Source organism: Magnolia sinica, chromosome 5 (assembly GCF_029962835.1).
Source record: "Magnolia sinica isolate HGM2019 chromosome 5, MsV1, whole genome shotgun sequence".
Classification (NCBI taxonomy): domain Eukaryota; kingdom Viridiplantae; phylum Streptophyta; class Magnoliopsida; order Magnoliales; family Magnoliaceae; genus Magnolia; species Magnolia sinica.
In genome coordinates, this window is record NC_080577.1 from 115,410,437 (window position 1) to 115,538,376 (window position 127,940).

General features: G+C 40.9%; 5 protein-coding genes and 1 long non-coding RNA gene across 13 annotated transcripts; 2 read left to right on the top strand and 4 right to left on the bottom strand.

Moving 5' to 3' along the window:
* Positions 1-4,308: 4,308 nt before the first annotated feature.
* Positions 4,309-14,719, bottom strand: LOC131246881 (plastoglobule-localized metallopeptidase 48, chloroplastic). Of its 4 annotated transcripts, none has more exons than XR_009171530.1 (9): positions 14,433-14,713; positions 11,396-11,453; positions 10,211-10,278; positions 9,263-9,442; positions 7,918-8,014; positions 7,626-7,735; positions 5,882-6,015; positions 5,351-5,544; positions 4,309-4,570 (listed from the first exon to the last, which is right to left on the bottom strand). XR_009171530.1 is itself a non-coding variant. In XM_058247340.1 (8 exons), exons 1-8 carry the CDS (start codon positions 14,676-14,678, stop codon positions 5,409-5,411), a joined length of 1,029 nt encoding a protein of 342 aa, XP_058103323.1. In that variant the 5' UTR covers positions 14,679-14,713; the 3' UTR covers positions 5,350-5,408. The 4 variants fall into 4 exon arrangements, 1 of the variants encoding a protein (XP_058103323.1); XR_009171529.1 differs by having other exon boundaries at positions 4,309-4,540; positions 14,433-14,712; XM_058247340.1 differs by lacking the exon at positions 4,309-4,570 and having other exon boundaries at positions 5,350-5,544.
* A 3,320-nt stretch (positions 14,720-18,039) lies between these two features.
* Positions 18,040-37,265, bottom strand: LOC131246885 (xylose isomerase-like). Its single transcript, XM_058247347.1, has 20 exons — positions 37,191-37,265; positions 36,983-37,096; positions 36,460-36,534; positions 36,231-36,360; positions 36,048-36,139; positions 33,251-33,301; positions 32,998-33,074; positions 32,850-32,904; positions 32,671-32,772; positions 32,282-32,333; positions 31,569-31,614; positions 31,324-31,379; positions 21,387-21,438; positions 20,938-21,017; positions 20,786-20,856; positions 19,610-19,650; positions 19,128-19,227; positions 18,980-19,051; positions 18,798-18,875; positions 18,040-18,297 (listed from the first exon to the last, which is right to left on the bottom strand). Exons 1-20 carry the CDS (start codon positions 37,254-37,256, stop codon positions 18,262-18,264), a joined length of 1,446 nt encoding a protein of 481 aa, XP_058103330.1. The 5' UTR covers positions 37,257-37,265; the 3' UTR covers positions 18,040-18,261.
* Positions 37,266-51,299: 14,034 nt separating this feature from the next.
* On the bottom strand, positions 51,300-54,665 carry LOC131246886 (uncharacterized). Of its 2 annotated transcripts, XR_009171533.1 has the most exons (6): positions 54,522-54,665; positions 54,420-54,484; positions 53,621-53,836; positions 52,245-53,110; positions 51,574-51,638; positions 51,302-51,438 (listed from the first exon to the last, which is right to left on the bottom strand). It is a non-coding gene; the product is annotated as an uncharacterized LOC131246886 (long non-coding RNA). The 2 variants fall into 2 exon arrangements; XR_009171532.1 differs by lacking the exon at positions 51,574-51,638 and having other exon boundaries at positions 51,300-51,438.
* LOC131246883 (65-kDa microtubule-associated protein 8) lies at positions 51,305-67,277 on the top strand. The gene is made up of 11 exons (XM_058247342.1): positions 51,305-51,444; positions 52,256-52,459; positions 52,868-53,125; positions 53,573-53,788; positions 54,661-54,816; positions 55,106-55,265; positions 55,700-55,851; positions 55,942-56,029; positions 56,826-56,899; positions 66,523-66,597; positions 66,763-67,277. The coding sequence occupies exons 1-11, from the start codon at positions 51,361-51,363 to the stop codon at positions 67,087-67,089; spliced, it is 1,794 nt and encodes a 597-aa protein (XP_058103325.1). The 5' UTR covers positions 51,305-51,360; the 3' UTR covers positions 67,090-67,277.
* A 356-nt stretch (positions 67,278-67,633) lies between these two features.
* Positions 67,634-78,759, bottom strand: LOC131246884 (uncharacterized). Of its 4 annotated transcripts, XM_058247346.1 has the most exons (8): positions 77,025-77,437; positions 76,784-76,947; positions 73,859-74,110; positions 72,029-72,116; positions 70,351-70,429; positions 69,575-69,867; positions 68,675-68,781; positions 67,634-68,148 (listed from the first exon to the last, which is right to left on the bottom strand). In XM_058247346.1, the coding sequence occupies exons 3-8, from the start codon at positions 74,105-74,107 to the stop codon at positions 67,993-67,995; spliced, it is 972 nt and encodes a 323-aa protein (XP_058103329.1). In that variant the 5' UTR covers positions 74,108-74,110; positions 76,784-76,947; positions 77,025-77,437; the 3' UTR covers positions 67,634-67,992. The 4 variants fall into 4 exon arrangements, with proteins under 4 accessions (XP_058103329.1, XP_058103326.1, XP_058103328.1 ...); XM_058247343.1 differs by lacking the exons at positions 76,784-76,947; positions 77,025-77,437 and adding an exon at positions 78,448-78,759; XM_058247345.1 differs by having other exon boundaries at positions 76,784-77,437.
* A 1,651-nt stretch (positions 78,760-80,410) lies between these two features.
* Positions 80,411-112,620, top strand: LOC131246887 (mitochondrial import receptor subunit TOM20-like). Its single transcript, XM_058247348.1, has 6 exons — positions 80,411-80,655; positions 83,795-83,873; positions 93,745-93,914; positions 94,055-94,102; positions 110,006-110,089; positions 112,257-112,620. The coding sequence occupies exons 1-6, from the start codon at positions 80,557-80,559 to the stop codon at positions 112,380-112,382; spliced, it is 606 nt and encodes a 201-aa protein (XP_058103331.1). The 5' UTR covers positions 80,411-80,556; the 3' UTR covers positions 112,383-112,620.
* Positions 112,621-127,940: the final 15,320 nt, after the last annotated feature.

The window sequence follows — 127,940 nt, forward strand, 5'->3', positions numbered from 1 at the left end:
TTATATTGATTTGAATATTTTTAGAAAATTCTTCCTGATCTCCTTTTCTACAAGCTATTAATTAAAAACATAATGGAAGACACAAAATACAACTCCATTTTCTACTAAGAAAAAACTCCAATTCACCAAATTACGTCCGAAAACAACAAATATACTATTCTATAGATTTAGGTGTGTTTAAAAAAAAAAAAAACATTCCTAATATTTTTCTATCAGCTGTCAATTATAAATGTAAAAGAATAATGCAACTCTATTCTCTACCAAGTATTGGGAGTTGCACAGGGAGATTTTCGGTGAGCTGAGCAAGTATGGGGAGCTTCAAGATTTCCTGTGAGAGAGAGAGAGAGAGATGGTGAGCGAAGAGATTGGGCAGGGGCGAGTGAAGAGACGGCAAGTGAGAGAGAGGGACGATTAGAGAGATAGCCGCACGCGAGTTGCAGGATGAGAGACGGCGAGAGAGAGGGAGACGGTGAGAGAATGAGAAAGAGATAGGGTTTTTTTGGTTTTAATCTTTAAGTTGGGATCAACGGTTCTGATCCAAGGTTCAGATCCACGGTTCTGGGCCACAGTTCAACGGATCAGTTCCATGGTTCGGTTCGGTTTGGTTTTACATGCCCCTAAACCGGAACTGAGCCGTATTCAACAGTTCTTGAAATTTTGGAATCAGAACCGGTGCTGTCTAGAACCAGATCAAATCGGACCGATCCAATGGTTCCGGTCCGGTTCCATGGTTCTACCGGTTAAATGTGCACCCCTAGAGCGCATTAACAGGAGCATGAGGTTATATGCGGGGTTGCCTAAGACGTTTTGGGCAGATGCTGTGGATACCGTTGTATATCTTATCAATAGAAGTCCCTCAGCACCATTGGATGGTGGGCTACCAGAAGAAATGTGGACTGAGAAAGAAGTGAACCTTGCACATCTCAGAGTGTTCGGTTGCACTTCATATGTTCACATTGATGCAGAGCACAGAAACAAGCTGGATGTGAAGTCTAGGAGGTGCATGTTTATAGGCTACGGGAAGCATGATTTTGGCTACAGGTTTTGGGATGTAGAAAACAGGAAAATCATCAGAAGCAAGGACGTAGTCTTCAATGAAAAAGTGATGCATAAGGACAGTATGCAGGAAAATAAGGCCGAAGAGAAAGAATTCGTAGAATTGGAAGAGTTACCGGACACGGGTGTTACAGCGCCACAGGATGATCATGCACAGGAGTATTATGAGGCAGAGCCACAGATACCGGTTGTGAGGAGGTCTACTCGGGAGAGGAGACCCACAGTCCGATACTCACCCTCTTTACATTATCTACTGCTGACAGATAATAGTGAACTAGAGTGTTTTGAAGAGGCGTTACAGTCAGATACACAGGTTAAGTGGGAGCAGGCCATGGATGATGAAATAGACTCTCTTGAGTCTAATCGTACATGGGAGCTAGTCACTCTACCTAAGGGTAAGAAAACTCTTCATAACAAGTGAGTTTACAGACTGAAGGAAGAGCACGATGGTTTGAAACGGTACAAGGCCAGATTAGTTGTGAAAGGGTTTCAACAAAAGGCAGGTATCAATTTCACTAAAATATTTTCACCGGTAGTGAAAATGTCTACGATTCACATAGTCTTGAGTATAGTAGCTACAAAAGACTTACATCTAGAGCAGCTAGATGTTAAGACAGCCTTTCTTCGTGGGGACCTTGAAGAAGATATATATATGCATTAGCTGAAAGGATACATGGCACCAGGAAAAGAGAACGATGTGTGTAGACTGAAGAAAAGTCTATATGGCCTGAAGTAGGCCCCAAGGCAGTGGGACAAGAAGTTCGACAGCTTCATTTCGGAAAACAGTTTTAGGATATGTCATGCAGACCACTGTTGTTATTTGAAAAAGTTTGATACGTTGTACATCATCCTTCTTCTGTATGTTGATGATATGCTTGTGGCAGGTTCAAGCATGAAGGACATCTCAGATCTCAAAAGACAACTGTCTAGAAAATTTACCATGAAGGATTTAGGAGCTGCAAAACAAATCCTAGGCATGAGGATAAAGCGTGACAAGGAAAATAAGAAATTAGTTTTGTCACAGGTAGAGTACATAGTCAAGGTACTTGATCGATTCAATATGGGAGGTGCTAAGCCAGTTAGCACTCCATTAGCCAACCACTTCAAGCTATCTAAGGAGCAAGGTGTAAAGACGCAGGAGGAACGAGACTACATGGCTAAAGTCTCATACGTGTTAGCTATTGAGAGTCTCGTGTATGGTATAGCGAACATGAGGCCAGACATTACTCAAGCAGTGAGAGTTGTTAGCAGGTTCATGAACAACCCCGGGAAGGAACATTGAGAAACTGTGAAGTGGATCCTTAGATACTTGATAGGTACTGTGGATATAGGGTTGTGCTATAGTGGATCGGAAATTAAACTACAAGGCAACGTAGATTCAGATTTGGTAGTAGATATCGACGGCAGAAGAAGCACTACAGGTTATGGCTTTACTCTGGGTAGTACTGCAGTCAGCTGAGTCTCTCAGTTATACAAGATAGTATCTATCAGTACGATGGAAGCAGAATATATTACAGCTACAGAAGCGTGTAAGGAGATGGTGTGGATGCAAGGTTTCATGGAAGAGTTGGATAAGAAGCAAGTAGATTGCAAACTGTATAGTGACAGTTAGAGTGTAATACACTTGGCTAAGAATTCAGCCTTTTATTCAAGGATCAAACATATTGACATCAGATATCACTTCATACGTTCGTTACTGGAAGATGGATCGATTGCTCTGGAGAAGATTCATACAAGTGAGAATCCTGAGATATGCTGACTAAGGTGGTCACACGGGAGAAGCTGAAGCTCTGTTCAGTTTTGATTGGTCTTCAGGCTTGAAGACAGGGAGGTCGTGCACTCCGGATGTAGAAGACGAAGGTTTATGATGATATGTCTCCAACTGGGAGATTGTCGAGATGTGGAGCCACATCTAGACGGCGCTCGACTAGTCGTGGACTGGCTCGACTCAAAGTCCAGCGAGCATCGGGTTTTTTGGCTCCGTGGTACTCGACAGGTCGAGGCCCATGCTCGACCAGTCGAGAGTCCGCTCGACCAGTTGATGTTACGCAGATTCGTTTTTGGATTTGATGCGGACTACGAATTTTTGAGTCGGTTTTCGCAAAGGTGTGAAAGGGGAGTTGCCTAAACTATAAATAAGGGTCCCTAGGGCTTTTCTAGGCATTATGATAGTTATTTTAAGATGTGGGCAAAAAGTTTTCTCTGTACTTCCAAGGGAGAGGTTAGTATATTGCTTTGTAATCTTCGTTTTTCTTCATAGTGGAAGTTTGCATCCGTGATTTTTTACCCTTGTTTGAGATTTTTCACATATATCTTATATTGTAGTTTGTTTGGAATGTTTTGATTCTTTTTTTAGTTTATATTTCTTCTTGTTTATCGTTTGTGGGTGAGACCGGAGATTGGATCTCGATTCACTGCGTTGTTGGCGTGCTACGCAACAACAATTTTAATTTTAATAATAATAATAATTTAATTTTATATTAATTAACTAAATGGGTTTAGATTAACTCATTTATAGATATGGGTTTTCTCTTCTCTCTCTCCTTTTTTTTTTTTTTTTGTTAGTTTGTTAGTACACCCCATTGTTGGTTGACACTTCACTGTTAGCCACCCCCACTAGGGATGGATACCAAGACCTTGAAACGAGGTATCTTTCACTCAGTCTACCACTTGAGCTATGGATCGGGGTGTGGTTTTCTCTTCTCCTGCACTACAAAATAGGCACTAAAACACCCCTTTTCAAGGAGGTGCATCTGAACAGGCCTTAATAGACTAAACAATCACATCTGACTTTGCAAGGGGGCCCACTTTGATTTCCATCAAGAAAGCTTCAGCTTCTCCCCTCTCAATAATCAAAACTACCGGACAGGTGGCGGCAGAGCTCATGTCCCTTGTAAATTATAATAAGGAAGCCATCTGTACGGACAGACCACCATAGGCGGATCATGGCACAAAAGAATCCCATCAAGGGACAGCAAATGGATGGTTAAACATCAATGGGGCAAAACTCCTGACAATTTTCAGGGATGGACCTTCCTAGATATCCACCCCCAGATGCCATTTACCTCCATTTACTTCCATCCAAACGGCCCCCTAATACATGAGCATTACATGATCATTGACCGTACATGTTATTACTGCGGTGTGTTTGTACAAGTGGGGCCCATGGTACCTATGGTGGATCGATCCTTATCGACTCATCAGATGGCCCAAACCTACAAAAAATGGATGCCAAAGATCTTATCAAGACAGTTCCATAACTTTCTATATGATTCGTATTTGCTAAAAATATTATAATTACACAACATTCCAATCCCAAGAGTCAGATCACAATGCTTTCTTAGGGCCATTGATCAAATACTTACGGACAACAAATCGTGCTATTGTGGTATATCACCACATGTAAATTTACAGTGTTGAGATGAACAAGATGTCGGTGGGACCTGATTGATATCAAAATGAGTGCTCCCGTTGTCTCCTTTTCCTGTAGTCCTTAGTGAGATAAATAACCATTCTGGTGTTTTGAAGAAAAAAAAAAAAAATCATATCAAGAAAACAATGAGAGTGCACTGTCTGCAAATTCTCCTTGACGTAATCTCCTACAAAAATAGGAACTGGTGGGCCAATCATCCATGATTCTTAAATGTTCATCAGAAGTCATGTTAGATAAAGTTTACCAATTGACAAACATAGCAGTGTGCTCAATGACCTACAAATGGATGGTGGAAAAGAACACCACGAAAGTCAGCATGGATCAAAAGGTCCACCAATTGGATGTGTAGGATTGTCCAATCCATGTGATTTTCTGGTGATGGTGCATCCACAGCTGTGCCCACAGGATGAATGATTAGAATCATGGAAATCCTACCACGTCTCCAATTTGAGTGCAGCACACCAGAGAATAAATGAAATTGATGCACAGTTTCTAATCAGCAAAAATGAGACATGCTAAGCAAGAAAAGCAGGCATTTCTGCATGCAAGGGCTGTTTGGATGAAGTATAGAATTCAGTTGCAATGATCAGTCTAATAGTAAGTGGAAATACCAAAATTACAATTTCGGTAGAATTTGTATTTGAGGATCTGGGCTCCAATTTTAAATTGCCTATACTTTCTGGTTGGATTTGATGTAGTATCTGCAATTTGGGAGCTACTTCCTCATGGGAGGCATCATCATTATTTTCAGTCACTTCCATTTGATTAAATTGAATATTCTAAATTCAATTCACTTGTACATCCAAACACCACAGCTGAAATGTTCTTTGGAATTGGGTGCAGAAAGTCTCAGAGACTCACCTTTAAACCTGCATTCATTCAGGCAGCTGTGTACGTCTCTAATATCATCAGTCCAATCTTAAACCTTCTTAACAGCATTGAGTTGCATCGCTCGCCTCAAAAGAGATTGGTACTCCCGACTCCTTGACCACTGATCGATTTCACGGGCACGCAAAACAGGTAGAGGATGAGATAACTGTCTCGTCTGAGCATTCCTGAAACAGGAAGAGTTAATTTCGCCATCAGTTCCAAAAGGACAGGTGTTAGTTTGGGTGTTCCCATTTCTAACAGTAGAATCTGTGCACTCCAAGCAAATCAATAGGTGAGATGGGAACATACAGTGGAAGTCATTTCTCATCTCACTATCAATTTGGGGAAAAACAGAACAGGAAAATGGAATCCTGCTTGATGCACTTTCCACTTTTTAGCACCAATCGTGATTTGCCAACGCACCCAAACAGACCTTAATTTGTACTCCGAATTTCAATTGATTCTATGCAAAGAAGAAGAGGAAGAAGAAGAAGGAGAAGAAGAAGAAGAAGAAGCACTCACCTCATATACCACCCAACTGGGCTTGAAGAAGCCTTGTCATAGGAGCGAGCTTGCTCTAAAAATGCATCCACGTTAAGTTGGTCGGCGAGGGACGGGCAGCCCCCAGCTAGTTTCATCAGAACAGAGATGACCACCTCATGATACAATGATGACATGAGAACAAGGTGGTTATAAATTAGAGGATGCCGAAGCTGTAAAATTGGACAAACAACTTGATGGAGAAAGCATAGAAACATCCACTGTCAAATTTTCAATAGGGATTGGCAAAACTTTTTGGTTGTGTAAACCCCTCAAGACTCCCACCTATGTCATTCTACACATTTCCCTTGGTAAAATCACTTGATACATGCCTAGGGAGATATCCATACTTTCTACTTTCAATTTTTTGACAATGTTTAAATAAAAGACATCAGGATACTGTTCAAGAGATGTCTAAGTAAATACTTCGAAATATTGCTGAGAGATGGATATTTGTTATCAAATTCAAGTGATTTTGTGATTGAGAAAGAAGGCCAAAAAGGCAATGGCTGAACAGTAATAAGAAACAACCAATGTTAAACAAGAATACTACACTGTTAGATGCATGTTAACACTTCCAGAACAGAACATCAGTTTATATTTTCTCCTTGCATTTTAGCAGTGTTTGCACACTTTATGCAGTTCTCAGAATCTCAGTTTACTTTCAGTTGTCTATATATCTTATGTATTCCATGCATATATGAAGTAAAGGTTACATAAGTATTTCAACTTCCCATCCTGAATATAAAAGGATGACCCCCAATCTGTATTTTGAAGTGATTATGCCTGAAGCTCTGGATTGCATCTTCAAATGAAATTGCATACTGGTCATTACGAAAAATAACAAGCCTAGTTGTAACGAAGACAGCTTTGAAATGTCTTGCAAACAATGGACTTTGTTTGGCCATTGATGAGTACAAAACCCAATCACCATATATAAAATTGCATGAATTACAGCTACGATTTAGTGCATGCAGGGTTACGCCATGATAAACGGCAGCTATTATGAGCTCAACCCAGAGACTATGTTTGGCTGTCACTGTTTGCGAGAAATTTTAATAAAACCAACCTCCTCGTGGTTCAGGAGCTTCAGGCTAAATACTGCATTGGGATATTAGTGTACCCGAGTCAACAACCAGCTGAATTTTGAACTCTAGGTATCTGGGTTGCTGCTGCATGAAGAAGCACCCAAGTTACTAGTGTCTATGATAGTTCAAGCACCCTTATCTCGAAACACCTGGCACATGCATACAAGCCCAGACAGCTCATAGGCTGGACCCTACAGTGGGGTGTGCCCCAAAAAATTCCACCAGTGATGATTTGAACCACAATTTGAAGGACATCTGAAGATTACAAATGGATGTTAAGAAGTCCAACCAATGGTTGGCATTTGATGGGAAGTCCTCCAATCAGCTTTTAAAACTATACTGTGATTTGTGGGTTATGAGTTATGACCCTTCCACAGCAACTCTGTGGAGATGAAGGATCTGGATCTTGTATGCATGTACCATATGCACGTGGAGGGTTTACTAACGAACATAAATGCATGAGATTAATCCTGCAGTCCAACCCATTCTTACATGTTATTCGCTTACTAGTGACTAGTTCATATCAATTATGGAATGTAGCTAAAGTTCCCAGATCTAGGTATTTAACCAAAAAATAAAAAATGTTATAACCAAATCTCTTGAGAATTAGATCTCTGGCATTTCAATTTCGAGGCTACCTTGGGATCTTGAGCAACAAGAAGAGCTGCCCGATCACAAGTCAGCTCTGCTGCTCGGATCCAGCGGTATAGCTGTTCCTCCAAACGTTGAGCAATCAATCCACCTAGGCCTGTGAATACAAGAAACCGTTACACTCAGCATAACAATTAATGATATTAATACAACTTCCCACTTTCTTTCTTTCTTTCCTTTTTTGTTTTTTGTTTTTTGTTTCGTTTTTTTTTTTTTTTTTTCCGAGTAAGAACTACCTACATATATTTAACTATGCAAGTAACAAAGCAGGGGACATACCAGGTACAGAGTAAGCCCCCAGTGTAAGAATGTTTGCAAATGTAAGCCATACACCATGGTCGCATTTCAAATGGCCCAATTCATGAGCGAGTACAGCCTATTCAATGAGTAAATCCTAACAAATAAGTCAATAAATATAGTCATCCTAACAAAACATACATCCTAACAGATAAGTCTAAAGTCACCTCACATGAAAAAAGACAACAATAAAATCAGAGTTCAACTCTACATAGCTATTGTGCATACCACCAAATCATTTTTGGAAGGCCTTTCCATGTGCCCTTAATGCAGTGGTTGTTTGAGGTGGATCTGAAAATGTAACCCACATTCAGAAGGTTTGCATTTTCCAGATTTTTTACCCCTAGATCTTGGCTGATACAAGAACAGGAAGATTTTGTTCTCATATCAACCATGATGTGACACTAGTGCATCCTATTGACCTTGGGAGCCATGAGACCCAATCACCCAAATGTACCCTCAGTTAATCAACAGTAGATTCTCCACAGAACTGGAGATTTTGTTTAGAATAGTTAAAAGACCAGCCATGCCTTATGGGACAGTGTTGGGCAGTCAAGGAACAACGTGTTCTTAGGATAAGCGTAGATGTAATGAGAATGTTGAGATGGATGAGTGGCAAGACAATGAAGGATAGAACTAGAAACGAATGCAATCGAAGGAACTTAGGAGTAGCCCCTTCTTGCAGACAATCCCAAGCCATTTTCAAGGTAATTTATCCCACTCAACAGAACACAGTGCGGCAGACAGGACGATTCTTGCAGCTAAACAAATCACCGGTCTGTATATTGATGCCATCTTTAGAAGTTTGATGGAAACTTTCTGAATGTTTTCTTAGATAAGAACTCTGCATTTTGAGACATCAGATGTCAGACTCGGTCAGAATTCGTAGGCACACAATGTAGACCGATACATGCACACCACCTCGAACCCAAGACCTCAGTGTCGAAGTGAAGACTGCCTACCATTGAGCTACAGTCTAGAACCCCATTTAGTTTACTTTTGAAATTACCAGTCCAGAAACTTTTTTTCACAGGGAGAAGCCCACAAGACTGTTAAGTCCCTTGCTGATGTGGCAGTGCTAGGCCCAACAAAAGTTAAATTTTGATAAACACAGGCGCCAGATAACTTTTATACAACTCAAACGAATCAGAAGTATATTTTCATTGGATTGTGGTTGGCAAGGTTAAAGAACTCTTGGGTGTTTGAAGCACTTCATCAAATTGGGTTCCTACAGAGTATTGACATGCACTTTCCAATGATGCTGGCACTTTATAGTTCTTTATGTGAGACAACAAGCATGACTGCATTGAAAGGAAAGTGTGAACACCTGCAGCTCTCTTCTGGTCAGAAGCTCCACGAGGCTTGTATGCACAACAATGAATGGCTTTCTACCATTGATAGCTAAAGTGTATGCATTTGGAACAGGATTTTGGCGGACATACAGATCAGGAGCCTCAATGTCTAGTACTTTTGCAGCCTCAACCATTAGTTGATGAAGACCAGAAAGCTGAGAATACATAACAAAAATTGAAATCAGTAGCATATAAGCGGGGCAGTAGGGGAGACATGACAAGAAAACATCAGTGTCCCTAACTTCTTATTACTCGGTTAAGTCTTCATGGGAGCTTCCTAGTTAAAGAGAAAAAATTTCAAAAGCATAGGGCTGAATTTTATGCAAACAAAATGATACAATATAACTAGAATATAAAAGCAAAAACATTCAGGCTAGTTGGTATTGGAGTCTAAAGTTCTCCTTAACCCATCATCGAAATGCATGGGCACAAGCATTCCAATAGGAGGAAAAGGAATTATTCATTTTAAAATAATTCTTGCATTTTCTCATGAAAATATCTAATCCAAAAAGTCATCAAAAGTCTGGATGTCCAACTTCAAACTAAACTCTCACAAGACCTTATATACACAGAGCAATTGCTCTTGATATTGATATAAGGGATCTCTTGTTAGGTTGCTTCATAGATAGCTTCAAATCCAAAACTTGACACTCGTGATTTTCATAGGTTAGCAAATAATTTTGCCCATATTGCAAGCATGCTCCCTCAATGCATCGAGCAAATGATGTTTCCATGATTAATGCATCAAAAGCATCAGATGAATGCATTCATATCACACATGCTTGCCTGGGAACAAGTACATATGTATGCTAGTATTGCTTCATCAGTTCATGATCCACAAGTGATAATACATAGAATAATGTAACGTCCTCCAATCAAACATTATCTTCATGACATCTTTCTCCCAAATGTTTTCAAATAACCTGATTTTCAGCAACGAGAACAGATGTCCCAATATTCTCAAGAAGCATGACTTGCTCTGAAACTGGACCTGCAATTAGAACATGTTTGCAACAATTGCTTCAGTAAATCTTTAGAACATTTAAAGTCAAAGTTTCACATTATCAAGCAAAATTATGTTCATGTTGGAATGATAGCAAAAAATACGATCAGCAGCAAGAAGTATGTACAGTCGTAGGCAATCTTATTCAAGTCAGATCTTAGCAGTTAGCAATTTAGCATTGAAACCATATATTGATTTCAATATCTCAATCAAACTGCTGGAAGTGATGTAATATGGTTAGAGGATTAGAGCATTGTGCCTTCAAATGACTAATAATCATTTTAGTTAAACAATGGAAAATTGGAACGAATGCTTTCGTGAAATTCATGACTAATAGAAGTAGAATTGTACCCTTCATAAAGGACAGTTTGTAAAGGGTTTTTCGGGCAAATAACAATATGTTGTTTGCAACAGAGAAGGGGGGGAAAGACAGAAGATTCCTGACTAGATAATGTATGTGCAGTTGCATCTTTTGTAAATGACAGCTTATAAATAACAGTTTCCTTTCCAGCATAACAATTAGTAAGTTGCAACACAGAGAAAGAAAAGAAGAATACTAAGAGGGGCCTAATGCCTACTGAAGTAAGAGTATAGTGGGTAGTTACCCTAAGATTGTTTAAGTTCATCAAAACACGGAATTTGCCACATTGGCTTCCTGACAGCCATCAAAGTGGCTAACAGAAAGAGAAAGAGGAGCCGGTAGGAAGAAGGAGAAATGTATCTTCCAGTCTTAGTCATAACCCATGTGGAAGCTTGTTCAGTGTTTGCCTTTCTAAGGAACATTAAGAACCAACAACCTAAAGATCGTGATGCATTGTTGAAGTGATGAACGTTACACAGTGTGAGAAAGGCTTGAAAATATATTAGAATTCCAGTAATGAATATGTTAGCTACGGAATCACCATATACTATTAATGACCTAAATTCCATTCCTTGGACTTTGTTCCCAAAGAAGCCTACTAACGTTTGTTTTTTTTTGAAAAGCCTACTAAAGCTTTAGTAGCAGCTATATAAAAACACAACAGAACCACAGAGTACTGTAAAAAAAATAAATCATAATGCTTAGATATGAACAGTCTTGCTGTGGAAATTTTGGATTATCTACCTAATAAAGCCTTGAAAAGTTCATCCAAGCCAGGAATGGTCCTCAAAAGCAATGTATTCTGGAAAAAAAGGGGACCACATTAGCGTTCTTGCAAATGAATGAGAAAAAATTATTATTGTCTGAATTGTGAACTTAACACCAATGGATGGTGATAAGATGCCAGACCCAGTTATTCCCATCGCTCAAAGCAAGTGGGGCCTGCTTCCCAATCTCTATCTAATGGTAGTAAAATTGCCGATGGTGAAGACCCACTACAGTTGTCCAACACTCAATCATTTTAAATAAATAGGCATTCTTGAATTTTGCAAGGGAAGCACAAGTGTCAGGCTCCAGCTACTTACAAAACTTGAAATTATCATCAACTCTGAATAGACATAAACGGGAGGAGATCTAGGACACATTTACACAATACACATGCATATGCTTATGGTGATCCAAACTGTTCATTCATCATAAAGCTCCATAAATTGACCAAAAATCACAATGATAAGAAAATCCTAAAATGTGAAAATTGTTGTACAAAACATGATTGAGTAGACATTAATGACTTTTCGATTTCTACACCATTTATAATGGTTAGTATTGTCCACTCACAATAAATTTTGCTGTACCTCCCATAAATGGTTGTCCCTATTATGAACAGTCCCAATCATATGCACATATAAACATACAGGGATCCACCCACTACAAATCAGATCATTATGCACATATGCCATGTTTTTTATCTCCTTCCACCATAAACATAACTACATTCTTCAGCTTATGAGGTGCACACACGCAAAAATAAATAATAAATAAAATATAAATCAACAACTTCCCCTTTGATATAATGGATTGAATCCACGACTGCTAAATTGCTCTGATATCAAAGTAAAGAACAAAATGCTGCCAAAAAAAAGATCTCGGAATTGATGATGAAGTAATGAATTTTTCTTGAGGTTACTAAATTCACAAAAAGATAAAACAATGGAAGCATTCGACGATTTCCTATCCAGCATCATCAGCCAAACTCCTCAGGTAAGGAAAACATTTCGCACTAACAAGATGGAAATTGAAATTGCACAATGGCATGAAATTCACAAGAAATTTAAAATACAAAAGGTTTTAAAAATGTCGTAACACCCATTATAACTGTGCCACTATGGCGGTAATGGTCACCCCATTGTGTTATGTAATGGAAAACACCTGCTAAGTAGCGGCAGTTATTTTCAGTTATTTTCCCAATAACAGCCATTGAATCATGGAATAATGGTTTTGATGCACAGAAGCTGTTTCTTAAACCATGACGCAATATTACATTATGAATTACAATGCTATTTTAAGTTTTAAAAAAGGAAGAAATTATTTCCCATGGGCCGGACATTTTCCACTTTCTCGTTTTTCCATTTCATAATTGCCATTATTGTTATGTAAGGATATCGCCAGAAATGGTTACTACGGCAACATAGAACCATATTTCAATTCTTGGGTAGAAATAAGTGGAATAGATTCCTACTTTTATTTTCTTCCTTTTTGTTTGGGTCCACTCTCTGATACTACAAAAGAGCATATCACAGGGGAGCAGATTAGCTGTTACCTGGGTAACAGCTTAGTGGGTGTAGCCCTAACCGTGTGGGGTCCACCTTGATGTATGTGTTATATATCCACACCGTCCATGCGTTTTTCCATCTCATTTTAGACACGATCCCAAACCTTAAGAAGATCCAAATCTCAGGTGGACCATACTGCTAGAAACAGTGATGAATGACCATTAAAAACTTTTTGTGAGCCAAAAAAGTTTTGGATCAAGCTGATCTTTTTATTTTCCCTTCATCTAGATCTTCTTGACATTATCAACATGTTGGATTGCCAATAAACATTACGAAAACCTTACGATGGGCCCTTTGGAATTTTTAATGTTGGAGCACTCAATAACTGCTGTTTCCTGTTGTGTGGTCCACCTAAGATTTGGATCTGCATAATTTTTAGGAATCCGTACTAGAAAGGGGTGGAGAAACGGATGGACAGAATGGATATACAAAACATCATCAAGGTGAGCCCTATGGTAAGGGTAACCCGGGTAACATCTAATCCGCTCCCATATTACAGGCCCTCCAATGGATGAATGACTCTGCAAAAGTTTTGCCCATTGGATGGTCCTGAGTCTTTGATCATTCACTAACTAACCATTGGGTTTTTGGTACTAACTGTCCATCTGATTGCCACTGCATGGGCCTAAGAGGTACACGGTAGCAAATGTGGACTGTGTGGCCCACAGATGAAGGAGGTCTTGCGGACTACAATTTCGGATAGTTAGGCAGGCCAAATGCTTTTTCTTTAAAGCTAAATCCATGATTAGCCATCCAACACTAAGAATTCAATTGAGAAATCGCCTAAATTGCATTGCGAGAGGGACAGAGAGAGAGAGAGAGAGAGAGAGAATTTGCAGGGATTGTAATACTAGTAAGACACCTTTAATAATCCACAGGACTATCCGAAATTTTAGTCCACGGGTATTCACCATACGTGGGGCCTGCACAGGGTGATCAGAGCCGTTCATCCAAGACTTGAAAGTCTCAGTCAGCACCATGGCCATCCACAGTTCATTGACTTTAGCTCACAAAATGTAGACCGATGGGCTCTATAGTTCAGATGACGTAGTGGAAACCACAGAATGAACGGTTTTGATTGTGTGAAATTCTAAATAAATTTAAATTAAAGATCTGTCGGTGGATGGTGCAGATATGATAGAAGTGAGCAGTATGAATTGCTGAAAAAAGGCAATGAAAATTGAAATTCTAAAAAGAAGGGTAGCCGAAAAGACGACTCGTTTTGTATCCTGCGGGGGCACCCGAAATTGAAGTCCTCCAATCTCCAAACTGTACATGCGGTCCAACACCAATGATCGGAGCTATTCATCACGTCGTGGCCAAGATCAACTTATACATGGGGGTCGCAGATGGATGAACGGTTCCGATCACAAAGGGTGTGCCCGACGTGTGGTGGTAGAGCCGAGAGAGGGTTACAGGTACAAGTGGTCCCGCATAAAAGAAGTCACCTGCTTGTCGAGAGGATGGCGAAAATCGTCAGCTTGGAGATTGCGGAACACGAGAGTGGAAGAGGCAGCAGTGGTATCAGTTGTAACAGAGGCCTTGAAGACGGAAACCGTAATTCCGGAATCCTTCTTCTTCGATCGAAGCCGCTGATGATAAGATGAAGAAATCAATGGTTGGGATGAAACAGAATGAAGAGGAAGATGGGAGTGGTGTTTAGAGAGGAAAGGAGGAAGAGAAAGGGAAGCCATTTGTATTTTGCAAACACCGGAGAGAGAGAGAGATGTGGAGCCCGTAGAACCTGGATACAGGACATCCATCTAGTGGGACCCACCGTAGATAGCCTATGTTTTAAAGATATATCCTAGCTATCTTCATCGATATTCTACGCGGATCAGGTGGTGTTGCCCACACCACCACATGGGTGGGCACACCTTGATTTATTTGTTTTATATCCACACCGTCCATCCATTTTTCCAACTCATTTTAGGCCATGAATTTAAAAAAATAAAAAATTAAAAATAAAAAATGAAGCAGATTTGAAGCTTAAGTGAACCACACGATTGAAAACAGTGATGATTGAATGCTGACCATTAAAAACTTCTTGGCGAGGGGCCATTTGGATCAAGCTGATATTTGTGTTTTCCTTTCATCCAGGTCCATGTGATGTTATCAACAGGTTGGATGGCAAATCAACATTAAGGTACCGTAAGAAGGTTTCAACAGTGGGTGTCATTATCTCCACTGTTTCCTGTGGTGTGGTCCACTTGAGCTTAGTATATGCTTCATTCTTTTGGTTCATGCCTTAAAATGAGCCGGCAAAACGGATGGATGGCGTGGATATAAAACATATACATCATGGTGGCCCACGACGTCCGACACATCGCGATTGAGGGTGGTGTGATGTGGTGTGGCGTGGCGTGGGAAACGCCACCTAATCCGACACGGTGGAAAATACTCACCACAGGCACGGCTGTGGTCACGAACGAATGCTTGCAAGCACCCACCTCTCTGTAAAGGTGGTTTTCCGATGCTGCGATACATCGTGATGTATTTCAATTTTGTACGTCGGGATCGAAGGCAATATATCTCGGGTCATGTTGAACTGATCCAAACTATTTAACGATGGGGCCTTACGGTGGACGGTTGATATCATATAAAATATTCAAAATTGAAAGATCCTATCAATGGCTCACAAAACAACATTAAGGAATGGTTCATGTTCAAAGATAATTAGCGAAACTTTTATTTTTATTTGAGCTTCCCCGTCCACGGTGAGAGCGTGAGACCCCATGTAAACGGTTTGGATCACGGAAAATTGATCCAAATCAAGCCACAGTCCCAACGTAAAGGTAGCGATAGCAATGTTGTATTGTAGTAAACTCCCTTCCAGACGCACGACGGACACGGACAGAGAATGAGAATCTTCCTCGTGGAAGGAGAAGCGAAGGACTAAAATATTCATGGGCGCGGATTGCGTGAAGACCCAACACCACCTACGTACATGTTGTCAGGACTCTGGAGACCCCACCGTGACGTACGTGTTTTATCCACGCCGTCCATCCGTTTTTTCAACTCAATTTAGAATGTGAACTAAAAAATAAGGCAGATCCAAACCTCAAGTGGACCACACCGCAGGAAATAGTGTGAGATAATTCTGAGTCAATCACATCCAGTTTCAGCTCCGCATGTCTGAATTGACAGACTCGGATAAGCCACCCCTAACTCAGCCGAGTCCCGACTTAACAGAGGACCGGACAAGCCGGTCTGATATCCAAATATCTTATCATGTTAACGTGATCCAGACCGTTCATCTTATGGGGATGCCCCTAAAATCTCTCAGAGGATTATAACGTCTTGATCGGTGAAGTTTTATTTCCATTGATCTGGACCGTTGCTGCTGCTTCTTCTTTTTTTTTTTTACATGTGAGTTGGAAAGATTCCGGGGCGTTCCACATCATCGCTCATCAGGTCCCGGTGTGGCCAACCTAACCATGGGCCCCACATACACGGTGCCCATACCTCTCGCCCTATTGGATGAGTGGAAATGAAGGGTCCTTATTGGCAAGCGTACGATGCAGTACATTTTATGGGCATTTATTTGACATTTAAAAATAAAAACATCTAATGGTATTGTTTCAATAAGTGTGAAATAATCAGAGGCTAGGATTGTTCAACCCATCTGATTTTGGATACGTTATTTAGGAGCACTGCGAGTTCCACTTCCACAATGTAGTCTGTTTCAATTTGAGTTTACATAACAGCCATATGTACAAGTTCTGAGAGCATGTGTATCAAGAGTCATCCTCTTTTAGACTATCAAATAACTCATCAACTCGCCTCACATTGTGAGTTCAGCTTTCTCATCAGGCGATCTCAATGGGGTGGATAAGATCATCTTGGGGGGCCACCAATGTACAAAACTAATGGATGGTTCGGATAAATTGAACAACGATCCAAATCCAGCATACGCATGTGGACCAACTGATCATCAGATTAGCATATTTTTTTTAGATATGGAAACCTTAACGAGGGATGACCTGATAAGTTGCCTCTATATCACACGTGGGCCTTGTTTCCACGTGCGAGGCAAGCGGAAACGGATTAGCTACTCCCCCTGCCACCAGCCCGGTGGCTGGTGGTCGGTGCTCTGTGGGCCCCACCATGATGTATATGTTTCATCCATTCCGTTCATCCATTTTTACAGATTATTTTAGGGCTTTATCCCAAAAATGAGAGGGATATAAATCGCAAGTAGACCACACCACAGGAAAACAATAGAGATTGGATATCCACCATTAAAATCCTCCTACGGACCACTGTACTGTTTATTTTACATCCAATCTGTTGATTAGGTCATACACACCCAAATGAAGGGAAAAAACAAAGATCAGCTTGATCCAAAACTTTTATGGCCACCCAAAAAAGTTTTTAATGGTCGACTTTCATTCAACACAGTTTCCTGTAATGTGATCCATTTGAGATTAGGATATACCTAATTTTTGTTCTTATATCATAAAATGATCTATAAAAATAGATGGATGGCATGGATGAAACACATACATCATCGTGGGGCCCACAGAGCACTGAACACCAGCCATTGGCTGGTGGCAGGGGGAGTAGCCAATCTGTTCCCGAGGCAAGCACTTGGGCAAGTCCACTAAATTTCTGATTGGGCTCGATGATGATCGTGTAGTCTTTTCCCTTGCATCTAAAAAGAATGGTGAATTACAGCGCCCTCAGTCAGATGGTCGGGATCAAACGACATTTTGGCTGGGCCCACTGTACACATCGAGACAATCTTACAGTTCATCCAGATGGTCTCACCGTAAATGATCTCTGACCCTTAAAATCACATCCTTCCAATAATCTTAACCATCTGATTCGTGGCTAGAAAGTGGACCGTTTAATCAGCAGGCTACATATAACTGGAAAAGTTATGGCTAATATTTCCATCACAAGATTTATATGCGCCCACCGCCGCCCCCCCTCTTAAACCACCAGATTCAAAAATCACCTGACGAAATAGGCACTAAAAAGCCCAAACGGGAAAAAAGAAAAAAAGGCTATTTGTGGAAATTGGGTCCGAAGGGACGCTGAAACAAACATGGGTCAGATGGCAAATTCAAAAACAGATTTCTCAAAACGAAACATGAGCCAGGGCACTTATTACAGCACATTCACTGATTTTGAAGACCCTATCTTAGGTAAAAGAGTGCCTTTTAGCTGTTGTTCCTACTATTGTGGTTCTCTGTCGCTACGGTTATTAACATGCCGAAATTTAGAACTTCAGAAACCTGCTAAGACAATGTCCCACAAGTTGCTTACTTTCTTCTACAGGGCAGATTGGAATATCATCTCCGCGAGTTCCTGCAACAAAGGAAACCAATTTCTTGTTTGCATTCAGATTGAAATGAGTATAAACAACGGACCAAGATAAGATCCGACTTGTCTGATGTGGCACAAGTGTACTAGACCTGGACCATTCATAAGGCTGACCATGAGCATGCACTAGTGCAAAAATCAGGACGGACCACTCATATGTGGGCCGCAAGAGTTCAATGAATTCCTAAACATCAATTCTCTAATATGTGTTGATTTTTTGGGACATTCATCAGATCCAAACACCGGGTCAACCCCCTCACCAAATGAGCAAAATGGGTACCTTGGATATGTATCCTTTTCCTTTTCCAACCGCCCCATTCTTCTCACACACATTTCACCCACCTGATGAATGGCCCAGCCCGTTTTCTGGACAAATCATTGTGGACCCTACCTGATTAGTGGCCCAGTTTCCAGTGTGCCACAAAGACAATCCTAAATCTCACACACGCTAGGCCTGCTCAAAATCAATATAGTTGGCATCTTACCTGCTTTCCAGAAGCAACAGCTGGTTCACCCCATTCCATGGCGTTCTTCTCAAGTGTCTCAAAATCAGCCTTCCCAGCCTGCTTAAACACCAAGCCATCCATCAGACATAAAAAAGAGATAGGACAGAGGGGATGACTTTAAGAGATAGGACGGAGGGGATGACTTGAGATAAGTCACAAACCTCGATCAGAGCCCCAATTTCTGAGTCGAAACTCTGGTACCGCTTTCGAACAAGCTCATCCAAAGAACCATACTTATAATCCATGAAAATCCACAGTCAGCAATCCCATAAAACCCACAAAAGTCAATGGTTCTGTCAGTGAACTCACCTCAATTAGCTTGGCAGCATTGCGGAGTCCGCGGGCCATGGTATCAATTCCAGAGATGTGTGATATGAAAAGGTCCTCAACATCTGTACTCTCTCTCCGCCTACACCCAAGTTTTAATCAAATTAAAATGAAGGGCCATATCCAAGCCATCATCTATGGTAAACATGGCACTTGATTAGAGCCATCAGGACCATCGATTTGGTGGGCGGCCATCTTGTGGATGGAACCAGACCATGGTACCATCCTATCAGTGGCCTGAATGAGGGGAATGGCTAACTCAAAAAATAAGTAACAGACTAACAGTCCACAATCAAGAAGCAAAACTAACTTCGATTGGATGAATAGTCATCCAAGCAGTATGAGTTGTCTTATGGATCACCCTTGTGGTAGCCCACCGGTCCAATGGTCTCAGTTACCATACAAGTTTGCCAAAAGTGCACTACATGAGATCATCGCATTTCTCGTAAAGATAAAACACTAACAATTTCGCATCAAAGTTGAATCCTCCGGGAGCGAGCCCACCCTGCACACATGCAAACCAAATTAACAAAAAATTATGAACTCATCTGCCCAATATTCATTATTTTATGTGAAATTGGAGAGTTGTCCTCCTTTACGTACATTTCTAACAACACTTAGCATAACCAAAGTCGCCTCTCCTATGTCCGTCATGAACTGGTCGGTATCCCAGCCTGAAGCCATAACAGTCCTAATTAAAACATCAATCTAAAAAATGGTAATTTTCAATGAGTTAAGTAAGATCAAACTCGTACCAACTTGAGGATCACCAGTGTTCGCATCAATATTTCCTAGCAATCCATTGATTCTCGCAGTTTCAAGCTCATGAAAGCAGCTGCAAAGTTTTGAAAAAAAAAAAAAGCTTTGGTTTTGCAGAGGAATGTTGCTAAACTCGCCATATTCATGTGGGTATTTTTTAAAATTAAGGTTGTGTTTGGATGCACTATTCAATTGAATTGCAATAGTTGGTTCAATTAAGTAGCAACAACCAATATGGTACAAATTGCAACAATAATACTTTTCAAGTTTGGAGGAGAAGTAGCTACAATCTTGTTTTCTTGACGGCCAAAACCTTACTATGAATACTGTGGAAGGTAATAATTGCAATTTGGTCATTTCTGCTTACTTGAACTAGTTATACCACTTTTGAATTCTTCCACAACTCACGAAGAGAGCAAAAAATAAAGCGAATTTTTTTATTAACTTCAATGAATGAAAAGAACTACAGGGGCCTGTTTATAGGGAGAACCCTATACTCAAAACTCGCACCATGTGCGACATACCTAGCGATAAGTAAACTAAAATAAAAACCAAACGAGGATATCTAAAACTTTCATGCTGTTATAAATAATAACAATAAGCAAAACATAAAAGATAAAACCAATCGGACGTGTGGGCCACGATCATGAGATCCCATTGTGGGCTTTTCTTGACTATCTGGCCACTTTTCGGAACCAAAACTTGACTTCTAGCTAGGAGGCCCTCCTTGGACGTCGTCATCGAGCCAGATCGATGGTGGGGTCCTCCGGGAGCGAGCCCACCCTGCACACATGCAAACCAAATTAACAAAAAATTATGAACTCATCTGCCCAATATTCATTATTTTATGTGAAATTGGAGAGTTGTCCTCCTTTACGTACATTTCTAACAACACTTAGCATAACCAAAGTCGCCTCTCCTATGTCCGTCATGAACTGGTCGGTATCCCAGCCTGAAGCCATAACAGTCCTAATTAAAACATCAATCTAAAAAATGGTAATTTTCAATGAGTTAAGTAAGATCAAACTCGTACCAACTTGAGGATCACCAGTGTTCGCATCAATATTTCCTAGCAATCCATTGATTCTCGCAGTTTCAAGCTCATGAAAGCAGCTGCAAAGTTTTGAAAAAAAAAAAAAGCTTTGGTTTTGCAGAGGAATGTTGCTAAACTCGCCATATTCATGTGGGTATTTTTTAAAATTAAGGTTGTGTTTGGATGCACTATTCAATTGAATTGCAATAGTTGGTTCAATTAAGTAGCAACAACCAATATGGTACAAATTGCAACAATAATACTTTTCAAGTTTGGAGGAGAAGTAGCTACAATCTTGTTTTCTTGACGGCCAAAACCTTACTATGAATACTGTGGAAGGTAATAATTGCAATTTGGTCATTTCTGCTTACTTGAACTAGTTATTGTAATTCAATTCAGTAGTGCCTCCAAATGCAACGTAAGCAATTGATGGAGAGAGAAAGACAAACCTATGACCAGACAGGGTAGCATGGTTACACTCAATGTTGAGCTTGAATTCTTCTGCATAGAAAAGAGTCAAAAGACAGACAGCTGGTCAATAACAAATTTATGAAATTTTCGTATTTTCTGAAAGGAACAAAAAAAAAAAAAAAAACATTTTGACAATCATGATTCCTTTAGGGCCTGTTTGATTTTCCATGATACATGTAAATCAGGGTAAACAAGTAATTATTACTTTTTCACCATGTTTGAAAATATGAGAGTAATTCCACCTCAAAAATCGAAACAAAAGTGTTGACTTAAATATGTGGACCCACTGTAATTTATATGATATATCCATACCGTCCATCTATTTTATTAGAACATTTTGGAACATGAACCGAAAAATGAGGCAGATCCAACACTCAAATGGCCCACACTAAAGGAAATAGTGGCCTTAATTTGTCCACCATTGAAAGTTATTTTCTTCACTGGGCCCACATTGAGGTTTTTTTTTTCATCGGCTAACCTGTTCATAGGGTCATACAGGCATGGATAAGGGGAAAACACAAATATCAGCTTGATCCAAAACTTTTAAGCGCCCCAAGAAGATTTTAATGGTAGGCATTCAATTCCCGTTGTTTCTTGTGGTGTGGTCCACTTGACCTTTGGATCTGCCTCATTTTTTTGCTCATGCCATAAATTCGGCTGGCATAACAAATGAGCGGTGTGGATAAGTAACATACATCACGATGGCCCCACATTGATGTTGTAAATTTCTCGATTAAAGTGTTAAAAAAGTAAGTTGTCACATCTGCATTGGGAAAGATGTTGTAATTACCTAGGTAAATAATTATTACCTATTTACATGGTAATTACACTAGAGCCGGAAAATCAAACAGGCCCTTAGGTAATGTATTTCTATGTATTCCAGGTAGGAACTTTCATGCATTAATTATGAGAGATGGCTAGTATTTTGTGTCATCTATTCTGATGCATGGTTATAAGACTTGGTGATAAACTCAAAACTCAGCTTAGTCAACCTGAAAAACAAGATTTTAATCCAAGTCACCAGGAAACTCATGGGTACCTGCAACTTAGTCCCAAATTGACAAGATTCGTCAGGTCAATTAAATACTCAATTGATTCTTATGAGTTGACACAACCTGATTGGGGATGAGTCAAGTTCTCAGGTTTTTGAATTATGGTGTGATGGACCAAGTTTTATAGTGGTTGCTATGTATGCACATCCTTCTCACAGAGTGCTTCGACCATATTTATATGATGGATGCAGATACAATCATTAGCCTGTCATTTCACAATACCGCTGACATGTGACCAAAAAAAAAAAAAAAACACAAGCACTCACACCCCACACACACACCCGTGCACTCACACCACAGTGGGATTTCACCACAATGGGTACTTGAACCCATGACCTCGTGTTGAAACTCTTGAGAGTCTACCACTGAGTAGGTCATCCAGTCTTTATTTACTACCTCCAGCCATGCCCTTTTGGGCCATAGTTCATATCCAGCCCTTCATTGGTTTGTCAATTGAAAAAAGATTTATATGTTCTCAAACAAGCGCCAGAGCTTGGTTTGGGAAAGTAAATGATGCTACTACCATTGAAGCAAGTCTGGGCAGGTTCATTCAATTTTTCAAATGTTTTTTTTTTTTTTTGGTGCTCCACATCGAGTATCTTCATCTTGATGTATGCAAGGTTTGACATGTCAGTATCAGAGGACATATCAGCCCGCCCAAAAATGTGTCCACACCTAACGGTTGGTTTGCACTATGCAATGATTTTACCAGTGAGTTTTGACCAATTCAGCACTGGACGTGAAAATTTGGGAATTAAGGTATTTTAATCAGCCAACCAGCACTACTCAAGTCAGCCTACCAACCACTTGCACCACCAAGTGCTAGACAGCAAGAGCTAGCTTGGATGCATGAAAACACAAGAATGGGATGGGAAAGCTTCATATTGCACTATGTAGTATAGTTGCATGAAGCATAGTGAAGCGTCTGTTTCAAAATGTAAAGTTGTAAACAAGAATATCCTTGCTCATAGGCTGGGTGGCTGTGAATGCCAAGCTCCGCATCTATTGTCTCTCTGGTCCTAATTAGGCCTCGTGGTAACTCTGCTTTCTTTTCATTGTATTCTTTTGCAGCATTTGCTCCTTTTCAATAAAATTGTCATCCTTTAAATTTATAAAAAAAAAAAAAGACTCCTCAAATGTTGTATTTTCACCTTTTTACTCCAACAGGTAAGCATTGATATGGACGATCCCAAACCCCTCCACCCGGTCACCCAAGACCGTGTTGGGGACCTCCTCAATGACCATCTCGCGGTCGCCTCCCATCAGCCATGGTTACAAGTACCGGGCAAAAAGCGTAAAGAGAAGATTCAACCTCAACAACACAGAGACTCGTCGGATTACCCTACCATTTTCGTGAAAGGGTATCTAGAAGGATGGTTTCCCATCAACTTGGCCAGGGTGTTTGGCCACACAGGTGCTGTCATGGACATCATCATGCCTAGAGACAGATCCAATGGTCTCTACAGAGGTTTCGCCCTGATAAGGATGGGCTCAGAGGTGAAGCTGGCTTGGGCGGTGCAGATGTTGCATGGCGAAAGATTCGGTGGCTCCCCTCTGCTGGTTCAAAGGGCAAGATATGGCCCTAGACAGAGACCCAAGAAAGCCTCTCTCAGCAACTCCAAGACCGCCTACGATAGAACAAGCGCATCATCCCACCACAACCCCAGGCAAATCTCCGGCGACGCTTCTTTCAAAAATGCCCTCCTTGGCCCTCCGTCTTCCCAGATCTCGCAACATCCAACCCATCGAAATAACACACTAAACCCCAAACCTCCCTCTCAGCCCGATCCTCCTATCTCGATCTCGGAGAATGTTGTGCATATCAACCAAGCTTCCCTTAATCACGCAAAGAAAGGGCTGGAAGACACAGTCGTAGCCATATGCAAAGAGGGATCTTCGGTATCCCAAGTTCAAGGATGGATCGACGAGTGCTACAACGTTAAATGGTTTGGCTACATCATCAAACCTATCGGCTACAACTAGCTCTGGATTAACCCAGGCCCGAGCATGAACTCGGACCTCCTTCACATCGCAGGGGCCCTTCACAAAGACGGTCCTGTTCATAACATCCTAAGATGGGACGAGTTCTCTTTCTTCGGCACGAAGGAAGTCTGGATCCTCATATGGGCGATCCCCTTGGAACTATGGCACGAAGAGTTCTTCCTGTCTGCGGCATCCATGGTGGGCTCCTTCATAGAGTTGGATCCAAAATACAAGTGTGGAGAAGAAATGGCGGTTCTCAGGGTCCGGGTTCGGAGAAGAAAAGGAGAAAGCCCTCCATCCCATATCGTTGTGTCCGTCGACAACTGGAATCTCTCTCTACTGATTCAAATCGAGACCCCAAATGGCCCACTGCCAGATGGAGAGATCTGTGGAGCCTAAGGGAACAGCATTCTTTCCACGTCGGTGCCGGTGAAGAAACGGCATCTCACACAGCTGTGTGCTCCCGCGGACCACAGAACTGTGATAACATGTCAGCTGCCTGTCATGATGGTCCGTGCAGCTCTCGGGTAGAACATTTGCTACGTGGTCACCCCCACCCTTCGACACGTGTTCCTAGCGCGTCCGAGAAGCCTTCGATTTCGCCTTCAGCACGCCTCCCAGAGCCAGTTGTGACACGTGGTGAGAGATTGACCGCAGTCTCTACCGATCTCATCCACATGTCTATTCCAGATTGCGCCACGCGCCCTCTGCCTCCTCCGCCAAGCCTACTCGGCTCGGTCCCATCCTCGGCGCAGGTTACATACGTCAAGCCTTCTCGCGATTTCCACCCATGTGTCGAGCCTTCAGATGCGGGTGGAGATCCCCATAATCCTCTGGACCCGAAGGCAGATATCGAGTCCGCTTCAGTCACTAATTGCGAGCTCAGGTCGGATCCGGGTCCTGAGTCGGGTAGGACCTTTAACCTTAACCTCTCCCCCTCAACCAACCCACCCCCTGACCACTCATGTTTCTCAAATTTTCGTCCCATTTCTACCACCAACAGCCTATCCATTCCTAATCTTCTACTGAAGAATCGCCTCTTCTCCTTCAACCGTCAGTTCGCTCAGCTGGGCCACTCTCATCTCTCAGGGTCATCTGGGAAACGCATCTGCCTCCTCGATTTTCCTCTTCCACAGTGTGATGGCCCGGGAGATATAGACCGTTTGTCCTGCAACTCCGACAACCCATCCTCTCTAGCCTCCCCTCCTTTGCCCACCGCCTCTCCCTCCTCGATTCCAGAGCACGCCCTCATATCCCTCTTTCAGGAAGAGATAGAGGATCGGATCATTGATGTCAAACCCCTCCAAATCCGCATCGGACCTTCTTCTGAGCAAGGAACCCTGCTAGATATGAACTCGTCTGATAATGAGAGTAGGGAGACTCTCATCAACACCATTAAGAATAAGAAGTGGATCAGAGATGCAATTGGGCACGTCGGTAGAGCTGTTGGCTTATCTCTCGGGGACTGCCCTGAGGACTTCATCGCGTTATTCCAATGTGTTGAATCTCGCGAAAGACCTCTTTCCACCTCCAAATCCCTGAAGCCTCACCTCTCCAAGTCCTGTAGCAACAGAGAGCTGCAGCGCCTTTCCTCCTCTTTCGATATGGGCTCGGATCCTATCAATGATTCAACTCGTCAGGCTTCTCGGGGCAGTTGGTTTACCTAATGAAGATCATTTCTTGAAACGTCAGAGGCGTCGGCTCCAAGCAGAAAAAGAGACCGATCAAAGAATTTGTTAGCTCCCGCAACCCCGATATCCTATGTTTCTAGGAAACAAAAACCTAGACTTTCAACGACAGACTGATGAGATCCCTGTGGAAGGCTTTTGATGCTCGGTGGGTCTCTTTGGACGCTTTAGGTACTTCAGGCGACATTCTGATTGCGTGGAAATCCTCCAAATGGAAGCTGGAGGAATCCTGGTCCGGATCCTTCTCAATCTCGGTCATTCTGCTCGAAATTTCCTCTAATCAGAGGCGATTATTTTCCTCAGGCTATGGCCCCACTCTTGATTCTAGAAGGGTCAATCTTTGGTTCGAGTTGAGTTTCTCCAGGAGGAAGTTTTAAGGCCCCTGCTGTTTCGTCAGCGACTTCAACATCACCAAGTACCCTGAAGAAAAATCCCATGATCACAACATTTCCCCTGCTATGTATTCCTTCTCCAATTGGATCGACGACCTCCAACTCGTCGACCTCCCTCTTCTGGGTTGTAGATTCACCTGGACTAACGACAGATTGAATCCCTCTCTCTCTAGATTAGATAGATTCCTCCTACCTCCAGACTGGCTGGAGGCCTGCCCCTCTGCTTCTTAGACCGCCCTCCCTAGATTAACTTCGGACCACTGCCCGGTTATGCTATCTTCTGAAGATCTCAATTGGGGTCCAAAGCCTTTTCGATTTGAATCTTCTTGGCTTAACTATGATGGTTTCTTTCAGTTGGTCTCAGATTGGTGGGGCAGTTTCCAGGTCGAGGGCTACGCAGGTTACAAACTTTGCACCAAACTCAGAATGCTGAAGACAGAGCTCAGAAGATAGAATAAAGAAGTGTTCTCTAAGAGGGATGCTGAAACGGACTCCATCAAGGCTGAAATTCAAGCGATCGATGTTGAAGCGAAAAACGGCCACATGTCTCTGGACATTCTATCCAAAAGGATTCAGCTCATTCAATCTTTGTCAGCAAGGGCTCTTGATAATGAAATCGCGTGGAAACAAAGATCCCGAGCTAAATGGCTGAAAGAAGGGGAGAAAAATTCCAAATTCTTTCATTCTGTAGCCAGCATGCACACCAGGTGCAACATAACATCATCCACATTAATGGTCGCCGTATCGAGGATAAAGAAGAAATATCTAAGGAAGCAATCCTCTATTTCAGTTCCTTACTCAGCGCTGATCAATGAGATAGATCGGGTCTTGATTCTCTCCAGTTTGATAGCCTCAACCCTCTAGCGGCTGACTTCCTTATAACTTCCTTTTCAGAGGAAGAAGTGAAGCTAGCTCTGAGTTCCCTCGACAGTGACAAGGCCCCGTGCCCTGATGGCTTCCCTCCCTGCTTCTTCATGCTTTTCTGGGAATTGATCAAAGCAGACATCATGTTATTTTTCAAAGAATTTCATGACAGAGGAACCTTGTCCAAAGGTCTAGGATCTTCTTTCATCGCGCTTATCCCTAAAGTCCCGGGGCGCAAGTTCATTCTCAGAATTTAGACCCCATAAGTCTAATTGGGGGTTCTTACAAAATTTTGGCCAAAGTCTTGGATTCCCACCTGAAGCTTACTCTCAGCAAGATCATATCCTCCCACCAACGTGCTTTCATCCCGGGCAGACAGATCATAGACTGCTCGTTGATAGCGAATGAATGTCTGCATTCCACTTTTAAAGACGGTTGTAAATCTATCTGCTGCAAGCTCGATATCGAAAAGGCATACGATCATGTTGACTGGAAATTCCTCCAATACATGATGAGGCATATGGGATTCCCTAACAAATGGTATAGATGGATTGGAGAATGTTTAGGGTCAACCCATTTCTCTATCCTCCTCAACGGTACCCCAAAAGGTTTCTTCAAGAGTTCCAGAGGCATCTGACAGGGAGATCCACTGTCCCCATTCCTATTCCTAATCGTTGGAGAAGCTCTCTCCAGTATGATTCAGGCAGGTCAATCAGCTGGCATTCTTAGTGGCATCAAAATGATAGGCTTGTCAACCCCAGTCTCCCATATTCAATTCGCAGATGACACCCTCATCTTCAGTGATGCGGATCCGGTTAAAGTCGACGATATCCGCACCACGATCAGGTATTTTGAGGCAATCTCGGGTTTAAGAATCAATCTGTCCAAATCCAAAATGTTTGATGTTAATCTTAAGGACGAAGAGGTCAGTTCTTTCGCTCTCTCGTTTGATTGTTCCTCTGTTTCCCTGCCAGCTTCTTTCATTGGTCTCCCGCTATGTTTGGGTTCACCTCCTATATCCATCTAGGATAAGGTCATCAACAAATTCGAAAAATATCTGGCCAGATGGAAGTGCAGATACCTATCGTTGGGAGGCCGCATCACTCTCATCAAGGCAGCCCTCTCCAATCTCCCGACATACTTCATGTCCCTCCTAAAATGCCCAGTAGTGGTTCTCTCCAGGCTCAAAAAACTCAGGTGCGATTTTCTATGGAACGGAAAGGAAGACTCCAACAAATTTCACCTGGTTAATTGGTCTCAAGTATGTCAGCGGACCGATTTCGGTGGTGTAGGCATTAAAGATCTGAAGAGGATGAACATAGCCCTCCTTGGTAAGTGGATTTGGAGGCTCGGTTCGGACGACGATAGCTTGTGCAACATGATCATCAAAGGAAAATATGGAAGATCGATCGGCGGTTGGTGGTCAAACGATTCTTCTCGATATAGGGCCTCTCCCCTTTGGAAGGGGATTATTTCCGTAAAGAAGGCAGTTCTTCCAGGCATCAGCTTCAGCCTTGGAAATGGGGCCAAAATTCAATTTTGGGAAGACATTTCGGTGGTTGAAGCCCCCTTGAAAGTTGACTTCCCGAATATTCATCGCCTCGCCTCCAACCCCAAGCCCTTTGTAGCTGACTGCTACTCAATACTGGACAACAAGATCGACTGGATCATCAATTGCAGGAGGAACTTCAGGACTGGGAGATTGACGAGCTTGCTGGTCTTCTTCAGTGCATTAATTCGAGCATGTCAGACATCTTCAGCCCGGACAAGTTAATTTGGAAAGTGGATAAATCCAACACTTTCTCTGTCAAATCCTTTTATCATCAACTGGACCAAGGCTCGATCTCCTTTGAGGTCCACCCTCCTTTCAAATTCCGGAAGTACTCTGTTCCTCCCAAGCATGCTGCTTTCACCCAACTAGTGGGGTCCAAAAGAATTCTCACGGTGGACAATATGAGAAAAAGGGGAATGTCTATTGTCAACATCTGCCTATGTTGTATGAAGAACGAAAAAACCATCGATCACCTCCTACTCTCCTGCCCGTTCATTTCTGAAATTTGGACAGATTTTCTCAATTGCTTCAATTTGAAGTGGTGTTTCCTTGGTTCGGTCTTCCTCCTTATCAAAGCCTGGCATGGGGTCAGTTTGGGTAAGAAGAATACAAGGATCTGGCACATGGCAATCATAGCTATCTGGTTGTCGGTCTGGGAAGAAAGAAACAACATGTGTTTTAGGGATGTCTCTAATCCCGTCGCAGCTATCACCAGTAAAGCCAAGCGTCTTCTGATTGAATGGATGGTCTATGTTGTAGGTTTTAATCAAGTAGATTTTTTCTTGGGGTTTAATGGCTAGTTTTGCCTGCCCAACAACCCTCACTCGCCCCCATCTATGTTTCCTTTTGTTCTTCTCCCCTCCATCTTTCTTTTAATATATTCAGTGATCTTTCAAAAAAAAAAAGGTAAGAAGATGGATGGCAAATGAGAGCCCAAAGTATGACCCAAAGTGGGGGTAGCACCTAGTTAGAAGGATCCTGCAAGCCATGAAGAGAAGATTACAACTATGGGGAATGAGCCCTGGATGAGGAGATCACCAATATATGGGTTGAGGAAGGGACTAGATGTGTACATCAATGGCTTGGATTATGTCATATGGCATAGATCCAACTGTCAAAAATGGTCTATGATCCTTTTAGACTCGTCCACACACATATAGCTACGAGACTCTCCAGAGAACTCCAGAACCTTTTAGAGGTCTCCACAAAGCACTAAAAAAGTCTAGCCTATTCTAGAACTCTCTTCACTTCTACTATGTTGCATACAAGCTTCTCTATATGTATGGGTAGAGACAGAAAAGTTCCTATATTACCCTCCATGCCTGTGAGAATCCGTTCAAAAAAAAAGGTATTTACTTTTTGTTCACAATCAAACAAAACCAACAGGTCCCAACCTTTCCAAGATTAGTTGTCATGAAAATAGATTTATTATTATTATTATTATTATTTGGATTTTTACTGCAAAACTCTTCAAGAAATTGGGTTTTACCAAATAGTGCCTCCAGTAACCAACATTCCAAGGCAGTGCTTTTAATGGGTGGGAATTATGTTATTGCACTCCTTTGCTTTTTTCTTTACCACAGTGTAAAAAGAGAAGTTGTGGGGCCCACATGGTATGTGTCTCACATCCAACCCATCCAACAAATGCACACCAACATTATTATTAGGCAAACCAAAAATACGGTGGATCCAATTGTAAGGTGGGCCAATACATAAAAGATAATCTGCACCATTCGAAATATCCCCATTCAAGTGTAGCCCGTCTGATTATCTCATTGACCTGATATTTTGTTCCTGTTATGACAATGGTGTGTTGCATATGTTTAACGTGTTGGATGTTATACACATACCATGTAGGCCCCACGAGTCTTGTGCTTCACTACCTTTTAAAGGAAAAAAAAATAAAAAATGAGGGCATTTTTGTAATGTCATCCCTCAAAAAGCACCTCCACGTTATTTCTAATCACGTAGGCATTATTTGGTAAAATATAGATTCCTCAGGAATATTGCGGTAAAAATCCCTTTTTTTATCAGTCACGAAAATTACATGATTTTCAAGGGGAAGTTCGTGGCGGATATCAATGAATTTTGGCATCCATTGTTGGTGGAAATGGGCTAGCAGGGGTGTCTGATAGAGAGAGCTTAGTGCCTGCGGCATATCCATCTTGGCTTTGCTTCTTGATTAAACATTTCTTACATTTTTTTTTTCTAGCATTCCTTTTCTGGTTTAATGAATTCAGTTGCTTGCCCGAAATTTTTTTATCAGTCATGAAAAAAAATTTTAATGCAAAATTAATAATCAATAAAGCAGTATAAGTGTAAAAGAAGATACGATCACAGGGTTTATATAATGAAGAGAAAGTGAAATTGATGGAAGCAGATACCAGTAAGTCCATATTTTTGTAGAAAGCTTGTTGCGGTTGCAGCATCCCAATCATACCTGACATAAGATGACCGAATTTAATATTATAGAACATTGCTTGGAAAAAAAAAGATTGCACACTTCAAAAAAAAAAAAAGCATCCCAATCATACCTGACATAAGATGACCGAATTTAACATTATAGAACATTGCTTGGAAAAAAAAAGATTGCACACTTCAAAAAAAAAAAAACAGCCACGAAACATACTGGTGCTTAGTAGGTTCTTGAGGTTTGGGTTCTATCAGAAGAGTTCCTAAAAAAATTAAAATAATTTACAATTTGTCAGATTTGAAAATTGTAAAAACAATCCATAAATATTTTCCGAACAATGCAGACATAAAAGGAAGAAATCAATACAAAATGCCACTGAAAAAATGGAATCACTACAAATTGAATTGGATGCACCCTCAAAAGGGTGTTTAGATGGCTAAAAGCCGTTTTGAGCAGAACTCCATTTCGCCTTACGCCCTTGATCCCCACTCATCAAAATGGATGCTAAAAAGCCCACTCACCAAAAACCAACCAGATTGGTTTTTCGGGGAGTCAACGAATGTGTCAACAGAGAAAATAAACATTTCCGGAAACTCCATTTGCGGGAGATATGTCTAAACATGCCTAAGGTTGGCTTGGAAGTTCCCTCTTTGGCAATGCTCTCCACACAAATCCATCTTTTCTTAATGCACTTGAGATTTGGAGGAGAAAGAGCAAAAAAGTAAAATAAAAGTAAAAAATAAAAAAACTGTGAAAGCTTAGTGCAGTTCCATCTTTTCAAGCTGCCACAAATGAATGCATCTGCCAAGAAAAAAAAAAATACTACATTTGGAAATACATCCAAATGGACCCTTAACTAGGCACAGATTGAACTTACAGATGCTCACATGATGCAGATGCACGTGCATGACTTAAATTAAAAAGATTACCATTGAACCCAATCTTCTTCTTCCAATCAACCGCAGCTTGGAAAAATCTTGCCTGCAAAAGAAGAACATACTAAGTTTGATAAGCCAAGAAAGCAAATACAATATCCTCTCGCATTAATTTTTTTTTTTTTTTTTTAAATGCAAATTCCATAACAAGATTGAGTTTTGAGACTTGGACCAATCCCTTGTGGCTCGTCCAAGTTGACTTGGACTCCATAGGACCCGATCCGGTCACACCATGAGTCACCCCCGACTCGTGTAAGCCATGACCTGACTCAAGACCAAATGAGTCAGCCCGAGCCACCGAGTCTTAAAATCATATCCCACTCAAGCCAATCTTAAAATCATATCCCAAACAGACCAAATGACAAGAAGATGCATTGCCTTACCAAGTGATCGAGCTCTCTTTTCATATCAGTATTCAAGAGAGACTGATAACCCTCTCTCCCACCCCAAAAGACATAATTTTCGCCTCCTAGATAATGTGTCACCTGTAGAAAAGTAACGAACACTTAGTACAAACACAAAACCCAAGCTGCAAGGCATTCATTATGATATTCAGACTCGCCTCCATAGCTTTCTTGACTTGTGCCGCAGCATAAGCATACACACCAACCTCAGAGCTGCCAGCCGAGATGCATCCGTTTTGCAATGGTGAGTAATATGTATGTCAAAAGAAAATTATCTGCAATAGTTTATATAAGCAAATCAGATACCTTGTAGCAGCTCCATGCATGTACCGGGGATGCATAAACAGTTGGGCGGTGCCCCACAGCGGATGGATTTTAGTTCCCTGAACGCCACAAATAATATTTAACGAGCAGAAAGGGTGGCAAGATACAATACTATATTTCAAAATATGCATGGGACGATTGCCAGAGTATTTGTTCTACTGCATAGAATTGTTATTCTATGCATGGGATGATCACATAGAATCACAATCAAGCAAGATGTTTTCAGGCGCAGTACCTGAAGTTCTTTTGCAAGGGCTACCACTTCATCCAAGTTTGCATTCGCTTCCTGCAAAATAAATGATTGAATATATTAACGCGAAGCAAAACAAAATTCTAATACCCACCAGAAACACTTAACTCACATAGCTACAGAGGCGGGGTAACTTTCCCTAACACAGGGCCACATGGGAGTGCCTTTTGTAGACTCCAATATTAGTTTTGGACCAATAAAAAATGGTGGTGGCACTTCAAACCTACTCATGGCAATAATTGAATGGAAATCCGGACTGTCCAAATCCATGATGCAACTGTGAATAGAGAGAGCATAACCGAAAATTGAAGACAATATTAGCCACCTATTTTTTTTCCTTTAAATTTGGACCAGTCATCCATTTGGTTGCCATAAATGGATGCCCAAGATTGATTGATTAGAGTGATTTTATATGGTCCACAATGGAACCCACAATTTGGATGGCTTACGCCAGTGTGATGTCAAAGAAGATGAGCCACCACCACTTTCTATGATGCAAAGCTAACATAGTTGTCTAGGCCTTCCCCATAAAGCCATTCCCCCACATGTGGTTGCATCAGCAAAAATCATGCTATATGCGTACCTAAGTGAGGTATACTAAAGTGGTCCAATACACAAAATATCCAAATTAATATGGATTTTTTATTTTTTTTTTGAACCGGTGATAATTTTATTTGAGAAGGCCAGAGGCTGAAAAAAGAAAGAGCAAACAGAAAAAATGACACAAATAAGAAGCGAGAGGAGCTAAGATAAGGCTGAGGGGTCAGCCATCCAATCCTGAACAAGACCAACTGCTATCTTGCAAACCTTTGGAAAGTTGCTAGACATATTCTTGAAGCATCGCCTATTTCTTTCTGACCATAATGACCAGATTCCCGCTAGCAAACATAAGTGCCAGATTTTCTTCCCAATGCCCCCACCATGCCAGGACAGTAGCATGGATTTGATGGAGGCTGGCAGAACGCATTGGGTGCCAGCCTTGATGAGAAAAACCTCCCATATTTTCCTATCATAAAAACAGTGAATGAAAAGGTGGTTCGCTGTTTCTTCATTCTGAAAACACAAGAGACACCTTGGGGAGAATCATGTGCCTTTTGTGCAAGTTATCCACTGTGAGAACCCTGTTTCTACCCACTAACCATGCTAGGGCAGCCACTTTAGAGGGAGCTCCATAACTCCATAAAAAAGCGGTATGGCAAATCGATGTGTCATATACTGTTCCTGATCTCATGTTGTAAAAAGACTTCACCGAGAAACAACCTGACTTCTCTGCGGTCCATGCCAAAGAGTTTCTTTCAGAGGGCGAAGGATGGGACTTGCTAAGCAAACTCAGACAATTCAACAACTCAGATAGTTCCTAGTCATCCAGATTTCTTCGGCATGGAGGGGCCCACACCACCTCTTCTCCAATGACCAATAACAGTAAGAACTAAGAAGAGCCTAATAAAACTGTGAAACAACTAAACATGACTACAGTACATAAAACCGTGTAACTAAAACCAGTTAACATCTAGAAGCTTGCAGGGTTTCTATGTCATACTCAACATGGTTGTAATATGGGCAACACGGAAAACAGAACCCAAATTAGGCGGGATTCTGTTTTCCCACTTATTCCATCCCCAATCATCAAATGGGCTTCATTTTCACTTTTGAATGGGAAATAGTGCATTCTGTCTGCTTTGCGCACCAGGAACATCCAAACATAACCTTTGTGTCGAGACTCATTCTTAGCAATCTATTCAACAAAAGGAAGCTTAGGTTACATCTGGTGAAGTACCCAAATGCAGCAGCTCTGATATTTTAGAAACTAAAATGACTTGTGAGACAGTAACTGTATGAGGAAATGTGAAGTGAGTGGACAGAAGACAGGAAGAAGAAGAAGCCCAGACGGAGAGCTGAGGCCAATAGCTCTGCATCTCTTTTCATCACCAATCTAAGAGCTTTGGCATCGGTTCCAGGAATACAACAAGGTAATTGACGTTTTTATCCCTAAATTCATGACAAACTAAGCAATCTCTAGGAGTTTTGGTTTTGTAGGGTTTGGATCTAGGCCTTAGGGAGGAAGCCTTCATGGGTATGAGATTCCTCACCAATGTGGAATTCAGAGGTAGACCATATTGGGGTTGAGCTCTCAAAGGTTGGAAGGTGTTTCAAAAGAAAAGCCTCTGATGCTGCAGAGGCTCTGGGCAGTGATTTCTTGGGTCCTACCAGGGGTGCACCTGGTCAAGCTAAAAGAAACAGCTCAAATGCTTCAAAAGTATCCATGCCATCCGGAGATAGGAGACATTTTATTTTTTATTTTGTATTTTTTTTCTTCTAATTCAAATGGAGGAGGGATAATGGAATGCTAGCCAGAAAGCAAGCTCGGAAGGTCATTTCAGGCATCAGAACCTGAGCATCCAGAAGTCGACAATGATGATGTGGAAGGAGTATTGCCAGATAAGATAGGAGGAAGCTCCAGCTCAGCCGAAGACACCAAGATATCTAGATGTCAAATGCTAGGAAAAGGCAACAAGATGCCATGCAGGAAAAGGCAGCTTGGTGGGGAGAGTCAGGTCAGCAATTCATGGGTTGGGCACAAAAGCAACCGAAGGAATTTTTTGAATTTTAGAGTTATGCAAACACCCCCTTCAATTCATGGTGAACATCTAATGAGAAGATTCTTGGATGGAACAACTGCTCTAATTTTACACTTTATGATGTGCTCATGTTCATAGCAATCTCAAACATTATAATGTAAATGATAATAGAAAGGAACAGTATCTAACACCATCAGACTCACCGCCAGCGTTTTACCATCTGGAGCTATATCCCTATCGTGAAAGCACCATCTCTCAACTCCCAGCTTGTTTATGAACTCGAAGTTAGCTCTCACTGTAATACCGCAAAAGCAGAAAAATATATATAAACAGCCATTGCTCTACAGAACCAACCATCACTAACAGGATGTTGAATTCCGTCTTACTTCTTCTTTTGGCCATAGCCAAGGAATTTGTGCCATCCTCCCAAGGCCAGTACTTTGTCGGTGCTCCAAAAGGGTCAGCTCCAGTCCCACGAAATGTATGCCAAAATGCAACGCTAAATCTCAACCAATCCTACAGTGATCATGTGACCTTGTTAGTGATCAGGAATTATAAAGTTTTGAAAAAGAAAATATTGTAGTCCAATGTGGATAAGAAAAAGAAGCAAGTCACCTTCATTTTCTTTCCAAGAATCTCTTCATTGGCATTATACCATTTATATGAAAGCGGATTCTTGCTAGAAGGACCCTGACAAATTTAAATAAAAAGTTCATGAATCTAATACAAAAGAAGTGATGTTAATTTGTTCAATCCAGCAATGGTACTATGAATAATTTTATTAAAGAAAACTGTCTGACAAACAGCCAGAACCCAGCAATGCGACAGTTAGGACACACTTCCTGGTAATCTAAGTCATTCATCTGGTAGGCTCAATCATGAGACCAGCCATCTCAATTGTTGCTTGGGGGAAGGAAAACACAGCCAATGGTCCAGCTTTAGCAGAGGCCCAATCAGATGGACAGTAAAATTCAAGGGGGAAGGTTGTCTTTGGCATCTCCATCCACCATAAGGGCCACAATAAGAACCGTTTCAATCAGCAAAAAATGGGCCCCACACATTGTTGAGCCAAGCAAATTGCTCGATCAAACAATATAGAATCTGGACATTTCAAACACATGGGACTTAAACGGTTTACCTCATACTTGATTTTCTTAATGTCGGGAAAGAACTCGCCTTTCCAGTCATCTGAAGCAGCATCGCTGCATTCTCCACCAAGATCAGCTGAGCAAATTGGTGGACCAACAGCAACCTGCACGCAAGTAGAGTAATAGTAGACAATCATCAAAACATAAATGACGGAAAAAATTAGCAAGGATAGATGAAACAAAATGGAAGTAACTTACAACTGCCAAGAACGCCCAGTTTAAACAAAAGAATAAGAACAAGATAGCCTTCATTTTCCACTTCATGCAAATCTTCTGCAATCCAAAAATAACAGAAACATGTTAACACAACAGAATAATGCAGAAAAGATATATAATACCTGTTCAGAAGCAAAGATTTCAATTTTTTGAGAATACCCATTACCATACTGTGGCAAAAAATAATAAAAAATATAAGTAATTGAAAATAATAATGAAACGACATACATCACATAACTACTAACAGCAAGGATATATGATATATCTGATCTTCACTGCTCCATTCATATTGGGGCCCTTGATTTGGTGGTTAAGTGATTGATCTGATGGGCTTGAATGTGGATGGAGCCCACATGATAAATATCTCAATCAGATGGGGCCTTGACCTTTGCTAAATCTTTTCTTAACCATTTACTTGCAGGCCAAGGATCAAAGAGTTATGACTTATGATTATCTCGTACAGGAGATTTTGGGGCATGGTCTACCAAGAAGACACCAGAGCAAACTACATGTCCTTGGGCAGAGGATCAATAATTCATCCCTGCAGTAACTCCTATAAAATCAGAACTTCGGTTTTCCATTTGTGGGACTGGATGCTAAGTTGCTAACAATCATTAGCACTTGTATGGTGCAACACATCTACCACAGAAATGTCATACATGCACACGAATGCAAACTAAGTCACAGGCCCACTGTGAATGTAACATAGCCTGATTAACAGCCTGATTTCACCCATCAAATCAACTTAGACTACTGATAATTTTCATTCCAACCATCCATTTCATGGTCAACAGTTTAAATCATCCAAACAGTGTGATTTACAGCCAATGTTCCATCCAGATTGGTACCTACAACTTGGAACCCAACTGAGGCATGGCTTGCCTGATTTCAGATATTCCCTTTCATTTTTTCTTGTTCATATCTTCTACTCCAATACACAAACAAGAAACAATACAAATTCAATTAAAAATCAATCAAATTCAAGTTTTTGAGGATACCCAAATCCCCAAAACATTGAATTATAAACTTAAGGCCGCTGATGATTTTCATTCCAACCACCCATTTCACCATTGCCAGTTTAACAATTATGATCATCCAATCAGTGTGATTTTCAACAAATGCTCCATCCACATTCGTACTTAAAATTTGCATGGTCCTTGCATGCGACTTATACACCAGATGAGATGCAATACCCAACTGAGGCATAGCTTGCCTGATTTCAAATATTCCTTTTCTCTTTATACCTGTCCGTATCTTCTATTTCAACACACAACACAATTCAATAATAAATACATAAATCAACAAAATTCAAGTTGTTGAGGATACCCAAATCCCAAACATTGAATCAACTTAGATCTCTGATGATTTTCATTTGAACCATCTATTGCAGAGTCACCAGTTTAACCATTATGATCATCCAATTAGTGCGATTTTCAGGCAATGATCCGTCCACATTGGTACATAAAATTTCCATCCACATTGGTACCTACAATTTGGACGGTCCAGATTTCTGTGCATGCATGTAATACCCAACTGAGCATGGATTGGCATCTACAGTGGGAGTCTGCATTCGTGTGCATGTATGACATTTGTGTGGTAGATGAGTTACAGCATGCAAGTGCTCTGTATCAATGATCGTTAGCAATTTAGCATCCCGTCCCACAAAGACTTACCGGAACATGATTTGCTCGGAAAAGAAAAGTAAAGTAAAGTAAAAAAAAAAAGAATAAACAATTCTCATGAAAGCTATAATTTCTTGGATAGAAACAAAAATAATAATAATAAGCAGAAATCACGAAATAAAATGAAAAAAAAAAAATGAAAATATCTCCTATCATGTCAAATTCGAAGTCAAACCTATAAAAAAAAAAAAAAAAGGAAATGAGAATCCAAGTAGTAACTGGGGTTTTTGCTTAGTTGAGAGAGAGATGGTGATATGCTGAGAGAAATCACTTTTTAGCGTTTTTAGACAGAACCGAGAGCTTCTCCTTCAGACGAATGCGTGAGAGAGAAAAGCAGAATATCCACGCCGTACATTCGTTTTTACAAATCATTTTAGGGCACTAGACTAAAAATAAAGTAGGTGGACCACGCTACAGGAAACAGTGATGATTAAGCTCGTACGTGATTTATGGTGGGGATTGAACGCCTACCGTTGAGATCAAGCTCATATTTATGTTTTCCTTTCTTCCGTACGTATGTGCGTTGTCTCGTGAACAAGTTAGATGGAAAATGAAGGTTTTAGTGATGGATGTCTTCACTATTTCCTGTGGTGTGCTAGTCTTTAGCTTTGGCTCAGGCCTAAAATGAGCGGCAAAATGGATGGACGGTGTGGATAAAGCACATACATGGCGTTGGGTCCGATTTTCGGTCTCGATTATATAACCACATATACCCGTTTAGGAAGCGGTTCAAATAAGGTCGGGTAATGGGGTACCCGATGGCTGCCCGATTAATCAGTAAAATTTACATTGGACGTTTGAATACCGAAATTTAATACTATAAATCAGGAGAGAATCGAGAGAAATTTGGTGGCAGGAGTGGTACCCTATGAGTCACCTTTAACTCACAGTGGCAAAACACCGTCTTGTATGTGTAAAATTTACTAATTCTATCAACTTCTATCCTCAATTTAAAACCCAATTTCGACTGTGCAACTAATGGGTCCAATTGGATGGCCAGTGCTTCAATTCTAATTTGAAAAGATCCAATGGGTACCCCACTAAAACTGGATTCCGGGACTGATCTATTCAGATATCAGTACACCTATACACAGCCCTACCCGCAGTTGGTTGGATTTGCCAGCAAAATCATCCCAGTAACCAATATTACCAACTTTCTTTTTTAGTTGAATGTGAACCGTTGTTGTAATTCCCCTTTTTAACTGTCTATTAGTAGGCCATGAATGGAAAGGTGAAGATTGTCCAAGTAATGTTACTTTTTATGTACAGTCTATCAAAAAGTGTCACCTAAAATACCAATGGTCTGGATTGCCGAATTTAAAACCTTTCTGTGCCCTGCAAAGATGCGGCTCACGTAAATAGTGGGAACTGGGACGGACAAATACCGACGGTCCTTGCAACGCGCGAGGTCACTTTTTTCTCACTCGCGCACGTGAGATCCAGAGGCGCATGATTTGGGTGGCCTCATGTTATCTTGGCGTCTCTCAGATGCCATACATGGTTAATCTACGCTCACACGCTCATCACAGTACATATGTATGATCGATCACCTACACTGTTGTGAAGGTGGACCCCACGTAGCGGATATATAGTAGAGGCGCGTAATTGATTGGAGTCATTCCAATCTCTTGTTAACGACATTTGTTAGTTGAATATGGACCGTTGACTATTTTCCATTTAACCGTCAATTAAACATCTTTTAATCAGCCAGCTAAAAATATTAAATCAGTGTTATTTTTTCCATTTGTGATTATAAAAATTTGGTTTGTATGATGATCATGGTTGGATGCATATTTTTAACAGGATGGATGTCATGCATATATCACGTGGACCCTAAAATATTTTGACTTAGAAAAAAATATACATGGGTACTTTGGCAACTTTCATCCTTAAAAGTCAAAATGTTCCATCCATAGCTACGGATGGGCTACTCCCCCTGCCACCAGCCAATGGCTGGTGTTCGGTGGTCTGTGGGCCCCACCATGATTTATGTGTTTCATCCATTCCGTTCATCTATTTCTATAGATCATTTTATGATATTACACAAAAAAGAGGTATATCCCAATCTCAAGTGGACCAAATTACAGAAAACAGTGTTGAATGAACGTCAACCATTAAAAAAATTTTGGGGGCCATAAAAATATTGGATCAATCTGATATTTGCTTTTTCGCTTCATCTGGGTCTTTATGACCTAATCAACAGATTGGATGTCAAAAAAACAGTGCAGTGGGCCTAAGGAGGATTTAAATGATAGTTATCCAATCACTATTGTTTTCCAATGGTGTGATCCACCTAAGATTTATATCCCTCTTATTTTTAGGACGAGGCCATAAAATGATCTTTAAAAATGGATGAACGGAATGGATGAAACACATAGATCATGGTGGGGCCCACAGACCACCGAACACCAGCCACAGGGCTGGTGTCTGGGAGAGTAGCCAATTTGCTCCCTATTTTGATTTGCGAGTAGACCTGTACACGAGCAGAATATACTCGGTTACTCGCACGACTCGACTCGGAATTACTCGAATCGACTTGACTCGTCGTGAGTTTAAGCCGAGCACGAGCATGTTTTGTATACTCGTTTTGATTTCGAGTAGAGTACGAGTCGGGCAGTACTCGACTCGGTACTCGACTCGATACTCGACTTGTGTGCTTGACTCGGTACTCGACTCATACTTGAGTGTATATATATCCACCTCAAAAAAACAAATCCTACGCCCCCCTTTTTCCCGTCGTTTTCACAGCGCAGCCCGTCCGTTCGAAAAAACCCAAATACCTTCCCTCCTAGCGCCCATTCGAAAATACTCTATCCCTTTCTCTCCTCTCGTTCCCCTGTGAGGTTGTGACCGTGTCCGGTGTTGTCCGCCGTCCGGCCCGTCCCTCTTCTTCCCTCTCTCTCTCTCTCTCTCTCCCTCTCCATCACTCCCCTATTCGGAGAAGCTAGTCCCTGCCACTCGTCCCTGCCTGCCCGAAGCCCCTGTCCGGTAGTAGTCTCTCTCTCATTCAGTCGTTCTGACGTCCCCCTTAGAAAAAAAAAACCCAAAAACCCTAACCCGCACGGCCACAACGACCGTCGGGCGATCCCTGCCCTACCCGGTCGCCTTCTCCCTTACCTTTCTTCTTCCCTCTCTCTCTCAGGCGCTCACATTGCCGTGTCCGGCGCCCCTGTCCACAGCTCGTCACCGCCCTGCCTTGTCTGCGGCCCGTCCCTCCCCTGCCCGGTGCCCCTGTCCCTGCTGCAGCTTGTCCCTGTCCTGTTTAAAGTAGAAAATTATACCTTGATTTATGCAATAACATGCAAATAATATGATGTTGGTCTATAATAAAAATGTCATTTTGTATAGATTTATGATATCAAATTTGTATACAAAATGCAAAATAAATATACTGGAGCAACCCACATAAGCAACTTTATCCTATAATTCTCAAATTAACAATCTGTACACCTAATTTTATCATCAAAACCCCTAAACAGCCGGTATTATGAATGATAATAGAAATCACTTGAGTTTGGAAGATATTCAAAACATTGCTGTGAAAGCATATTTATGGGTAACAAAGTAAAATATTCTTAAACTGCTATCCATATGTGGTACTTGTTATAGAGAAGTTTGTGATCTTGGTTATACAATCCTTGTTAAATCTAGCATGTTAAAAAATTCGTTGCTATTTTTTTTTCCTTTTCTTTTCTTAGCATTTTGCATGTGTTTCCTACATGTATAGGTCTATTACATGCTTTCCATGTTTCCTGTGTATCAGTATTAAAAATGATATTGGAAATTGCTTTGAGTTTGGAATATTTTTAAACCATTGTTGTGGATAATATTGAATGGAAACATTAAAATTGTGTGGCATGCATGCAATCAATCTGATGATATATGCATACTGATTGTACTATATATCTTATAATCCAATTTAGTACATTATATCATTACATCATATTTTATATCATACACAGTACATTATATCATATTGTACAGCATGTACAATATATAACCCAAGTAGCAAGGGACAATTTTACCCATACAATTTGTTCATGCAATTAGTTTTAGGATATAATATCTTTTAGAAGGGCATGAAAAGGTTTTATACTAAAAAGAAAGGATAAGTTAGCTTTCGTAATTTATAACAAAAGAAAGGGTTTAGGTTATCATAAGGTGCTAACAATTTGTTCGAATTTTACTTTTTGGAAAGAGAACAAGGGACTTTGATACTCTAGGAGAGGGAGATGGTTGATATGCCAACACTAAGAAATTATACAAGTACCATAAAATCAAACTACAAATTATGGGTATTCGATTCAGGTGGATCTTAAACACAATATATATAGTGACTTGTTTCTATAATTGTGTGATTTGTGGATAGCTAATGGATGACAGTTTAATTTTGTTACTCGTGTTCATGTATTGTTCATGTATATTTTGGGTTATGATTTGGACAGTTTAATTTTGTTACTCATGTTCCATGTAGACGTTGAATGATTTCATCTGCTTTGGTGAATCAGAGCCGTGTATAAGTAGGACACACCAAACTTAATATAATGATTCTTTTATCTTTGTTGGATGCTTAGTAGCTAGAGTTGGGTTTCAATAGCTTAATTGGATTTGGCATTTGGGTTGAGGAATGCTTAGTGCACTCAAGTTATTATACTTAACATTCATCTTTCAGATTGCACTTTCAATTCATTTATTATTTGATTATTAGGTTTTATTATTATTTTTATTGTTCTAGTTGTAGTATGAGATAATCAGTTACCCATTTGAGAATTTTTATGTTGACACACATAAATTCAGTGTGTTCTTGGATGCATAAAAATTCTCAAATTGTCTTTTTTTAGACAATTCAGGGTTAGATAGATTGTAATGTCTTCATTTATTCTAATTTAAATGCATATGCCTGTTCTGGTTTTGACTCTCCTTTTTCTCTCTGGATATATTTCATATATTTATTTCCGTCGTCAAATGTCCACACTTTGTGTTGATGATTGGCATGAGAATTAAATACAATATTAATATATTCTTGAGAGATAAGGGGAGATGCTGCCGGAATTTCGGCGTGGCATTTAAATTGAAAAATGAAGGCATTACAATCTATCCAACCTCGAATGAGTGACTGATTTAGACAGTTAAGTAATTATGCCCGTCTAATGGTCTAGCCGTCTAGGACCCTGGGTATAGCCGTATAACATATCGAGAACTTTATTTTATAGATAGTTAGTGAAGATGAAAGCCCAAATACCCCTGGAATGGGTGCATTAGCCACATCTTCTCTAATCGTACAGGGAGACACAGACATATCAACTGCATGCAAAGGGAAGAAGAAGAGATCAGCAGTGTGGAATGATTTTGAAGATGCGACAGTTAACGGTATATAGAAAATAAAGTGTAATCACTGCAAAGGGTTATTCAGCAAGATTCCAGGAGGATCTACGACACATCTAATTAGACATTTGAAGACGTGTCCTAAGAGACCAAGACTCTCTCCTCCCGGCCAACAGTTGTTGTCATTTACGAAGTCAGAAGGGGACGACTCCCAAGGCGTAGTGTCCACTCATAAGTTTGACAAAGAGAAACTGAATGAGTGATATGCTAGATTGGTGATTCTGGAAGAAAAATCTTTCGGAATGATAGAAAGTAAAGGGTTTAGAGCTTTCTGTCAATTTCTTAACCCTCGGGCCGAGAATGTCTCCCGCGTCACAGTGCAAAGAAAGTGCATGAAGATGTACGCAAAGGAGAAGATAAAACTGAAAGAAGTTTTGGCTTCAGTATCCAGAATAGCTTTGATGTCTGATTTATGGATGACGTCCAATCAAAGAAAATGGCACATTTCATTAACCACTCATTATGTCAATAAGGATTGGAAACTATACAAGAGAATTTTGAACTTTTGCAACCTTCCTCCTCCACATACTAGTTTACTTATTTCAGATTGCATCTACAGTTGTCTGGAAAGCTGGGGCATTGAGAAGAAAATTTCAGCAATAACTTTAGACAATGCTTCAGCAAATGACAGTGTCATTTCATGCTTACGTAACCAGTTCAGGGTTATAGGAAATTTATTTTTTAAAGGAAAAATATTTCAGGTCAGATGTTGTGCCCATATTGTAAATTTAATTGTACAAGAATGGCTGAAAGAAATTGACAATACTATAGAAAACATAAGAGAAAGTGTGAAATATATAAGGGGGTCGCTATCGAGATTGAGTATATGAAATAACATCATTCAACGTTTAAATGTGCCATCTAAAAAAACGTTAAAGTTGGATGTTTGTACACGTTGGAACTCGACCTATGAAATGTTAGATACGACAATGGAATTACAACTTGCATTTCCTGAATACACGGTGCGTGACAGAACGTATTCTTGGTTGCCGAGCACAGATGATTGGGCCAAAGCACAACAAGTTCACATATTTCTCATAGTTTTCTATTATTGCACGAAGATTTTTTCTGAGAATCAGTATCCAACCGCGAATCTGTTTCTTCCGTCTCTCTAGAATATTAAGGATGCTGTACAGAAAAATGTCAGTGCGGGTCCAGATTTCATACGCTAGATGACAGTTGGTATGAAGACGAAGTTCGATAAATACTGGGACGAATGTCATCTGTTGATGTCATTGACAGTTATTCTTGATCCTCGTTGTAATATAGGGTTGGTTAGCTTTATTTTCTTGAAGCTTTATCCTACTGAAAGAGCGGCAGCAGAGACATCTAAAGTTCGTCAAGCCCTTGAAGATTTGTACAAATCATATGTTAATACTTTACCTGCATCGGGTGTTGAAGAAAGTGGAGATGCGGATATTTCTATATCTGGTAATCCGGATGTGTTAAATAAATACATATCGTACTTGGCACAAGCACGAATGGGAGCTGATACTTAGGAATCAGATCTAGAAATGTACCTCAAGGAGTCAATCGTAGTACGTTCGAATTTGATGTGTTGGAATAGTGGAAGATGAGATTTAGTTAATCAAAATACCCTATATTATTTGTCATGGCACGAGACATATTATCAATACCAATTTCAACAGTGGCATCAGAATCCGCATTCAGCATAGAGAGTAGGGTTGTGAGCAAGTATCGAAGCTCACTTTCGCCAAATATAGCTGAAGCGTTGATTTGTATGTGAGATTGGTTGCGCCCGATATGGGGATAAGATATGAATGATGATGATGAAGAAGAGGAGATTGAGATTCGTAACGAGTCTCTACCTGCAGATCAGTAATTATTTTCAGTTTTTTAATTCTTTTTGGTTGAAAGTTGAATGATTTGTAATATTATTTCACTGCAACTGCAAACATGAAAGTGTTGGTCTTTTTGGAATGTAGTTTAGAAGACTTTGAATCTTTGATATTTATTTATATATGCCTGTTCATTTGCTTTTATTCTTGAATTTTGATACATTTATATTGCTTTCTTTTGTTCCTATATTAACTTCAAATTATTTATCAATATTCTGATTTTTTTAATTAAAAATTGAGTGTAGATATGTCGTCATCTGACCCATCGACAAATATTTGGGACTATGCTTCCATAGTTGAATCACCACCAAGGTCTGAAAAAATAAAGATTAAGTGTGGTTTGTGTGGCGCAAAGTTTGTGAACAAGACTAATTGCTTTCGTTTACACTTGTCATATCGAGGTAGTGATGCAAAACCATGTCCCAATACCCCTAAGGATGTCCAAATTCTTTTTCAAGTCCTGTTAGATTCGAATAGAAAGCCTTCCACTCCATCCAAACCTTCTGCTTCTGGATCTAGTACACGAAAAACATCCACAAAAGATGCAGAAGATGAAGCCAAATTAAAAGCTTTGAAGAAAGAATAATTCCAACTCGCCTTAAAACGCAGTATAGAAGATATTTCTAAACTTCAGCGATATTCGAGTCAAAGACAACACGATGTTGAAGCAGGGTCGAGAACGACAAATAAGAAGAAGAAAAATAGTAACAAATTCAAATTCCTAACCCGTTTCAGTGAATTTTTTAAGGCATTGGGTACTACATACAATTCTTCACATAAAGCAAATTAAAAAAATATAGTTCAAAGTGTAAAAGAGCACGAAGGAAATATCTCTTTACCTTCTGACTCAGATGAAGTGAACTAATTTGTATATGAAAAAATAGATAGCAGTTCCGATGGATTAGATGACAATACAGGAAGATACTCCTCTTATGGAGGTTATTAGTTATAAATTGTCATTTTGAACAATGTAATGTAATTATCGAAGTTTTTTAATAATAAATTATGTGAATTTTATATATTTTAATTATCAAAAACTCGATCTCAACTCGACCACTCGAACTCGCCTCGAAAACTCGAACTCGACTCGACTCAACTCGTTTTCTACTCGTACTCGGCTCGTGTTTGGGCGAGTAGAGCACGAGCAAAGAATCCATGCTCGTTGGCCGAGTAAAGCCGAGTACGAGTAGGACTCGGGCATTAAGAGCCAAGTATGAGTAGGGCGATACTCGGCTCGGCTTGACTCATGTACAGCTCTATTTGCAAGGGAACTCTTTTGTAAATATGGAATTTATGAGGATATTTTTTTTTCCCTGTAAAAGTCCCTATAAAGATTTTATTTTGGCAGTGTTGGGCCTGGCCCATCGACTGTCCTAGGCCCAAATACCGGCCTTTCTTTTCTGCCCAAAGAGGACTGAACCCGTGCTAATAAGGCTGACTTTCATTCATAGTCCGTGTAAACTGCTGGGTGTAAGTCCAGGCTGTCAACCGGGAGGGCCTGGGTTAGTTTTGGCACCGTTTTTGAACTCTTTAAACCGGGTCCGTCGGGCCTGGCCCTGTTCAAAATTTTAATTTTGCTTGCACCAGGCTCGACTGACTGAGAGAACCAGACGTGAGTTTCAGCGATCCAAACCATTGATACGAAAGGGCTATAGTGGGAGATGCAAAATGCCTGAAAATATATAATCTAAACCTTGGATTCGTATCTTACAAACAGAGGGTATCGCCAGGATCTTCTGATCAGGAATTTAATATCAACGGTCCGGATTTCTACCATGGCTCTGCTGTCCTCCACCCCAATTCACCCATGCCAATTGCGTGGTGGTAGGACTCTGTGCGCCCACTGAAAATTGAAGCATATTCAAAGCTTGAGTGGACCACACCACAGGAAAAAGTGCGGATTAAATGCCGACCGTTGAAAACTTCTTAGGGCCACAGAAGTTTTGTATCAAGCTGATATTTATGTTTTCTCTTCATCCAGGTCTGTGTGACCTTATCAACAAGTTCGATGACAAATCAACATCACTGTAGACTCTAGGAAGGTTTCAACGGTGGATGTCATTATCCACACTCTTTCCAGTGGTGTGGTCCATTTGCGCATTGGATATGCTTTAATTTTGCGCTCATGGCCTGAGATAAGCTGGCAAAACGGATGGACGCTTTGGATAGGACATATACATCACCGTAGGCCCCGCCACCACTCGGGTCGATGGTGTCATGGTCACCAGGCAATGTGAGTCCGATTCACGTCTTTTTTTCTTTTTTTTTTGGTCCACTTGCGCATCTTCTTTTTGGTTGTCTAAATTCTTATGGTCCTTAACGCTCTGTGCATCTCGTACTTTCCTCAACCTTCAGGAGTTAATTTCATATACTCAGTAGAGTGCGATGGTTGATACACATTCACTGGGAACTGTCCACGTGGCAAGCATTAACTCAAAGAACACCGTCCTCATTGATCATAGTCCAGAAATCAGGTTAATTAAATGATCCTAACCTATTTTGAAAACCAGTCTGTTGGTTATTTATCACATCAGCCGTCCATATAAATGTCAACCAATCAGCCATATACTAAATCAAATCAGTTTAATTTCCAGTTTACGATCCATCGATATTAAGGGATCACGATTTGGACGATTTAGTTTTAAGTTACGTATACGCCACGTATGCCATTCCTAACCGCCAATGTGTCAACCAACATTATTACGCCAGACTACCAAAGTGTTTTTTTTTTTCCTTTATTTCCTATCAACCCTTTATTCTTCATAGACATGTGCAATGAGAGTCCATTTAAACTCATACCAAGCAGAGACTCCCACATGAAAAGATCTCTCTCTCTCTCCCTCAAAAGATTGCTTCATTGAAAAATAGTAATCTAAAGGTGAATTAGGTGCTCTGTTTTTGTTAAAGATCATGACTTTGCTTCTCTCTCCATCTATTGATGATGAGGACATGTGACATCATGAAAAACGGACGGGGATCCAAGTCGTCCATAAGATGGATCATATACTCTCTCTACTCTGGCAATATAAAAATAAAAAAAAATAAAAAAAATCAGGTCCATCAGTTAAACAGCCGGGCCACGCTTTATAAAACCAACGGACAGATGTAAAAAACTTTTGACAAGTATTTCTAAGCTATCTAACTATTCCTAACATTTACGGCGCACCTTACGAGGGGACCGGAATTTACATCTTGGGACCCACGTGATGGACGGCTTTTACGCGTGGTATGTCGTCTTATACACGCGCAGGCTTTGAAAACATCAAGACGTGATTTATGGATATCCAATCTCAATCCCAATTTTTTAGGGGTTCAAATAAATGATTAGATGTAACCTCTTGTAGGGTGGGGTTACCTTGCAACCCGTCTCATGTGCCAACGTGTCATTTGTAGGACATGTAAGCCACAAAAAGGGTGGATCCCACAACGAAGATCACATATCGCCAAAATCAGGCCAATCCACTCATCAGATGGGTTACCTGTGCCAGAAATATGGACGGTTCAAAGTCAAACCAGCTGATGGTCTGATTCCTCCTAGTTGTGTGAGCCATATGAATAATGGGCCTGATCATCCATGAGGCCCTACAACAAGAAACTCACACTGATGAGGCACTTGTTTGTGTGGGAGCCATCAGGGAAATATCATGGCTTTTGGAAACGGACGGCAGCTAGCGTTATATATAGTTGAGATTATACAAACTAAACTTATCTATAATACTCTAAAAATAAGGTAATGAGATCATACCATCATACCCAAACCTAGCCACGGCTGCCGTTCCACGGATCACCTGTCGGCTTCAGAGGGAAACTCAGATTCAGTAGTAACCCCTCCAGCACCGACGTGGGTGCTGGATAAGCTGTGGGCCCCACCATGATGTATGTGTTTTATCCACGCTATCCATTCATTTTTCCATTTAATTTTAGGCCATGAGTACAAGCATGATTAAATGATCACCATTAAAAATTTCTTGGAGGCCACGAGTTTTCAATCAAGCTGATAATTGTGTTTTCCCTTCATCCAGGTCTGTGTGACCCAATCCACGTGTTGGATGACATATAAACATTACAGCGGGCCCTAGGAAGATTTTAACGGTGCTCATTCAACCATACTATTTTCCTGTGGTGTGGCCCACCTGAGATTTGGATCTGCCTCTCATGCCTGAAAATGAGCGGAATGGACGGCCGTCCATAAAACACATACATCATGGTGGGGCTTACAGAGCTGTTTCAGCACCCATGTCGGTCGTTACCGAATCCAAGTCCTTTTGGCTGGGCCACACAGTACGCCACTGACTGATCAGTGGTTGCTTTGGTGTCACACGAGCAGGTCCTTCACCGTGGATGGGACAGTGATAAGGCAGCCTGCAATCGGATGGATAAAATGATTAGCCAAAGTTAATATTCAAAATGAAAATATCCGTTGGTTGGAGAGTTCAAGGATCATGCAACTGCCCAAGGAGAGATTGAAATGGGCCATTTGCAGCCATGTCATGTTCCCAGCCACTCATCAGGTGTGGGAACGTGAACATGCACTGAACAAAACGGAAAAGCCAAGGTCCGGTCATCGGGTAGACCCCACTTGATAACGAACATAGGCAATGGATTAGCTTCGTTTCTATCCATCTGTTTCTCCATGATGAGTGCACCAGATTAATGTGACCCAACCTGATGAATGGCCCAGATCTCAACTGCAAATTTTGCTTCCAATCAACCGGCACTTGTAAAATCCTTTGATGCTCTCTCTCTCTCTCTCTCTCTCTCTCCCTCCCTCCCTCCCTTTTCTTTGGAGACAAGTTGCCGTTTAGATTTCATTTATGACATATGTAATTAGTGCAATCATGCAAAAATCAATCTCATCCATCCCAATATGAACCGTCTGCCTTTAATTGAGTTGAGAATGAAAAGGGTCGAGTTTTCTAAAATTTTCAAATTCAAAAAATCAGAAGAGGGAAGAAAAGAAAAGAAATGAAAAGAAAAGGTGTCCCAGAGAAAGAGGGACTGATCCTTGTTCCCAAAGCTTCAATCACCAACCATTGGCAGTCTTGTCTTTCAAGCAAAACCATCAACACACATCCTTAGTCGCCCCACCATCAATACCCACACTCTCCTAATCTTCCTCGGAAATTTTCATTCAAAGGCATCTGGTCCCTCTCTCTATTCTCTAAGAGACCTGAAAATTAGCAGCTGGCTCTTCCCCATCTGTCCATAATATTCAAAATTCCATTGATGGGATCATTCGATATGCCAGCAAGAATGCACAGCTCCACCTTGCTTGAGTCATCTTGTGGGTATCTGCTTCAAGAACTGAAGGTAGGCTCGATTCAATTTCTTTGTTTGATATTTAGTTTACTCAACATTGGTCTTTCAGTTTCTTGCTTGATATCGGTTTTCATAATTAGCATTGCATGAGTATAGCAGCGAAAAGGCATTAGAGCTTACCGTCATGTAATGGCTGTTGTAACAAAAGGTTCAAAGAGAGAGCGCACACACAAGACTTTAGTCGACTGTAATAACATTTGAACAGCAATATAGCATTTTAGGTTTTGTGACAGTAAGTGTTTGGATGTACTGCAAATCACTAGTAGGATTTTTTATTTTTTTATTTTTTATTTTTTTATTTTTTTTGGGGGGGGGGGGGGTGGAGAGCAGATTGTTATTCATTCCGTTTTGTGTTTGTGGTGATGGGAGAGCAGATTGTTATTCATTCCGTTTGTGTTTGTCGTGATGTCTTTTGAGAACTACAGCAGGCGGGATGCACACTTTCTGCCCAAATCAACACCTAAAACATTCTGGTTATTGATGGGGGGAGAAGGCGGTGGAAACTTTCGATCTGCATGATGTCAGTTCTTAAGATCTGGACTGCCCAAACGCAGCAGAATGAATAACCATCCATTCTGCCGAAGTATCTATCCCACATGCAATCCCAGGTACATCCAAATGCACACCGAAAAACAGATACTCTTCAACCCAATATATATACACACCCTCTTACAGAGTAACACTTGGGGGCATTTACAGTTAGCACACCTGCAATATTGTGTTTTTTCATACGCGCATGCATGTATGGTGTTGTGTAGATATTGGATATTTAACATTTCTTTGATGCTTACCCTTGAAATAGCTGATTTGGGATGAAGTTGGACAAGATCAGCTTGAAAAAGAGAAGGTTCTGCTTGAGCTGGAACAGGAGTGTCTGGATGTCTACAGGAGAAAAGTCGACAATGCAAATATCTCTAGAGCTAGACTGCATCAATCGTTGGCAGATTCAGAAGCCGAATTCACCCATCTTCTAGTGTCCCTTGGAGAACGATCTTTCCCATGTCGGGTGCGCTGATTCATTGATCTCTCCTATCTTATGAATGGCCTTTGCATGGATTCCTGGCATTTTCATTCTGGCTAGCATCCTGTACAGATGGGGGCTGTCTTTTAGTGATCCAGGTCGTTCATTTGGTGGGCACAATTTGGGTATGTGATGGATCAAAGTTATCCAACAAACAATGCCAACCATCCAATCTGTGAACCCTTTCCATTGCATATGGACTTTCAGCATTATGCAAATTACTGATGAGATATTTCAGGCATCATGCATCCACAGTGGAGCCGAGATGAACGGCCTGGATCGCTCAAAGGTGGTGCCCACTGTATAAGATGCTGATCCAAAAAAAAATTCGGCCAAGCATTGGTACATTCCTCATCTTGAATTACAGATCCTGAGCACTTTTCTTTATAACAGCCAGAGAAAATGACAGGGACGCTGAAGGAGCAACTTGATGCAATCACGCCTGCGCTGAGGGAGATGCAGCTGAGAAAGGAAGAGAGGGTGAACCAGTTCCGAGCTGTTCAAATGCAAATTCAGAAGATTTCTGCAGAAATAGCAGGCGATCCAGAGCTTGATATTTCACCAATGGATGTTACCGTGAATGAGAATGATCTCTCACTGAAAAAACTCGATGAGTACCGGGTCGAGCTTCAGCGACTTCACAGAGAGAAGGTAAAGGAACAAAATTGCATGAGTGGACCATACAGTCAGTATGCTAGAAATTTAGAGAAATGAACAAGTTAGATTATTTGGCATTTTTTCTTTAATAAAATTCATACTTTAAAGTGAGATTTAAAAAAAAAGAAAAAAAGAGCAGTTTTACTCACCTGCAATCACTCAGGTGGTCCACCTGTGATAATCACATGGGATCACCCTCAATGAACGATGCCCCAAAAATGCCTTATTAGTATGACCATTAAAGGACCATCCAATGGTCATCTAATAATGGAGCAGGCAGACAAACTGCCTGGGTGACCGAATGAGGGCCCTTCTGCCACCCATAAAGTTTCGGGGCTAAACTAAAAATGCGTTTAATTCATTTGAGCATTCATACAATACCTCATATTTTTTATGGGTTGTGTTTTGACCTTTTTTTAAAAACTCCTTTCCAATTGAAAGAGTGACAGGCTCTTGAAAGTGGAAGAATATACAAGGACTGTGCATAACCTTTCTGCAACTCTGGGCATGGATTCTTCAGAGATTATCACAAATGTTCATCCAAGTTTGGACGGTTCGGGCAGACAGCAATCAAAGAACATAAGCGATGCTATTTTGGCAAGACTCAACAGTACTGTGGAATCTCTTAAAGAGGAGAAGCAAAAGAGGCTGGAGAAGGTAATACATAGGTTGAATTGCTTTTTGTAATTGTAGCTGCAAGATGAGCTGTTGGGGAAAAAAAAAAAAACAGAAACACAGGCATTTAGGTACAACAGGTATATTAGTCACTAAAATATCAAGAGTGCAACACACACAGTAAACATACATGATTTGTGATTTTATTGATTGACCATCTGTACTAATCAGTAATCATATATACTGCATAAGCAATAGGCTACAGGAAATTTTAGTTAATGAGGCCATTCCTCATCACAGAGATAAAGGTCCTTGAGCAATTCAGGCATTATGATGCATTTGGATGCCCAGTTTAATTGGATTGGTATAATTCAATTTAATAAGTTAGCAGTGACCAAAGTGGCGCAAAACCCACTCCGTCTCAAGGAGGGACTAATCTCCAAATTGAAGTTAAGATCGTTTCAAGTCCAACTTGAAGTTCATGATCTTGCAATAAGGGATTTCTTCATGTGATGAATTCAAATGGCAACATCTTAACCTTGGCCATTGTTCCATATTGGATTAGGTTGTTGCAGTTCAGTTCAACTCAGCATCCAAATGTGGCCATATGGTTAAAATACCTGATGCATGTTTAATTCACGAAAGTGAGATGTAGGAAAAAAAAATACATTACCACTGAATGAGTGCAGAGATTAATTCCAGTTCAACAGCAACAATTCCAGCTTACTCACAAAAAACCTTTAATCACTATCATATTTCTATACTCACAAAAAACCTTTAATCACTATCATATTTCTAGCCTTAAAATCGTCTTAAGTCTGGCATTGATCTCCCATAAAGCTTCATGTTCTATACACTATAGCAACTTCAGTGAAAATAAAAATATGGTACCTTCTCTGTAATTTCACTTGCAGCTTCATAAACTTGGGAAAGCATTGAATAATTTGTGGAGTCTCATGGATACATCATCTGAAGACCGGAGATTATTCGCTCATGTCACTGACTTCATATCAGTCTCCGCAGCCGACGTATCAAAGCCTGGGAGCCTTACACTTGAAATAATCCACCAGGTAAGAAGCTTATGCTTGATAGCACTGACATCGCTAGAATAGATATAGTTTTAACAGAGATGAACTGTACTTGCAGACACATTTGCAGTCACCCATGTGCCCCATACATGCCAATGCATTAAACATGTGTGGGATGCAGTAAACATGTTTTGGACATTATAACCTTCAGTTTAGCGACTTGAAGGCATACATCTGTTGGTGTTAATCCTCATCAACAAATTATTGGTAGTTTGCTAACAGTGGAATTTTTCAACCTGTGCTTGGTTTTACCTGTCCTTTTTTTTTTCAGGCAGAGGCTGAAGTTGAGAGACTGGATCAGCTAAAAGCAAGCAAAATGAAGGAGTTATTCATCAAGAAACAGCTGGAACTTGAGGAGATATGCAAAAGAACCCACATGGACTTATCTTCACGATCGGAGATGGATAACATAATGAACCTCATAGATTCTGGTGTGCCCTGTGATTTTATCCGTCTAAAGGAACCCTGTTATGGCTACTCTCGATAGTTGAATTTCTAATGCTACTACTGCCACTTGCATCAACGTGACATGTGTGAGATCCATGCTGTTTATCAAGTGGGCCACATGTACACTCCATTTGAAAAGCAGGTTGTCCAGTCATCAGGTAAGGTAACCACACTTACAATTGGTCGGCTTTTTAAACTACCCATGGTCCTCATACATATATGAACCACCTGATGATCAGACTAGCCTGATTTTTAGTGGACCCACGAGATGAAACGGCGAGGAGCTAACAAAGATGTGCCATGTCGGCATGTGTGGGTGGACCAGTGACTGACCATCCCATTTTTTTCTTGTCTAATGCACAGTGATTGTTAGTTCGTTGTATTGATTGCTAACTTCACTGACTTGAACATACTGAAGGGGAGATTGACCACGCCGATCTCCTTGCGAGCATGGACGAGCAGATATCTCGAGCGAGAGAGGAGGCTTGTAGCAGGAAGGATATAATGGAGAAGGTGGAAAAATGGATGGCATCTTGCGATGAAGAGCGCTGGCTGGAAGAATACAGCAGGGTCATCTTCTTTTCATCACTTACCCTACCTTGGCTTTTATCTTCTTTCCTTGAGAACTATGCGTCATCTCTCTCCTATGTTTGTTTCCAGGATGAGAATCGGTACTCGGTGAGCAGAGGTGCTCACAAAAACCTGAAGCGTGCAGAACGTGCCCGAATAACAGTCAACAAAATTCCTGGTAAGGATAACGACGGGTAGATTCCAAATTATGATGCTCCGATTTGGATACTAACATGGATGTGGAGACCTGGAATTTAACTCTGAATTTTCTATAATAAAGCACGGATATAGATATGGGACCCATCTAATGATATACCATGGTACCGCGACAAATTACTAGTTGTTTGGGAAATAGTAAATACTAATGCAATAGGATACTGCAACAAGTAATCTCCTCTTCATTAGATGAGCTGGTGGAGACTAGTGTGTGAGTGATCCAGGGTTCAATCCTGGTAGTGTTACCTTTCAAAAAAGAAAAGGATACAGTAAGTATCTATGAAGTATCCTGTATCAGTATCAGGGTCGACTAACTTACCAGGGCAGGGTAAGGATATGGACATCATTTGGCACAGGTATGGGTAGTGGCAAAGGTTTTATGAATGGCCACCTACCAGACAAACTTTCCTCTTTTACCTGGGAATCTGGAACCAGCCCTGCCAGAGGTTCTCATCTTTCTAATATTCTATTATTAAAACATTTACAGCATTTTGTAATATTAATCTTAACTAATTTGCAATATAAAATATTTGGCTAGAATTGAACCATATCTGAAATGAAACCTTACCCATACCCATGTCTTGTCACATCTTACAAAACTAGCTTGAGGGATTTGAACAATCCTAACATAATAGGGTATCAGGAAGTAATGACATCTGTACTCTAATCATGTCAAATATCAAGGTATTGTATGTGGTAAGTGGTGAAAGATTGATGATGGGAAGCTAATGATTACTTTTGGGCGTGATGCAATGCAGCTTTGGTGGACTCGCTGATAACAAAGACTAAGAGTTGGGAAGAGGAAAGAAAGAAAGTCTTCTTGTATGATGAGGTGAGACACTACTTTTTGTGGGTAGATTTTCTGGAACTAAAAACACATCCTTTGCTCCCTTTATTAATTTGTTTTCATATATAGAACTGCTGATGATTGTAATAACAAATTCATATCCCTTTTTCATACATATTACATTTTATAAGTCTAACAATCCTAACTTGATGCATAATCAATCTCTGATCATCATAACATGTGTCGCTACTGTAATTCTCATGTTTTCTTGGTAAAGCATAAAGTTGAAGTCAATCTCGAAGTACTGTCAAACGATGAACCCGACAGGGTTTGGGTGAGTGGCCAGCACTGTGGGTTTGCTCCCTACAGGCGTGGGTTCAACTCCCCTCCCCAGCATTACCCGATGCACGTGGTCGTAGGTGATTGCGTGCATCCGCAAGGAATAGTCTCACCTTCAAAAAGGGCAGGGACACCCTGTGTTGTTATCTATATATATATATATATATATATATATATATATATATATATATATATATATATATATATATATATATATATATATATATATAGCCCCCGCTAATATAGGGATTCCATAGAACCCCATCTTGGATAGTTTGCCTAGATCTCGGAGTATTATCTTTGAGAGAGTTCTCTTTTCTCTTGAATTTTACAAGATTTATGAGGAAGTTAGTTTAACCTCTTCAAACCTTAATCCAATCCATAGAACCCCCCATCATACAGAAATTCCAAGATTAACAACAAAACCTCTTTTACTTAAAACAAAACCATAACCTCAACCCACACCTGAGATCACCTCAAGGTGTACCCCCTAGGTTGGGATCCATGCCCATTTTACTTTTCAAAACCTCTTAGCCCAGAGGACTTCTAATTTCCACACCCCATAGGGCTTCTTATTTTAAAAACACTCTAGGACATCGAAATGATATTTCCACACCCAGGAAGGTCGCTGATTCTGAATTTTCATCTTTAGGTTCCCATTTATTGATGAGGACATCGTGCACACGCCCGCCCGCACACCACCACCCCTACGCACGTACGTACGCAGAAGGAAGACCCCACCATCGATCCGGCTCGATAACGACATCCAGGGAGGGCTTCCTAGCTAGGAGACAAGTTTTGGTTCAAAAAAAGTAGGCCCGATAGTTAAGAAAAGCCCATCATGGGATCTCATGATCGTGGCCCACTCGTCGGATTGATTTCATATTTTAGGTTTTGCTTATTGTTATTATTTAGAACATCGTGAATGCTTTAGATTTCTCTGTTTGGTTTTTAGTTTAGTTTACTTCATTACCAACTAATAGGTTGCGCACATGGTGCGAATTTTTGGGGTATAGGGTTTTCCCTATAAATAGGCACCCCTCGTAGTTCTTTTGATTTATTCAACTTTAATAAAAAAAATTCCTGCTTTATTTTTCTGCTCTCTTTGTGAGTTGTGGAAGAATTCAAAAGTGGGTGCGAAGCCCTCCCTTTTCGAAGGGCTAACTACCGTGGTGCGAAGGTACATTGATCCCGATTCACCCCATCGTTCATCATCTCTTTTTTTTTTTTCCATCTTCTACCACCATCCGTGCTTCGAATTCGTTCTTTGTTGCATCAGTTTTGTTCATTACAGCAGGTTTCTAGATTTCGGCCCGCAAGAGGGCTGAAACTTCGGCGGAGCACCACGCACAAGCTGTAGCTTGGATCAACCCGAAACTTCGAGGTTTTGGAGCATACCCCTGGCCGACCAGGTCAAGGAGAACTTTTCCGCCATCGACCCCCCCTCGCACGTGCGGCCAGGTACTTGCGCACGTGCGAGTGCCCCAGGCCCGCTGTCCACACGCGGGATCGTCTTTTGACTCAGGTTTTTATCCTCTTTTATCCTCTCATAACCGTTTTTCATGAATCCTAGCCCTAGATTACGTTTTCCCTATGTTATTTGCCTATTTTCTCACCCTAGGGTTCCTTGAATTGAGATTGGGGAATCCCTTGGATTAGAGACTGATTCTTATACATGTGTGATTGAATTCTATTTCTCTTCGAGCATCGTTTGACTTATAAATTTTATTGGCCCAGTCCTAGCCTGTGTAGGCCTGAACCCGCATAGATTCCCCTTTAATTGAATGTTTGGATTTTCATGTGGGATGTGGAATTTGTGTGGTTGTTTCTGAATTGGTATGATCTAAGCCTGAAATCTTGCATATCATATTTAAATTCATGTCCTGCATCAAATTTGGTATCAGAGCCTAGGTTCTTGTAGGGGAATTCACTGCATATTTAGGGTTTAGTTTGTTTGAGTCCTTCATGCATTCAGTCCATCATATATAGCTGAATTTTAGTAACGGTGTGTAGTCTCCTTTATAAAGAGTCTCGTAGGGTCATTTAGTTTTTAGACGCATATAGTTGCCGTAGCAGGTCCTTAGGTTGAGCAAGTCAGTGTATGCCCACACGTACGGGTCGTGGTTTCGGTTTGCACCCCATACTAAACATGGAGCAACTGCAAGAAACAGTGACCAAGTTAGCCGAGCAGGTCGAGTCCTTGAATAAGCACTTAGAACAATACATAGATAAACGCCTTGAAGAAATAGAGGCCTCCTTCAGGGCAAACCCCACCACTGGGGAGGATGCCCAATCTCAGACAGTTGGTCAAGAGGTTAGGCCAAGGAATGGAGGCGGCCAAGGAGTTGGTCATGGGCGCGTACCTGTGCACCCGTCCCGTGAGGGACATCATGATCAATATGACCCAGATGCACAACTCTTAAAAGGAGTTAGGGTAGATGCCCCCACATTTGATGGCCACTTGGACCCTAAAGCCTTTCTAGATTGGTTAGCAGATATGGACCACTATTTTGAGTGGTATGATATGTCGGAAGCTTGACGCCGATTTGCCAAGATGAAGCTTGTGGGTCAAGCAAAGAGGTTTTGGGCGACAGTTGAGCAAAAGAAAGAAAGAGCTAGGGAACTCTCAATAGTTCATTGGGTAGAGATGGAAGAAACGCTTAAAGAAAAGTATCTCCCTTTCTCTTATCGCTTATGATTGATTGAGGAGTGGCAGTCTCTTCGACAGGGTTCCATGAGTGTTGCGGACTATATTGAGAAGTTTGAAGAATACTCGACCTGCTGTGAGGTTGATGAGGACCTAGTACTTACCCTTGCTCGTTTCAAAATGGGTCTCCGTCCTGACATCAGGAGAGAATTGGTCGCCAAAGAGATAGACACTATTGAACAATTGTACCAAGTAGTGTTAGATGTCGAGCAATACCTTAAAGCATCTGTGGGAAGACGATTTGACTTTCGAGAATCCAGTGCTAAGGCCAACCCCTCTGGGGCTAGACCTAACACAGGATTCCAAAACAAACCTTCCCCTAATGTTCAGCCTAGACCTAGGGATGATAAGAGTAAAGAGATTGTCGGGTCTAGTTCACGTGGAAGTGAGGCCACTAGGTGTTTTAGGAGTCAGGGGTTTTGTCATTTTGCTCACCAGTGCAGCACGAGAGAGGGCACCAAAGTACTCCTTATTGATGGGCAAGTAGAAGTAGTGTCCCCAGATAGTGATAGTGAGGAGGAGGAATATGAGCCAGTAGAAACCCCTAGTGATGAGGAAGAGAGGGCACAAGAGTCTGTAACCTTCACAATTGTGCGTTGCGCCCTGGCTCAAGCCAAGAACACTAATGATTGGCGCCGCAACACGATCTTCAACACTTATGCAAAATGTAGGGAAAAGAGCTGTAAGATGATCGTGGATAGTGGTAGTTGTGCCAACGTGGCATCGACTAGCACTGTGAGTCGCTTGGGCTTGAAGATGGAAGCCCATCCTCAGCCCTCTAGAGTTTCCTGGGTTGATGAAACATTCATTCCAATCTCGCACCGCTATCTTGTCCCTATTCAATTCGGATCATATAAAGACACAATTTGGTGTGATATTGTTCCTATGGATGTGGGTCATATCATTCTGGGTAGGCCGTGGCTCTATGACAGGGATGTTACCATATTTGGTCGTTCAAATGTGTATACATTCTGGTTTGAGGGCAAGAAGGTCAAGCTAAATCCTCTGCCACCCAAGAATACAACTGGAAAAGAGCTCACCACACAGAGTGGTGTGAGCGGCCCAAAAGAAGTGAAGGAGTCGAAGACCAAGTCCAAACCGCTTCATATTTTGAATGCCAAAGACTTTGAGCGAGAGACGGAGGCGGACTCGATGATATACGCCCTTGTGGCTAGGGAGAGTGTACCAGAGACTAGCATAGAGTTACCCACTGAGGCCATTCAGGTAGTACATGAGTTTCATGATGTCTTTCCTGATGATCTACCGAATAAGCTTCCCCCTATGAGGGATATACAGCATGCCAATGATTTAATCCCTGGGGCAACTCTATCAAACCTCCCGCATTATAGAATGAACCCAAAGGAGCATGCTGAGTTGAAGAGGCAGATTGATGAACTCCTAGAGAAGAGTTTCATTCGAGAGAGCATGAGTTCGTGTGTCGTGCCCGCCCTTCTTACAGCTAAGAAGGATGGCACATGGAGGATGTGTTGATAGTAGGGCCATCGACAAAATCACAGTCAAGTATCGGTTTCCCATACCGCGTCTTGATGACATGCTAAATATGATGGCCAATGCTACTATCTTCTAAAAAATTGACCTCAAAAGTGGGTATCACCAATTCCGTATACGCCCTGGTGATGAGTGGAAGATGGCCTTCAAGACGAAGGATGGGCAATATCAGTGGCTAGTTATGCCTTTTGGATTAACTAATGCCCCAAGCACTTTCATGCGTGTGATGACCCAAGTGTTGAGACCCTTCATGGGGAAGTTCCTGGTCGTATAGTTTGATGATATCTTGATTTATAGCATGACTAAGGAGCAACACCTCAACCATTTGAGGTAGGTTTGTGGGATCCTTAGGGCCGAGAAGTTGTACGCCAACCTAAAGAAGTGTGCGTTCTTGTCTAGTAGTGTGATCTTCTTAGGTTTTATTGTGTCAGCTGAGAGCGTATCGGCGGATCCCGAAAAGGTCAAGACCATCGTTAATTGGCCTGAACCCCGCAATATTCATAAGGTGTGCAGTTTTCATGGCTTAGCCACTTTTTATAGGTGGTTCATTCGAGGCTTCAGTTCCATTGTTACTCCCATCACAGACTGCATAAAAAAAGGAGAGTTTCAATGGACAAAGGCCGCCTCGAATGCCTTCAAGGAGATAAAGGTCAAAATGACCGAAGCTCCAGTCACACGACTTCCAGATTTTTCAAAAGCTTTTAAAGTCGCATGTGACGCATAAGGAGTCGGCATAAGAGGAGTACTTAGCCAGGAAAGGCACCCTGTTGCCTTTTTTAGTGAGAAACTGAATGAGGCGAAGCAAAGATATTCTACCTATGACAAGAAATTCTACGCGGTAGTGCAATCACTACGCCATTGACGACATTACCTGTTACCGCAAAAATTCGTCTTGTTCTCAGATCACGAGGCCTTGAGATACTTGAACTCTCAGAAGAAATTAAGCCTCAGGCACGCTAAGTGGATTCAATTCCTTCAAGAGTACACTTCTGTGCTTAAGCACAAGGCCGGTGTAGAGAATAAGCTTGCCGATGCGTTGAGTCGTCGAGTCGCATTACTCAACTCCAAGAGTGTTGAAGTTACAAGCCTTGAGCGCATCAAAGAAGAGTATTCTGAGTGTCCAGATTTTGGGGTTGTGTATACGTCTTTATTAGAGAGTCCGTCAAGAGCTAATAGTGAGTATTTGATTTTAGACAGATATTTGTTTAGGAGCGACCGCTTGTGCATACCACGCACCTCCTTTCGCGATTTTCTTGTCTGAGAGTTACATTCAAGGGGGGTCGCGGGTCATTTCGGTCATGACAAGACTATTGCCCTAGTGGAGGACAGATTTCATTGGCCAAGCCTCAAGCGGGACGTGGCCAAAATTATAAGGCATTGACGTACTTGTCAACCGGCAAAGCAGAGGAAACGGAATACAGGATTATATACACCTTTACTAGTCCCATTCATCCCTTGGCAGGACATCAGTATGGACTTTGTGCTTGGACTTCCCAAGACTATTCGAAAACATGACTCCATATTTGTTATCGTATACCGTTTCTCTAAAATGGTCCACTTCATTCTTTATTCTAAGACCTCCGACACATCTCATGTTGCCAAGCTGTTCTTTGGTGAGGTCGTCAAACTGCATGGGTTACCAAAAACCATAGTGTCTAACCGTGACGTGAGATTCATGAGTTACTTTTGGAAGACACTATGACATATAATGAATAGTAGGCTCCAATTTTCTTCTGCCTACCACCCTCAGACCGATGGCCAGATTGAGGTGGTTAATAAGAGCCTATGGAGTTTACTTCGATGTTTAGTGGGGGAGCATACCAGGACATGAGACGCCGTACTACCCATAGCCGAGTTTGCATACAATAGTTTTGTCAATAGGTCCACTGGTCTAAGTCCTTTTGAAGTCGTTACTAGTTACAAGCCTAGGAAGCCTATTGATCTTATCCCCATGTCATTATCCCATAGGCTATCAGAGTCTGCAGAGTCTTTTGCGCATCACATGCATTCATTGTATCAAGAAATCAGGCGAAAGATCACTACTGGTAATGAACATTACAAATTTTCTGCAGACCAACATAGACGTTTCAAATAGTTCAATATTGGAGACTCTGTGATGGTCCGCATCAGGCCCGAGCGGTACCCTCCAGGGGCCGTTTGTAAGTTACACGCGCGTAGCGCTGGGCCCTTCAAAATTATAAAGCTAAACGATCTCAATGCGTATGAGCTAGATCTTCCACATTCCATGGGAATTAGTTCCATATTCAATGTGGAGGATCTAGTTGCTTTTCAAGGACCCACTGATACTTTCTCCGGCCTTTCGCCCACCCATCCTGATTCCCCAGACTTACCCTTTGATCCATGGCCTCTTCCCGACCTTTCATCCCTACCTCTGCCTCTCATACCTAGCCTTCACACACCCAGAGAGGAAATAGAGGATATCCTAGACCATGAGATAATTTCCACGTCGGATGGCGAGTTTCAGAAATACCTAGTTAAATGGAAGTCACGCCCAGCTTCAGACAGTTCGTGGCTCACTGAGGAACTTCAAAGACTTGATCCTGACATCCTAGAGCGGTTCAGGAGTTTTATTTCGCCAGTGGCGAAATCTTCACAGCCGGGGAGAGTTGATGAGGACATCATGCACACGCACACCCGCACACCACTACCCCTACGCACGTACGTACGCAGAAGGAGGACCCCACCATCGATCTGGCTCGATGACGACATCCAGGGAGGGCCTCCTAATTAGAAGACAAATTTTGGTTCAAAAAAAGTGGGCCCGATAGTCAAGAAAAGCCCATCATAGGATCTCATAATCGTGGTCCACTCGTCAGATTAATTTCATATTTTAGGTTTTGTTTATTGTTACTATTTAGAACATCGTGAATGCTTTAGATTTCTCTGTTTGGTTTTTATTTTAGTTTACTTCATCGCCAAGTAATAGGTTGCGCACATGGTACGAGTTTTTGGGTATAGGATTTTCCCTATAAATAGGCACCCCTTGTAGTTCTTTTGATTCATTCAAGTTTAATAAAAAAATTCCTTCTTTATTTTTCTGCTCTCTTCATGAGTTGTGGAAGATTTCAAAAGTGGGTGCGAAGCCCTCTCTTTTCGAAGGGCTAACTACCGTGGTGCAAAGCCACATTGATCCCGATTCACCCCATTGTCCATCATCTCTTTTTTTTTTCCATCTTCTACCACCATCCGTGCTTCGAATTTGTCCTTTGTTGCATCAGTTTTCTTCATTACAGCAGGTTTCCAGATTTCGGCCCGCAGGTGGGGGCTGAAACTTCGGCAGAGTACCACGCACAAGCCGTAGCTTGGATCGACCCGAAACTTCGGGGTTTTGGAGCATACCCCTAGCCGACCAGGGTCAAGGAGAGCTTTTCTGCCATCGACGCCCCCTCACACGTGCAGCCAGGTACCTGCGCACGTGCGAGCACCCCAGGCCCGCTGTCCACACGCGGGATCGTCTTTTGGCTCAGGTTTTTATCCTCTCATAGCCGTTTTTTATGAATCCTAGCCCTAGATTACGTTTTCCCTAAGTTATTTGCCTATTTTCTCACCCTAGGGTTCCTTGAATTGAGATTGGAGAATCCCTTGGATTAGGGACTGATTCTTATGCATGTGTGGTTGATTTCTATTTCTCTTTGAGCATCGTTTGACTTATAAATTTTATTGGCCCAGTCCTAGCCTGTGTAGGCCTGGACCCGCATAGATTCCCCTTTAATTGAATGTTTGGATTTTCATGTGGGATGTGGAATTTGTGTGGTTGTTTCTGAATTGATATGATCCAAGCCTAAAATCTTGCATATCATATTTAAATTCATGTCCTGCATCATTTATCCAACCTCCACTCTTGAGTTCTTTTTCAAAACTCATGCACCGTTGTTTAGACCATCAAATTAACTTTCTAACATGCCCAAAAGAAAACCCAATCCCATCTCTGAGCACCAAGATATGATTGAATTACAAGAAGGTGCTCAGACGTTGAATATCTTCCAACCTTGATATCCCCCAAACCACTCTTTAATCTTGGAAACTCCTTAGAAACCAAAGCCCGAGAGCTGAGAAGGCATCAAACTCTATAGATCACCTGGTAACCAACTCATTTTTATTATTGAAAGTTCTATTATTCCTTGCTTTCCATGTGGCCAAAATGATAACTAGGAAGCACAAATTCCATAAAATCTTGCCTTTGCAACCTCTACAGCCAAGATCCCAAGCCTTGAAGAGCACATCCATAGAAACTGGGGTAGGCCAAAACAATCTGAAGTTCTATTATTACTTGCTTTCCATATGGTGAAGTTCTTCTATTACTTGCTTTCCATATGGCCAAAATGATATCCAGGAATTTGGTTCGTTGATTACAATTCCATGGTCCACCAAACGGGGTTTTGCTTAATCCAATGTTTTTCCCATAGCAAGAATTTTATCCCAAACATGGGATTGGATGGCCCAAATGCCATGGTATTTCCAGACATGCAATCATTGTGCAATAATGGTGTTAATCCCATCTAAAACAATTCCATACCATTTAATCCCACAGAACCAAAACAGGCCCTAAAATCTTCCCTTTGCGACCTCTACGGCCAAGATTGCCTCGAAGAGCACATCCATAGAAACTGGGGTTGGCAAAAACAATCTGAAATGACCAAGACAACAACCCCAAATAGCTGCAACAAACAGGCAGTGGATGAACATCCGATCCACACTTCCAGCATCTTTCAAGCACAATGAAAGTCAGCTACCAATCACTGACGAGCATTCTTCCCCTTCCAATTGAGTGATGCAGCTGACTGATTCTTCATAGACCTTAATGGACATTTCCCAAGAACACAAGCAGTCACCCATGGGACGACTAATCCAAATATCATCATCACACAAGTACTAACACTTAACCCATTGCATGAAGCTAGCACATAGAGAGAGCCAATCAAATTCAGCACAGAATTCTTCTTTTCTTCTTTCCTTTTCCATTGTAGGTGGGAACTGGGAAGTGGGAATGAGGAATACATGAATATTGCCAGGAGCTTGCTAAGTTATCAGTTACTTCTAAGCTATCTCATATTTAATTTTTACATTGTACTTTATTATCCTGTTTGTCTAGGTACCTCTCTTGGCAATGTTGGACGAGTACAATTTGCTGAGGAAGGAAAAGGAAGAGGAGAAGCAAAGGCAGAGGGTAAGTATCATTTATTTGTCTAACAAGAAAAGGGAACAGTTTGATGGTTTACGGTCTTTTTTTTTTTCAGAAGAGGGGCTACTCCATAGTTATACTAACAGACTGGACCATAGTTACCCTGTCTATTCTTTCACTTGGTTGCTGATGATATGGCTTCCTTTACAGGAAAAGAAGCGGATACAAGGACAAGCAGTAGTTCAACAAGAGAATTTGTTTGGATCAAGGCCAAGCACGAGCAACCGCCGTCTTTCAAAAAGAAGTATAAGTGGGAGTTTTGGCAATGCTACCCCTTTAAACAGGAGGCTTTCTATGGGGATACAGCAGCTTGGATCGAACAGTATATGCTCTGCCTCTCAAGGCTTATCTTTCATTAGGGAAGACAGGAAAGCACAGGGACAGAAGATGCAGGCACAATACAGAAATGTTTCTCGTCTGGGAGAAGATGCAGCTACACAGGTGTCCGCAACATTCTCATTCCCATTATCTCCTTGATTTTTCAATTGGCCAGGTGGGTCTAAACGGAACAGCTTCATTTTTGTCATTGTTGATGGCAATATCAGGGGTTAGGGGGAGAAACCTTGTTGTTTGTGAATTTGTGGAAGATTGTAAAAGAATAAATACAGCTTGTCATTGTGTTGATTTGGAATATTCCTGTAATTACATATTTCTTCTGCACCAAAGGCCTCAGCCATTGCCTTGGAAAATTTGTGATTCCAAAAGAAAACATGGTTCTACTTTTTATGGACATTTTCAAACTCCTGTGCATTCTAACATTTGAGTGGGAACTCAACACCAAATCGTCTGTTGTTTGGACACTGGAATAACATGAATATGATAAATGCTGAATCCATCTCAGACTTTTGGAGTGCTACTCACCATTTTGCATGTCCTTCCCCACTCAAGTTATGGTACAGAACCTATCAACCAGGATTCTAATTAAGCAACCTTTAATAGCCTTGGGTAAACTACAACCAAGACATACACACAAGGGGTCCTCTAGGACTACAAATGCATACATAGGCAAAAGTGTTGAGTATGAGTTTGAACACGTATGCATGTTTTTTAAGTGTTCTTGGACATAACGGTGAGAACAGGAACCCTAACCCTAATCAAACCAGGCCAATAACCATTACCACTCAATCCCAAAAGGACCAAAGTAGTAATTCCATATTTCTTTTGCCAAGGAGCAGTGGATGAAGATATGATTGACAGTCCCCTCTTGCCATCATAGGAAATCGATACTTGGAAAGGGTTGATGACTTTTGTGCAAATTATCAAGTACAGCTTTGTTTGTTGTTGACGTTCATGCTAATGCTTCCAGTCTGGGAAGGACAGAGTCCTACAACGCTTTAGCAAAAAGAGAGATCACTTCATCCTTCAGGTCGAACTATGATACTAGAAAACCATAATTTGACATGCATATCTTGAGAAGGGGTTGTGCAATAGCCATGCCTGATGTATAGGCACACCATGTAGGAACCCATGATGAGTGACTTCCCCATTCAAACCCCAAAGCAGGTTCCTGAAATTGTCAACCAAGTGACTTCCAGCCTGTAAATGGATAATAAGTTAAATGGACAAACAAAACAGCTAAAAGTGGAGCTAATAGTTCTGAATAACTTTGTAGCAGAAAGCACCTTAGAAACTAAGAACTAAGCTAGAATGTGTGTTTACCAATTCACTAAGTTATGGCAAGTCATCCACCGTACTCATGGTTTACAAGCATGCAATCCAGAACGCCCAAATCATGTCATCATGGAAGGAGCACAGCCCAAAGTCATACTATACATTCTTAATCACAATTTTGCCTGTTTAATGTGGGCCATAGCATTTTCTTCTGAACATCTATCAGATGGACACCGATGGGATGGTTGGGATCAGCGAACCAGAGATTTTCAGGTTATTCTCCATCTACGGTAGGGCCTACAATTTGAACAGCCCAGGTTGGTGTCAAACATGGAATGTTTACAGTGTATGAGTTGCCATAGTTTAGTGAGTTGTGGCAAAGACGAGTTCCAGTCAAAGTATCTTCGGAAGTAGGAAATGTATGTAATGCTCCAAATTAATACATTACTACCAATGGCAAAGAAAGCATATCTTCAGAAGACGGAATCCACTTTTCTCGATGCCTTCCTGCATAACCACCATGTGAGCCTGCATCCAGCTCAAACCCATTTCCTGCACCTGCAGGCACATGACATTATTTTGCCAATAATCTTTTCAGAGAGACAGATTTCCAAGACAGATGTCTGGCTGGCATGACATTAAGCACAGATAGACATTCCTGATAGATTTTTCCTTTCAACCTTCAAATTGTGAACTTCATCTGTCAAAAGAGCATTTGGAGGAAAGATGTCTCTGCCTAAGCAATGGAATGTCTTCAACCATTAATATTGAAGACATTAATTGTTTAAAAAATGATAACAGAAGTAGAGGATATTTATGTTCAAGGACTGATCACCTAAGAAAGGTTGTAGGTTAACTTACAACCCATTCTTTAAAGCATTGATTTATTTTCAAGGGCAAAACTGGAAACAAAATTCTAAAGGCATAAAAAAGGGTTGTAGCATTTGCAGGAGATCGGCTTTCTTTATGTTCATCACTCAATTACTATTTGTAGTGTTGCCATCAAAATAGTTAGAATGACTAAGCCTTTTGAGAAACCAGTTTTGAATCATTCCCGACGAAGAGAAACAACAATACTCTTGGTAAATCCATAGAAACATTGGTAATGAAAATAAAAGTAGAAGTAAATTAACTCTAGTCACATGACAAGGTCTCTTTCTGACATGCACAAATATGGAAATCAGAGGAAAGATAGTTGTAGAAAACAAGCAGTGCAGGTATGTTTGAGACCAGCATATAAAAGATTCAACTTTGACCCAGTCCAAAACGGGTCACACAATCCTAAGAAGATGAGCTAGTTTAATACATTGAGATGAATCATATAGTCCATCAAATTAAGTAGGCTGAGTACCAGCCGCTGCTTCACAATACGACCCTACTGGTGTAACTACGGCTGCATGCCTCTTTCTTTTTCTCCCGCTTCCCGAATCTAATGGTGACACAAGACTTGACTCTTGGCAATGAGAAGCACCTCCAGACATAACACTGATATTTCCTTCCTTGACACCACCATCGGATAACTGATTATTGGCATTTTCTGTAGATCTCTGCATGAGTGAGGGTGGTGAAACAGACTCCTTTGAGTTGTTTGCTTGTTTATGATTTGAGAGGAGGCTTATCAGCTGGCTCTGCAAATCTGTTAAACTGCACCATATCAAATGAGTAAGTGTGGGCATACATTACATGAGCTTCATAGAACATCTACGAAGTGTCATCCCAACCATACATGTGGCAAATATGTGGTTATTTGGACCATTGCTTTGGTGAGCCACCACGTGGATTGGCCATAGGCCTAGTACTGATTTGACTACTCAAACAATCCACATTGATTTGATTTTTGCCAATTGAGTGTGGACCATTGCTCTAATTTTTGGTTGAACATCCTTTCAGGTTGGCAGTTGAATAATTGATGGTTACTGCAAGTTCTACAGACAATCACTATGTTTTCATCATCGCCCATCCCCACAGTGGCCCACCAAAATGAATGGTCCCGATCCTGTACACAAAGGACACGCACAACAGAGATGTTCTGGTGTGCACTTCGTTGGACTCCATGAAGTACATGTTTGACACTACGATGTCTTCTAAAATTAACAGAGAAGAGCATGACATTGATTGATCACTTACAGCTCATATCTACGAAGAGCTTCATTCTTTTTAGATAAAGACATATCATTATCTTTTAATAAAGTGCTTGAAATTTTGCCTGAAAAAGAAAATCATGTGTTTGTGTCCATTAAGGCAGTCCAAGCTAACCATAAACAAATGCATTCATCTGTAGTTTTCAGTGAAGCCAAAAAAATACTTATGCTTTTAGCACTAAATTCTCAAATTTCTAGAGAGAAACCTCAACTGTACCCATGTCACTGAAGAAGCTATTCTAACAGAAAAATATTAAAACTATTCCTTCTTTTTTTCTGGTAGGCAAAAATAATTTACCTTCAAAGAAGAGAAACATATCAGGGCAAAGGAACCCCCTCCCTGATCCACATATGATCTCACTAGACTTTTGCTAAAGGGATCGGCAATCCCATTACTTTCTCTACCTGAATATGCATAAGAATTGCTTGGCCAAGACTAGACGTCCTGGATCTCATCAAAGTTAAATGAACGCATCCTAGCATCGGAATGAGCATCACTCTCTTCCCAGTTTATGTTGGACATGGAATGATGAGCATGTGCCATATTCTTTGTATGAGCGAGTACATGCACAAGATGTTGTATACACTTGCAAGAATGTGCATGCGGTGGATTTGCGCACGGAAGGCCTTGTTGAAATAGTTTAATCTTTTTGCAGAGCCCACACAGTGTCAATTGAACTTGGTCACTCTAGTGACTAATCTGAGCTCACCATGACCATTTGACTATTAATTCCTTTGTACATACTATTCTGGAGGTTAATGATTAATAAGGCTTAGTTCACATTATATCTCACTTCATTATCGTAATCATCTACGGTTATTCTTGTGATGAATTGAGACAAGCAATATCTCTATTCTCCTTCTTGACCATACCAACTAAGCTGCCAAATGCTTCCCTTAAAAACATATTTGATTCTTAAGGCCTTTGCAGATGAGTATATGCATATAGATGGAAGGGCGCCCCTTATAATTTTTATCTACAGAACAATGTCCCTCTTCCATAAGTTTTATCCTCGCAAATTACGGCTTTTCCTTGTCTTTCTAAGGTAATGAGGTTCACTAAGAAAATCAAAAGGAAAAAAAAAAAAAACCTAGAGGGCTACAAGGTGCATTAGGAAACATGATGATCAATGGGTCCTAGAGAGCAGAATCAAGACAATGCTTGCAGTTCTGTGAGAAATAATAGTAGCTGAGGTTAATTCTCCACAGCCTTGAAAGTTGCATTGAATTTTGGATGACTTCTTACATCTAAAACTCCCATTTATCCGGTGCTTCTAGAAAGAAAGAAAGAAAGAAAGAAAAAAAAAAGAAGAAAAAAGAAGAAGAGAAATTTAACTAGTAATCCAACAAAGAAATAAGATGTGTGATTCACACCAACTCACAGCTCCTTGACTGGACCAAAATGAGTCCAAAGTCGTGAGTTTGCCATTGTGCCACAATCTAGTGAATAAATATGTAAAGTATGTAATAGTAAACTGACAAAACCAGAGACATATGAGCACATACAAAAAGCAGTATAACAAAAACACACACAGAAAGAGAAAGATACAAAATGATAACTAAACAACCTAAATTTTAATTGACGATAGTTAGAGAAAATAACTTGGAGAAAGGCAGTAGGAGAAAATAAACAGTTCAACATATAAGATGAAGGTGGCCCATACATCGAAGGGGAACTGCTGCTGTTGTTACCCCATTATTGAGGGCCTTAACTTCAGGACTTGTGGTGGGGGGTTGCATTGCTTGCATGCGCTGTTCAAATAAGCAACAAAATGTTTCAAAAAGAAATGGTTCTCCCTTGAAGCAAATATTAAAATGAGCAAATATTAGAAATACAACATCAGTTAGCTGAAAAAGGTATCACACTTCAAAAGAGAAAGCAAAGCATCGCAACTCGCAATACAAGCCTTGAAAGTTGAATCAATTCAATATGAAGAGTAAGGACTGATTTTTACTATTCTCAAACATAATAATGGAGGACCTTCAAGAATGCATTCATTTGAGCACGCATTTGCACCAAACATCTACAATTTATGCATAAGAATTCAAATGAAGTCATTGCTGACCTATTATAAGAGGTCTTGATGCAAACCATGTTATAGAAATATGGGACCGTCTACCCAGTAAGGGGTATCATATTAGCCAGCAAGCTGGCCAATGTGCCAGCCATTACCATTACTTCATACCTTGGCATACACAGATTCATATTTATTCATCTATGCATGCTGAAGAAGCATTTTCCTTTAGGAAACAGAAATTTAAGAAACTGCAAAAAGAGGAAAAGGTGGAGCAAGTAAAACGGAACGAACAAGAAGTTCAAAGAGGAAAAAGCAGTTCCACCCTCATACAGAAAAACCAAAATAAAAGCAGTTCAAGGGCAAATGAGCTTAAACCTTGGTTATCAAAAGCAGCAGGAAGTGAGCACAGAAGTGACAGAAAGAAAAAAAAGGTACTTTACAACCTCCAGCATCTATGACATGCAACATGCAGAGACAAGAGGCATGCCCTCACTTAAAGCTTAATTGCGCTACTATTAGAAGATTTAAGCCATTCAAGTATTCTGTAAATCCAAATCTTCCTACCTAAAGTTGTGCTAATGAACTGCACTTAGTGACTGGGGATGAATTACATTGCAAAGTACTCTGTATAAAATTCCATATGAGATTGTTTTGGGTAACCAATCAAGTAGAACATTTCACTGAATAGTAATATATTCTACCATTAGCCTCTGCCTGTGAATACTTGGGGGAAAAAAATAATCTTGAAGCCCTTGCTAAGAAGCAAAGTCCCATGCTGCTTTTTTCAAAGATTCCTAAATGCAAAACAGACCAACTTTTGAACCAAAGCCTATCACTGGCTAATGTACACAGGTCAGTAATAGATTGTAACTGTGCTGATTTAATTGTGATCCTCTGCCCGGTAACAAGCGTGGCACATGTTGAGCACTTAAAGATGAATGGCAGCACATGTGGCACGTGGCACAATAAGACATGGTACATTTGCACATGTGGGGTGCTTGAAGATGGGGGCAGCACATGTTGCACATATGGCACAGTGGGGCATTAGCATATTGACACACTTGATGATGGGTGGTGGTACATGTCACACATGTGACAATGGGCACGTGTATGGTACTTTAAGATTGTAGGACACTGGCACGTGTGGGGTACTTGAATAGATGTTTGCATGTGGGGCACCTGAAAGTGGTTGGTGGCACGTGTTGCACATGCCATGCATCGGCACATGTCGCGCAGCTTAAAGATGGACAGTGGCCATGTTGCACATGTCGCTCAATAACATAATAAAAAAATGGCATTTTTTCAGGAAATGGAAATAAAGTTTCTAAGAAATTTACAAAAAACAAATAATGAAAATGCCATTTTCATGGAAGTAATGTTTCCTCAGTTTATATTTCAACAAATCCAAACAGGCCCTTAGAAAAATACAGAATAGGGAAAAGGAAAGGTTTATGAACTAAAATGTAAAACTATTACCTTCCGCTGTCTCTCTCGTCTTCTCAACATCTTAAAATGGCATCTCTGGATGTAATGCATCAAATGATGACGAGAATGTTTCGAATGCAACTGATCCCTAACTCCAGGGTTCTCAGATAGCCAGTCAATAATCTCATTAGGTTTAACTACCTCATTTTTCTCCAACGATTCTAGCCAGGAATAGACAGGCATCCACTGATCCGTGCGTTGAAAACGAGGTGGTTGAGGCTCAACCTGAACGGCATCCATTTCCTGCATTTAGAAAAGAAATGACGATGATGAAAATTTTTCTTCGCATGCAGAAATGTACTCTATGAGCAACCGAAAAGTAAACTAAAATGAAAACCTGGAATAGTTTGGTGCCATTTTGCAAAGGGAGCAAATGTCAACTGTGGCCTATTTAGACAGTACCCAACTTTAAACTAAAAAATAACACTGTTCTGTTCCAGAAACAGAAACCCAGTCCAAATTAAGCAGAATAGAAATTCCATCAAACCATATCCAAATGGAAAGTGAGGTCAGTTGAAAATGGCACTTCTTCTTCTTCTTCTTCTTCTTCTTCTTCTTCTTCTTTTTTGAAAGATGATTAATATTATTAAGGCTAAAAGACCAACAAGAAACAGAAATTAACAAAAAAAATAAAAATAAAGGAAAAAACATCAAATTTAGGAAAAAGAAAAAGACCATTTCGCAGTAAGCAGATGGAGTAAGGCATCAAACTGGCTCCCATTAGCAAGAGAGCTCGGTAAGGTGTCCCGTATCGGTATCGGTTGGCGTAACGGTGACCTCCAAAACCGATACGGATACGGGGGCGTAACGGCCCGTAACAGCGCAAAAATTTTTTTTTGCCAAAAATATATGAAAAAATATGGATTAAATCCGGAAGATTCTAAGCATTCCAAATATGCATTCATTTATAAATTGGAACATGTTTATGGTGGTGTAACGGTCCATTCTTTGGTGAGAAGTTGTATCGGACTGTCTGATGAATTTATGAACCAGATAACCTGAATTTGACTACAAAATTCATATATTTAATTTTCTAACTATCTACTATCAATGATAAATATATTAGAATGAATGTAATATGAAAATATCTTACATTTAGGTGTTTGTAATTTTTTTTGAGGGCCAAAATTCATGCGTAAATAGAAAAAAATATAAAATGACACCCCAAATGTGTAAAATGCACATTAACATGTTCTACTATGATTAACACATCATATGACATCATTAAAACAACAAAAGAATTATTAAAAAATGATTTTTCGAATTTTCAAAAAAAGGGCCAAAATAAATGCGTAAATAGAAAAAAATATAAAAAAAAAATATAAAATGGCACCCCAAATATGTAAAATGCACATTAACATGTTCTACTATGATTAACACATCATATGGCATCATTAAAACAGCAAAAGAATCATTAAAAAATGATTTTTCGAATTTTCAAAAAAAGGGCCGAAATAAATGCGTAAATAGAAAAAAATATAAAATGGCACCTCAAATCTGTAAAATGCACATTAACATGTTCTACTATGATTAACACATCATATGACATCATTAAAACAGCAAAAGAATCATTAAAAAATGATTTTTCAAATTTTCAAAAAAAGGGCCAAAATAAATGCATAAATAGAAAAAAATAAAAAATATATATATAAAATGGCACCCCAAATCTGTAAAATGCACATTAACATGTTTCACTATGATTAACACATCATATGGCATCATTAAAACAGCAAAAGAATCATTAAAAAATGATTTTTCGAATTTTCAAAAAAAAGGCCAAAATAAATGCGTAAATAGAAAAAAATATTAAAAAAATATAAAATGGCACCCCAAATCTGTAAAATGCACATTAACATGTTCTACTAGGATTAACACATCAAATGACATGATTAAAACAGTAAAACAACCATTAAAAATTGATTTTTCGAATTTTAAAAAAAGGGGCCAAAATTCATGCGTAAATAGAAAAAAATATTAAAAAAATTATTAAATGGCACCCCAAATCTGTAAAATGCACATTAACGTGTTCCACTATGATTAACACATCATATGGCATGATTAAAACAACAAAACATATTAAAAAAAGTATAAATACCTATTTTTGACGAATTTCTAAAAAATGGCCCACCGAGCTTTGATTCAAGAAAATCCGTAATATAATGTGTTTTTATCTCAAATACCTACCCAAGGTTGGTCGAAATTAGTAGTAGAAGGAGTGAGAAACAGTTTGGAAGTAAGAGGTTTCAAAAAAACAGCAAAAAACAGAGCTTAAAATGAAAAAAAAAAAAAGTTACCGTTATTCGACCGATACGGGCCCGTTATGGGCCCATAACAGCTGTTACGCCCCGTAACGGGCCCGTATCAGCCGATACGGGTACAAAATCGGGTAACGGCCGATACGACCCCGAAACGCATAATGGTTCCCACCGTTACCGTTACGTATTGGCCGTTACGGCCGATACGTAACCGTTTTGGCACACCCGAGCCCTACGTTAAAGGTGTAAAACCCATTCAGTGTTGAGTACGATAGAGAGATTCCATCAAATCAGGGCTCATTTCTTCAAATAGAAGAAACGAGCGTAATGGCCATTATGCTTAATGTGAATATAGAGACTCCAAAATGCCCTTAAGCTCATAATGCTATACTTACCATGTATTTCCCTTAGCAAATAAACCAAAAAGACCTTTTTAAAAAAATCATTTAAACCATCACAAGATTTCATATGAACTGAAAACTGAGAAAAGATGTCGCGGGCAACTCATTCTTAAATCTTTGGGATTCAATCAACTAGTTCAAGTAATGGGCTTTCTCTTTGTCAATTTAGGAACCAGGCTTAAGGAAAGATCATCAAGTTAAACTGGCCATTATCTAATCAAAATGTTAAGCCACAAAGACCTCTAGTATGAGATAATTACGGCAGATCTGCTCGGCGGCTTCCAATCGTGTGGAGAATTCGTCGTTATACTGGTATGAATAGGATTGCTTTCGTCTTTTCTATGCAGTTTGTCCACTTAATAAATCTAGAATGTTGATGATGCCCCAAACCACTTCGCTGGTCATTGTTTCACATTCTGGGAATCTGGAGATAGTTTTTTTATTTGGGATTTATTGCAGGGTGAACACTGCAATTAAAGAAATTGATGTTGCATCACATACAACAGTTTACAGGTAACATGTTTATTGTTGATTCCCATTTCTAGCTCTCGAACTTTGCACATTCAAATCTTCACTTTCCATGCATGCATTTACTGATCAATCTGAGTAAAGAAGGGGAAGAAGAAAATAGAACATAATCCTTGGGTCGAGTTAGCCATTTTTCTCTTTTTGAAGAATAACTAAAATTTTATTTAAAGAACCACCTATGCAAAAGCCACGGCATGAAAAAGAATACAGCCCAAACTTACATCCCAAAAATAGACAGAAGAGTTAGCCATGTTTTCAATCATACCAGCGTTGAAGACAAGCATGACCCACTTTCCCATGATCCAGGTTGTTCATCTGGTGAGCCTGAACATGGATATGCAATGCAACAAAAATAAAATAAAATCACTTCCACTGAATGATCCTAACCACTTGTGTTATCGCTGCCGTCCCACTGCATATGGGATATAGGCTATTGGCAGGCCAAAAAACAGATGGTTAGATTGTTTTATGAAGAGTCCTTCCATTCTCAGCATCACCCATCAACAGCGGGACCAACTAGATGAATCATCTGGATCATTGGAAGGTGGGCCAGCCCTACATGGCAAATGCCTGAGCAGACAACATCCCTTTTTCCAGCCTGTCATCAATCTGTACCATCCATTTGGTTAAGGACTCCAGCTCACTCACCATAGATAACCTCAAGAAAAAAAAAAAAAAAAGCCAACTGGATGGTCCAAACCGTTCAATCAACAGCATCCAGAATGATCAGTCAAAATTGTTAATAGGAAAATAATCCAACCATCAATCTGAATCATCCATTCAGCCCCCATCTTAAGGACCGCTTTCATTGGATGGGTTGGAAACCAGACACTTGTGACAAAGAAGAAGAAGAAGAAGATGAAGCGAATCTTCACATGGTCGATATCGTGTAATCGGAGTGTCTTATGCACAGTGACCTATGACAATCTGACTGGACGGTGGATCAAAATGCAAACTGGCACACCATCACTTACAGCACATCTAGTGAGTGATTTGCTCCTAAAGTATGGAAGCAATGCTCGACCTAAGAGTCTGCCCATTCTGTTCGGGCATACAGTTATAAACGCGCACTTGATCTGCGATCCAGGCCATTAATATGATTGCCACAGGGTAGATGCCTCCTGCACCATAAATTTCCTGGATGGAAAAATCCTAACGTTCAGCTGCTGCAAAGAAAATACGTCGGCGTTCCAAATTCAACACCAGGAAAAAAAGGCCAAGGATCAATGGCTGGAAATTTCCAGCCGGGTAGATTTTTCGTGCAGGGGTAGTTCGAGGTGGGGCTCACCATATCACCCGTTTGAATAACTGAAAATGGGCCCCAATCGTTCAAACCCAGCACATGTGAGCCTTGTAGGTAAGAAAACTTGCGAGAAGGAGAGGAGAAGAGACGGACCTGATAAGATTGACGGATGAGGTGGTGTATGAATAGAATCCGCTGGTGGATGTGAGAACGAGGCAGGGATTTGAGGTCTTCAGGTAGAGCTGAGTGGGGGGAGTCGATCCAGCCGTCCATTTCGTCCGTCGTGATGTCCCGAGTCTTCGGCATAGCGGAGAGCCAGTCTCGAGCTCTTGTCTCCCATTCCAGCGTCTGCTGATTGGAAAGCTTTGCGTCTGACATTTTCTTCTCCGCTCGCTCGCAAGAGGGACAGGGAGAGGTTTTCTGTTACTGTGCTCGGGGTGTCTGGGCTTTGGCTGGGATAACTGCGGGCGATTCGCGCGATGAGACATTTAAGAGGTGAATCCGCACAAGTGCCGTCGTTGCACTCATGTGAAGTGCAGAGGCGCTCGACCACGCCGAGTCGCGTCGGGACGTGTGGAGCGTATTAGCTATTACGCGAGACCCCGGACCCACCCAATAAGTGCGACAATTACCATGGGGCCCGCCTTGATTTATGTATTCATTCTCTCCATTCATCAGTTTTGTCATATCATTCTAGGGCATTATTCCAAAAGTAAAGCCGATCCAACACAAAACTAGATAATTAAATAAGTTAATCTTAAATTCAAGGGCATTAACTAAATAAAAAAACGAATGCTTATTACATATTATTATTTTTTTAATATATGTTTCACATCACGTGATATGCATCATACAAAAATTACAAAAATTTTAAAACTAAATGTCAATTAGCGCATTTACAATCAAACTCTCTACTATTCAAAACTTCTTATGGACGTTTGGCACTGTGAATTTGAGGCTCAAGGGAATTTCAAATCCCCTAGGGGGTGTGTTTGGCCATGTGCTGAATATAGTATTAAAATGTGATAGGAGGGTTATTATGGGTCATCCCATCCCGACAGTTGTTTGGAATGACGAGATAGAATTCAACCGCCGCACCCTCGTAAACACCGCCCGTCTCAAAGATGAATTCGGCAAATATGGGATGCGTGTTTCCTATGCTATGTGGACACTCCCTCCATCATTTTCATCAACCTACATTCAGCTATGAACTTGTTAGGAGGTAGATATAAAACACTGAGTGGGGTACACTACAAGAAGCAGTGGAGATGAAAACCCATGAGACTTGCCATTTGTGACGGTCCAAACACGCTGTTATATATCCCATGGGCTATCCTAAACTCATGAAATCAACGGACAAACACTGACATCATCATCATTACCTTGAAATTGATCTCATCCCTCCTAATCCCATGGGTTTCGCTTGACCAAACATGCCCTAAGCACCATAAAGCAACCAGGGTTTTAAATTCAAGGGGTTTTAAATCCCTTGAGGAAGAGGAGGTTTGAAATTTAATGTAAAAACTTAGATTACATTTAAAATATTTTCAAGAGTTGCATGTGTAACGGGTTTATCACTAGACTATCAATCTATTGGTCACATGGGCCATTGATGATATCTCAAAATAATAAAATTATCAATTGCATTGCTAGAGTTGTTCAAACATTGTATATGAAAATCAACAATTAAAATTTATTAGTTGGTCACCCAAATGTGATCTCGTGCTTGTGGTTCGTCTACGACTTGGAATTTCATCATCTTTGGATAAAATACATATTTCAATAGGCTTATTATAACTATTGTATCAAATATTAAACACGTACACCAATTATATATATTAAAGTTAATTTAGTAAAATTAAATTCAAAATCATGTAAATATGTTATACATAACTACTTTTAGATCAAAGGGGATTAATTCTGAATCTAAGAGCCAAGTACAATAAAATAGAAGGATTTCAAATCCAGGTTCTAAATTTACGCTTGGGAACATGCCTTTAACGTCCACCCTAAGAAATATTATTGGCCATCTAATCTACTGATAAGGAAAAAAAAAAACCGCGTGTGAAAAGGAAAAATATATTCTTTAATGTAAAACTCTTGTAACGAAGAAAAAAAAGTTTTAAATAGTCAATAGCCCAGCTCGCGCTACCTTTAGAAAAACCGCTCCCTCGTTTCCTCGTTCATCTATTTTCCGCCTTGCGCTCTCAGAATCCGCCTTCAAAATTTCCCTCTACCCATCGACCATCGCAGTAGAGAGAGATGGAAATGGCTCAAACGGACCTCGATCGCCTCCTATTCTTCGAGCAAGCTCGGAAGCTGTCCGAGGCCGCCTACGCCAAAAACCCTCTCGACGCTGAAGTAAATTCACACTCTCCTATTTCTGCTGCTTTTAGCACTGGAATTCTTCCAGAGCTTTCCAAAGGCCTAATGTAATATTTTCAAACGAATACCGTAAATTGGGGCTCTGATTAGCTTTCATATGCTATCCACTTTGAAACCCTAAAGTCGCTGGATGGATTAATGTTTTTACTCTCTCGCAATTTAGTTGTTGTATCTTTTTTTTCTTTTTTCTTTTTAACATAAAAAACCGTTGGAAGAGGATTCGACGATCCTCAGCTAACTTGGGTTTTTAGTTTTGGTTTCATTATTATTATTATTATTATTATTGCTTTTATTTAATCCGGACCGTTGGTTTGATTGGCCCTGATGCAAATGGACCACGCCGAAGATATGTGCTGGTTTAGTGGATCCTAGCCGCACAATACTTAGTGACGATTGTTGTTGTATTTCTCCTTGTAACCGGCTATTTGGAGGCCACTGATTGAAGGGTTAGGATTGTGACATACAGGAGAGGGATTGCATCTGGCTAATGGTCTGGATCAATGGGGCATGGAACCCCAACGGTAAAACATAAGAGCATGAAGATACCATGCATATCCTTGGGCTGGGGAGCATATAAAACCTCCTCTTGAGAAAGAATCCAGTGTTACAAATTTGTTTCTTAGACGTATTCGTTTACCTACCTCAGTCCCTTTTTGCTACTGGGCCCCACTGGGATCATGTTGGTTGGATGGTCCTAAATGTCCGGTTGGAGGACTTCTACCCTATCAAGTTCGAACTTGACGCAGGGGAGGACGTGAGGTCGAGCACCGTCTTCCTCAAGAGGATAACTGTTCCGAATCCACGGAACTTCTCTGGACTCCTCACAGAGACTTCTCGAATCCACGAGGAAAGAAAGCAGAAAATAGAAATAAATTCTAATAAATTCGAAATTGATTGATGAATAATTGATAATTCCATAATGTGTCCTTACACCATTAATATAGAAAAAATAAATAAACTAAAATTCGTAATTACCAAAAATAGCAAAATTCTAACTCTAATAAAAATCCTAATTCTAATAAAACTCTTCTAAGGCCTAATTTCTAAAAATAAAAATTGCAAATAAACTTTCTCTAGAAGAGTCCTAGTATAACTAAAATTTATTTCTAAAAGGAAAGAAAATCTAAAACTCTAAAAAATATTAAAAAAATCGGAATTACTAAAAATAGTAAAATTTTCCTAAAAATTCGTTTTTGAGCTGAAAGCGCGCCTTTTCTGACGAAACGGACAGATGCGACCCACAAAGTGGGTCGGTTCACCTCGGATGGCCCATTTCAATAAAGATTGATAGGTTGTGCGCCCCGTAACGATACCCGGATCAAAAGTTATAGTCAATTCACGGTCCATCTTCTTTTGGCTCAACCATGCTAGGAACGTGTCTGTGACAGGTTCTACATCAGAACTTAATTGCCTGATGTCAGGCCCACACTTGCAAGTTTCTTTATTTCTTCTCTAAGGGCCTGTTTGGATAGGTGTTTTGGGCTGTATTGTATCGTATTAGAAGTTATGATTTGACGTTTACCGTGTTTGGATTGGAGTGAATAGGAGTTGAATCCCATGCGTGCGAATACAAACTCTAACCAAATTTTCGAACCGACGGTAGAGTATTGTCAGTGGGTTCTGTTGCCGTGTATTCGTTGCGCTGTATTTGGCAGCGGATGAAAGTTTGAAATTTGTACAATTACAAGATATCTGGTACCTATGCAGTGTAAGATCGGGACCGTTCATTTGGAACATTTCAATGTGAAAATCATCTGGGCTAAAAATCAGAAAGTTCCATACATCAAACAGGCCACCTGACCCAATTAAGATTGTACAATATGCAAACATAATACGTCCTATCCAAACATTGATTAGTATATGATTGATTTGGATGTATTCTGAAAATTGTCCAATGTATACATGAATAGTACCCAAATACAATACAATACAATACTATACGCGAATCCAAACAGGCCCTAAGCTGCTTTCCGTAGATAGCACATTGCATTAGAAATTTTTTTACCCACACTTTTCTTCTTAGGGCTGTTTGGAGGCAGGCAAGAAAAGAAATGAAAACTGCAATCATCATCCAATGATAATTTCCAAGATTTCCCATGAGCGTGGATTCCATTTTGGGGACCTTGTTTGGATAACAAGTGGATATCCAAATAATGCTCTCACAAAAGTCACTTTGTATTTCATGCGTGAGAATTTTACCATGTTCGGGTAATAATTGCATTTTGAAATCTAATGTTTCCTTTACCATCCAAACATGGTGAAACGTCCCATCTTGGCAAAAGTCTTCCATTTTAGTTTCTTTTCCCGCTAAGCGTGTTCGAATGAAAGGAATCCAATGCATGGGCATGGACAAGTAATTATTACTTTCTAACGACACTTGAAAAATGGAGTAATTTTTGCAGGCCTTGTTTGCTCTGCACGTGGAAATATTGGACTCAGTAGACAAGGGTCACTTCATATCTTGCATTAGAGAATCTTGATTGCGGATAAGGCTAATTTACTTTAAAGAATCCACTGTTTTGAATCTATCCAATAATGATTGTTGTCAAGTGAATTCAATATCTTTTCCCCTTGGATTCCTTCCTTGTATTCAACACACTCTTAGATATTTGTAGCATGCATACATGAAAGCTAAACTATTTAACTAGTGACCTGACATTCAAAAGCCAAAAAGAAATCATGGGACCAGTTTCTGGTGGGCCACGTATAAAAAATATGTCAATCGAGCGATCCCAAATGTGGACTGGAGGTGGGTGGACCATTTATAAAAAATCATGTCAATTGGGCGATCCCGATTGCTGAAGAACCTTTTCTCTGTTGACTCCGGACACTTAGTCCCCCACCCCCCCAACCTCTAGTCTAGCATCTTCTGAAGTGCTTTTGTCTGCAGTTTGGGCCTGCATGCTGTAGGGATCTCATGCACACATCACATGTGTGCGAATAGAGTTTATAATATTTAATGAGTAAAATTTTATCACTGACGATTATTTATATTTTCAAAATTTTGGTTGAATATTATCAGTGTCCCACCTTTCAAAATGAAAAAAATCAACTTACAGCTCTTGAATGTTGAAATTTGTCCTTCCTTTTCTTCTTATTCATTTTTATTTTTCAGAATCTTACTAGGTGGGGAGGAGCACTTCTTGAGTTATCGCAGTTTCACAATGGCCCTGAGTGCACAAAGTTGATTAAAGGTATTATTATTTGATTACGTTACAATCCATAATTTCAGTTTGCATGTGGATGATCAATTGAATTGAAGTTACAATTATTGGTCTAATAAAGTGGATTGGCCTAGTTGTGATTTCCTTCTTGTGGGGCTAATCTCCTTTTTCTTTTCTTCAATGATGCTAAGGGTATGTGCTGCACAAAATTGATACTTTCGAATTAGTGTGACTGCAATGTCAGGGCCATGTCATCATGAATGCTATGAAACATCAATAATTGTTGTCATTTCATCTTGATTAAACTAAATGCTTGCAATTCAATAAAATTTCGCATCCAAACAAAGTCTTAGTGTTTTTTTTTTTTTAAAGTAACAGAAATATATAAAAAGGAAAGAGAAAATACAACCCGGGGCTGCTGAGATAGCACACCCGGCAGAAAGAACTACAAGCCCAGAAACAAAAGATTAAAGTCTTTAAGACCCAAAATATTAACCACCCATTCAATAATCAAAGATTTAGCATAAGAAGCGATAGCCTGAGTAGAATTGTGGATGTCGTTAAAGCACCGGTCATTTCTTTCCTTCCACACGGCCCACCAAATGGCCAGAATAGCCATCCTCCAGATAGAGGTTATAATCTTTCCTATTTAAAAACCATGCCAGTATGTAAGGGTTGAAGAGACAGAACTCGGAAAGCAACCGCTGACATTGAAACGGCCAAAAAAATCCTTCCAGATTTGAGAAATGAACGGGCAATGGATGAATAGATGATCCACAGTTTCCTCATTCTGCATGCAACAAAGACAGACATTAACCAGTTGCATCCCTCTTTTCCTCAAGTTATCAATAGTTAGGATCCTCTTGTTTCCAACGAGCCAAGCAAAACAGATATATTTGGGGGGAGCTGCGTATCTCCAGAGGCAATGAGAAGCGTGCGTGTTCGAGGAAGGGGGGATGGAGAGAACAGAATATAGGGAGGAGACTGAAAAAATTCCAGATTTATCCTTTGTCCAGACAATGCTATCAGGGGCAGAAGGATTAAAAACCACATTGGATAAACAGTCCATCAGGTCCGCATATTCAATAACCTCCCAATCTTGAAGATTTCTTATGCAAGGAACGTCCCAAACGACACCCGTAGAAGAGAAGTTGTACCTGCTGGCGACTATACTGTCTTTTTCGACGGCAATATTAAAGATATTGGGAAATCTACTCCTGATGGTGGTGTCTCCCACCCACTGATCATTCCAGAAGTTAATTGCTGTCCCATTCCCCAGGCTGAAGCGAATATTGTCAATAACCGAATTTTTAGATCGAAGGATGCCCTTCCAAACTGACGAAGCTCTGTAGGTAGAGGAATTCTTGGTCCACCATCCACCTTGAGACGTACCATATTTACCTTTAATGATCGTTTTCCAAGGATCGTCCCCTTCTGATCCCAGTCTCCAAGTCCATTTACCCAAAAGAGCACTATTCATAGTCTTTAGATTTTTGATACTCGCACCCCCATCACGAAAATGACTACATACCTGATTCCATTCCATCGGGTGGAACTTTTTCTGATTCTCCTTGCCACACCAAAGAAAGCTTTTTTGAACATTGTCGATCTTACGAAGAACAGCGGAGGGACATCTAAAGAGAGACATAAAGTAAATTGGGATGTTAGAGAGAGTAGCTTTAATGAGGGTAAGTCTACCCCCCATCGACAAGTACTGACACTTCCATCTAGCAAGGGATTTTTGGAATTTTTCTTTCACTTTGTCCCACATAGATTTAGGAGGAGGGCCTATGGATAGAGGGAGGCCAACGAAAGTAGTGGGGAAAGAGGCCGACAAACAACCCAGGTGGTCAGCAAAGGCCGAGAGATCCTCACCGGATAGATTTATGCCGAGCAACTTAGATTTGGACATGTTGATTTTCAAGCCTGAGACAGCCTTGAAACATTTCAAGGCAGTATGCAGGTTTTCTATCACCTCAGAACTCGCTTCCACCATGATCAAGGTATCATCTGCGAATTGGATGAGGGGGATGGGATCATCCATTCCAGGTATCGACATACCCTTGAGAAGATTGTTGCGCTGGCCATTGAGAATCATTTGCGATAGAGCTTCAACAATGATGAGGAATAAAAGAGGGGATAGGGGGTGCCCTTGATGCAAACCTCTAGACACGGGGAAAAAACCTTTGGGGGCGCCATTTAGAATGACCGAAAAATGAGCCGAAGCAACACAAGAAGAAATCTAGCGTCGCCACTTTACTCCGAAACCCATCCGGATCAGCATATACCAAAGAAAGTCCCAGTCTACGTGGTCGTATGCCTTTTCGATGTCCAATTTGCAGAAGATATATTGCTTTCCAGATTTATAACATGAGTGGAGGCATTCATTTGCTATCAACGCACCATCTACAATCTGACGGCCCTTTATAAATGCATTTTGGTATTTGGAAATCAGCTTCCCCATCACTGTTGAAAGCCTAACACAAAAGATTTTGGCCAGAATTTTGTAAGGGCCTCCAATAAGGCTGATTGGCCTGAACTCCGAAAATGTAGAAGCGCCCGGGACTTTAGGGATAAGTGTGAGAAAGGTCGCTCCTAAACCTTTCGATAAGATTCCTCTCCCGTGGAACTCATGGAGGAAATTCATCAAGTCACAATGGATAGAGTCCCAAAAGACTTGGAAAAAAATGATTGGAAATTCGTCAGGCCCTGGAGATTTGTCTCTCTCTAACACTGCTAAAACTTCTTTGGTTTCTTCTTCTGAGAAGGGAATCTCCAGCAGATTCGCGTCATCCGATTCGAGGGCAGAGAAAGCAATGCCATCGAGGCGAGGTCTCGTCCAGCCATTCGAGGAGAGGATAGATTTGAAGTGGGCAATTGCGTAGTCGGTGATCTCTTCCTTATCCTCAACCATTCTTCCGTCTACCGTGATACAGTTTATGGCTTTAGCGCGAGCACGAATGTTGGCTAAGTTGTGGAAGTATTTGGTGTTCTCGTCGCCTTTTGCAATCCATTTGGACCTTGATTTCAACTTCCATGAGATTTCTTCTTCCATAGCTCTTGTCGTTAAAAGTTGGATGATCTGGATACGCCTTGATAAAAGAGGAAGCGGCAGAGCTTGGTCGACAACTGAGGCGTCAATTTGCTGGAGTTCAAAGAGGAGGGCTTCTGATTCCTTCTCTCTTTTACGAAATTCGACTTCCTCTCACGCTTTTATCTTCTCTTTTAGGAGTCTGAGCTTGCATAACAATATATGACCTGCGAACCCATCCACCTGAAAAGAGGACCACCACTCTGCAACTAGTTGGCGGAACCCTTCAAATTGAAGCTAGGCTGAATCGAATTTAAACGGCTTGGGGCCCCAGTTCTCTTCTTCTATAGACAGCAGGATCGGGCAATGATCAGACGTCGTTCTAGGAAGGGCAGATTGATGCAGAGAAGGGAACGCTTCCATCCAGTTTGAAGATAGGAGAAATCGATCCGGACGAGATTGGATGGGGGTCCTATGGCCATTGGACCACGTAAATCTAGCTCCAGATAGCGGCAGATCAATCAGTTCCTAAGACTGAATCCAATTCGAGAATTCCTCCATGGCAGGAGAGACCCTCCTTTTGCGAGAATGATCCTCCGCAAACCGCGTGATGTTGAAATCCCCCACAAAACAAATAGGACCTGGGAATGATAATCTGTTAGCAGATAATTCATCCCAAAGGGATGGCCTTTGGGAATCGTCATTAGGCCCATAAACAACAACAAACATACTGCAGAAACCAGACAACTTATCTTTAAGAGTTACGGCCGCCGAGAAGATCCCTATTGAGGAGGTAAGCAATTCCCATCTGGTTGATTTCCAAGCGATAAGGATACCTCCCGAAGAACCGATAGCATCCAGGGTGAAATACTGCGCATCGTTATCCCTCCAAATCGAAGACAGGAGTCTATTAGAGAAACAGGGGACTTTGGTCTCCTGAAGGCAAATGATATCCGAATTTTTCCTCCTTAAGGCATCCCTGATCAAGCTCCTTTTTGTTTTAGAGCCGATTCCCCTAACATTCCAGGAGAGAATATTCATTGGGGAACCGAGCTACCCCGGCTTCCCTTTGGGCATCGTCTAGCAGTAGTCGGAGTTGTCATGTCCGCTGTAATTCTGAGGTTTAACAACTCTCTGTTGCTGGAAACTCGCGTCGATTGTCTGGCTAGAGATCGGGTGGGAGGTAGGGGTCGTCCCCTAGATTCAATAAACTAAAAGAGGCCCATATAATCTTCCGTCCTGTTGCCAAACGAGAGACCCAGAGCTCTGCCAACGTGGCCAATCGCGTCTCGGATCCATCTCTTATTTTGGAGCTTTTCGAATAAATCTTCCTTGCCTTTTCCTTCGGTACTGATCATCCTGTTATCTTGCCGGTGGAGGTAACCATGCACATGAGAGTTCTCTTGGTGAAGGTGGGGGAAGTCAGCACAAATTTGAATGGGTTCTGCTACTAACACTTTCGTGGAAGAGTCAACCTGAAATAGAGTAATAGGACCCAAGTCGGCCCAGTCCCTTGGATGCGTCTCCGAATTAGCTGGAGAAGAGGGGGTGGAAGGAAGGCTATGAATCTCAGACATCTGACTTTCAGAAGCTTCTCCGTTGGAAAAATCGTCCCCCCCATCTTCAGAAGAGTGGAGGCAGAGAGATGTAGAGGGGCCAAGGTGTTGTTGAGGAGTGGGCCTCGAGTAACGAGTAGGGGTGGAGAAGGATATGGCCATCGGGTTAGTGGGCACAGATTCAGAAATGTTAAGCATACCCTTTTTTGGTGAGGATAGACGGATTCGGGTCCAAAGTGGACCCGCCTCCACGGAACCGAGCTCAATAAGGGGCTTGTGTTGTGGTAAGGGAAATTGAACGGTTGTGGATGCACCATGGGTAGGGACCGGGGCCACTTGGTGGGGTTATGATGTCGACGGGCCTGCAACATTAATAGTGTCTGGGAGAGCGAGCAGACTGGGATTACGTGTCGCCTTTCTTGTTGCTAAAGGGGGCTAGCAGCTCATCTCTCGAGGGGGAGAATTAAATGCTTCGCCACTTGTCGCGAGAACCGCATATGACGGTGACTTCTCAATTAAGCAATCGGTCGCGTCTGACGTAGCCTAACCAAGATTAACGGTGGAGCTGCCACCTGCAGTAGAGGGGCGTCCGTTGTAGTCTCTGAGAGCGACAGATGGGGTGAGAGCAGGCGTCTGCAGTTTCGGTACTCCAGGGGAGTATGGGATTCGAATACCTTCTTCCAAAACAGTTTCCTAGATTTGCAAAGGGAGTTGAGAAGACAACTCTCTAGAATTCCAAATATAACCCCATCTCGGTTGTGTAGAATCAGGAGATTCCTTCTGAACTGGGAGCAGGATGATTCGATCATCAACCTTAACGCGAATATGAGAAGGGAGGGGGGAAGCTTTCTTTCATCGAACCCTGGCTCTGATGACACCTACCTCGATTCCAAGTTTCGTTTTAGAATCAATTTCCAGAAGGAACCCTAGGGAGGAAGCAGCCGATATTAGGAATTCGTCATACCAGCATTCCATAGGTACCTCCCATATGAGGATCCAAATATTTTCTTTGCCGAAGCTTGAGAATTCCTCCCACGGGATAATCTTGGTAACCGGACCCGATGCATGAAGCTGTCCCGCCATCGTCAACATATCGGGATTAAGGCCTGGGCAAACCCTAACCCACATCGTGTTAAAATCTAAGGGTTTGATGTCCGAGTTACCATATTGGAAGCCAGTACTGTCTTTTATCCAATCCTTAACTGCCGCGATCGATGGTCCCTCTGTGGTGATGATGACTACGGATTTGGCCAGTTCCTCTCTGTTCTTATTGAACGTTTCCTGATCCACGACAATAGTGTAATCTGAGAGATCCTTCTTCTTGTCCTCAGAGGCAGGACTACAGGGATTCCGCACAACTTCTTCCATGGGGGGGGGGGGGGGGAGGAGAGGTGAGAGTGATCAATACCCTGTAGGAGAGCATTCCTATAAGATTGCTCCTTAGAAGGGATCGGGATAGACGTAGGTAGGGATAGGGAGGGTTCCAGGGCTTGATGATGTGAAAGAGGTGGTTTAGACGGTTCCTGCATCTGCTTCGTAGAGGAGGTTCTGTGACCGATAGAGTCAGGGCCATATCGAGCCCTTTGCACCCAGATTTTGTTTCCAGCAAAGCTTACCCCATGGATCATAGAAACTGCTCTCGCCAGTTCAGTTTCACTACCCATTCGCACTAGAGCAAACCCACGATAAGCGCCGCTAATTTTGTTCCTTGGCATTACAACGTCCATAACTGCTCCGGCTCGCCCAAAAATCCTTTCTAGATTAAGAGGGAACCAGCCATGGGGATATCCTTTCACAAATAATGTAGGATAGGTGGCATATTTCCTACGTCCAAGGTCAACCATTGGCCTGGACATGTTGCCATTCCCCATAGTTGCTTCCTTCCTTGAGTCAGAGATTCGGAAAAGCTATTCATTACTTTCTTCCTACCGTTAGACTGTTTGGCTTAGCTTATTGTCTGCATCGTCGTTGTCGTCGGCTAGGAGGGCGTCGTCAGTTGTCGGCTGTAGGGCGTCGTCGGTCGTTGGCTGTAGGGCGTCGTGAATGTCGGCTGTAGGGTTGAGATACCTTTTATCCTTCCAGGTGTTCTCCTTCCAGGTGTTGTCTTTGATCCACTTTGCATCAAACTGCAGGTGTTTGGAGGCATTGGGAGAAAAGATCTCAGCTGGCATTAGTTGTGCTTCTTATCTTCTAAATATGTGTATGCAATTGCATATAGATACATGCACTTATTATTATTATTTTTATCATATTTGTGTGTATCGAATATACATACACACATATGTATAGATACCCTTATTAGTTAGGATAAGGCATAGATGATGATGATGTAGACATACATAAATGTACAAGTACAAACACACACTATATACCTCAAAACGCATCTCTAGAAGCCCATGTCTTTCTTTGCTAGTAATATTCTTTGCCACAAGATACTTTAAAGTAATTACTCACTGGATGTAGAAATTATCTTCATATGCTGAAACCCCAGCATAATTATTATCATTTCTGTAATCTTTTCTTTTTCTTGCCTTGAGGAGCTGCCTGAGTGCACCAATTTCCTTTATTTGGTTCACTGCACTTAAACTGGATGTATGGCTAGGGTTGCAAATCTGCACAGCTTGGTGGTTATATTTGAGCCCTTTTGCTCTTTACTCAGTAGGTGATTCACACTAAACTGGTTCACACCAAATCGCCTGTGGCACACAACTCACTGATCAGATGATGGTACCATCAATTTTGTGCCCACAAAAGCACGGTGAGATAGAATACTTGCAATTGTTAGCACCAAGCATGAAAAGGATCTACTGACTGGTTGAGCCTGACCCTTTGCGGCTAGGGTTGCAAATGTGCACAGCTTTGGTGGTCAGCCCCATTTCTCTTGACATAGTTAGCGATTCACACTAAATTGCATGGGGTAGATATAACTCACTGATCAGGTCATGGTACCATCAGTGTGGTGCCCACAATGCAAGGTAAGATAGAATATTTGCAATTGTTGGCACCGAACATGAAAAAAGATCTACTAACTGGTCTAACTGACGTAGAATGTTGAAAGTCTTCTGGCTGGATGGCTGTGATCACTGGATTCATGTATTTGCAAACCATGGGTTGTCCTCAGTGGGACCCATCTAATGAATGGTCTGGATCATGGACTATTTGGCCACATGTCCAATTCTGTTGTAGTGCCCTAAGAAGGGAATTGGTATGTTGTAGTTAGATAAGACTGACTAATATTCTCTCTCAATGATGAAAAAATAATCATTTGTCATATTCTTTTGATAAATAACACAAGCATGTATGGATGCCTAAATTAGAGGCCTGTTGGCATGGGGCAACAAAACCAGAGTCTTTGCCCTTAAGAGGGGTTTCGATTATTTCTAGATGAGAGTAATTGTAGAAATAGATTCTACGAATATCATAAACAGGGCTCAGAAAAGTTGCTCTGAACTAAAGGTCTTGTTTGTGTTTGATGAAATTTGCCACATTGTCTGTAGAGTAAACATTTCGTTTCAATGTGAGAAACATATTATCTGACCAAGAAACGAATATAAGAAACAATGTGAGAAACATAGGTATGAAAAATCAATCACCCTTTACAGCAATTGTTATGATGGTTAGATGGAAGTGTAAAATGAATGCATGGAACGGGAAGTGAGAAGCATTGGTATTTGCAAGGGGAATGAGTTTCCTCTAACTGTGATCCAACATACCACAATCGTTAATTCTAAAAGTAGTTGAATCCCATCTTGAAGTTCTTTAAAAATTATTTCCATTTCAAAATCTTGAGGCATTAGTAGATTTGGAAGTCCAGTAGGGGATGCTGTACAAATGCCTCTTGAGGTGAGTAGTTCTTGCAGGTGTGTACCTAATCATTGCATTGATGGTTGGAGAAACCCATTCGAAATGAGGCTGAATGCTGTTTCTGCTTTATACCTTATACTTCTTGAATATCTACCTCAATCCTCAAATCATGTCTCCTTGATTCATATATCATGCCTATACGACAAAGATGGACCACATGCACCTTGAACCCTTTACATAGGCATCTTGAACCCAAGGTGAGCACTCTCTAGCATCCCACTCTTTGCCTTGCAAGCCTCCTAGTTCCCCCCATCAATAACCACCAACACCTTGATTCCATTAAGATCATCTCTGACTTGGTTATTATCATCTGTATTGTTTTATAATTTCTAGATTTTAGTGTTACAAGTTTCTATGAAACAATCTCTTTAGAAACACTCAACACTCATTAGATTTTTTTTAATTTAAAATTATTATTTAAAAACTCTGTTAGAGTCGGGCTTTATTTTAGTTAACAAATTTCTGTAATAGGTGCTTTGCAGGAGCTGTTGATTAGCGAATTTTTAAGAACCACCATTTCCCAGCTTCAATGATTGAATCCACTCTTGCTTCGTGCAACTAAGCCTTGTATTCCATTTTTGATTAGTTGATGTCACGTGTTCTGAAATAACCTTGTGGGAATGATCAACAACACCTTGATATCAACAGACGTAGGAATTTAAAAAATAAGAATAAAATCAACAGAGACGTAGGTACTTACTATGTCTGTAGATTACTGAATCTTTTAGGACCATCACTTTCCCATGTCAATGATTGAAACCTCGCTTTGTGCAAGGCCTTCTATCCGATTTTCGACTAGTTGATGCCACATGTTCTGCAAGTTATTGACATACATCTCAGTAAGTTGGGTCCTGTGAAAAGCCACCAACATAGCAGTTTTGTATCCCATTTTTGACCAGTTGATGCCACCCTTTGGCAAGTTTCAACTGACATCTCATTAAGTTAGGTCCCTTGAAAAGCCACCAATCTTTGATACTTGGTCCCTTGAAAAGCTAGACTACCTAATTGGACCTCAATTTAAGGGTAAGAAACAAGTATAAGGGATACCCCTTTGTTGAGGAAATCAAACCTTATCAGGATTTTGATTTCTGGAGTTGTTAGTTACTTATAGTTAATCATACAAATCGGGCTATGATTTCAACTTGTTTTTTTTTACGGAGGCATGTTAACATATATGCTTATAAATAATCGCTGATCCTTGTTTACCTGCGCCTTGAGAATTTTGATTTAGAGGATCTGCCATAGTGAATCTCTGTGATTAGCAGATCCTCTAAATCTGACATGCAATAAATCAAGTTATTCTGGGGAGGCTGGTACATGTTTATTCATTTCATTTGCCTTTTATTTGTATATGTGGTTCATATTCCTTTGTGTTTTTGTTTGCTTCATTGTTTTTTAATGTGCTGTTCTCTGTATGTTGCATGGTGCTATTCCTTTTTATGTTTTGTAGAATCTATTGCGAAGTTGGAGGAAGCACTGCAAGTTAATCCTAGAAAGCATGATGCCCTTTGGTGCTTAGGAAATGCACTCACTTCCCAAGCATTTCTCACTTCAGACACTGATGTAGCGAAACTTATTTTCAGCAAGGCAACTCAGTATTTCCAGCAAGCAGTAAATGAGGTATTTAGCTCAGAACAGGCTGCCTTCATTGGGCATAAATAAATTGATTTACATTTTTTTCCCTGCAACGCATCATGGAAAGATGCACGTGGGTGCACTTATATGTCAAGGGACTTATATTCTGGTATTAACTCTTGTAGGAACCAGGGAACGAGCTTTATTTCAAGTCTTTAGAAATGGCAGCCAAGGTATTTTCTAACCTGTTTGCAATTCATTGGGAATATTAGCGACACTTGTTGACCAACCAATTTAGTGTTGGTCTTGTATATGAATATATTGTTTGAAAGATGCTAACTCTTCCAGTGTGAATTTTGCACTCTTGTTATTGGGCCCAAGCCCAAATTGGGGGGGTTGTGTTAGTTAGGCAGCCGGTGTAGTGACCATGAACCCTAGACTCCCATTGGAACAGGATTCATGCTGAACCTAATTAGGGTTGGCTACCTGAATACATTGCACTCTATCAAGGGCCATAACTTTCAGTTAGACCATAGGTGATCAAGTCTCTTTGTACTACCTCCGCCCATGTCCTTTTGGGCCTTCCCCTTGTCCTTTTAGGGCCTTCAACATGTACCAATTCACTTCTAATTGGTGCAGTTCTTGGTATCCATTGCACATGACCAAACCATCTAAGTCTACTTTCCGTCATCTTATTACCCATTGGGAATGGTCTTAACGAACATATGCCTATGTTGTATGCGGGAAGAAGAAACTGTGGACCACTTGCTGCCGCACTGCCCCTTTATCTACTCGATATGGGTGGATTTATTTGCTCGTTTCAGCATCAACTGGTGTCTTCCGGCAACTTCCTCTGCTCTTATTCTAGCGTGGCATGGTGTCCACCTCAGTCAAGACAAAACAAAGCTATGGAGGATGTAGTTATTCACCGTCTGGTGGTCGGTCTGGCTAGAAAGGAACAACAGGTGTTTCCGGGATATTTCAAAATCAGCAGGGGTAGTCTTATACAGGGCCAAGCGTTGTCTGATCGAGTGGGCCTCCAATGTTGAATCCTTGAAGGATTCCGATTTGCTGTTCTTAGGGCCGTAGTTTTTTTTTTTTTTCTTTTTAAATTTTAAATTAAATTTTTTTTTTTTTGGGTTTCTTCCCGTCTGCTATCTCAGCAGGCCCCTCTTGTTTTTCCTTTCTTTTTGCTCTTTGTTAATATAATCGTTGCTTAAAAAAAAAAAAAAATTTCCTTGCGGGCCATAAAAGCTTTGAATCAAGATGATATTTGTGTCGTCTCTTCAAAAAACAAAAAAAAAGTTCCCTCAAATGATTTCATTTCTAATTCTGTCCTCGTATTTCTACTCATCCATCTCTACATCCTCATTTCAGCTACACTCTCCTATGAATGTGCTGCTTTGTAACTGCCCAACATCCTGTCCCATAAAGCATGTCTGGTCTTATAGCTATCCAATCACGCTATTAGTCTTATTATTTAAAACTACGGATGACAAGCACTTGCATAAGCATGTGCCACAGGTCATCACACTCCTGCATACTTGTTAATGCCAGCTTGGCAGGTGTGAAAAGAAACACACGGTGGGCCTACATGAATCAGATCTATCTCATCAATCTGTCAGGCTGTAACATGCAGTAAAAAGGTTGGCCACACCATGATGAGCTCTATTTTGCCCACAATTGTTGTGTGTGTGACATCCACTCTGTCATCATTGGCTGCACCTCATGGTAGGATGTGCGCGCAAAAATCAGACTGATCTTGCAGCATTAGCCATACCACAGGGAATGTGGATGAGGACGCCCACCATTCCAAACTTCCTGGGGCTCACAGTACAAAGGTAATTACCACCAGGATGAAGGGAAACACCAACAACCAACCCACCAACAACCAACCTGATCCCAAACTTCGTTGGGCCCCAACAAGCTGTCAGTGGTAGTGTCCTCATCCCATTTTCCCCGTGGCATGGCCCACATGAGTTCTGAGACAACCTGATTTTTGGGCCCATGTCCTAACATCATCTTGCACAAATGATGGATGGAGTGGATGTAGCACGCAGATCACTGTGTGCCCCACGTAGCTTTCTGTTGCAGTGTCTGTGTTTTACGAAGTAAAAGGCTGTGGAGTTGTTTGGTTGATGCGTTGATTCTGTCTCTGTTGTGACTGGGGATCCACTGTCAAACACGCCAGTTGGTTCCCAGTTACTGAGATAGCTGAATGATTTAAACCATCTATATTGTTTTCCCTACCACAAATAAGATAATGTATAGAAATCCCTTTTTTGTAGTGATCCTAGCCTTTGATTTTCAAAGTTGAATGCAGACCATCAAAATTTCTTTTCATTGTTCTAGGTTCATATACAGATGTTGATGGTTACCATTCATATTAAACTTATTACATTAGTCTCTTTATTATGAACTCCACGACATGGACACTTCCGATGATCACCTACAAAGTGGGCCCTACTTGGAGTCAATAGATGCTGGATCCTGCACTGCAGGAGAGACAAAAGTAACTCTTTGCTGAGGCCACAAAAGTGCATATATCTACACATGGATAAAATATGAGCAGGTTGCAGAAGGCCTGATGTAAACCGTCCATCCAATTGGTCCTACTGTCTAGATCTCCATGCAAGAACTGCAGGCTGGTTTACTCATCAGGCAGTATTTGGTGGAAGGAATGGATGGCTGAGAACAATGTAACACAATTCTTTCATTTATGCCTTTCAGAATCCTTTCATTTTTGTGAACAGCACCTTCAGAGTGTGGCCCTCCCAATGTGACCTCATATTGTACAAGAATGTGGAGCCACTAGGTGTTCTGAGAAAACTGGGCAATGATCAAAATGAGAGTGCACTTTCAGGACACACAAGTCATTTCAACCCTATAGGCGACCTTCTCTTTTAATGAAGTATGGATAAAAATTAGGTAAATCTAATATGTGAAAGCTTACTTTGGACGAAGGCCTCTTCAATGCGCCAACCTTCCCCTTTGCTGTCAACTATGTCCACATTTCTCCTGCTTTATGCTGATTTTTAATTCAATATCTGCTTACTTTTTCTCCATCTTAGTTATTAGTGGCAATCGGTTGGGGATATGTGTGCGATAGGTTATTTTTGTGATATGATAGACTACTTAAAGAAACAAATGCTAATGATCCTAAAACACAAGTGTAGGCAGCATTGGACCATCTTATTTTGGCCAAGATGGAGACACTGCAAACCACCTATTAGATAGGTGACTTTGATCTTGTGTGAACTCCCTTGCTATGGAGCACACATTTGGACTTGTGCATCAACAAATGTTTAGAGTGTCAAATACAGAGAAAAATTGATACATAAAGAACATGAATGGCTTCAGTTTCTTATGAGTACATCTATAAAAAAAATTGTTTGTCTTCTTAAATGGTTTTACTTTTTCTGTTTTTTTAAGGGGTTAATGGTTTTGCTTTGTTTTTATATGAAAAGAAAATCCAATTAACAAATATACGATAGGAAGATTCTTTGTTTTGAGGTGTTTACGTGGTTGGATTCAGCTAGGAGAAGAATCCTAGTGTGTTGCATACACATGATGTTGGATTCTTACAGCATGAGGTTTGTTTCCTACATGTGGAATTCATTTAACTTGTGTCCAATGCCATGCCCAAGTGTGTTGACATCCATCCATGTTAGCCTGTATTGAAATGGTTAGAAAAGTAATAAATCATGGTAATTTGTAATAGTAACAATAGCCATAATGGCCACCACCGTTACCTTTATGATACGGGCTATAACGTTTGTTACTCTCTCTCTCTCTAATTTATAGAAATAAACCCACAAAACCTGTATTGAGGGGTGTAACAGGCTGTTGTTGGCCTCATAATAGACCGTTATGGCCTTTATTGGGGGGAGGGGTTGTGCAACAAGCTGTTATTGGGTTTGTAAACAACCATTATGGGTCATTTTTTCCATAACAGTTATTACGGCCATTATGACCCCCATAATGTGTAACGGTTGCCACCGATACCCTTAACGGCCTTAACTGCCTTTACGGCACACCATGAATACAATGTAGTGTCTTTATGTTATTTCACTGTGATCATTTCAATTTGCGCTGAGTAGCCAATGCTTTTAAGATTGGTTAGGTTCCTTTTAAACTAATGCTAATATGCTATACCTGTTTTTGTTGCTCCCATGTTACTCTGCTTCCTCCTCAGGCCCCAAGAGAGTTCAAGCCCACCCACCAATTGAAACAACTCTCTCCACCCTAGATTAATCTAACTGTCAGAGAGACTTTATTAGGTTTCTTGAAGGGTAACCACTTGGTCTTTATGCATCTTACTTCTTGCCTTCACAGAACTTCAAGGACAGCCAAGATCCATAATCTTCCAAGGCAGAAGCTTCATTGGTCAATGGAGTTATTTCCGTTTTTTGAGCCCCCTGGAATCATCCATTGGTAGCTGAAGACGTTCAGTTTATTATAATTGATGGTTGAGACTTGGTTGCTCAACTCCCAAATTCCTCTATTCAGTCTCTCTTGCCCTTTGCCCCTCCTTAGGCCTTCACGTTTCTCTGTCCTTGAGGAATTCAAAATACAAAAGTCCTCTTCCAGTGATTTTTCTTGAGTCACCTCTACTAGTGATCTTTTTTGAGTCACCTCTACTGGTGAGGAATCCAAACTACAACAGTCCTCTTCCAGGGCCTAAACACCTTGACCTTCTATCATAGTGAAACATTTGTCCACCATAACCCCAGGGATAGAGTAGAGATGAGCTAAATCCAGGAAGGACTCGACTAGAGCCGAGTCCTCACGCCACACGACCTCCCAAAATTTGATTTTGGATCCCTTACCCACCACAAAAGAAAAGCCGTTAGAAACCAGAGTGGCCATGGGGGCAATTGCTTTCCATAAAGAAGAGGCCTGGTATAAGGACGTGGCTTAAATCCTCCACCCCTGCTAATCCGATCAAGGGTGGATAACTGGATCAATTTGCTGCATTCTTACCTTTGATTCTAACTTAAGTTACCTTTCTTCGTCATCATTTTAGGTCTGTTCTTTGCCCTATGTGTCTCGATGGATCTCCACCCAAACTTTACCTCATTCATCTGTCTGACGGCTCTTTTTTTACTTCGTCCTCCAACTTGGAATAGATAATGGTGAAGCCTCTTGACGTACCTAATTATGATGCATGCTCATGGAAATAATTAAACAGCGAAAATAAAAGGAATAAATGATCTAAAATTCTAACAATAATCATCATAACTGAGAAAATCATAAAGGAAACATGCAATGGAGCGGGCCATCACTACAACCATGGAGTATGGAATTCAATTACTACTTAGGTTGGATCCGGCGAGGGATGAGACCTCCCGATCTTGCATGGTCACACCCAATCGATCAATGAAGATCACTAGTCCGAAGAACCAAGAAGTTTCTCGGATTAGGGATTTGAGAATTTGGGGATTTAGGGTTTAGATCGGTTCTCAAGATTTTGATCGAAGAGGACTTAGCCAAAACAAAAAAATAGAAGAAAGAAAGTTATTACCTTGAGGAAGTTGGAGGGGCACAAGAAGAAATTAGAAGAAGAAGATCAAGGGGAGAGAAGAAGCACCATTAGAGAGAAGAGAGGAAGGAGGCAACCAAAGGGTTTGCTTTTCATTCATCAATAGTTGAAATTCGTGTTTAGGGCTTTACCCCACTTAAATAAGCAAATAAAGACATAAAATTACTAAAATACCCCTAGAATAAGCAAATAAAGATATAAGATTACTAAAAGACCCCTAACTAAGTCAAAAAATGCACAAATAACATAAGTATGGGAAATTTTGTGCGCTCGGTCTTCTTTCTCCAATCTTCCTTCACATGTGTCTTCCCTAAGTGAGGTCTTCTATATGTCCAATCACATGTGAAAGGTCTTCAGCTCCTCAATATTCGCCTATCCACAAGGACGGCACTTGTGGTTGGCGCTTTCTTCGTTGGTACACCTTGAATGCACCTGTGTCCGCATCAATTCCCCTCGGGTGAGAAAAACTCGACTCCGACGAGTTGAAACTTTTGTAGCGCTCGAGTAGATCTGGATCAATACCTTGCAATGCGTCGCCCGACAGCCATGTAGATTCAGATGATGGTTTGTTTTTCCACCTGACAAGATACCTTTGGAAACCCCCATCTCTCGTGGATACTATCTCGTCATCCAAGATTTCTTCAATTGCTTCTTTATGGGTAATGGGTGGAGGAGGTGGTGGAAGGGGTTGGGTAGCAAACTCAGAAAAAGGCCATGAAAGGGACGATGTATCAATAATGGGAGTATGGGCACGGACTAGATCTTCCACATTAAAAGTTGGATTAATGCTCATTTCAGTGGAAGGTCAACCCGATACGCGTTGGACCCAACCTTTTGTAATATCTTGAATGGTCCAAAACTACACGCTTGTAATTTCTTTGCAGATCCTAGAGAGAATAGCTCTGGCCTTATTTGCACCATTACATAGTCTCCTTCTTAAAATTCTTGCACTTTAAAATGAGAATCAGCTGAAACTTTATAATCATTTGCTCTTATTTAACCGCTGTCTAATATGTGTATGCAAATCATGAATATGGCGTGCGAATGCATCGGTTGACTCAGAAGACTTTGGGTAATAGACATAGGTAAGAGATCTATGGGCATTCTAGGTTTATAACCACTTACAATTTCAAAAGGACTCAACCCTCTAGATCTATTAACTGACCCATTATAAGCAAGTTCAGCAGTTGGTAAAATTAGGTCCCAAGTCTTAACATGTTCACCCACTAGACAACGTAGAAGATTTCTAAGGCTACGGTTTACCACTTCAGTTTGACCATCTGTTTGTGGGTGGTAAGCAGTAGAAAATTGCAAACGAGTTCCCATAATGTGCCACAGTGTCTTCCAAAAATAGCTAGTAAATCGAACATCACGATCAGACACTATGGTTTTAGGTAACCCATGGAGACGCACCACACCATCAAAAAAGATACGAGCAACATGAGACGCATCTGACGTCTTCGAACATGGGAGGAAATGCGCCATTTTAGAAAAACGGTCCACAACGACAAAAACGGAATCGTGCTTTTTTATAGTCTTGGGAAGCCCGAGCACGAAGTCCATACTAATGTCCTGCCACGGAGCATGTGGCACTGGCAATGGCGTGTACAACCCGGTATTTTGCTTTCTTTGCTTTGCCAGCTGACATGTTCGACACTGCCCTAAAACTTTGGCTACGTCTCGCTTGAGGCTTGGCCAATAGAAACGATCTTCCACGAGGGCAATGGTCTTATCACGACCAAAATGGCCAGCTATCCCTCCTGAATGAAGCTCCCAGATGAGGAATTCACGAAGGGACATACAGGGAATACAAAGTCTGTCTCCCTTGAAAAGAAAGCCATCTTTAAGAACATATTCACCCATAATATGCTGGTCACTAGAGAATGACGCGTAAGTACCCCCAAAATCAGGACATATGGGGTATTCATCTTTCAGTTGCTCAAATCCGACTACCTCTACACTCAAGGAGTTGAGCAACGCCACTCTCCTACTAAGGGCATCCGCTGGTTTGTTTTCAACCCCGGCCTTGTGTTTCAAAACAAACGAATATTCCTGAAGAAACGCTACCCACTTGGCATGCCTTGGGTTGAGTTTCTTCTGAGAATGCAAATATCTCAAAGCCTCATGGTCAGAAAACAAAACGAATTCTTGCGGTAGGAGGTAGTGTCGCCAATGTCTCAGGGATTGCACTGCCGCATAAAATTCTTTATCGTAAGTGGAGTATTTTTGTTTTGCCTCATTCAGTTTCTCATTGAAATAGGCCACTGGGTGTCCTTCTTGACTCAACAATCCACCTATACCGACACCAGACGCATCGCATGCTACTACAAAGACTGTAGAAAAGTCAGGTAGACGCATGACAGGAGCTTCCATCATCTTGCCCTTAATTTCTTTAAAAGCCTTGATGGCGGCTTTAGACCACACGAACTCTCCCTTTTTCATGCACTCGGTAATGGGAGCCATGATCGTGCTAAAACCCCTAATGAACCGACGATAAAAAGTTGCTAGGCCGTGAAAACTTCGCACCTCATGAATGTTCCTTGGTTCTGGCCACTCAACTATGGCCCTGACTTTTTCAGGGTCTGCGCGCATCCCTTCAGATGACACTATAAATCCTAAGAACATAACTTGGTTAGACATGAATGCACATTTCTTAAGATTAGCGTACAACTTTTCCTTCCTATGGACACTACAGACCTTCTTTAAATGTTCAAGGTGTGATTCCTTAGTGGTACTATAAATAAGAATATCGTCAAAGTACACCACTAGGAATTTTTCCATGAACGGTCTCAAAGCTTGGGTCATCACCCGCATGAAAGTACTAGGTGCGTTAGTCAAGCCGAAGGGCATGACCAACCACTCATACAACCCATCTTTCGTCTTAAACGCCGTCTTCCACTCATCTCCTGGGCGTATACGAATTTGGTGATATCCACTCTTGAGGTCTATCTTAGAGAATATAGTGGACCTGGCCATCATGTCAAGCATATCATCAAGTCTAGGTATAGGGAACCTATACTTGACAGTAATTTTGTTTATGGCACGGCTATCCACACACATGCGCCACGTGCCGTCTTTCTTTGGCGTCAACAATGCAGGCACGGCACACGGGCTCATACTCTCTTGGATGAAACCCTTTTGCAGAAGCTCATCAACTTGCTTCTTCAACTCTGCATGCGCTGCAGGGTTCATCCTGTAGTGAGGAAGGTTCGGTAGAGTAGACCCTGGGACAAGATCAATGGCATGCTGTATGTCCCTCATAGGTGGCAACTCATTCGGTAAGTCTTCAGGAAATACATCACTGTATTCCTTCAGGACCGAGGTCACCTCACAGGGCAACTCTGATGGAACCTCAGGTGTAATTTCTCTAGCCACAAGGGCATACACCATAGAATCCTCCTTAGCCTCTTTTTCAAACTCTCTTGCGCTGATTATATGTAAAGACTTAGGTTTGGATCTCCCCATTTCTCTAGGCTCACTTGCCTTCTCATCCTTCTTCTTCCCTAGTGTATTCTCAGGTGGCATGGGATTAAGTTTGATCTTTTTACCATTATATATAAAAGTACACGCATTCGAACGGCCAAAGATCATGACATCATTATCGAATAGCCACGGTCTACCTAGGATAACACGTACCACATCCATAGGTAAAACATCACACCACAGGGGGACTCTTTGTATGACCCAAACTCAATGAGGACTAGACATTACTGGGTGATAGGTAGGGATGTCTTGTCAACCCAAGAAACTTTATACGGGTCTGGATGAGGTGTGGATTTCAGTTTTAAGCGATCTAAGGTGCTAGTGGAAATCACATTCTGACAACTTCCACTGTCCACTATCACCTTACAATTCTTTTCACCACACTTGGCAATAGTGTAGAAGATAGTGCTTCGACGCCAGTCAGCACTACTTCTAGACTGAGCTAACACACGCCTGACTACTGCAAGCGTTGCTTCTCCATCCACTTCTTCTTCATCAGTGAGTCCTCCTTCAGGGTGATACTCTTCAACTTCATAATCACCCTGGTCATCTCCACCCTCGTGGGACTCGCCTATAACTAAGGCTCTCCCACGGTTCTTCGTAGGACACTGATTAGACATGTGGCCAAGGTTGCCACACTCATAGCACCTCACTTGGCTCATGTTACTAGGACCGGCACCAAGAACCCCTTTGCCCTTGTCCTCCCTAGGCTTAGGCGGAATGGTCGCCTGTGCCCTAGGTTGATTACCAATATTAGGTCTAGTTCCTTGGGAACTAGATCTAGCATTGGAGTCTCGGGACTCAAAACGACGAAAGACAGGAGCCTTCAGATACTGCTCTAACTCCTGCACGACTTGATATGCTTCATCTAAGTCCGTTAAGGGCCGAGTAATAAGCTCGCGCTGAAGATCCGCACAAAGGCCCGTCTTAAAACGCGAGAGCGTTACTAGAGGGTCTTCTCGGATATCACATCGCATCACATACTCTTCAAATTTAGCGATGTAGTCAGCGGTAGGCATTGACCCTTGGCGTAAGGATTGCCATTGGTTAAGGAGCTTCTGACGGTATGAGAGAGGAAGGTACTTCTCCTTCAACTTCTCTTTCATCTCATACCAATGTGTGATAGGGGCTCTACCAACTCTCTCTACCCTACGCTCGGTGTTGGTCCAGAAGAGCTTGGCTTGACCCACAAGCTTCATCTTAGCAAACCGCATTTGACGGTTTTCTGACATGCCATACCACTCAAAGTAGTGGTCCATGTCAGCAACCCAGTCAAGGAATGCCTTGGGATCCAAGCGTCCATCAAAACTTGGAGCCTCAACTCTCACACTCTTCATCGCACGCTCATCTGGATCATAACGGTCTTGATGACCACATGTGGCTCGTGCCTCTCGCACCACACCACGACCGTTACCACGATCTCTATCCTCACTACCACCACGTGTGGCAGCACGTTCTTCCATGATTCCTTCCACTTGGGAGTGCACATCTTCCCCTACAGCAGGGTTTTCCTTTTGGGACGCCTCTAGTTGCTCCACCTTAGTCATGGTGGTAGTAATTTGGTTCTCAAGGCGGGCAAACTCACGCCTTTGACCCGCTTCTAGGGCGGTTATCTTTTGTATCAATTGAGCAAGTTGCTCAGATAACTGCTCGTTATTCATGGTAGGTTGAAGTCCGAAACCTCTACCTCTTCTCGTGGGCATACAATGAAGACTTGAACCAAACTCTACCTAACTAGACTACTAGGTGTTATGACTTTCAAGATGAATGCGATGAATGCAAAACTACTATGAACCGACACAATTAAGTTGAAACAAGAAACAACTCAAATCTGAAAATTTTCCAGATTAGGAACTTTCTAAAATTGAAAAGTTTCTAAAATTGAAAACTTTCTAAACCTAGAACTTTCCTAAGTTAAACCTAAAAATCAAAACCCTAATTTGATAACTCAATCTAGACAAAAACCATGCAAGCCTAGGCTTTGATACCAAATTTGACGTAGGACAGCCCTAATTATGATGCATGCTCATGGAAATAATTAAACAGCGGAAATAAAAGGAATAAATGATCTAAAATTCTAACAATAATCATCATAACTGAGAAAATCATAAAGGAAACATGCAATGGAGCGGGCCATCACTACAACCATGGAGTATGGAATTCAATTACTACTTAGGTTGGATCCGGTGAGGGATGAGACCTCCCGATCTTGCATGGTCACACCCAATCGATCAATGAAGATCACTAGTCCGAAGAACCAAGAAGTTTCTCTGATTAGGGATTTGAGAATTTGGTGATTTAGGGTTTAGATCGGTTCTCAAGATTTTGATCGAAGATGACTTAGCCAAAACAAAAAATAGAAGAAAGAAAGTTATTACCTTGAGGAAGTTGGAGGGGCACAAGAAGAAATTAGAAGAAGAAGATCAAGGGGAGAGAAGAAGCACCATTAGAGAGAAGAGAGGAAGGAGGCAACCAAAGGGTTTGCTTTTCATTCATCAATAGTTGAAATTCGTGTTTAGGGCTTTACCCCACTTAAATAAGCAAATAAAGACATAAAATTACTAAAATACCCCTAGAATAAGCAAATAAAGATATAAGATTACTAAAAGACCCCTAACTAAGTCAAAAAATGCACAAATAACATAAGTATGGGAAATTTTGTGCGCTCGGTCTTCTTTCTCCAATCTTCCTTCACATGTGTCTTCCCTAAGTGAGGTCTTCTATATGTCCAATCACATGTGAAAGGTCTTCAGCTCCTCAATATTCGCCTATCCACAAGGACGGCACTTGTGGTTGGCGCTTTCTTCGTTGGTACACCTTGAATGCACCTGTGTCCGCATCACCTCTTGTCTTCCTTGAGGTTCTCTTGGAGCGGGTATCAAACGGTTAGATCTTGTTAATCAGGCTCTGATTGGGAAGTGGGTTTGGCGCTATGGGGTGGAGGAGACGAGTCTTTGGAGAATGATGATTCAAGCCAAGTATGGCTTAGCATCCAATGGTTGGTGTGGACTTACGAATCCTCCCTCTATAGGGCTTCCTGCATTTGGAAATCTGTGGCAGCGATGGCTCCTATCTGATGCAGAGACGTGTGATAACCTAACCCTAGATGCATGTATAATCACGTTAAAGATATTCAAATAAATATATCAATTAACTAACTGTTTCCAAACAAAGGAATTAGGTAAATCTCAACACAAAGATGGGGTTATTCCGTCAGGATCATGCCCCTTAGCATAAGATCACGTAAACAGTAAAAAGGGAGGACCTCGGGATATGAGGATATCTCAGATCTAGCATAAGTCAGTCCACGAGTAAGCTTGGATCTGATTCTACCGACTAACCATCCCTCTTTTCTGTTCGAACTAGAAAGGGGTATCCAGAGAGAAACGAAAGGGGTGGAGGATGACAGGTTCGAGATGAAGAAGGTATAGGTCCCTTGTCGTCAAAAGAAAAGGAGGAGGATGATTCTTACATTTTCCTGCACCTCGAAGATCTTAGAAAGAGGGAAACCCGAAATCGGGGTGGAATCCTCAACACCTAAGGGCCAATCTTGAAATCCTAATATCTTGAATAAAGAGGAAGAAAATAGACGAATTCTTATTCATTCAATAATAACGAAAATAGGGTTCCTCACAACGTATATATAAGCTATGAAAAAAGTAAAAGTGCACTAAAGCCTCTGGAAATGAGAAAAATAACAAAAAGATTAAAAATAAAGAAAGTTGCAATAAAGCCCCTGAAACAAGAAAAATAACAAAAAGTCTAAAACTAAAACACCCATGTGGTAGGGTGTGAAATCCGACCGATGGATTTATGGTCGGGGTGCGGTCATGCCGCTCCTGCACTCATAGCATGTCAGAAAGTGGGTCTGATGGATCCGTCGTCCATCCACATCAACTCCTTTGCTCGGGTACTCTGTCGGCGACGCCTCCTCCTCTGGTACACTCTAAAGGGCGCACCATTGATGTCCGCATCACTATCATATTAGCTGGTTTCAAATTCTCAGTGGGAGAGGGAATTGGAGTAAGATTTTGGGATGATGTTTGGTGTGGTGACTATCCTCTTCGTAGTACATCTCAAAATATCCCTATAGCTCAATGTTTCGATGTGGTGGTTGGAGTGCCCCCCAGTCAAAGAAGCCTAAATGAAGAAGAATTTCAGGAACTCGTTGCTCTGTTATCTCTTCTTCAGGGGATTCAATTGTCTCAAGTTACTCAAGACTCCCTCATTTGGAAATTCTTGAACTTGGGAATCTTTTCTAGTAGATCTTGCTACTTGATTCTCGCTGGAGAAGGCCAGAGTGGAGAAGAAAGCCACACCCCGAGGATACGGTGCTATGGAGCTCCTTTGAAAGTAGCTGCTTTTGCCTGGCTTGTGGGGAGAAATAGGATTTTAACCATCGATAACCTTATAAAGAAAGGAATGTACATCCCCAATGCTTGTCCTTTATGCTTGAAAGCCAAAGAATCGGTGGACCATTTGCTCATGCATTGCCCTTTCTCTTCCTTCATCTGGTCTGGTATCCTCAGATTGGCTTCCGTGTTTTGGGTGATTTTCAATCGACTGTCTTCTCTGAGCCTGGGCCTTTGGAGGTATTGGATGCTCCGGCAAAAGATGGAAGATGGCCCTTCTTGCGGTCCTATGGGCTATTTGGTTAGAAAGGAACAATAAGTGTTTCTGGAATGTTAAATCGTCTCTTGAGTTTATTTGCAAACAGGGTTTCCCTTTTTATCAGGGAGTGGGTCCCCTGATTGTTTGTGTAGGGCCGGTGGCCATGTTTGTATATCGTGGGCCTGGGCCTGTAGTTTTGGGTTGTTGTCCTTTGTCTTTCTCTCTTCCTTTCTTTCTTTGTATAGTTTTTCTTTTTGGCTGTTCTGGCCTAATAATATTTTCATCTTTCGAAAAAGAAAAAAAGGAAAAAAAACACCACTCTTCCCATCTTCTTAGTGGAAGTCAGCCTTGCTATTGGTCTCCCTTGGAACTTGAGAGAAGGAGATGTAGCTGTTCGTGCAAAGGTCCATGATTTCCTCCATGCAACCTGGAACACACCACAGGAGCTGATTAGACTAGGTGCAAGAGATCACTTTACACAAATCCTTTTCCACAGTCACTGGGGATCAGTGGTAGCACTGACATTGCCTCGGCGATGCTGGAATCCTTAATACTTATTGGCCCAAGAAAAGACAGCAAAACTGAGCCATCGCTATCACGACCATACCACCCACACCCACACAAAAAAAAAAAACATCTGCCATTGCTAGGTTCCCAAACGAACACCCAATAAAGTTAATTTTCACTGTTACCAGGAGGAGACAACCACTTTGGAAGGAACTGCTGCTTCAACCTATTAAAGTGCACAATTTCTTCCCAGCTAGTATAAAACATAACCTGTGGAATATGCCAAAGTCTCACGTCTGTCTTTGGCTCGCATCTTAATCAGGGTGGTTATTTTTTTACAATAACCTCCACCCAATACCTCCTGCCTTAAGAAACCCTCCCGTTATGCTCCAACCAAATTGATCACGGCATTACTTGATGGATACTATTCCACAAGATGTGCCCTGAAGCTGCCCAAGCCCTGGCAGACCAGCCTTGAGTCAGATTGCACACATTTTGGGAAGACTCAAGCTATTCCGAACTTCTGAATCACTGCCACGGAAATTTGTTTTGCTCATGAGCAATGAATTAGTAAATGATTAATCTAATCCTCACTGGAGCAGCATGGTAGACACCTATTCAACATCATCAAATCACAATTTTTGAGGTTTTTTTTTTTTTTTTGAGAGATCAATAGTTGGGATCTTATAGTCCAGCTGTCCAAACAAAAGCATTCATGTTGAGGGGATGCTTAGTCACACAGACCTTGGTCCACCAGCTCCCCTGTCTTCAGATACTAAGGAATATCATGACCTAACTGAGAAATACCATCCGGCTCAAGATTCCAGATGCACCGATACGCTCGCTCAAATGGAATACAAACCCCTTCCAACAGCATCAACGGAGAAGAGAGTTATCCTATTTCCTGGTCCAGGAGGTTTCTTCAAAAAGAAAGAATCTAGATCACCTTTTCATTAATTCTTTGAAAGCAATCACGGAACAACACACATCTGTAATTTGCAAGAAGATAAAACCTTTCAAACCTCGCACACAACGGACTCTCCCTGATCCATAACGTTTTCCCACAATCTGACTTTGCTGCCATTTCTGAGTTTAAATCTCATACAGCTTGAGCAATAATCTGCAGCTCAGTATGCTGGCTTCAATATGAAAGATTCTACTGGGATGATTTCCCACCCATTGGGGGCCACTCTGTACTTAGCCACAAGAATTAATCTCAGCAATGAAGAACTCCCATCTCCATCTCTTCACAATTATTTGCTTAAAGCTGAAATATCTATAGACTGGATGACACAAAGGCCCAGCCCACCAGCATCAACTGGCTTGCGCATACCTGGTCCCATGCAACTAGATGAAACCTATGGTTCCCTTCTTCATCGTTCCAAAAAAAAAAAGAAGGTTTTTTCAGGAAAGACTATTTTTGCCACTATCTTCACTGGTCATCTGGTAATAGATCACAAAACGATTGACAGACTTGCAGAACAGATTTTATAAGTGTGATCCCTGAATGAGAGAAATTTATCTTCTCACTGAGCTAGTCTTCTGTTGAAATTCTTAAGAAGTTTGTTCCAGCAACCTGACGGTGGTCTTTTAACTGAAATTGGCATTGCCAAGAGAGGGGATCATGTTACCCCAAGTTGGATACATAAATGCTTCTGCCCATGGATGCATCACTGATTACCACTTGAGAGCACACAGTGGGGAGCCCTTTATTCCCTGATGAAAGCATGGAAGAGCGATTTGGAGGAGAACAAGTGAGTGGGACTCCTCATAGAAGCATAAAATCTTCTTTTGTTTTTCAAAATCAAAATTCCGATGACTTTTTTTTATTTTTTTGTTGGTTCATTCATTTTGAAGGCATTTTCCTAGAATTATGTCTTTGCACATTATATTGTTTGCCTCACCACATTATTCTTAGACAGTTGGTGCTTTATACATATTTTTGAAAGGAGTAAGATATTTGAATTTGTTACTAAACATGGTATATCTTTAGGCTCCTGAGCTGCATCTAGAGCTCCAGAGGCAGGGATTCAATCCACAGGCAGCTGTAGGAGGATCTTCTGCTTCAAATGTGAAGGTAAAATTTCTATTCTTCTCTTTTTGTTTATCTCCATCATCCTAAAAGAAAAGAAAATGATTATTTGGACCTTTTTGAAGAAAATATAAATATTAGAAGTGATCCTGAATTTAGTTTTTTTTTGTCCTTTTTAGTTTTTAACTGTTGCCTTCATACCCATACATCCCTGCGTACATGTGTCATTTGCACACGTGTGCATGGTTGCATCCAAAGCATGTTTAGAATCTGTCTTTTGAGGGAAAAAAAAGAAGAAAAAAATTCTCTTATAATTTAGAGTTGGATTGGTTGCAATTCATCTCCAAAAGAATTTGTAGGGTCTGAAGATTCTGAACAGTCGTTTTATCCATCTTATGCCCCATTTTCCTCTCTCCAGATGAGGTTGCAGACAAGTGAGCAACATTTGGGTTCAGAGAATCTTTTGCCCTTTGGTTTTTTGCTTGAGCTTATTGAGTATTTTGGCATTTGAAAATTAAACTCGTAATGACCATCTGCATCTGGCTGCGCGAATTAATCAAGTTGCAAACTTCCGTTTTAATTGATAGTAAGTGACACAAGTTAATAACATTTCCTAGCATTTACAACATGTTAGTAGTTTCTGAAATATGCATAACTGAATACATCATTGTATAATGAGAATTGAGAACGTTGTATGGTCACCAACTTCTCCATGGGATCCCATGTTCAATTTAATGCAACTTCCACAGCCATGCTATTAATGTTCAGGCTAGCTTATTAGGAAAATTGTTTCAATTTATTCCTGGAGGGCGTGGTGTGTTTTTATCTGATAGTTAAAGGATGTTCTTTTAATAAAATTTTCTTCACTGTTTAAAGGCAGAAATGTTTTTATTATTGTTCTACTTAGAGATGTTACAGGTGGGGCGCATGTTTCTGTAACATGAATCGTTGATCTGTCTTGTACTAGAATGTTGATATGCTGTGCCCATGGTGTGCCGTAAAGACCATTACGGGGCTGTAAAGGCCGTTACATAAAGGTAACGGTGGCAACCGTTACATGTTACGGGGTCGTAACAGCCATTATGGAAAAAAATGACCTGTAATTGCCGTTAACGGCATGTTACGTTAATAGCCCCGTAATTGTCTATTACGGGACAAATTCATGTTTTTCATACTTTTTAATCAACATTACGAGGCAGATACAGGTTTTTCAGGGGTTTTTCCAATAAATAAATAAATAAGAGAGACCGTAATGGCCGTTATGGGGCCGTAACAGCTGTTATGCCTCGTATCGGCGGCCGTTACGGCCACCGTTACCGTTACGGAACACTTTGGCTGTGCCCCACCATTTGACGAGGTGTAGATTGGATTGCTAGGTTCGTCTGGGGTGATTTTTGGTATATATCTACCATCTACCATGGGGCCTGCTGAATGAAAATTTAGATCAACACAATGCAGATCCCACTTGCAGTTTGTTGTGCTGAGAAAATGCTCAATCAAACATAAGGATATTTATTCAGCCTTGGCTATAGATGTAGAGAATCTCTCTCGAGCATTGTTAATGGTGCAAGAGTTTTATTGTTTGAAGAAAATGAACTGTTGTTGTGTAGAGCATAGTTTAGAAGGTCGGAAAGTTTGCTATTTGGACAATTATGTTTCCTGTCATTTAGGGCCCGTTTGGATCTTAAGTTGCTTTAGATAAGTTACTTATGCCACAAGTAGCTTATCTTAGTTTCTACTTACTAAGAACATCGGAAAGTTTGCTATTTGGACAATCACGTTTCCTGTCATTTAGGGCCCGTTTGGATCTTAAGTTGCTTAAGATAAGTTACTTATGCCACAAGTAACATATCTTAGTTTCTACTTATTAAGAACATGAGTATGTTTGGTAAACAACCTTCTTATCAGCTTCTCCTCACTTTGTTCTCTGCTATGCCTCTCTCCAGCAACTTATGAAAAGTAGAAAAGCTAAAAAAAAATCAACTGAAGTGATTAACTACTCTCAAGTAAAAATGTTACTTACAACTAATCATAAACCAAACTTACTTATCTGAAATAAGTTACTTATCTACTGCTTTAAGTAGAAAAAGCAACTTATTTGGTGGTATCCAAACAGGCACTTAATGTTAGTGCGATTGCTTAATTGTTATTTTTCTGTCTTGGTTTCAAGAACGCATTAGAATCACCATATTTTTCTAATCTTCTATTTCAGGCTTCCAGGAAAAAGAAAGACAGTGATCTTAAGTATGACATATTGGGGTGGGTAATCCTTGCAGTTGGCATCTTCGCCTGGGTTGGGATGGCAAAATCCCATGTTCCTCCTCCACCACCCCGATAAGTAGATCCATTCTCAAGGTAGAATGTATTCTGGCATTCAGATCTCCTCCCATTTCATCCAGAGGGTTCAAAAAGAACGGCACATGGAAAATAACCCAATACTTGCATCCTTGTAGCCAAATGTCAATGTTGGTCTAATCACATGTTCTTTTGGGGTTGAAATATATGACTAATGCGGAAAGATTATGTGTCTTTTATATGAGGGTAATGATTTAGAAAATTCTGGTTCATTTGTTTTATGCGGTAGAGTTCTTGGTTAGTGGGTCTCTGCATGAATTGGGTTTGATGCCCTTCATTTTCTTTTTGTTGTTCCTACTTCCTCATAAATAAAAGATATATAAGTTGAGTTCAACCGAAAAACATATATTCGTCTCCTCCCCCCGGGTCATTGAAGGGGATTCACTTCATACCATTGTGAGCTGTACAATTGGGATGAGAGGAAAAAGAAGGGAGAGTTATGGCATGGGTCCCCTACTCTTGCAGAAATCCCTCTCTGTATGTGGGGAATTTACTTTTCATGGATGTATACCTTGATATGTTGAAGTGAAGCATGGGGTTTAATGGTCTCTATTTGTTTTCGTTTGTCCGACCCGCCATGCACTGAGATTCATGCAAATGGTACGATGTGGGTTTAAGGGCGTTGGCCCAATCCAAACTTTCAGGTCAGGTTATGTTGCTGTTGGGCTGGGCTTGGGCTGAAAATCCTTGGCCTGACTCCACCCGAACCTGACCTTGTATGCAGTACTCCTTTATGATTAACATGAATTTAAAATCATGGCTTGCATGGAGAGTGGAGGTTTATGATTGGATTAGCCATGGGTCTTGTTCTTGTAATTTATGACTTGTTTCGTCATTGGAGCAGTCTCTTTAAACATGAGTGAGTTGGGGTTTTTTGTTTTTTTTCATTAGGAATACCAGCGTTCACCTGAGATGATTTTTGCATATGGGGCTGCTGAGTGCATCTCATCATCCCAAAATTAGGGAACGTTTGACATACTTTTCTGGAGGGATAAGCAGTCCAGGGTGGGGCACGCATGATGGATGGTCTAGGTCAATGGTTGGACCATTTTTGTATGAATGATATGAACAGTCTTTTTCCCTAACTATGGAATGCATGGATAGGATCATCTGTGATGATTTATTATATATATATATATATATATACACACACACACACGGAAACGCTCACCTAATGGATGGTTAAAATCAGTCATTGGACCATCCGTAGTATGATCAATTTGGGCTTTCCATTTTCCCCAGATGTTGATTGGAAATATTATGATCAGCTGAGCCAAGTGACTTTTTGAGAGGGATGGGCACTCAAGGGTGGGACTACATGATGGCTGGGCTAGACCAATGACTGGAAACGCCCTGTGATCATCTGTGATGATTTATTATATATATATAAAATAATGATGGGCAATCAAGGGTGGAATCACCTAATGGATGGTTAAAATCAGTCATTGGACCATCCGTAGTATGATCAATTTGGGCTTTCCATTTTCCCCAGATGTTGATTGGAAATATTATGATCAGCTGAGCCAAGTGACTTTTTGAGAGGGATGGGCACTCAAGGGTGGGACTACATGATGGCTGGGCTAGACCAATGACTGGAAACGCCCTGTGATCAATATGGATGGTTCTTTTTCTTTGGTGGACACGACCTGTGATTCATATGGATGGTTCGTTTTCTTAGAGGGACGATTTGTTTTTGAGAATTACATGGTAATCGAGAATAAACAAGTAATCATTACTTTCAAATGCTGTTTGGAAGAGGGTGAAGTACTCTTAATTACACCTTGAAAATGACGCTGCGTGCATTAAATACAACGGCAGTCGCATCTTTATAAAAAAGTGGGTCCTATGTAATGTATATGTCTGATCCGCATGATCCAAGAAATAAGGCAAAAAATAAGGCAGAAGTCCTCCTCATAGGGATGTGGGCCTGTTATCACACGTGTTTCTAAGGTTACACATTCATGGATGAAAGGTAAACAAAAGTATCAGCTTGATCCAAAACTTGTGTGGCCCCGTATAGTTTTCAATGGTAAACATTCAATTCCCTTTCTTTCCTCTCTATCATGCCTTTAAATGAACAAGTTCCCTTTCTTACCGGAAGCGGATAGCGTACTGAGTAACTCAGTACCCTAAGCGTACTGAGTAAATTCTGTGGGGTCCACTGTGATTTACGTATTTATCCACTCCATCCATCCATTTTACCAGAAAATTTTAGGGCTTGAGCATAAAAATGAAGTATATATAAACCTCAAGTGGACCACACCACAGGAAACAGTGTGAATTGAATATCTACCATTGAAAATTTCTTGGGGGCCACCGAAGTGTTGGATCAAGCTTGTATTTGTTTTTTTCCCTTCATCCATGAGACATGTGATTGTGTGAACAGGTTTGATGAGAAATAAACATCACTGTGGGCCCTAAAAAGGTTTCAACAGTGGAAATCATTATTCCAACTTTTCCTATGGTATGGTCCACCTTTGGGTATGGTTAAATTTTGGGCTCAACCGCTAAAATAAGATGGAAAAATGGATGGACGGCATGGATAGATCACATACATTCACGGTGGGTCCAACAGAGTTTACTCAGTACGATAAGAGCCTACTGAGTAACTCCGTACGCAATCCGATTTCTTTCTTACGTCTCTCATGGCTTAAAATGAGCCAGTAAAACAGATGAACGGCGTGAATGTGAATCAGACACATATGTAACGGTGGACCCATATAATTTTAGTGAATTAGTTTAGTCATTTTGTCGTTTTTACCATGGAAAGCAGACGTAAGTGAAAAGGAATTGAAGTGAATTACAGAAGGAAATAATAAATGTTTATTTACATAGAATTTACCGTCTAAACAAGAAAATGACTTCTTCTTCTTCTTCTTTTTTATTTTTATTTTTTATTTTTTAATTTTTTTTAATTTTTTATTTTTGGTATTTGGGGTAGAGGGAGGGGAAATCAGGTGTGGAACCGACACGATGGATGCTCTAGCTCAATGATTGTACATGCTACATTATGATCAATGGAGACTGTTCTTTTCCCAGACCATGGAATGGATGGTTGGGATCATCTGATTAAAAAAAAAAAAAGTATGTGGGTAACACTTACTTAACCCCTCTGTATGCTTATCGTGATTAAAACACTGATGGATGATTGGGTGGTACCACACGATGGGTTGTCTAGAGCAATAATGATTAGACGGTATGTAGCATGATCAATATGAACTGTCCATTTCTTGAATCATTGAACAAATAAATATCTAGGGTCATCTGCCAAAAGTCTTTTTTTTTAAAAAATAAAAATAAAAAATAAAAAATTAAATGATGGCCAATGAACGTGGAACGATCATCAGTCCTCCAATGGGGTAGCTAGGATCAAGCAACGTGTGAGGGACCAAAAGAGAACAGTCTTGACTCTTGGACACCTGTTGTCAAAAGATGTCTTAAGTCTTCCGTCTTTGCTGCTTGATCAGTCGAGAGGCCTGCTCAACTAGTTGAAGCTCCTTTCGACTGGTCGAAGTCCTTTTGACTCAGAGTCCAGCAATGATGTATTTTGAAGTTCCGAGGTGCTCGACCAGTTGAGGTGCGTTGATTGTGTAAATTTAAGGCGGTTTCTAAGGGTGTGTGTAAGTGAGAGTTTCTCATTTATAAATAGGAGTCCCTAGGGTCATTCTCAGGTATTCTAAGGCTTCCTAAAAGTATTTCAAGGGTTTCTAGAAGGGTTCTAGGGTTATTAAAGGGCGTAGCAAGGGTGAGATTCGAAGTTGTTCAAATCGGGTAAGTTCTCTCTTTTTGTAATTTCTATTTTCATAGTAGAATTTTTTCGCTTTGTGTCGTGGTTTTTTTCCAAAAGGATTTTCTACATTAAATGTTTGTATTCTCTTGTGATTGCTTGGTGCTCTTGGATTGCTATCCTAGATACATATCCGTGTGATTCCGCAGCACAAATCCCAACAAGTGGTATCAGAGCAATCATTGGGGCACAGATTTAAATCCGTGGGATTAGCAATAATAGGAAGTGTTAGGTATGATATTGAAAGTACTCATGAAAAATTAATTTTCTGTTATGGAAGATCAAGACGATTAATTCCTTAACTAAGCAAGGCGAGGATGGTGCTCTTGAGGTGAGAAAGTCTAGTATGACTGATGATGAATAAAATACTTTTGATAAAAAGGCTTTATCCTTAATTCGTTTATGTCTCATGGATGAGGTTCTGTATAATGTTATGAGGAAGAAAACTGCCGGTAGTTTATGGGCGAAGTTAGAGGATGTCTATGTAAAAAAATCATCTGAAAATCGCTTACACTTGAAGTGACAGTTGTATAACTTCAAGATGACAAAGGGTGGAGATCTAGAGGCTCACATCAGCAACTTTAATGAATTAGTTTGTAAATTGCTGGATATGGAGGAAATGATGAAAGATGAGGAACATGCATGTATGTTGCTGAATTCTCTTTCGGCATCGTACGAGTCATTCAAGGATACAATGCACACCACGAATAAAACTCTGAGTATCGACACCGTTATCTCGGCCCTCCAAGGGAAGGCTATGAGAAAACTAAACGATGATATGAGAATATTTTCTGATGCACCGTTTACGAGGGACAAGAATTCTGAACAAGGAATAGGTTGTTCAAGTTATAGATCTAAATCAAAGGGCAAGGGCAAAGGTAAGATAAAATGCTGGAACTGTGGGATGGAAGGATATGTGAAGAAAGATTGTACAAATCCTAAATCTAAGAGAGAAGAATTTGAGGCTTCATATAGGGAGGCCAATGCTGCCACGTCAGATGGATCGAGTGGATGTGATAGTAATGTTTTGTCTATGTTTACAATTAGACACTTTTACGATGATCGTAAGGACGAGTGGATCCTATACACAGGGGCATTTTTTCACATAACTCCTCATCAGAGTTGGTTCACCAGTTACAGGGAGTGCAATGGAGGACAAGTGTTTATGGACAATAACATTGCTTATAATGTTGTGGCTATTGGTACAGTGCACATCAAGATGTTTGATGGGACATAGCGTACCCTGGTTGATGTGAGGCACGTTCCTGACATGAAGAAGAATCTGATTTCTCTTGGGGTACTTAAGGCAATGGGCTGCAAGTTCACAAGTATTGATGGTACTCTTAAAGTATTTAAGGGGGCACAGGTAATCATGAAAGCACAACGACTCGATAACATGTACAAGTTGATCGGGAGCACTTCAAAAGGTGGAGCTGCAGTGACTGTAGCGGATTCCAGCTTTACACATGTGTGGTATGTTGGGCGTGGCCACATGAGCGGGCAAGGCATGAAGGCTGAGACGTGCGAACAGAGATACGTAGTAGGTGGAACAGCTACCTGTGAGAAGAATCACAAAGCATAATTGAAGGATATCGGTGAGGTACATAGACGACTCCAATATCACAGGGGATCCGTCTTCTATTCAGATGGCTATAGGTGAACCTAGTACTGAGAAGTAGAAGGTGACTATATGCGATGTGATGGGCTCGTTGTACCAGATCGACACATGGGAGTTGGTGGAGCTTCAAGTGGGCCGGGAAGCGGTTGGATGCAGGTGGATCTTCAAGAGAAAGCAGAATAGATACAAATCTAGATTGGTAGCGAATGGTTATGCTCAGATATAAGGAATCGACTTCACAGATATATTCGCACCAGTAGTTAACCAGGAGTCTATCAGATTCGTGTTGGCACTGGTTGCCCAATACGATCTCGAGCTGGAACAAATGGATGTCAAGACTGCATTCCTGCATGGGGAGTTGAAAGAACAGATCTACAAGAAGCAACTAGAGGGCTACAAAGTTAAAAGGGTAGAGAAAAAAGTTTACAAGTTAATGAGGTCGTTGTACAGCTTAAAATAGTTGCCTAAGTAGTGGTATAAAAAATTTAATTGAGTTAGAAATTTACTCGGAGTGAATACGATCACTGTGTCTATTACTAGACATTGAGTGATGATAGATTCATCATTCTAGTATTGTATATTGATGATAAATTGATCGCCAGTCATTATATGTCTGAAATCAATGTACTGAAGACTCAGTTATTAGGAACATTCGAGATGAAAGATATGGGGGCCGCAAAGAGGGTTCTCGACATATATATTCATAAAGACAGGAAGAAGAGCAGGTTTTAGTTATCACAGGTAGAATACCTTGAAAATGTGTTGATCAAGTATGGGATGGACCAAGCAAAGCCAGTGAACGTTTTCCACGCGGCTAACTTCAAGCTTTCCTTAGAACAATGTCCTAAATCAAATGAGGAAAAACAGATTATGTCTCATGTGCCTTTTTCGAATGCGATTAACAGTTTAATGTATTTCATGGTCTGTACAAGATCAGATATTTCACAGGCAGTCGGTGTTGTGAGCAGATACATGTCAAACCCCAACAAACAACATTGGGAAGCAGTGAAATGACTACTTCGATACATTCGAGGTACGAAAGACTACGTCTTAACTTTTGAAAAGACATGAACAAAATTAGTAAGGTATGTCGATTCAGACTACGCAGGCAGTGTGAATTCCAGGAAGTCTACTTTATGTTACACGTTTGTACTAGCAGGTGGAGCAATCAGTTGGATGTCGAAACTTCAGTCCGTGGTGACTCTTTCTACGACCGAAGCAAAATATATGGCAGTGACGGAAGCGTTTAAAGAAGGTGTTTGGCTCATAGGCATGATAAATAAGTTGAGACTTCAGCAGAAGGCCATACCGGTTAACTGTGATAGTGAGAGCGCTATTAATTTGGTTAAAAATTTTATTTATTACTTACGTACTAAACATATTGATGTTCGTCACCACTTTATCTGACATGTGCTTGAGGAAGGAAGTGTAACTCTGAAGAAGATTCACACTAGTGTGAATCCAGCAGACATGCTCACTAAGGTTGTTCCTACAGAGAAGTTCAAGTTTTGTGTAACTTCTTTAGGTTTGGCGATGGCGTAAAAGAAGAACGAAGTATACATGAGAAGCGTTAATTGAACCTATGATGCGATGCAAAGATAAGAGAAGAGTTCAAATACATACACGATTGAATATTGAAGACATGGTGGAGATTGTTATCAGAAGATGTATTAAATCTTCTGTCCGTGTTGCTTGACCAGTCGAGAGGCCTGTTTGACTAGTTGAAGCTCCCTTTAACCGATCGAAGTCTTTTCGACTCGTCCAATAGTGATATATTTTGGAGTTCTGAGGTGCTTGACCAGTCGAGGGACTGACTCAACTAGTCGAAGGTCCCTTCGACCGGTCGAAGCCCTCATTCGACTAGTCGAGGGTTATGCAAACGGTGCACGGACTGCATAAATTTGAGGCGGTTTCTAGGGGTGTCCATAAGTGAGAGTTTCTCATCTATAAATAGGAGTCCCTATGACCATTCTCAGGTATTCTAAGACTTCCTAAAGGTATTCCAAGAGTTTCTAAAAGGGTTCTAGGGTTATCAAAAGGTGTAGCAAGGGTGAGATTCGAGGTTGTTCGAATCGGGTAAGTCCTCTCTCTTTGTAATTTCTATTTTCATAGTGGAATTCTGTTGCTTTGTGCCGTGATTTTTTCCCGAAGAGTTTTCCAAGTTAAATCTTTGTGTTCTCTTGTGATTGTTTGGTGTTTTTGAATTGCTATCCTAGATACATATCTATGTGATCCACAGCACAAATCCCAACAACACCTACGTGTGCACCATTTGTATCCTTAATAACTCTCTCATTAAGTGACCCTGAAAAGAAGAAGAAAAAAAAAGAAGAAGAAGGAAAAAGCTATTAAAAGCATCTCGACAGATGAATGGTCCAGCTGTGCCACGTGTAAGGTGATAAGAGTAGTGGGTCATCGAGTCATTTAAAAAATGGAGAGGGCTAATGGTCGTAGATTTTTTTAAAGGTTTCTGGTAGAACATTTCACAAAGTGATACACCCAATATTCCCTTATTCTCTCTTTTATTAAACAAATGGGAAATCCAATAGCCTTTCCGGAGAAAGCGACTTCCATTCCTTTTTTTTCCCAACCCTTGTTTGCCTTTTTCTTTTATCTGTGGTCCCCCCACTTCCCCCTTTCAATGGGATTCCATTGCTTCTTTCTCCTTTTCAGCACTACACGTGTCCCTTCATGTCCAATCCTTCCACATCAATGGTCAAGACTCAAATGTCTCATTGTAATGGGGGCCACCTCTTTCTTATCCTTGCACCATATAAGTGGTTAGATGTTTCAAGAGTGTTCTTTGAAAGATCCTAGCCCTTGATCAATTGATGGACACTAACGGTTGGACTTTGATGCCCACCGATCCAACATCTAGTACATTGGTTCACTGTCAGATCTTGGTTTATGACCCATTTAAAATGGGCGATTTGAATGATTAGTTCTTAATTACCACCTTGAAAGCTTTATTTTAACTGTTATTAGATCTAGATTTCTCTGATTGTTTACAACAATTTTAAAAATGGTTGCCTGTTCCAGCCAAACCACCCATCAGACCCATCTTTAATCATTGGTCGTTGAGGCATATTTTCAAAGTACTTATATCTACGGCTGCGGCCTGCGGCAATAGGGATGTGATTTGGTAATAGGCCAATTTGGCCACTATAAGTATATATATACATACACACACACACACTTCTAGATTCTAAATTATTCGAGATTAAGAGTTAATATATATAAAGTTTTAACATGTTTTCTTTAATGGTGGGTCCTAGGCCCACACGGGGCCAAGCCCAACAAAAATTGTCCGTACTATAAGTAAAATATTTTTTACGCTCTAATTCCCCAAGTTTATATACTCTTTATGGTAGTTTCATTGATGTTACTTACAAGCTTACTTTGGAAAGAAGATCATTTCTCTTTAAAAGATGAGTTGAAACCCCTTATTGATTTCTCCAAAGTAATATATTTGCATAGATAACCAGTCATTATTACTTGAGTTATGAAAAAGGTTGTGATAATTAGAAACACTCAAATTTTCTTTTGCTGCTGTTGCCATGGTTAAACAATATTCCTCTCTGTCTTTATCACCACACACATGATATTGTCTATAGAAATCCAGACCATAATATCTACTATCGTGATCTTGGATGTATGACAACACAAAAGTTTGTAACCAAGCAAGGATATGCTAACTAAAATCTGATTTTTATTATTAAATTTTTATTTTTTTGGACTCAATATTTTCCTTTTTAGCTATCCACTTGATGACCACGAGTTTGACGGTCGGGATTTCTCAGACAGTGGAATTTTGAGGGATGAAAACATGGGTGAGAAATTGGATGCTCTGGATAGCAGTATATAATTTGGCATAAGTGATAGAATCTTGATAATGGAAATGGTGGCGAATTATCAACGATATTCTTCTTCCTGTTTTTATTATCCTTCTTGTTGTGGTGTTAGTTGGTGGTGTTATTATTGGTGCCTGTTAGTGCTACTTTTACTAATTTCCGACCACTACAACTGTTGTTCCTGTGGCTATTGGCTACAGCTACTATAACGGTTACTACAACGAAAGTGACCCCAAGTACAGATTCCATCCCTCAAAAGTTATTTTGTTAAATATGAGAAATGATCTTGTGTTTGCATTGGAATACTTGAACAATCCAATCCATTGATCTAGACCGTCCATTAGGTCGAGTGCACATTTCATGGGCCACCATTCAAAAATAACATCATTGGGATTATTCTAAACCATGTGATCCTGTATGACATGGACAGTCAAGATCATTTGGATAAAAATTCTACATCTTCCAATAAGCGATTTGTGCCCTGTTTCTGTTTCAGCATATCATGGATCGCGTATGTTCTAAATGCTGACAATCTGATCCACGGTTTGGAAGATGGATCGCTCTAAAGGGGGAGAGCCACTTTTTGGATGGACCAGATCAACAGATGATTATGATTTGTCCATGGGAGTCAACTAATGGACGATTCAGATTAGTAGATTGGAATCGTGAAACGTCCCAATGCACCGACGGATGTAGGCACTATGGGTGGGCTACTGTGACTGACTAATCCCTCGGAAACTGCATGTTACTCCCATTGCCTTGCCAACTGACCCCACTGCTGTTTTGGATAATATTGCTACACCAATCTGCAAATTTCACACGTGTTTGTCAATCCAAACGGTCCAGATTTACGGGCCTGATTTGGATGGAGCATCAGCTTATCTGATGGAAAATGGACGCTTATAGAATGCCGGCAATATTTATTCAAGGTAAAACATGGGACCCATCCTGTAAATAGACCAACCTGGCTCTTGGGACATGGCATCTTCAATCCCACCTGCTACATGGTTCGGATACCACACGTGCGTACGCAAGTGGGCCAGGATTCCCCTCTTTGATGGAAACGGATTGGCTACTCCCCTGCCGCCGGCCAATGGCTTGTGGTCGGTTCTCCGTGGCCCCAACATGATGTATGTGTTTCATCCATGTCGTCCATATATTATAATATGAGACTAAAAAAGAAATATATACCAAACTTAAGTGGACCACATTACAGGAAACGGTGTTGAATGAGCGTTGATCATTAAAAATCTTTTGGGGCCATAAAAGTTTTGGATCAATCTGATCTTTGTTTTTTTCACTTCATCTGAGCCTGTATGACCTAATCAATAGATTGAATGTCAAATAAACAGTACAGTGGGCCTTGGTAGGATTTTAATGGTGGATATCTAATCACTATTGTTTTCCTGTGGTGTGGTCCACCTGAGATTTATATCCCTCTCGTTTTTGGTATCAAGCCCTAAAATAATCTTTAAAAATAGATGAAACACATACACCATAGTGGGACCCACATAGCACCGACCATCAGCCACCGGGCTGGTGGCAGGGGAGGTTTCTCTCTTTGATCTCCACTCGCGGCTATGTCTTTCGCATTTCTTTTGACAAAATATATTGCATGGCCAAAAGTAGAAGGCTTAGACGGTGGTGTGGCCCACAGATGATTGTGGCTTTCTTTTCTTAGCTTGAAGTGGGGGATCGCGGATTGGCTAACGTACGCCCGGGAGTGCGATTTTGTGCGGGACACCTTGCCATTCGCGGAAAGAAATCTCACCAAACAGCAAACACCCATACTTATAAATATGTTACGTTGAGAAGGTCTAAGTCCAACTGGTTGGACCAAAATTTACGGTCCAACCTGTTAGGTGAATTTCAAATCTAACCCTTCTAATAGGTTGACCGCACCATTAGGATTACTGGATATAGAAATCATACGTATTTACTGATAATTTGGGCCACACCATATAAAAATACTTCTCCAACGATAAATAGAAAATATACAAGTATGGTCCACTTGATAAGTGAATATGGATAATTTGTACACAAAGTGATCCTCATGGGACCAACCGATGGGTTGGATTTCGAATCCACTTAAGAAGTTGGAAGTTATTCACTGGATGGACCGTAACTTGGAGTCCAACCGGCTGGACATAAGACTTTCTCGTTTATATATTGTATATATCCGTACATATATTTGCAAGCTTACTCATATGGTATCTATTTTGTTTTATACTAACCTAAAGTACATCTGCTAAGCCCACGCGTGTACAGACCTATCCATCTACACGCAAACATGTGTGTCTCTATGGTATGCTTGAACAAAAATCTGAGCTTTCCATCAGGTGGGCCACGCTGATTTGACAAAAATCAGTGGTTTCATTCATACACAGGCCACTATTTGAAAAACAAACGGATAGGTAAAAGAATTTTGTTCCTAGCCATCCTTTTTCTTTTTTTGTACATTGTGACCCAAATGAAGAGTGAAACGGCTTAACTTTTTAAGCCCAAATGATCTAGACTGTGGCCCACCAAATTGAAAGCTCCGATCTCATAATCGGCACGTGTGCTTTGTTGTAATGGGCACTCATGTAGGCTTACGAATCTAAGTTACAAGGAGCTTGTTATAAAAAATCAAAGCCCACTTGCATAACTGACTTTTCCTTGTATATTGGACGGTCACAATTGAAAATTCAAATGGGTGCAAAGCTAGCCCACTTTTACTTATTCAAATAAAAGAAATCTTCCAATCAATGCCGTTAATCCCTACGAATCTGATAATTGAACGGTGAGAAGAGGTTTTTGGGGTTCTGCATGCAACGATGCACATGAAAGTTGTAGAAGATTTTATGGGGCATTGAGGAGGCCACGTCTCCGTTTTAAATCTGGTTTATGCATTTACAAAGAGCCAAACGGTGTTGCACCATTATTTAATTGTAACGTCCGTTATGACAGAGTGTCAGATTGATAAGTGGGGAACTTGGCCCCGATGGGTTATATCTTCAGATCCGATGAACAAACGGGTCGTGTCCGAATTGATCCTGACAACTGATTGGAATCTGGTCACCTATGCGTACTTGACACTTGGCTTTTGTGTGTGCCAATTCAGACAGGCCAAATGATGAGCCACGTTGTTGATGGAGCATGGCCCACAAATCAGACTCATTGGATGGCCATAACCTCACGGTCTAAAATTCAACAGGTGAAATCGAGCTTTCTTGATCGCCTGATTGCTGGGGTTTTTGCAATATGCTCCATATATAATGGGGCGGACGGTTTGGATGGACCGGATGTGAGCGTGTGTGATGCATGGCAACGTGCAACTAACCTTTGAATTCAAGGACATCGTATCCAAAACTTTTTGGCGGACATAAAGATCTGTTATAACGGCAGCTATCATTCCTTTATACGGACGAGCTGTAGGATAATCACAAGCTAATGCAGCGGATGGGGGCCCATGTTTCACCAGCAAATGCCATTGGTCGGTTGCGTCCACTGTCGATGGACCATGCCCCACCCAGGCTGGAAACATCGTAGCTGCCAACCTATAGCCTTTTCTCCTTTTTATGTGGACCTTTGCTGTACGTACGTTTTTTTTTTCAACCGTCTGCTTGTAGTCCACAAAAAGAAGGGTTAGAATTCTCCACTTCAGGATAATTTTAGCGAATTTTCAATATATAGTGGTCCCATGCAGATAAAGGGTCTGGATCAGTGAACCATGAATCCCACTCCTCAGAAGTGAGAAGCAGGGTATGGTGGATAATCGTGCCTCGTTTAATGTATTATCGGTGAAGGTAAGGATGCGTGTTCGAGTTAGGAGCGTTAGTAATCAGCCAATGCAATGGTTTGCGATTCTAAAGTGGGGAAAAACTAAGAAGAAAAAAGAGAGGAGATTTTTAAGTGGAATGAGGCTTTACATGCACTTGAGCCATTGATGCTTTTGGTAAAGAGAGATATCAATGGATACGAATCACGCGTTAGAGAGTGGGACCCACCCACAATCCCTCTTCGTCGTTTTATCCACGTAATTAAAATGGGGAGCAATAATGAGATTTTTAAGACCCAAAAGCAAATGGTAAGCTGCCACGCGTGCGTTACATTCTCTATGGGCTGCTTATTCCAATCTAATTGGTCAATATGTGATTGGATGCTTCTCAATCTTATTTAAGGATAGGGTAGAGAGTGCGTGTGAGGAGTGTCTCAATGACTCCAGCCACAGATATTTCTATTACCTGTTGTTTTTTAAGCATTTTGCTTGTCTATGTTCGGCTGTACGGTCGAAGATCTATACCATCTGTTTGGTTTGGCTAATAGTGGAATATGGCTCGCCGTACAACCCAAAAAAAAAGAGGTCCTTTTAATTGGCTTTACCGATATTCTGATTGGCCATATGGGTGGGCCAATCTCATACACTATCCGGATTCATCAACTGTACGTGTGAGGTGGGGAGTCGTGACAGCACAAAATTATAAGTGGAGTTGCCCCCAAGGGCTTAGATTGCATGATGACCGCAACATGACTTAGGCGATTAGATTTGGGAGGCTAAGTAATTTGATTGGTTCATGTGCTGCTGTTAATTAAAGATGAAATTAATTAATTTAAGATGCATTTCGTGTAATAACTTTTAAACATGCTTTATGTGGGCTCTATTTCCAACAAAAATCACCTCTTTCACATCCCAATACTACCGGGCTATATATGTGGTATGAGTGCTGGTCCATAATATGTTCAAATATTCAGGGTACAAAAATCAAGATGTAAGGCTAGTGCTTAGATGCAAAATTCTGTTTGTTTTGCTAGATAAACGTCACCTAAAGAACTGACATTAAATTATCTAAACCAATGTAATTAAGTTACACTCCAAAACTTAAATTGATAGGAGAATCCTAACTTCTGATTTGAGGGATGTTTGTTTAATATTGTAATAAGACCATTGGATATTTTGAATTATTAACCATTTAAAAAGAGCGTGTTTGGATCATAAGTTACTTAAGATAAGCTACTTATGTCTTAAATAAAGTGATTAAGTAACTTCAAATAAAAAAGTTATTTATAATTAATCTTAAACTAAACTTAATTATATCTCAAATAATTGTAAGTAAGAAAGTATCTTATTTGGTGGTATCCAAACGGCCCCTAAATGTAGACCGAATTTATGGCAAGATAATTATATGAGTAATTTTTTTGGGTCATGATACATGCAAACGGCCGTTTAATTTGGATTATTCGTATGACACATGTATAATTTTTAAGGAATGTTTAAGTGCCCGTGTATCCTACAATATTACACTTCACCAGAGCATCAAAGTTCTTCTCTTTCTGTTTTTAGTTTTTGAGCACAACTAAAAGAAAAGGTAGAAAAGGTGGACACTCAACCAAACAATTAGCATGGTTGTAGGCGATCTGGACTGTCCATATCACAAATCAATTGCAGCTGGAGCATATATAACTATATCTGGTTTTTTTCTCCAAATGATGATTCATTATAATACTTCTAACCATCCATTTGATAGACATTAATTGGATGGTTAGGATTTGCTTGATCACTACGAGAGATATGCTCTCCATCCATAATGGGACACGTCTAGATAGCCGTACGTGCATCAGTGCCAAACGAGAGGAGGATGAGTGACCACCGTTTGTTTCTTTTTTTTTTTGTTTTTTGGTTTTTCTTTTAAATTGAGCAAAGCTAAGGTATCAGTCTGCTATTTTTGGGTACGTGGGCCTTTTCACCACCATCATATGAGGCTACCTACATTCCACAAGTGTCCAGATGTCTGTCGTTGCACATGCCTGCGGTCCAAAATTAGGTTGGCCAACCCATCATGTGGACCACAACTATAGAAAACTGGCAGACAGATTACAAAATCTCGGCCAGTACTGCCTAATGTTTCTAAAGTATGTGGCCCACCTGATGACTGGGCTGGCCTGACTTTTGTGCCAGGGGTCCACCTAGTGGATGTCTTGCATCTACCAGAGTACACGTGGCCTGGTACGTAAGTTTTAAATCGGGACCGTCCAACTAGTGGGCCCTATCATTGATGCCACATGTTTAAAAAGTCACACCTATGGACAAATCCTAAACAAGTGGGACTTTAAACCTTGGTTGTTTTTTTTTTTTTTTACCTTATGTTTGAAGAACACTGACAAAAAGTGCATGATCATCTGATCCTCATGTATTTTAGAACATTGAAAATCCATTCTAGGGGCATCTAGATTGACAGTGCTGATTTATAAATCACCATGCCACGTGTAGTGTATAGACATGGCTGTACCATATAATTACAGTTT

Excerpts from the sequence above, each read along its gene's own strand:
- LOC131246881 (XM_058247340.1), bottom strand. The coding sequence starts at position 14,678 with ATGGCTTCCCTTTCTCTTCCTCCTTTCCTCTCTAAACACCACTCCCAT. Across the intron at positions 10,279-11,395 it reads ACTTTTCAAGGCTTTATTAG|GTCCAGTTTCAGAGCAAGTC; the intron begins GTAGATAATCCA and ends TTCTAATTGCAG. Across the intron at positions 6,016-7,625 it reads TTGTTGCTCAAGATCCCAAG|GTGGTCATCTCTGTTCTGAT; the intron begins GTAGCCTCGAAA and ends TTGTATCATGAG.
- LOC131246885 (XM_058247347.1), bottom strand. The coding sequence starts at position 37,256 with ATGAAGTGGAAAATGAAGGCTATCTTGTTCTTATTCTTTTGTTTAAAC. Across the intron at positions 32,773-32,849 it reads AAGTCAAGAAAGCTATGGAG|GTGACACATTATCTAGGAGG; the intron begins GCGAGTCTGAAT and ends ACTTTTCTACAG. Across the intron at positions 21,439-31,323 it reads ACAAAAATATGGACTTACTG|AAGAATTCAAGCTCAACATT; the intron begins GTATCTGCTTCC and ends TTTTCTATGCAG.
- LOC131246883 (XM_058247342.1), top strand. The coding sequence starts at position 51,361 with ATGGGATCATTCGATATGCCAGCAAGAATGCACAGCTCCACCTTGCTT. Across the intron at positions 54,817-55,105 it reads CACTTGAAATAATCCACCAG|GCAGAGGCTGAAGTTGAGAG; the intron begins GTAAGAAGCTTA and ends TTTTTTTTTCAG. Across the intron at positions 66,598-66,762 it reads AGGAGAAGCAAAGGCAGAGG|GAAAAGAAGCGGATACAAGG; the intron begins GTAAGTATCATT and ends CTTCCTTTACAG.
- LOC131246884 (XM_058247343.1), bottom strand. The coding sequence starts at position 78,672 with ATGTCAGACGCAAAGCTTTCCAATCAGCAGACGCTGGAATGGGAGACA. Across the intron at positions 74,111-78,447 it reads TCATCCGTCAATCTTATCAG|GAAATGGATGCCGTTCAGGT; the intron begins GTCCGTCTCTTC and ends TTCTAAATGCAG. Across the intron at positions 70,430-72,028 it reads AGCAGCAGTTCCCCTTCGAT|GCAAAATTTCAAGCACTTTA; the intron begins GTATGGGCCACC and ends TTTCTTTTTCAG.
- LOC131246887 (XM_058247348.1), top strand. The coding sequence starts at position 80,557 with ATGGAAATGGCTCAAACGGACCTCGATCGCCTCCTATTCTTCGAGCAA. Across the intron at positions 80,656-83,794 it reads AAAACCCTCTCGACGCTGAA|AATCTTACTAGGTGGGGAGG; the intron begins GTAAATTCACAC and ends TTTATTTTTCAG. Across the intron at positions 110,090-112,256 it reads CTTCTGCTTCAAATGTGAAG|GCTTCCAGGAAAAAGAAAGA; the intron begins GTAAAATTTCTA and ends CTTCTATTTCAG.